Below are 134,231 nucleotides of genomic sequence, written 5' to 3' on the forward strand. Positions count from 1 at the left end.
ATCCAGAATAGGCAGATCACAACAAGGATCGATGCAATGACACCTCCAACTACAAAGTACAAACACAAAAACATCATTAGAAATGACGTGTGATATGTATATATACATGGCACAGGGTATAGCTGAACCATATGCAGAACATACACGCAAACTCTGAGTTTTTCATATATAAGTTAACTGTGTAAATAAACCTAGGCCCAGCGGGATGAAAATAGAAGCAACAAGTGAGTAGAGACCTGAAATATAGCTCAGACAGGTAAGGTCACGGAGCCAAGTAGTTGGCATGACAATGATGGTGGTCAAGATTGCAAAGAATACATGTGAGTTTAGTGTCAAGCTCCCAATGGTTAGGTGTACATTGGGAAATAACTTTGATAAATTGTCGCTTTCCAATATCAAGTACTCGATGCAACAGGCCTGCAACAATATACTAAGGATCAGATAATGCGTTACTCTTCTGAAAGCAGAATTATTATGTTTTGATTGCAACCCTTCGTACTCTGGACTGAGCAAGTGGAACTGCTAACGTGTTCCAAAGTGCATAGTTAAGCAAGCTTAATGGTTCTCATTTAAAAAAATATAATCCATCTTGCTAACAAATATTATCTACTCTACCTCAGAAAACATATATTATCAAAGCATATATTTTTCAAAATTATTATCGGAGTATATGAAGTAGCATTTTGGATGTTGAGTTAGTGTTTAGTGGCCTTGTACATATCAGAGCATGTGTGTGCCTATGTATATTGTCCAGGATACCCAAGAGGTTCATGTGAATTACTTCAGTACAACCCCTTGGTCTAGCAAGTGTCAATTTGGTAATGAGTACTTACATAGAGTTCGATGTACAGGATTACCTGCAGATAGTAAAACCATACACAAGGGAAAAACAATTTAGCAAACAACATTCCTTGATTTAATGTGCCTAAACTGATACAGAGATTAATATGTAAACATTATCTGGAGGAGATTTTACCGAGATCGCTATACGACCAGTGGTGCCAAAGGCAGCATGACCAATGTCCGGGTATGTCTGAAGGCCCTCCTTGCTGTCTAGGCAACGGCGTAGTAGTACACCAGTGTACCATGCGAGCAAAGCAAATAAAACAAGTATAACCAGTCCGAGCCAGCCCCCTTGCTTAATGGCATAAGGTGTTGATAGGATTCCAACACCACATAGAACATTTATTCCTGCATTTTAAGAACAAATGGGAGCACTGAACTAAGTAACAAGAGCATTTTATCATCAAGAGTTTTAACGCTTATCCATGTAAAAAAAAAGAATCATTCAGGACAAATAAACACTACTACAGGAATTTAAAAATAGAACTTCTATTGGTATTTGCTTGTTTTTGCATTGAGAGGTCCTGTTATTTGCTTGTGACATATTATAGATCCAACTGAAATAGATAACATGTACTCCCTCCGTCCCAAAATAATGACGTGGAATTGTATAGAGTCTTATACAAATCCACCTCACTTATTTTGAGACGGAGGGAGTAATAAAGATATAGTGCTAAAACCTTAAGTAAAGAAAATGATAAACACTATGGTGACAGATTTGCATTTCACTACTTCCACATTTTTTTTGGAAGGAAGTATTTTTGCATAATTGATAAACAATTGGTTTGTCTTCAAGCAAAAGCACAGCCTGCAGATCTATTTTGGATGTGACAACTGTCACATGGACATGGTTGGGCTGACTCATCAACCATGTGATGTCCCTATTAATTCGGAGAACAAGAAGAAAAGTTGATATTGTGGACCTGTGATGCGGCGCATCAACAAAGAAAACAGACCACACTCAAGAATACATAATTGACCATTTGGTGTACTTGATGCTTGCTCAAACCGCCAACAGTTGGCTAGTAGATCTGATCCAACCATTTGCTGAACTAATTAATGGTTTGAATCAAACTATAAAAGGACACAACATGAAGAGCACCTACAAGTCTACAACTACTTTAAAAAATGGGCAAAGTAACAGTGTGGTACAGATCCTTCAAAAATTATGGTCTAATTATTTGGAGTTTTTTTACTAGTGTAAACTACGTGTTGGTAGCTGTCAGCATAATACTACAGCGCGTAAAAATGTCTAATTGGAGTGTCAGTACAATGAACTTGGACACTGGTGTGTTGGGAACGTGTCTAAGTTCATAAGCTGATATTCAGCAATGGTACATCGCAAGAATATTCTGGAATGCCAATAATTGAGGACCCCAATTTCTCATGCTGCAATGGCTCCAGGACAGGCCCGCACACATGTAATTGTAGTTGGATTTATTCAATGACTTGCTAGTATCAATAATTGACATGTACATAGCATCTCAGTAGTAAAAAAGAAAATCACCTTCAGAATAAGAAAAAAAAATCCTTGGAATCCATAGATCTGTTCTAGGTGCTTACCATTCATCGCTCCCTGGGTGTAAGAGCATTGTTGATAGGGAGAAACCTCATGACCAACCACGAGTGGCTTTTGATCCTCAGGGATCTGTTGCAGGGATGGTTTTCTTGATGGCAGAAGGTACTGAGAACTCTTACGGATATCTTCATGCTGCTGCTGTTGTTGTTGTGGTTGCTGTTGCTCATCACTTGTAGTTGGGCGCAGAAGTGGCTTGACAAGATTAGAGATGATTTCAGGGGTTTTGCCTCGAAAAGAGTTTGTGAGGAAAGAGTTGGACAGTCTGCTTAGAGTTGGGGTCCCCAAAAAACTCAGATTGGGCGACTGCACGCTACTATAAATGTCAATTGATTGCCTGTTAAAATACAAGAGAAAACAACAATAATGCTTGTTATTAAGATGAGATAAGAAGTTCAGACAAACTATTTGCTACATCATCCTACATAATCTTTCAGGAGGACCCTGCACGAAAACATGTAGAATTATAAAACATGAAACATAACAAAAGAGTTAAATAGACCATTTTCTGCAGATTAATACAGTGCATGAAACGAGTAATTAAGTTGCCTAAATTGATTTCAATGATCCCCTACTTTTCCTGGAGTCTGGATGAATTATGGCTGACTGAAAATTGCCTAAATTGTTTGGGAACAAGTATGCGCATTTAGAATGATTATTAAGGATAGATGGCCAAACACGAGTCCCACCTCGAGGATTCATTACCACATCAAGACAGATCTACTACTCACAGATGCGTGGCTGTTTGACCTTAATTTCTTGGCATCGGGACTGGCAACAGGCTGTTCATACATAGCAAATTTGCTTGATAGGTGGCACATTACCCGAAAAAAGGAAGCCAATTCACCCTTGCCTTATAATATGGAATTTTACCTGGTCAATGCAGACCATGTTTGTTTGAAAAAAAAGAAGACATGTGCACATAGACAATTCGAGAGGAACACTATGAATGAAACATTATGTTATCCAGAAGCAGCAGCATGATCGAACCCAAGATTGAAACTTGGGCATGAGAGAATTTTGAAAAGAGGGACTTGCTGCTACCAACTGGGGTTTGGGGGAAGATGGCAGCGATCTAGAGTAGATCGGAGTAGCCAAGCTTGCAATCTGATGAAGTAAGAACGCACAATTCTACCAATCCGATGGATCCACTAGTCGCCAACTCGCCACTAGTTTGAAAGTTGAAAACCGGCCAGAGGAGAAACGAGAAGGAAGGGGAATAACGAATACCTGTAGCTCTGCGGCCATTGCTGGGTGTAGGAGCCCGGGCGGCTGTCGCAGCGAGGGGTGGCGCAGGACGAGGAGTCGGAGGAGGAGCCGTCGCCGTCGCCGTTGCCGTCTTCGTTGAGGCCGGCGTCCTGGAGGCCGGCGGGATCCTCCTCGTCGTCGTCGCTCTCGATGATGAAGGTGCTTTCCTCCGACAGCAAGCTCTTCATCTTCCTTCCGTCCGTCTCCTCGCAGGCGCCGGCAACAGAAGAGAAGACAGAAACAACTCAACTGAAAGCAGTGAGATGGGTTAGACTGCTTTGGTCCGGTTTATATACTTGTACTGCGTCTCTTTTCTTGGCATTCTTTTTGTTTCTCCTTTTTCACTTGACTGCTATTAATCCCAACTATTTCTGTAATTCGGTGTAGTAATTATTTTTAGGCTATAAGAAATTAGGGTATTCTTTGACATCGGGCGGTTGTATTTGATCATGCACCATTTACTAGTATACTGTTACGTCTTCCCGTCAAGTTGTCTTCTATCCCAATAGGCAACTGTCATCTCATTTGACCTCCCGCCCTCCAATACATGCATATTCAACGTTTCTCTTCTTGAGCACCCCTATATATAGTTGTCAAGACCCAACCCGACTAACCTCCAGACTTGCCCGTCGCTTTTATCCCCCACTTAAAATTTGTCATTTAATTTATGGTCAAAATGCCACAAGCCCTCCCTACCCGACCCAACCAATCCACATAGCCGCCTGACCCCCCCACCCCATCGCTCCTCCCCCTCCCTTTCTCTCTGTTAGCTAGGATTTGACCGCCTTCGCCGCCCTCCTAGCCCTCATGTGAGCTCTGCAAAACCTCTCCCTTGTTCAGCCATCCGCGACCGTTACCATGGCACACGACTTCACTCCCCTCGTCGACACCATAGCTAGCTACTAGGCAGTTTGTCACTTTTCCCTTGTATCGCCCCTCGTTCTCGTGTGTCGGGTTGAATGCCAACATCACACTAGTCATTGTAAAAAAATATCCTCTGGGAACAAAACATCGTTTTCATCTGGCCAATTCGTATCATGCTTATTGAAGGGGGGAAAATGATAATGTTTTAAAAAACCCTTTGATGGCTACAGATGTTGAGTTGGGGGTTAAGTAAGTGTCACTAGACTCTTATTGAGAGCACGAGAGTCATGTTTGGTTGGATATAAGTATGATATGAATTGGCCAAAGAAATTTTCCACTTGGGATACATACAAAGAGTGTACTAGCTTGCAAGTAGTGAGCTGTGGAGCAATGTTTCTGAGCAAAAATCCAAGGAACATTATGATTAGTATTGCCCCACTAGCTTGCTGCTGTAATAAGGGTTGTCGTTGTTATATATAATATTTTATACTCTACTAGCTGAGCAGTAATAACACACACACACACACACATCTGCAGATAGCTGCGTTGCCATCCATGTCGTCATGGCTGCCAACAGAGTTTAATTTGGACGCATATGTATGTATGAGCCGATAGGAACAGGAACAGCAACAGCAACAGCAACAGCTAGGTACTACTCCATAGCGTTTAGAGAGAAAGAGAAAGAGGATCGAGCCCGGCAGGATGGGATCTTGCGTTTACATGGTTGATTGGCACTCCATCCGTGGAGCTGAATTTCTTGGATCAATTCCTTGTCAGCGGACCATGTATGGATCGATCGGATCCCAGGCAGGAATTTGTTTATTCTCAGATGAATTAATAAAGTAAACTAAACTCCAAATTGACGGTTCAGCATCATGCCAGCGTTGCTGCTCTAGTAGCTGCCAACCTCGCTCCTTCTCTCTTCTTCGGCAGTGTTTGTTTGGACTTTTGCTTCAGATTTTGGTGTTTTTAGGTTGTGTTTATTTGGGCTGCAGATTCTACGGATGTAGCTCTCAGAATCAGCTGTGGCTGCCAGCTACGGCTAGAAGGTTGGAACTGCCTGATGTCTGTTTGTTTCTGCGGCTGCAGTGGCAGCTGTAATGTTCTGAAATGACGTGAATGACCTTGTAATTATTTATATTGGGTATAATGCTGACGGTATCGTTTTAAATGTAAATTCGTCGTTTAAGAGTTTCGAATCACATATAAAGTACTCCCTCCGTCTCATATTAAGTGACTCAAATTTGTCTAAATATGAACGTATCTATGTCTAAAAATGTCTAGATACATGTAATAGAAAGTCACTTATCGTGGGACGGAGGAAGTACTAATTAATAGAGTATGTTAAAAAATACATATTCTATCTTAACAAATCATTAGTCTCCCTCTAAAAATAGATCGGTAATAGTCGTACTAGCAAATCACCGGTCCACCTCTAAAAAAAATCCCTCAAAAAGAAAAACAAATCATTTGTCCATGGTCGATTCGTCTCCATTCAAACAAAGTAGCTGCTGGTGCATTCTAACTTGCTCATGTCGGATAGTACTATTGATCCCAAAATCAAAAGCAGCAGTCAAGTAACAACAAGATTAGCTTTGGGGACTCGTCACGTTCTCCACCGCCAGCTCCTTCCATGGCCCGAAGATCCAGCTTTACGGAGGCATATGCGCTGTGGAACTGCCCTCCTGGCCCGCCTCCGACAACCAGCGTAGGCTCTCGCTGGAGGGGGGCGGTTCAACACCGGGATTAGAAGCAGAGGGCCGGCGAGGAGGTTGGCGCAGGGCAAATGGGAGATAGCAGCTGCGCGGTGGGAGAGGAAGCTGCCGCCGGTGGCCGGAACGGCCCGACGAAACCCTAGAGGTTGTTCTTCGTGATCTCATGGATGAATGGGGAATGGGGGTGCGTGTTCAGAATAGACGAATCCAATTTGGACGTGGTATGGAGCTTGGTGGGAGGGTAATTCAGTAAAAAGGGCATTTGTGTGCGGCTCGAAGAAGTTGGCCTAAATGGAGGCCTTATTCGAGAAAAACAGTAATGGGCTTGGGCCGGGCTATTGAGGCCTCAGGAGTAAGTAAATGGTCTTTCTTCTTCTTCTTCTTCTCGCTAGGTCCGGTCCAATAACAGATACAGGCTACTCGTCTCGTCGTCGCCCCCTTTGCTCCGCCGCCGCCGCCGAGCGGAGGCCGTCCCATCGGATCCCATCATGGCGCTCCGCCGCGCCATCGGGTCCCTCGCCGTTCGCTCCCAAGCCTACTACCCGCTCCTCTGCCGTACCGCCCCGTCGCCTCCTACCCCCTCCGCGCCCCCGCCGTCCTTCCGCCGCCCGCTCGCCGCCCTCTCCCCCTGCCGACCCTTCGCCGCTCCGCCTCAACATGTCAAGAAAAACACCAAGGACGAAGACGACGATGCCGCCGGTCCCAGGATCAACAACGACATCACCGCCCCCTTCCTCAGGCTCGTCACCGACCAAGGTACTCTCTTCTACATCACCCTTCCTTCTCCATTCACAGCATCTCCAACGCTCATGCTTTATTTCTTATTTGCAGGCCATGATGTTGTCCCCAGGCATGAAGCTCTTCAGCTAGCCGCCAGGATGGGCATGGACTTGGTTGAGGTACACCACATTTTCCTCTCCACTTAACCAAGTGAAGCGTGTCCAAGGAAGGATGGGTGCACCATCTATTTTATTTTCCACGCTTATATCTTTTCCTGCAGGTCCATAGGAAATCAGACCCTCCTGTCTGCAAAATCATGGACTTCCACAAAGAGAGGTATAACAAAGATGTCAAAGAGAAAGAACGCTTGAAAACTAAGGTGTGTATACTACTTGCTCAGTTAATTTGCTGCCCCATCACCGCTGGAGTTGAGTCGAAATGTTTACAGAAAGCCATGTTTCCGTAACAATGATAATATCTTTTACAAGACACAGATGAACTCTAGGCTTAACATGAAAACAACATCTAGTCAGGTGGAGAGCTATAGCCATATTATGTCCAGCTCAGTAAAATATACACTAGATGTACTTTCTAGGGACATTTGTTCCTCAAGGGTCTTTTGTTCACTGCGTCAAAGTAGCCGGAACCAATTTTCTGCCATATCTAGGCACACTGGGTTGCGTGATAAAAATTATGCTTTCAACTGACTGTTATGCCCCAAAACAGAAATATCTAGGTGCTTTTAAAAAAGTAACGGCTATGATAATTGATAAATGTACTCTTGAACACTAAGAAAGGGAAAAGAGTGCTAACCGGAATATTAATATCTCCTTCCATGCTTGTAGTACTTTTCCGTACGTCATAGCAATGTGCACCTCTAATGGGCTCTGACTTCACATCTCAATGACAATATCATATCATATCTCTCAACTTGTGTTCTATCTGATTTTCTACAGTCTGCTATTGTCTTGCGTGGTGGAGAGAATAAAGAAGTGCGATTTAAGGGCAAAACAGTAAGTTTTCTTTATTGTCATTCTTTGTTCATTGCAGCCTATCATCTTGGCACTAATGTGAAGTGTTCTATCATATATTGTTTGTTCTGTTTCTCAAAATGAAGAGAACGTTCTGATATACTAGAATGCGTGTTTGATTACTATGTGAAGGGAAAACTGTAGAATTTGCTTGTAGCTGCAACCTGGTAGGAATAATTGATGTTTCATCAATCATCATAACATTTTTGTTCAGATTAGAATTTCCAGGTGAATATGTACTAGAATTTCTTATTGTTAATCAGCTTTCACATTATCTTGACCTGTCCTGAAGAGCCCCGATCATGATATCTTAACGGAACCTTGCAGCTTTCACATTATCTTGACCTGTCCTGACAAGAGTGCTTGATTCGTTTCATTTGTTTATGAATATAATTGTATTTTTTTTCATAATTCTACGCAAAAAGGCCTCCATTCAGTTAATTGAACTGAAGGGCCAGCCTCTGATGAAATCATTGTTATTGTCAGAAATGTGTTGAAATCATTGTTAATTGAAGTTCAGGCTCAGGGTGGATGAGTTCACATGAGACATACATGATAGGTTTGAAGAGGCTTGAATTGCAGGTTGTTCTATTTGTGTTCATATGTATGGTATATTCAGAGGCTTATAATCGCAGGTTGCATTACAGAACAGAAAAATCAGAGGCTTGCCCTTCAGTTCAATTAACTGAATGGAGGCCCTTTTGCGCAGAATTATGAAAAAAAATTACAAATTATATTCATAAACAAATAAAACGAATCAAGCGCTTTTGTCAGGACAGGTCAAGATAATGTGAAAGTTGCGAGGTTCTGTTAAGGATATCATGATCGGGGCTCTTCAGGACAGGTCCAGATAATGTGAAAGCTGACTAACAATAAGAAATTCTAGTACATATTCACAGGTCAAGATAACATTTTTGTTCAGATGTAGAATGCATGCTTGATTGCTTCTGTGTAGCTGGAATATGAGCTTTGCTTAGACCTCCCATGCTTGTTTCCAGCTGTTGAGATTATCCATTTTCTAAAAGATCTGGTGGCACTGGCACGTATAGTTGTTGAAGAACATACATTATTGCTTGCAGGAAATAAAAGACTTGAAGGTGAAAGCAGATGCAATTACCAGACTAATGGAGCGTGGTTACAGGGTGAAGGTAAGCCTGGGCTTGCATTCCCTTTCAGCTTTTTTCTCTATGGATGACACCTCTAGGAACTGGAACACGTGGAATTGCCGATTCTTTCTCTTTCCTACTTTATTTGCATTATGAGCTGCTAATAGAGCAGTAGCCTTATATGCGTGTTTTGGTGTTTACTGGGCAATCCCCAAGGAAACCCTACATCTGGGGAAAAGGGAATCCAAATAGTATGAAATAGTTTAGGGGAGCTTTTGTGGATCTTGAAGACTTGAACCAATGATTATGAGAGCTGTTTTGACTTACAGCGGCCCGACATAGGCTCTTAAGTACATTGTTCCTCACGTTTCGACGTTTGCACCAAGCAATATGATCCGTAGGCCATGCATACTCCGATATTCCCGACAGGAATGTTGTTGGAGCCCTGAAAGCGTCCATGGTTGAGGGGAAGGTGCCATCTGAAATTTGGGTTGTGTACGGAGTCTTACATCCTATGTTGAGTCTAGGTTGATTCCTAACTGGAGTGGAGTTGTGGTCATTTTATTCTACCCGGATGATATGGCTTGTATGTGATTGTAGTATGTGGGCAGTTTCTTTTTGTACCTATAAAATGGTACTAGGCATGACGTTGTTTATTATTCAGGAGGAACTTTCTGTCTTGCCGTTGCCTTAGGAGAACCCCAGTTGTCTCACATCCAGTTTGAGCAATAATTATTTGTGTTGGATCTAATTGTGCATGGAGAATAATATGTTCTCCCTTTTTGTCCACTTGAAGCAACAATACGTAACCTGAAGTATTTTCTTTTCGTTTTCTTTTCTTTGAAAGCTAAAGTATTTTGTTTTCGAACCTATTAAAACTTCATAGCTTTTTTTAAATATATATAGATAGATATATGTTGATGTTCATACGCTTGTCTTAAATTCTCAAACAAAACTGTGAAAAAACTAAACGATGTTTCTATTTGACAGTGCATGGCGATGCCCGCAGGTAACGAAGAAGAAGATTTAGGCGGACCTCTATCTCGGTTATTAGGACTTGTAAGCACTTTATGCCTTGCTGTTTCCTGTTTTTCATTTACTGAATATCACTAAATTAAATTGAAGACTTGCTGAGGTCCTGGTAACATATTCAAAATATATTGTTCACAAAAGTTCAGCTCTTTCTACAATTTTACCAATTCAACAGATACAAGATGTCTGCATTGTGGAAAGTGGGCCACATTTGGACTCCAAGCATGCATATGTTATTGTCAGGCATGTGAAGTTTGCAACAAAGAAAGGTGGAAAGAAAGCTAGCAAGGCCATGGAAGATGCAGGCAAAGGCACCCCCCGCAACACTGCCACTGAATCAGCAGCAGCTGCTACTGATAGTGGGGACGAGACAAGTGAACATGGTTTGGAAATTGATGGTGTGAACAGCACAGCCGCCTATCTCTCCCGTGACTCTTCCACACAAAAAGAAGGGCGGGATAGAGGCTTAAGAAGGGAGTTGAAATCAAACCCAGGCAACAACCGTGAGAATGCACAGAACATGATGAATACTGTAGGAAGCAGAATTAACCCTGGTCAGGGGGGACCACACTCACCTGAACGTGGACTTGGTTCCAGGAGTGGAAATCCTCACACGGAAAAGCAAGACAAGACTACTCAAGATATGGCACCTGGGGAAACCAACAGGTATGCCAGTCGAAGACAGCAGATTGGAGGAGACAACCAAGGTAGATCCCCACAAGACCCGAGAAGAGACGGAAATGAAGACCGCTATCGGTTTAATGACAACCAAAGGCCTTTGGAACAGCCTAACCGGCCATTGCCAAGGTTCAGCCAAGGTAGATTACCACAAGAACCAAGAAGAAATGAAACAGGAAGTCATATTCCGTTGAATAACAATCAACGGCAATTCCAACAATCGAACCCGACTACTGAATCCGTAGGCAGTGATGTACGGAATCCTACTTCAACAGCCAGGAGTTTGGGTGTCTTCAGTAGTCGAAAACCTGCCACGTCTGAGTTGAAGAAGACAGATAGTGTATCTGATAGTAAGCATGCTAATACCGGTTCGACTAAAAGCTTTGGGATTTTTAGTTCTCCTAGAAGGGAATCTGGTGATAAAAGGTCATGAAAGGAGACTGGAGAAACGAACCTAGAAACAGAAAGTTTTTTATATGGCAAAGTTTGCAAGGTATTTGGGATTCTACTTGTGAGGCTATCTGAAAGTTTGGTGGCATCTATTGAGAATGTTTCTGATGTTCCATCTGGTGGTGTATTACTTGTTGGGAACTCTTGTTCACCAGTTGTATTGTTAGTATCTGTTTATTTGGGAGAATAAGAGCGCCTGTTTAGACAAGAGCCATTTTTTGCCTGTTAGTTGAAATACCTGTCCTTGTATAAGCGGGACTAGCTCTCGGACCAATCAAGGATATTAATCGAGTCTGACTGGCATTAGACTGTTTAACTGTTAATGTCTGAAATGATGAGATGTCTGTTTTGCATATATGCATTCGATCATGCATGCTGTGTTCTTCCTAGTTTGCTGTATACTGTGTATTACTAGTATTATTATGAAGAGTAGTAGTCTGTGATGAGCAGTTTTGGAATTGATTTATGTTTGACCAAAGTTAGTGAATAAAAGTGGAATCGGGAAATATATATATAGATGGGAGGAATCTGAAAAGGAGAAGATATTCTGCACGCACAACCAGAAAAAGAAAAGAGGAAGAAAAAAAAGATGTGTCTGTACTAGCTAGATAGGTCGATAGATTGATGATGTGAAGGGGAACAAGGAAAGGTGGCATTGCGTGTCGATCAACCGTGCAACAGCACTAATTACAGCAAAGAAAAAGAAGCCGGTTTATACTCCATTTGGAGCTTCCACTTCCTGTCAAACAAAGCAAAAACAGTTAAGTATATAGTAGTTTGTATGTTCATAAATATCATAGATGCAAAAGCCTCCAGGTCGTTTTAATATCTAGTTAACCACGTCATTATCTATAGGGTTGTCATTTGCATGCTGGAAGCTAGCTAGACCTCTAATCAGTTCTAGTACACTATATATAGTTTAGGCTTTCTTAACCAAAGCATTGATCTACAACCAGATTAAAAGTCCACCTGTTGTCACGCCCTTGATAGGTCAAAACTACATGGCCCAATCGATCTGGTCATTGATCTTGATCCCCTACGTACTCTATATACCTCCACTAACAAATTCTTCAACATCCAATCAGTCACAAAAACCCTTTTGGATCATGACCTGAGTGCGCAAAATTAAATGCCAATCTAATTATCATCGTCGTAAGCTTCTTCAAATAAATTCCCTTTGAAGTGATACCTTCTTATCATGCAATTTATATATTCAGAATTATTGATTATAGAAACGCACGTCTCATCACACAATATTGTCGACGATACTTACAAACTAATTTCTCTAGAGTTTGTGATAAAACTCTGGCCATGGAGAGAAGTCACGCATGCACTAGTTAGAGAAGCATGGGTGGATGGATGTGCATAGTCGTTGCAAAGGCCAGCTATCTGATCTAGGGTACATAGACTGAAAATCGGTCATCATCATGTACGTCTTGTGCATTTATTTAGCTAAAAGAAGCTACAGACAAATGTCGCCGGCCCCTAAATAAATACTAGGTGAAGTATAATAGTCGATCCATGTCCGTCTATAAATGTATGCCTATATAGGGTAGCACAAACATGGTGCATGCAAGTGAAAGAAAGAAGAATAAATAGCAGTAGCAGCTGATATTATTGCATCTGGCCAGAAGAGGAGCAACATGCTTGCATATGCTCGGTTGCATTATTGTGAAAAGCTAGCAAACGTACAGAGAAACAGTTGAGGAAATTAACGGGAAAAGGTGCTTTTGCATATATCATATGGGAAAGGACATGTATACATAGGATTCCGGCCACATGCATCTTTCCATAGCTAGCTTAACTACAAGGACAAGCTGCACTACTGCAGCCTGCAGGATAGCCACCACCACAGAAAGAAAAGCCAGCCTGCTGCTACTCGCAAAAAAAGAAAAGAAAGAATCAACCAGGATGCGTGATATATCTTCGATTCTTGGCAATTAAAGGAGATTACATATGGTTGGTCGCGTCGATCGATGTGGCTAGCTACACATGCTACAGACTGGAGTCTCGCGCTGTTCCGAGAAAATTAAGGCCGCGGGCGCAGCGCAGGACCCTGGAGATTACATACATTGCACACATTACATGCATGTGGTTAATCAGCTAGCCACTCAGAACGTACGTACTGCTAATTAGCTCCTAGCTAGGTAGCTATAATACATATGATTAGTGCTACTAATTATATGGTGGAAGCTACAGCTAGCTAGCTGCAATTAACATTGTGTTGATGGCCGGCCGGGGCAGGGACTCTGTGGAGTGAGTCATGGTGCAGGGGCGGAGCGGCACCTCTGGAGTGTGGACCTGTCGGGGACTTGCGCCTCCATGGCCAATCGAGCCTGCAGCAAATCAAAGAATGAATGAATTAATTAGCATTCTCTTCTGGTCTTGAGTATAAAAATGAATAATGATGAAATGCAAATGATTAGCAGAGATCGATTGCAGCTAACGTTGAGGTCTTGGTGGCGCTTGAGGAGCATCTGGTTGTCGCGGCGGAGCTGGGCCAGCTCCAGCTCCAGCTCGTTGGTGTAGGCCTGCTTCCGGGCCCGAGACCGCGCCGCCGACTCCCGGTTCTTGATCATCCGCCGCTGACGCCGCTCGCACCCGCCGCCTGCAGTGATAGCACTAGTACTCCTCTTGTTGTTATTAGCACTTCCAGCTCCGGTGTGATTATTGGAGGCGGCGGCGAAGGAGATGAGGATGTCGTCCAAGTCGGCGGCGGGCGGCATGAGCTGGGCGTCGTCTCCGGAGCTGGAGTTGGAAGCAGTAGCAGCAGCGCAGCCGAGGTAGGTGAACTCCAGCGTGGAGCTGAGGGCGAGCGCCGTGGGAGGCGGCGGCCGGTGGAAGCAGCTGCGAGCCGGGGAGCTGAGGTAGTAGTGCTGCTGCAGGCCGGCGACCGGGGTGGAGGACAGGGACGACATGTCCTTCCAGATCACCTCCTCCTCCATCCCTGCCCTGCCCGGCCTGATCGATCTCCTCTTGTCTTCTCTGGATCAAACTAACACTCGATAGATCCTAGTAGTATTAAGCTATATGTATATGGCACATTAAGACAGTCCACGCGTAAGCAGCATACAGAGCTCCGGCGCCCTGTCTCTTTATAGACCGTGTGTCCACCCATCCATCCACTGTGGATGCAACTGTAAGAATAAAAATTATTCTGCTACTCCAAAAGCAAAGATTTTGGACGGGGCCCACAGCCACCAAAAGCATTAAGCATGCACACTGTCTAGCTTGCTTGGCTACTACTGTTGCCCAACAGCAGCGCCACAGCCCGCAGGTCCTTCTGCTCAATCCCAGTGTCTCAACGGCTTATTCGGTTTACTGAATTTTAACAGAATAAGAAAAATAGACAATTGGGATGACGTGCACACTTTAATTAATTAAGTTTTTTTCATGGGATCTCACATGATGCTAAGCATCGTTAGGAATTCGTTCAGCTTGGTATCATCGTAGGAATCTAGCATCTATATTCTTCCTGTGGAACGAGCGCTACACAAAGGAACAAAATCCTAACGTTTCAAACCATGCAAAAATCCTGCTAAATAACCGATTGAGCCCGAAATATGCATGGCCGACTCCTTGGTGGACTATCATTTAGGGCCCGTTTGACGAAAAACATAGGAATATAAGTGTTTTTTTTCTTCGGTAATCACGAGGGAGGCTCCACCACCTGAATATATTATCCAAAAAAAACGAGAGTTTACAAGATTGATGAGAGATAGTCACGCCACATGACAATGTGTGCATGAATTGATCCGATCTCAAAAACTGGGTTAGCCAAATGAATAGGGAAGAGAAAACACTTGTCGGGCATACAAGATTAGAGGACCAACACCATGAAAACAATCTCCAGCAGTGTCTCCTACGCCGCCAAAAGACATCTAGTCATTGATTCAACACCAGTTGCACAAATTCCACTCGCTTGGTCGGCGTGGAGCAAGGAGGCATTGCCGCCATGGTTAGTATTATGTGTTTATTTGTGTATTTTGCATGCATCTATATCCAACTATACACGTATAGCAAGAGAAAATGTTGAATTTAGTAATTTGGAATGCAATTAATACTGATCAATTTAGTAATTTTTGAGGTAGGTAGGGCGCACGCATGCATTAATCTGGAGGGTGGTCCGATGGTGGTGGGGCGCAATATGAATGCATGTATATATAGAAATTGATGAATGGATGGATATGCACGTACGTACTGCATTGCACCTTTTGGGTATGGTATGGACCATATATGGAGTAGCAGCTAGCATATTTTGCTTGGCAGTGCGCGTTCTACATATATAGCTGGAGGAGAATGTATGTGTATGGCAAGCTCCATATTGCCATTTGCATGCATCTGGATATATCTATCTATCTGTCTAGCTGGTATCTCTATATAGAGATGAAATACATTTCTGGTCGTGCACGCACACAAACAGTAGATCATACACACGCATGCTATGCTATTGCTAGGCTGTACTATATATGCCCATTGGGTATTTTCCTTGCTCTGCTGCTTCAAGGCGTGCAGGTCTGCAGGAGTATAGCTAGGTCCATAGGAGTAGTCTAGAAACTATATATCTATGCATGATGGTGACGGTATATGAAAGAGGCCGATCGAGGGAGAGGAGAAATTAATTAAAGCAGGTGCATATATACGTACATGGCAGCTAGCTTGGCTACAGTGGAGTACGTACAATTAATAAGCTGTGCTGTGCTGCAGAGAGAAGCATGGCATGGCAATGCAAGAGAATCCATTCGATCAGGCACAGTACAGTTGTTGGACGAGTCAATATATGGCTGCCCATACGTGTTTGTCTTTGCGTCAGCATACGTACGTACGCAGGCCACTCTGCTAGCGCTGCTTCAAGATCCGTACTATACGTACGTGGAGCTACCATTGCATTTGCATGGACGAGCTAGTGGAGTAGCTATATATAGTAACAGTGGATGCTAGTACACCTACACTGGGCATTGGCATCGAATATCGATCTTTGCTTGCGCACACGTTCGTACTGGCAGGTTATACATGTTATGTTGCGTCCATCGATACCTTTAAGTACGTACGGTGCATGCATGTGTACCCTCTCCCCTCGATCTTAATTACTCTTTTCATAATTCTTATCGAAATATTACATGTATTTAGACATTTAAAAAAAATATATATAACTAATTTTAGACAAATTTTGGACAATAATTATGAAAAGAATGAAGTACCTGGTAGCAGCAGCTTAAGTACGTATTCTTTCTCTCAAGCAACAACATGTATATCACGGACGAGGTTAACAAAGTTGCAACATATATGATGACTCTCTCTCTCTAAAGTCCTATTTGGGTTGTAGTACTAGAAAAAAGACCTTTTAACAGTCTTTGTTTACAACTATTTGCAAAGTGTATTAATTAGGAAAACATGAAACGTGCAGAAAAGAAAAATATAAAGTTTTTTGGGCGGCCGCGATGCATGCAGCACAACACAGCACAAGGTCAGGTCTCAGCAGCGTGGCAGAGTAGTGATGTTGACCGGGCAGGGGACTTTGTTTCTTTTCTGCATGAATCCTGGGCTGATGACGTGCCCCTGCCACCGGAGCAGGGACGCCCACGTGTCGACCTTCCATTGCATCGCATGCATATGTATACATTTGGCGCAGGCAGAGGACGGCAGCTGTCATGTCTGCCTGTCCATTCCGCATTGGCTCCATTTAATCACACATATGTTGTTGTACATGTTTGCTGCACTCTGGCTGAGTGACCTGGCTAGTGGCTGCCTACGGTGAACAGTCTCTTGCTCCCACAGCTGCTAGCCACCTTTCTTTCTTTTCCTTCTTTCCCCTCCTTTTAGGTACTCTAGCGTATATCTAGCCAGTACCAATTTTCTAATCTAGCATAGGAACCGGCCGATGGTAGCAAACATGTCTCGTTTACAGACGACCTGGCACTTTCTCCCTTTAGTTTCTAAACATATTTTAATATTTCTTCGTCCTAAACAAAAGATGTCTCCATTTTGATTAAATTTAAATGCATCTATACACTAAGTCATATCTAAATAAAAAAATTTGTGTGTATCTTCTTTTCAATCTTCACTCGGGCCAAAGACTAACTACTAGCTGCGGTTCCTCAAAAAGAAAAAGAAAACCCTACTAGCTGCGGTTTGAAGATCCACGTTACTTCATGCTTCTGGTGAATAATCTACTGTATTAGAAAAGGCAAGTAACAAACCTCGAAAGATTTTTGAAGATCCACGTGAGCTAACCCTTTTTTTGAGAGAGAGAATCCACGTGAGCTATCTGTGTGACGGCCTCGAATATAGACTTGGGCCTCCTTTTTAGGCCTGCTTGTTCACACGCTCAGGAACTAGACTTGGGCCTCCTTTTTAGGCCTTGGAATGGTGCGGGTGGGAAAGAAAAACGAGTTTGCGTCCTGGAGGCCCAGCAAAGTTTCTCATCGTTATGATATTTTTTAGATTCCAGCGGCCAAGCACAAAGATCTCTCGATGAGTACCATCAAAGATTATATAGACAGATGAGATATATGCATCAAAGATTAATCTTCCGTTCCATATATCCCCGCCCATTATTCAGTAGTCGATCGGCGTGCGTCACATACACATTTGGCAATTAAAGAAGCATTGCACTCAGTCTTTATTTTCGTTTTCCACGGCATGTGTTGGGACCTGACATACGTAACGTACGTGCATATTATTTTATTAGTTTTTGGCAAGCAGGAGGAGCTAGTTTTTTACTACGAGTGGAGTAAAATTTAGTTGGGAATATAGCATATACATACATATGTCTTGCATGCATATATGCAGCTAGCTGGATCTGAATCTGGATCTATATAGCTAGATAGATAGATATCGTGGTGTCAGCAGCTAATATATGGTGGCCGGCACCGGACTTTATGTGGACCGGCCGCGCACGTACGGTAGCTATATAGCTTAATTACATGCTCCCTAGGAATATAAAGGCCAATTAGTTTTAATTGGTTGGCATCCCATCCACCATAAATATATTACCCAATCGTCCAACGCAAACGATCGATATATGGATCCAATGCACTCATATATATTTGCCTCAGCTCGCTTGCGCTAGCTGGTCCAGCTTGCTTTCGTAGTACTAGTGGCATCACGCACACAGTATTCCGCCAATCCTAGCTAGTCGTACTACTGTAGAGGTAGCGATCAAGATCGATAGACGGTGCAAAATGCCTATATTGCTACTGTATAGTAGTACTGGATCGATCGAGCTACAACTTCGCTCTCTCCGTCCATCATGCATATATCTCTCTTGAGTTATTTAATGCTCTTGCATGTGTTATATATTATCGATAGACAGTAGTACTGCATGCAGGATTTAATTACTTGGACCTAGCTCTAGCTTAATTAGCTTGTCCTTCCACTGGCACTGGCATATGCACATGCGGTGCATTTCTTATGCAGTAAACAAGCCCTGCTGGCCTTGCCGGCCTAGACTGTAGTACTAATTAACCGGGAGAGACTCGCCACTGAATTACCAGCTAGCGTTCCGCCGGCTGATCTATTCCGCAGACCAGCAGTCCGATCTATGATGTCTCGAATTAACTGACACGTTTTTTTATAAAAAAACGGAAGGAGTACTAGTTTCTACTGTCACGTGTACGTACTAATAATATTAAGGTTTATAAAAAGGAATCTGCTCTGTGTCGGAACATTTGTTTCTTGGTCTTAGGGAGCGGACAGTCAGGCACGGCCGCGGTTAAAGGGGGAATTGATATTGAGCAAGAAATTGCAACATGCATGCCACCCTGGGGCCGGCCTCAATATTGACATTGACAAAACGCATGCATGCACCTGATCTAGCTGCATTTGCAAGCATATAGGGAGCGGCACATAAATACTACTCTACACTCGATCCAGCTAAAATGCATGCATACATTCATTCTTTCACACAGGTAACGGGATAGCCAGATCGAGAAGGCACGGACCGATTCATATTACAAGCTGGACCGCCCCATTTACCAGAGACAGAGAGTAAAGTGTGGAGTATATATATATTTTCGTTTTCTCACCTAGCTAGATCCACAGATTTGTCTTTTCTTGTCATGTTTTCATCTACTTCCTTCGTCCAACAAAAGATGCCTCAAGTTTGTCAAAATTTGAATGTATCTAGACATGACTTCGTGTATAGATGCATTCAAATTTGGTCAAAGTTGAAACATCTTTGTTGAACGGAGGAGATACATGCATTTTGCAATTTCTGACTGAAATTACGTCTTCAGTTAAGTTAGAGTAGTCTGTTTATTACATGCAGTAGCATGTACTAGTGCGTTTCATTGGATTGGGCATGCAGATCCAGGCATGGCATGGCAGACAATGGATCGGCAGGTCATATTTACGGTAGCTAGTGCAATGAATGGATTCAAGGCAGGCACGCACGCGTACTAGTCTTGCTAGCATTAACTCGCCCCATGTGACCCATCTTCTTTCTTGCCGGCCGGTGACCGTCATATCTGCACCGAAAGCCATGCATAAATATATCCCCCAGCATAACGGACACCGCCACAACACTAGCTCTCTCCACTGCACACGCAGCTCGGTCAGGATTGATCATTCTAGCCAGTCAGATCGATCGATGGGCGTCACAAGATGTTTGCAGCGTAGCAGCAGAAGCTTGTTCTTGTTGATGCTGCTGGTGGCAGCGGCGATCAGTTCAGTTTCTAGCCGAGATGCTGCCATAGCTGCTAGTTCTAGTAGTGCGAGCCCGAAGAAGAAGAAGCCAAAGGTGCCGGCGCTGGTGGTGTTCGGCGACTCCATCGTGGACCCTGGCAACAACAACGACATCAACACCATCGTCAAGGCCAACTTCCGCCCCTACGGCAAAGACTTCGGCAGAGACCATCGCCCCACTGGCCGTTTCTGCAACGGCAGGATCCCAACCGACTTCATTGGTACTATACGTACTAGCAATATGCATATATCCTTGTTAATTCCATGCATATTCCTTCATTTTAGCTGGAGACTCTCTCTGACAACAACATATATATGCTTCCTACTTTTGGATGTTTGCCTTTGTCAGCTTCGAGGCTGGGCCTCAAGGAGCTGCTGCCGGCGTACCTGACACCCAACCTGACAAACCAAGACATCCTGACGGGGGTCAGCTTCGCCTCAGGAGGCACGGGCTACGACCCGCTCACCGCGCAGCTCGCCACCGTCATCTCCATGACGGACCAGCTCCGGATGTTCGAGGACTACAAGCAGAAAGTCCGCGCCGCCGGCGGGGACGCGGCCCTGGCCACCATGCTGTCCGACGGCGTGTTCGCGGTGTGCGCCGGCAGCGACGACGTGGCCAACACCTACTTCACCATGCGCGCCCGGAGCGACTACGACCACGCCTCCTACGCTGCCCTCATGGTCGACCACGCCACATCCTTCCTCGACGGTCTCCTCGCCGCCGGCGCCCGCCGCGTCGCAGTCATCAGTGTGCCGCCCATCGGTTGCGTGCCCTCGCAGCGCACGCTCTCCGGCGGCATGGCCAGAGACTGCTCGCAGGGACACAACGAGGTGGCCACCATGGTCAATGCTGGGATGACCAAGAGCATGGACACCCTGAAAGCCAAGCACCCCGGGGCTAAGCTCGTGCTCATGGACATCTATGGCTTCTTGCTCGACATGATGATGAGGCCCCAGAGCTATGGCTTCAAGGAGTCCACGCTGGGTTGCTGCGGGACGGGGATGATGGAGGTCTCCGTGCTCTGCAATGGAGTCACCTCCGCTGTCTGTGGGGAGGTCAAGGATTATCTCTTCTGGGATAGCTATCACCCCACGGAGAAGGCCTACAAGATCCTCGTCGACTTCGTCTACGACAACTATCTCAACCAGATCATCAACTAGAGATAGCTTCGTTTTAGCTACGTATGCATATGCATCCCATCGGTCCATCCATATATCTAGTTTTTTCTCTCGTTCCTTTGTTTATTTTGTCACAATAATTAAGTACTTATTATATTAAGCTAGATTGGTTTGCCATACGAATGCATGCTATCGGTATCAATTATAGTCCACGTTTTTTTGGTTTTCGGCCGATATTTTCAATGGCCAGTTTCGGGCCGGTGCAGAAAATTCACAGTTTTGGCTGTTTTCTTGAGCCATAACCCACATTATTGGCTTTTCGGTTGATTTTCCTTTTCGTGAACACCCCCCCCCCCATCCATGGTTTCGTGCATTTACCGGTCAGTGCAGAAAAATCACCGTTTTGGCCGTTTTTGTGTGCCATAGCCTATGTTTTTGGATCCCGAGTCGATTTTCCACTCTCGTGACTCCCGGTACACGGTTTCGTGCAGTTTTTGGCCGGTGCAGAAAAATCACCGTTTTGGCGCTTTCGTGGGCTACATTTTTTGGGGTTTTCGACAAATTTTAAGGTGCACGAAGTCGCAAGTACACAATTATGGGTTGTTTCCGACCCATTTTCATGGGTCCATGAGTTGGCTCCTTCGTTGATTTTACGATACTATGATCCCCAATATACGTTTTCGAGCCGGTGCAGAAAATTCAAGTTTTTGACACTTGTCGTGGAGTACAGCCTGCGTAACAAATTTTTAAGTATAGTGACCCCTGGTACAGGGTTTCGGGCGGTTTCGAGCGATGAACAAATTCACCGTTTTCGCCATTTTTGTGGTCTATAGCGTATGTTGTTTGGGTTTTCGGTCACTTCTTAGGTAGGGTGACCCCGAGACATGGTTTTGGACCGGTGCAAAAAAATTATAGTTTCGGCCGTTTTCGTGGGGTACGGTGAACTTCGAGACACAAGTTCTAGCGGTTTTGGGCCGATGGAGAAAATTCACCATTTTGGCCGGTTTTGTGGGCTGGTAATTGGTAAACCGAATGTAACTGGTATTTTTGGCGATGTAACTAGTAAACCGATGTCATGCTATGGAACATCTTGGTATAGAATGAAACAAATTGTAATTAGAACAAAGATGGAAATAAGTATAAGGTTAAGGGAAACAAATAGAACGGTCATTGAACCTTCAAAGTTTATTTATGATGTCACCGTTTTCCAGAACTACTAGATCCAAAATGGTTGTCCGTGACCTCATGAAAACTCCCTAAAAAAATAATATACCATGCAAAAAAATTAGTACCCATTGTTTTGTTGTTTGCCGTCAGTCGTTTACATCCTTTGCATACACTTTTTGCCTATCAATAATAAAAACAACTACCACACAACTTGCATGCTAACGGAGAACATATAAAAATGGGATAAGTAAAAGTGAACAAACCTGCAGCAGCACCCCATATGATTGAGGTTTTGTCAGGAACTTAGGATAGCACACTTAGGATATTTCCATATCTGCCATGAAAAAATAACATTTGAAGTTTTAGATAAATGAAAAGGGGCACTGTAGCGATTCTAGTTATTTAATAAAAAGTGAGAACCTGCTTGCTAACAATGTGTGACATGATCTCCATCCCAAAGTCCACCTGAAAGGAAGTCTCGCTATCAGATCATACCACCTGATATGAGATGATTTAAAATTACTTAAGTTCCACCAGACCGATTCAACATAGTAATTAACATGGTTATAACATCAACAATCAATTCTAGCTTTTGCAAATGTCTAACTCCTATTGATGTGTGTTTTGTAATACAATCAGGTACCTAGAGAGAAATCATGGACGTATGCTGGAATCAGGTACATGCAGCAAAACTGTGAGGAACATGTTCCGGTATAATCAGCTGCGTGGGCAAAACAAGGGAACATGCCCTACTCAACATGAACTGGGTAGATCCTATTACAGTATTAACCATGCCATTTCAATTTAATCAAGATCCTAGACATATCAGCAAATGTCTCAACAAGATTGCCACACCAAGATCATATATATCATGTCAGCAAGCCTCTCACAAACTAGATTACAGCATGAGGTATAAGAGTCATAGCCCATGTGATAGGGTTACACAATTAACTCACCAATGCAGGAAAGGCACCTATTGCTTGCATAACAGTTCGCATGAACAGCACAGGAACAGGAATCTGTTCACAAGGCAAATACAACAGAAAACATGATAATATCCAGGAACGGTTACCAATTGATTTAGAGCTTTTGCCAAAACTTGCTGAGTGAATATTGTCCTTTGCTCGAAGCAAGCAGCACATGCATCCATAACCTACAGTAAGTTAATATAAATTTTCACTTATTAGTGTACTGAGAACTAAGTCGCCAAGTGTTGTGCAGCATACAAAATTGAAAACTAACAGACCTTTTTCAGTGGTATGCCATCCTTTTCAGGATCTATTACATGGATGGCAATCAAAATTTATGATGGGTCAATAGAAGGACCATGATGTGGTGATCCCTGCAATAGGTAGCAAGTTATCTGCATGAATAGCATGCACAAGCTAGAAAACACGTATAATTAACATGAAAACTGAAAAATAACTAAGTTAGAATTAGAAGTTCAAGAGTGAGGCAAAAACGAGCCTTTACTAAGAAAGCTTTGAAGGTGTGAAGTTTTACACAAAGTGTGCAACAAACACCTCAGCCCAGATATGAACTGACACTGTACTTTATTTCCAAATCCCAATTTATGAACCAATAAATGTTTCAAATCTTAGCTAAGGAACAAAAAGAATGTTAACTCAACCTGCACATAGTAGAGAAAAGTAACCTGCAGGATTCGAGAAAGGGCAACTTGAAACTTATCCATAGGAAGATTAACAATATTGGAAAACACAGACATGACCTAGAAAAAAAAGCACAACGAATAACAAACATGAAACGAAATATGAAATATGAGCGATACCACGGCAGCGATGCCTACATAATATATGTGATATCTCGAAAACAATGCTTAGAGTTCAAATTGCTGGATTAATGCACCATGTCAGTTACTGTCAACTGTCATGTTTCATAACCACTGGTTCTGAGAAAACTCCAATACCTAGGCTGTCCCCCTTCTCCCCAAAGGCTGCAGCATGACCTTTCTTTGCAAATATTAACCACTGCCCACGGGGTGCTGCCAACTTAATTTGAATTGAATACAGTTTGAGCAGTTCAGCTACCATGTGCTGGCTCATTAATGCAAATGATTAGCGCTTAGCCACTAGTACGTGCTCATTAGGAGTAGGGATGCAGGTGGGATCCCACTTAAATGACTTGCTAATTCAAAAAAAATGCTTAAAATTGACTTGAGGATTTGGAGATTTACTTACAAGTGAGATCCCACTTGCACCCCTAATTAGGAGACTGCAAAAGATGTACACATTAAGTCTAACCACCATATATATTCTAGAGTACGATAAAGCTAGCTATACAGTAATATATTATGCATTGTGCCAGTTATTTATCCTAAACATTCTAAGAGTGGAGGAAACAAAAAGCTCGTCTTTTGTCAGATGCGCCATGTCTGAAAAAAGGAAGTCGACGTCCTGCAAAATGAAGTCGACACTTTATAAATTAGAATAATCCAGGCAGGATAAAATCCATCTTGTACATGTCAGCAAGAACTTGAAGTTTAACTCGGGTACAGAGAAAGAGACAACCTTTGTTTATGAATATAAGTTCTTTATGGAGGAAATCAGATCTTGAGATGGCACTGCTCCATCAGAGAGAGTTTGTAAAACCGGCATGGCAATGCAATATATGCAAATGATTCAAATGAAAGAAATTCACTGATCAAGACATATTTTCCTGAACCCTCTTTCCCATACATGTGAAAGTAGAACTTTCATCAATAGAGAACAACATGTATTAAAGCGGCAAAAAAAAGTACAACTCACACCTGCAAGAGGAGGTCCTGACTGTCAGCTGGTGAATCTGAGATGATCCCAAGAAGATCAGGAGAGGAACTTATCGTGCGAATCAGAATATGTACTTGTCTGTGAACTGCCTGGAAAACATACATTTATAGTGCAATCACAGACTGAAACTATTGTCTGGTCTATTGGCAAGTCATAAAGTGTAGGATGCAAGACCTGTGTGGTAAACTACCATATATTGCAGATACACGCCGGAGAAGGGAATGCTTCTGGCAGTAAGATACAATGCACCTTCTGTTAATAGAATTCACATAATCAGATAAAGGGTTGTAGAGCAGTAGTCAATAACCTTGGTTCACGAAGCAAAATAGAGTGACATCGAGCTTCTGCTACTGAAGATGAATTTTCTAAACCACCATTCTTCAGAAAACATAAAGTCAAGCAAGTCAGAAAAGAAAGGTTATACTGCTTGGAGAGGAAGAAAAAAAAAATAATAACTAGCAAAAAGCCCGTGTGTTGCTACGGAAGAACAAAAGAAATTGAAAAACATGCTAGCTTAATTTTCCAAAAGTGGTGTCTTTTACATGGCTGCTCCATTCCATCGAGAAGGCAAGGCAGTGAGGCACCCTCCTCTCTGTCTTCTCTTTCTCCCATACCTCTCAATTCGACCTCTGGCTCCATCAACTGACCATTTGGCCCACTCTACTTTGTGTTGATTCTGGATTCCATCACCTCTTATAGCACATTAATTGCCTAGCATGATATGAATAGCAATGGGCTCAATCGTCAGTTATTTTCTACAAGAATTAACACATCGGGAACAAAGAGACCCTAAGAAAATAACCAGATTTCCAACACCATCTCCCTGTTACCCCACTTTCAGCCCGCCCCTTCTTTTCTGGAGCAGACACCTGCAGCGCTATCCTTCAACAGAAGAACCACCCATGACAGTGAGAAAGAAAAACCAATAACTATGGTAAGCATAAGAAAAGGGCAAGCATGAAGCACATACGTCTAGGAGAGCATGTGGACAGTCCTCGCTCTAGCTTCACACATGGACACTCTTCGCTGTAGCTTCCATCCGACGAGACTACCAACTGTGTCAGTGCCAAGAGGATAACCTCAAGTTGCCTCACTGCTGGAGAAATCTGCTAGGTGACTGTTTCAAGAGGATATACAAATGCTAATCAATAAAAACACTACACCAAATCATTTTTAGACATGTGGACGGAATATGCATCCTCTAAATCATCCTTTTACAATGCAAACATAATACACCAAATACCCGTGCATTGGTACAAAACAATGGTCTGAAACTGCATCCTCTAAATCATCATTTTGCATTTGAAATGAAGCTAAAATTAACAAACACATACAGAAAAGATAGACCAATATAAAGATTAGGACAACCTGAAGTATACAGAAAAGCTAGAAAGCCTTAAATACTCACTCAAATACTTTTATGCTCTCTAAAGCAGATTTAGAGGGAGACCAGTCGGTTCCTAAATCAAATCCACAAGCAAGTAAAGCTAAAACCAACGTCAAGCAGACCCATGACGTTGCGAAATAAACGTTGGACAAACAGGGCTTGAAGCCTCGACAAATTTAGCAGCAGACTCGAGCTAAGCAAGCTGAATCATAATATTTTGTATAAACCAGTATTCTGAGAACCAAGATGATAGCGAAGATTTCGTTGATATCTTGAACATTATGATTTCTAGTGCAACAATTTTTCAGTTGGTAAATCCCCCCAGCCCTAGCTAAAATATTTCAAAAGAACCTAATGGCGCCCGTTACAGCTTGAAAAAGCAACAATTTAAAGCATATACCAGAATTATAACAAACACCAGTAAGTAGCTAAACAAAACCTTACCCTTCCTAACAATAGCAGATTTAGAGAATACCTAATCCTGCTGCAACACTAAATATGACGTAACAGATCCTGTGATGTGCGCAATTAAAACCCAAGCATCAGCTTACCTCCATAAACCGGTTGAGGAGGCCTTCGCTATGGCCGTGGAGAGCAGAATCAATATGAAAGTCCATGCTGCTAAGAGCATGTTCCAAGCCAATATACATCAGTGCATGTATTATCTTTATTTTCTGTTTCCAACGGTTCTTTCGAGATTAGTTATTGACTTGATGATGAAATTCAAGGCAGATAGGGCTCTGTTAGCAGATAGGGATCGGGGAGAGCAAGAATTTCGCCGAGAATGGGAATTCGGGCTGGTTGGTGGCTTTCTGGGAGCAGAAACGAGGCTCTTGGATTGGTGGCACGGGCGGAGGGCCCAGTAGGGCGTCAGTTACAAATTGGGGAAGATTAAGGAGATGAAACGGGGAGATAAAAGGCAGAATCCGTTGGTGGGGCGATGGGAGGAGAAACGGTCGGGAGCGAGAGAATCGAAGGGGAGACCAACCTGCGGTGGAGGCGCTCGAGCGAGGAGGAAGACAGGCTAGGGGGGCTGGGCGCTAGGCAGCGCGGGGTGGGGAGGGAGTGATGGCGGCGCTCGCGCGAGGAGGAAGACGAGCTACGGAGCGACTAGGGTTGGGGCGCTCGGCAGCGGGATGGGGAGAGCGAGATGGGGAGGGAGGGGTGGCGGCGCTCGCTCGAGGAGGAAGACGAGCGAGTAGCGACGGGGTTGGGGCGGCTGGCTAGGTTTTTTTTCTTTTCTTTTTGAGAATCTGGGCGGCTGGCTAGATTTGACTGTGGAGGCGGTATAGGCCCGTGGGGGTAAGAAATGGGCCTCACAGAGCTCGGCTGCTAAACGCGCCGTGCCGGCCCACTAAGGCTCAGTCCAGCCGGGTTCGGGCAGGTCCGATTAGCCTGGCGGGTCCAATACAAAATACAAAGGAAATGGTAAAAGAAAAATTTAAGCGAGAGGGGCCCAAGCCGGGTCCCTGGCCAGCGAGGCCCAGCCATGTTTAGCTGCGTGCCGGGCCGGGCCGTACTGCTGGCAGGTTTGGCCTCTTTTGTCTCGTATAAGCACCAAATTTGGTCGAAAATTCACCATTTTTACCGTTTTAGTGGGTTGTGTTGTAGTAAAAAAAAACCTTATATGTGCCGGGCCGTAAATTCTACGTGGCGGCGATTTAGTCAACATTTCTCAAAATTGGTCAAGATGCCAACATGGCACAGTCAAGCCAACTAGGCGCGATCAAAGAAAGTCAACAAGTCAAGTCTCTCATGCCATGGTCAAAAGTGTGGAAAGAGGTGGAGTAAGAGCCAAGAAAAAAGTTGGGATGAGGCTTTTGGTCCATGGTGGACAATGGACCAACCCTCACTTTCTCCCACGTGGTGCACACAAAAGTTATGGACTAAGGAGCTACTTTTACCATTTTGCCCTCACTTTTCTCTCTCCCTCAAGGGTAGCTATGGTCTTTTGTCATGGACCCCTAAGCTATAAATACCCCCATGGGGGCATGTATCATTCACTCTCAACTTGAATAAACTCAAGCGAAGAAAACTAGAGTGCTCCCTCTAAGGTTCGCTCTCGCACGCCACTCTCGACGGAAAGTCGACCGACCTCGAGGAAGCCTTCTAGGCGACTCTAGTTTCGAGGCTCCGAGCTAACCTTGGTTGGCACGGGCTCGAAGGAGAAGGGGTTGGGGTTAGAGTTCTGAGGATATCCTAACCTCGATACTTGGAAAGACGCGTTCGGTCCAAGTACGAGGCGGCCCCGACGAATCTCTCGCTAAAGGTGTCTTAGGAAGATCCACTCGGCCCAAGCACTTGGCTAACAACCCCCTCGAAGCTTTTCCTAACATAGGGTTAAGTCGCACATGCAGGGGCGACCAAACCTATTCAAAAAATATCGACGTGTCAACTTGTCCAAGTGTGCAGCGACCTTCGCTATAAGACCGGCGTACACGGCCTACTTTCGTACTCGCACTTGTGCCATCGAGCATTGGCACCCCTTACTCTAATTGTTGTCGAGAACAACAACAGGTTGCACCACGTCTTTTGGGTTTTTGACCGATTTTTCAATACGCTACACGGTTTCAGGCAGTTTAGGTGGGTGCCGTTTTTCGTCGGCTAGCCATGTTTTGGGGGTCTCCGGCCGATTTTTCGATACGATGACCCTAGTTACATGGTTTCATGCAATTTCGTGCCGATGCAGAAAGTTCACCATTTTTGCCTTTTTATTGGGTTATAGCCCACGTTTTTTAGATTGTCAGCCGATTTTCATATACAGTGACCCCCGGTACTCGGTTTCGAACAGTTTTCGGGCCGGTTCAGAAAATTCACCACTTTGGCCATTTTGTGGGTTATAGCCCACGTTTTTGGATTTTCAGATGATTTTCTAATACGCGACCCCCGGTACACGGTTTCGGGTAGTTTTGTGGCAGTTCAGAAAATTCAACTTTTAGCTGTTTTCGTGGACTACACCACACTAAGTACAGTGTAAGAATATGTGGGTATACGGGGCTTCGATGGGCTTAGCGTAATTAATCCGTGGGACCGGCCTATTATACGTCGTCGTACCAATTTTACCCCAGTTCGGGAGGGGGGTGTGAGATGACGGCAAATCAATAGAAGATCCGTTTTTGAAAGAAAATGGAAAAAAATCATGGTATTGCTGCATCAGGAAGCGTGATAAGAAAATGAATTTGGCAGCTAGAAACTCTGATCACTGATCTATCATCAATTTCTTTGTGCCGTTGTTCCTGCAGATTTCACACATGTATATGATTCTCCCTCGGATCTAATCCCGAGACATCGGATGGAGTATTATTTAACGGAATCATCAAAAGCTCGAAAGGAAATCAAACTGTAATCGATGACTGACAAGGTTGGCATCACACGATTAGCTTGTAAACTGATAAAACTTGCTCCATGTCCAAATTCGATCTTGTTGTCTCATTAATTATATATTACTTATAATAACCTATAACTATAGCTATGGCAAGCAGTGGTGATCCAGGATATATGTGTATGTATCTGAAGCAGCCATTAGCGTCTTTCCTCTCCCTAAAGCTTGGATGATGGCAGGCCTGCAATACATAATACACTAGAATCCATCAGAAAAAAAGATTAAATAGATATAGGATGGCCACAGAGATACATAGATTGACATATTTACGTACCGAGTTGCTTTGCATTGACGATGCTTGGGCAAGCAGGCGGCGGCGTAGCATTCTCGTCCAGGAAAGGTTCCACGGCGTTGGGGTTTCCCCACACTGGATACCCCTTGATTTTACCCTGCACACGGACTCCTTATTCATCACTTTGTTCATTCATCCACCACTTCGATATGACATAGACTACTTGACTTCTTCTAATTATAACCGACTAATTCAACATAACAACAAAATAACTTAAGCAGCAGTAATACTCACAAGGACGTTTAGAGCAGCAAGTGTTGCCATTCCTTCACGAGTCCACTGAACAAATTAACAACAATGCAATTAGTCAGTATTGTCATTGAGCTAACTAGCTATAGCTAGGCCACTGATAGATACATATATACCTTGGATGCCGATGCAATGTGGGGCACAACAACCGCGTTCTTCATCTCCGCGAGCCCCGGTTTCATGTAAGGCTCATCCTCAAACACGTCGAGCCCAACGCGGAACATGGGGTTGGCTTTGAGGTGCTCCACCAGTGCCGCCTCGTCGATCACCGGGCCTCGGCTCGCATTCACCAGCACCGCCTCCTTCTTCATCATGGCCAGCCTCTCGGGGTTTATCAGATGGTACGTCGTCTTGTCCAGCACCGGGTGCAGGCTTATCACATCGGCCTCCCTCAGCACTTCCTCCATGCTGCCAGCCCTCTTCCATGTCACTCCCTGCTCGCCGTTCGCCTTCAGGAACTGCCCATACGCTGCATATGTATGCACACATTGTGTTTTAGATCCACAAAATTAGCAGGACATATATGGGCAATTAGTATTACAGATAATGTGACTAGGTAGAGCTAGATAATTAGCTTGCCTGTCACGAATTTCTCGAGCCGCGTCGACTGATACAGGTCGTAGTAGATTAGATTCATCTTGAAGCCCTCAATCTAGCAAACACAAAAGTAAGAGTCGATTTTATCTTCGCCCAATTCCAACAACCAGCCATATCCCTTTTCAAATCTGAAACCCTCAACAGTACAGTACCTAGCGATCATACTGCTACTACAAATCCAAATTACATTAAAGGCATTTCTATGCATGCGAAACACTTTTCCTTAATGGGTTTAGGTTGAGATTTGATAGATGAATGGAGGATGTAAAATATATACCATCATCCTGGCATACGCCGAGCCAATGCGACCAGCACCGATCACCCCGACAGTCTGCCCCTTGAGCAAATTCCCCACAAACCTGTTTATTACATTATCAGATCAGATGTATTTTTTTTTATGCAAAAGACAAGAAAAGGGGACATTTTCGGAGGCAGTAGCTAGCACTGACAGGTGAGGGAGCCATCCATCATAGAGGCCAGCCCTCATGAACTGGTCAGCTTCAACAATCCTCCGGGCTGCCGCCACCGACAGCGATGCTGCCAGCTCTGCCGTCGTCTCCGTCAGAACCCCCTGTTTGTGCATCCATCCATGGATGCCAATGGTAAGAGAGTCAGTTCAGACCACCACCATATCATGCCATGATAAGAGATCAATTTAATCAGACTGAATATATTACAGGTGTGTTGCCGATGGCGATGCCGTTCCTGTTGGCAGCATCAACGTCGACGTTGTTGTACCCAACCGCCATGTTGCTAAAGGCTGTCCCTCCAGCGCGCTTGAGCGCCGAGAAGAGCACTTCCCCCCAGTCCTCTGTCAGCTGCAATAATACATGCCACGACAATCATGTTCATGGTTTTTCTTGCGACAGTATAGCAGCCTCACAACAAGAGAAGAGAACACTTCTGTTATTACTCAGGGAAGATCACTGGTAACTTGCCTGTCCGATGACACCGTGGCAATGATCGCCGATGAGCGCTAGGATGTCATCAACAGAGAGTATGGTCTTCTTCTCTGTGCATATCTGCGCACCCAGCAAGTAAATAAATCCATCATCTCTTATCTTTGATCAAAGCCAGCAGCTAAGAAAAGGAAAAAAGAATGACAATCAGAACCTCAAGGCGGCAGTCGTTATCGGTGAGGAGGCGGATCCACCGGGTGCCGGGCATGGACTTGGTGCTCACGACGCGGTACTTGCCGCTGGGATTCCACACCTCGATCGATATCGGCTTCGCCATTGGTAGTGGCAAAGTTGAGCAGGCAGCAGCAACAAGCAGGAACAAAGGTGCAAGTGGTGATGAAAGCGCTACTTGTAGGGTCTCTTCTTTCTCTTATCAGGTTGAGAAGAAACCTGAGGCGCCAAAAAATTTGTTATTTGGAAGGTGAGGCCACTTGGTGGATAAGAGGGCTCTCTATATGAGTGGCTCCAGGCCTCTTAGGCTCTGAACAGAGACACTTCCTTATCAACAACAGGTTCAGAAATTAGAGGTGCACAGAAATTAGAGGATGTCTTCTTCATTTTATTCATTCATCTCGCTCAGGGAAAACTGACAGAAAAGCCATGAGAAACTGCAAATAGTATGCTCATTAACAATAACTGTTCATGTGTTTAACTCAACAAAGGAAGCAACAGAGAACCCAAATCCAAAGGCAGCATCTTATTATCTTGTTAAAGCATAACACAGGTTAAAATAACACATATCAAGATTCAATGCGAAACCTCAGTCACATGATGCATCACAAGGAAGATGTTAACAAGCAAAGCGCATCACAAGGACTATGTCAACTGCAGATATAATATTAGATAGGCATCCATTCAGTTCAGAAACAGTGACCAATGACCACACATAAGTTTACCCTTGAAACATAACCACCTAGTAGTAATAATGTTCAGACCCCGACCGTAACTCCAAATAATTACAACCATAACGACATAAAAAGTAGCGCTGCAAGGTAGATAAGACGAACTCTAAGCATCAAGATATAAAGGCTTTGATGCCTGTCTACTCAAAAGCCCACTGGTTCTCCCTGCGGATCTCCTCTTCCTCCTCAGGGGTGAAGTCATTCTTGATGTTGAAGGTCTTGCGGATCTCCTCAGGAGTCTTGCCCTTGATCATGTCAGCAACAGTCTGGCAAGTGAGGTCCAGCAATCCCTTGATGTTGAGATAGTTTGCAGCCTGAGAATGTGCAGAAGAATAAAAGGTGGGTGTCAGAAAAAGAAAAGCACTTAGAATGGTTAAAGCACAAAGATAGACTACTTATAAGCAGATAAGTTTGTGACAAAATACAAACGAAATCGTGGATCGATTGGTATATGGAATTGAGGAATGCAAGTGAAGATGCTTTACATGAGGTACCACAGCTCACCGATAGAAACATGACTATAACAGAACATTACATATATTGAATAGACAGATAAATCTATCCTAACAGACACCAGATGTTATCACAAGCTATGGAAATTCATCTAGGAATTAAAATGACGAGCACCACTTCCTGCATGGTTCATGCATAATAACTGTAACAGGATGGCAAAAGTAACATATATGCATAAAGTATCATGTTGTCATTTAGCTACCACTATTTAATGTTGCTAGCTAACATATGCACATGACAATTCATGCTGGATCAAAGAAAGTAAATATTAGTCAATTGGATCATTTAGCTAACAAATGCACAGGCAATGCTACCATTGAAATTCAACATCTCAGGTAAAATTTACTTGCCATTAATTAGATGGCAAAAGCAATGAATATGGCAAGGGAGATATTTTTATACTGCTAAAATATACACATAAACGTGATAAGTAAGACGGAGTAATAAATAAATTGAAACAGACAGGAATACAGTATATAATCCTCTGATTTAGCTAAACTGCACAATGTTGGGTTGCTAGCCAATATGCAGAACACAATGAAGAAACAACACATGCTGGATCAACAAAAGTAATCATTGTCAGCATGGATCAATTAGCGGCATCACAGTGAAACTTTGGTACCCAACGCCACAACTCAAATTCAACCTCAAAAAGATAAGACTTGCGTGTCAGAAAAATAGAAGCCATACGAGGTTAGCCGTAACAATGATTAATTCAGGGTGAAGCAAAGCCGCAATGCTAGATGGAGTAGGACAATATGAGGCAACGAGGTTATCGAATCGCAAAGCACCACACAGGTCATGGCTACCCCTAACCCTAGCTTATCGGCGATGGTAGGGGATCGAATCGATCTAGATTAGTGAAGCAGGGACAAGGGATTAATCAAGATTGGAGGGGGGGAAAGAGGGGATCTACCAGGATGAGGTCGAAGAGGGTGGCCTGGTCGACTTTGACGAAGTCCGCGTCCCAGTTCTTGAGGTCGTCGGTGGGGGCGGCGGGGGCGGCGGAGGTGTTGGCTGCGGCGGCGTCGGTGGCGTCGGCGGCGTGGACGTGCTTGTTGCAGTACTCGATGACCTTGGAGAGGATCTTGGAGTTGACGTTGGGGAGCGGGATGCCGTTGTCGGCGCAGTCGTCCTCGATCATGTGGCGGATGGTCTGCGACTCCATGGCGACCGTCTCCTCGACCTCGAACTCCTCGCCGTCGGAGCTCTTGAGGGTGATCATCTTCTTCTCGCCGTCGGAAGCCATGGGATTGGGATTGGGATGGGAACCCTAGCGAACGGAGGCGGCGGAAACAAAAGGGCTGCGGACTTGGGGTTGGTTGTTGGGCTTGGCCGAGTCGCAGCCTCGCAGGGTTGGGAATTTATGGGAGTTTTTCTTAAAAAAAAAAGGGAATTTATGGGAGCGGCTGGGATGCCCAAATCCCTGAACTTTCGGACAAGGCTTCGAATTTGTGAAAACAACTCGTTTTTCCTTATTAAATCAGGCTCGGTTTATCAAGGACAAGAATTATACTCCTACAACTTATTTGTTGATTTTCACGGTCACCGTTTCGGTGGTTTTTATGAACTAGGCATTCAGACGAATCGCGACATTCGGTGCATAACTAGCCATTTCCCACAAACATTTATGGTACCAAGTGCAATTTTCACGTTTCGGGACACCTATTGTATGTTCAATCCGAAAGCATTAGAAATGTATGCCCACGTAATCAATTTAACGGTAGAAAATAATGTCCGACTGAACATATGTGGAGTTTACATTCACAAACCAGGCAAAAGATTCCCGAAGTACACTAGAGCGCATTTATTGAATTACACATGTACAAGATTTGCTAACAATAAGACAACGTCCTCAATCGATCCATGTATAGGGTAACACCAACGAACACAAACGTATATAGCTATTGCTCCTTTTTTTTTATTTACACGTACTTGAAAGGTGCTCCTCCTCATGATACTCTCGTCGGTGCTCGCTACTTCAGCAAATTCAACTGAAAACCAAAATCATAAATAATAATGTTTGAAAAAGAGACCAAAAACACGCCGAACTGAAAAATATATAACAAATAGAACATTACGTATTAGCACCCTCACCTTCAAGATTTCTGCAGAGCGGCTGGTAACCTCAATCTATGTTATTACATATGCAACGAAGAAACTAATTTTGGATAAAATTGGTGGGCACCCGATGCTGAGCCCTGTATGTTAGTTATCAGCTTATGAAAGATCAAATGATCCACGGCCTTCTAGGATGGCGTAAAGCAGCTTCTTGCGCATAATTTCCTGCAGCAAGTAATATGCCCAACAAATTAACGGAATACAGAAGCGCATTTTAAACCTGCTTTGTACCAAAGAATGGAACCCTACCTTTGTGGAATACGGGGGCAATTTAAGATAGTTAGCACACGTCATGACACTAGGCAAATCATCATCTGCAGCTTCTGTTGCGCCAGTTGCATTTGATGTATTCACTCCGCTCGAAGGGTGCTGAATCAAACGCAACACCAAGTTAAGAAACAAAAAGAAAAGGTCACGATACATAAATACGAATAAGTTACAACAGAATATGTCAACATAAACAAACAAAAGCACCTTCCGAACAATAGTAAGCTTGGGACTAAGGGCAGCTAGACCACCAGGTGGAAGCCGAGAAGCGCCAGTTACAAACTGGCAGAATGCATGCTGCTGATCCGGGGTAAATTCAACCATGATCTCAAGTAGCTACAAACAAGAAGAGGAAGACGATCAACGAATGGATTAAACTTATTTGAAGGCCATATTCAGATTAAAGGTCACATTCAAATAAACGGAGGTAGGGATGCGCTTACATTTATAATTGCAGGACTTTTAGCAGTATACCCGTGATCAAATTTTATGTTATCCACCAGGGATTCCGGCTGCAGCAATGCAGCCTAGTTCAGTTAAAATGTAACCAAATACAACTGAAATCAAGAGGGAGAGACCAAGCATTACCTCCCAAATTTCTTGACGACCACATAGAAGATAGTCAAGCTCTTGAGGTGAAAATATTTGGAGGGATGAGATATCAAAGACCTAAAATAGACAAGTATACAAGAAGAATTGGTGCAAAATGATCGAGTCTCTGAACATCTACAAAATGGTTAAAAAGGAATCGAGAAGCAAAGAAAATAGGGTCATACCTGGCTGAAACCTGATCTAAATGCTTCAACCTGCTTCATTATCCCTGACTTGATTGTCGCATCCACTACCAAAGTAACATACTCCTCCAGGTTGTGGATATTAACCTACAGGAAAGTAGCACTCTTCATTAGCCCCCACAAAAAAGAGTGCAAATGCAAACACAAAATCACTGAGATAAACACATCACTTACAATTGTGTTTTGCTTGCCTTCTTTAAGAACATAATTAGGAAAACCCGGAAGAGTAAAATCTAAACACAAGTCTTCGACAGGAGTTCCACGGAAACACAAGTCCGTAACTTGCAGCTGATTTCTGCCAGAAGTGGATTCAAGGAACCTCTTGCGTTCAATAAGAACTTGCATTTCTTGCAGTGTCTTTCCAAGCTCAGCATCAAACGAGATAATGTCAAACAAATCAAGCTCCTGATGAATAGAAATCATTCGTGCATTAGACGCTGAAAATGGAAGAAAATACAGAATAACAAACTCAAGTAGAACAACTGTTGGGTTGGGCTTGTGTGAGTGTGTATTCTGTGGCCTACTTGCCCATACTACTATATATGTAAAGTACCAGAGTGCTCATGCGAGGGGCCGCTGTCCATGGAGCAGTGCTTCAGTGGTGACCTGAGCAATAGACCGAGTTTGTGCAACAGGCAAAGTAAGCCTGCACGGTTCCAAGAACCACAGGTGCCGAGGTGGCGTCTGGTCGTGCGCATGAGTCCAACAAGTTGCCGGTCTGCTGCATTGGGATTGCTGGTGCCCAGCTGCATGTGGTGGTGAAGGGAGAGAGCTAAGTGAGCTCACGCGTACGGGAAAATGCTGCCCATGGCTTGCAGCTGGAAGAAAAGGAGCTGCAGCTGCAGACTTGCTATCCATTAATCTCTGCGAGAAGTGCAGACAAACAGAGATGGTGCTGTGTTCTTAGGTCAGGGCTGATTGCGGATGATTGGAAGGGAAGGAAGAGAGGTGCTTGCGGTGTGCAAAGTTACATTTTGAAGGCGGTGCCAATGTCCAAATCGTCATGTTTTTGAACTAGAGGGAGTAATAAGACAGCTCTCAGCATACCCAACCCAGTCCAACATGTAAACAGAGCATGCAGAGATCGAACGTCTCTTTATTAAGGAGAAGCTAGATGAGAGTGTTATACATTTAAACCATGTAAACTCAACTGTTGTAACAGATGGCCTAACCAACAGTGTGGGACTCAAGAAATGTATTTTAGCTTGTAAAAAGATGGGAATGATAGATAGATATCATCCATCTTGAGGAGTGTTGGGCTGAGCTTGTCTGTGGCCGATGCTAGTGTTATCATGTAGTGGTATGCATAGCAAGGAGGGATCAGGGGAATAATGAATCCAGAAATTTCCGCTAAAATTGACAAAAACCATAAGAAAATGAAAAGAAACTGCTTTCAGGAATAAAAGGATCTGTACTCACTTGTCCAAGTATGAGCTTATAAAACGCAGTAGATAAAGGCAAATCTAAAAGCCTTCCATCTTGCAAAACTTTTGCCATAACCCGACCGATTAAGCGGAAATATTCGATGACTTTGAAGAATCTGCTACCCTCCGAGGCATCAACATCAGATGGCCAAGGGCGAGGAAATAATCCAAGAGGAGCTTGTATAAGATGCCTGCGGTCATCAGGAAAATCTGAGTCAAGCTCCTTTCCTGGCAACTCTTCTTCAGAATTCACATGGACCATACCGCTCCAATCAATTTCCATTTCTGAACCATATGGTGAACTAGATCTCCATAATCCCAGGCGAGCACTTTGTAGTTCATGACCCAAAAGAGTATAAAACTCCAAAGTAGGACCCAGCCCCGTCCCAACCTCGCCAAAGTATTCCACCTCAAGAACAGCTCTCTGACTAGAGAACATCTCCATAACTTTTGTAGCAGAATCCAGAATACGGTTACGGGAAACACGAACTTTCTGGCGCTGTAACCTGCCAAACCGGACCTCTCTTTCACTACCAGAGTTGTGATTATCACCCTGGTGTTGCTGAAGGCGATTCAATGCACGGGACAACCCAAAAGCTGTGGAATAGAAGTACTGCCTCCTTGTTTCAAAGGGAAAGAGGAACGGACATGCTTTGGTCATCTGATAACACCAAGAAGGTAAACTTCCACTACAGAGTGCCAGAACATCCTGCATTTGCCGAGCAAGCTTCGGTGTCAACTTACTATTGACAAATTCTTCTGAAGGCACCTTGGTTTCAGTTTCATATAGCTCATCCAGGGTAGCGATTTTTCCCTCAGCAAAATCATCAGCTGCTGCCTGTGCTCTTAAACGTGGGGACAACTGGTTCAGCCCCTCTAATACACGTAACAGCGCCAAAATGCTGTAAGTTGAATTTGTTCTCTCAAGATCACATGGAAGTTCTCCTTGTAAGATGCTATCAAGAAGAGAAACCCTACGTGTTTCAGAAATAGATCTGCAAGAATCTGATTTTGGGTGCAATGAGGTGGAACCACCTTGGGATCCCTTCTCAACCTGGCTATCAGCCTTCTGGTAAGTTATTGTGAACACATCACCCCAGAAGCGGTTTCCATCATTTGGCAAGTCAGATCCATTGAACCTTTCTTCATCATCCTCATCAAGCATCAGCTGACGTTGGATAGCTTGATATACGGTCAAATTTTTGCTAAGCTGCTTCCCACCAGCCATAAATATAAGTTTGTTCTGTTGATTCATGCTACCTCCAAGTGACAGGCCACGGCGATCCCGACTGCCTCTAACACCACGGCTGCCACCAGAAGTCAGCCCAGCCATTGTCGCAGCAACAAATGACATTGCACCTTGTGACCCGAAGGTACTTGCACTTCGAAATTCAGCAGCATTTGCTCCCCTGCTCATTATGTTTCGAGCACTGGAACCAGATGATGGATGTGCCTGGTTATCACTTGCTGAACCAACATTAGAATCATCAGTGTCACCCAATTTCACATCATGCACCCCATCTTGAACACAAATAGGAAGAGACCCCTCTTGGAGAACCTGAGAATCTCAACAAGTTTATTTATTTAGAGGCTGAAAGAAGTAAACAATCTTCAGGATAGTCCAACTAAGAACTTTATATGCCTAGAATAGGATCTTAAAGCAGGCCGAACGATTTTAGCATCTTGCAGCATATAATCTCCATAAACTAGTTTACATTTTAAGTGACCCCCACTGCCTTTGTTTTCTCTGTGGATGACTCATATCTAAGTAACTCATCCACAGAGAAAACAAATGCAGTGGTTGTAACAAAGGCGGGGGATTTGATCATTTCCCCCACTTTACTTGGACTTTGATCATTTGCCCTGTCCCTGTCTCACTTACAGGTGGCCCCATACCCCACATGTAAGTGACACAGGGCGGGGCAAATCATCAAAGTGCAAAGTGAAGTGGGGCAAACGATCAAATTTGCAGGAAAGATGCAGATAGCTGTCTAGCCCAGACTTACACTTGGTGTAATCCCTAGCTTAAAATAGGCCAGATTGGCTCTAAATTGTATCATGGCCACATGAAAGGAAATGGAAAGGAATAAAACTTTGAAAAAATCACCTCATGATCATCATCTTCATCTTCTGAAATGTCATCATCATCAATCATTAAAGCATCATCAATCTCAATATGAGATGTGTCAAGATCCTCATCCTGCACATAACAGAATAGAAAAGTATTACTTAGCTAGGTCCCAGTGCAGCTAAACATCCATCGCAATACATAATGATATAATCACACTCGTATATCATGACAAATTTAAACAAAAGATGGTCCCAGTGCATGGCACATTGCTCGCAGATTACTTAAATGTTTGTGCCAATGGACAACCCTGAGTCAGATATGAAAGGTTGAAAGGTACTGGGGTGTATCTCTTTTTTGGGCAGTAAGTTCCCCTTGGTGCCTTCAGTAGGAGATCTTGCCGATGTCCAACAGGATGTACTCCCTCCGACCCATATTGTCTCAAATTTGCCCAAATATGGATGTATCTATGTTTAAAAAGCGTCTAGATACATGTAATGTTTCGACAAGTAATTCCGACTGGAGGGAGTATATAAGTTCTTCTTACATTCGCAGACAACTTTCGTTTGCTACCAAATCAAGATGAAAGAAATAATTTAAAGATCTAGTTCAATGTCTGATCTAGCACCTCCAAAAGCTTCCGGTTCAAACACAACTACATGAGAACGAAGGGATATTATCCTTTTCTTTATAAATCCTTCTGAACTCATCCTTTATAACTTATTATTATTATTCACCCAATCTTCCTCATTTTCGAATATCCTAACTTAGACGGAATGTGCACTTGAATATTATGCAGAGCTTCACTAAAAAGACAACTGTACCCTTTTTGGGGAGTTATAACGTTCAAGTGGAGTGCAAAAAAAATCATACCTCAGAAGTACTGTCACCATGTGTTTGCTTCATTTCCAAATCTTTCTCTAAAGCAGCTTTTCTGCGAGTAGAATTCCTTGTATTGGGCCCCTTTGGTTCAGCCGAGCTCGAGCTTGGTTTTAGAACAGCTTTGCCTTTTCCCTTGGCAGTACTACTGCTTTCCTCCAGGGACTCCTTATTAGATGTGCCACTACTTGCAGCAGACGACTTTGATCTTGTCGTCGGACAACGGGCAGATTGAGCTGATGCAGGTGTTGATAACGCACCAGCGGTAGTTCCAGGTACAGCAGATTCAGAACAATTTGCAGATGGGACTATAGGTTTGGAAGCAGCCTCACTGCGCTGAACTCTGGGCCAAAGAAATTCTTCAACAGCTGCTAGACTTGCAAAGGGATCAATAAGTACAATATTTGATGAATAATCCCGAAGTGATTTTTCGCCTTGAGCACGACACAGACGCAACTTGAAGGGTTGAGACAGAGCACCAAGACCTGAGGTCAGACGGGAGCCTCCAGTACCAATTCTGCTAGACTGGCTGAGCACAACAGGGAAACGTTCCAATGAACAGAAAGCACTTTGCAGTTTTTGGACCAAAAGTGTCATTGGAGTTTCGTTCCTTCCGTGATCAACAGAAAGGGCAACAGATATGAAGAATTTGTATCGCCTGAGCACCTGCTGGCGAAGCTTTGGAAGGTTTGCTTCAGATACCCTTTCCTTTCCAAATGTCCCACACGACAAATAGTCAAGAAATGCTGCAACTGCTCCACTTCTAATGAACTCGAATGTGGAAACACCATCAACTTTGCTTAGCTCAGCAAGTATTTCGGTTACTATCAGGTCTAACTGTTCCTCCACATCATTCGAGAAGTCATAATGATTAGCACTCAAGGCTTTTGATTTCCCTTTGGCTTTTGTTACTACACTGTCGGTTGCAGTATTCAACTTTGCACACAGAGTTCTCAGTTTAAGAAGGTCATCAGTGACTCCAATATCACTCGAACCATGGTCAGAAGGGAAGTATTTATCTTTAAATGACTTTGCGCGACCACTAACTTCAAAACGGAGACTGGTGACTGGAACTTCTGTGGAGGTTGGTGATGAGCTGGAAATCCCAGAATTGGAAACATTTGATACATCTAACGAATTGTTATCTGTAGGTGCAGCACCTCCGCGCCGGCGTTGTCGTCTGGGGCGTGCGGACATAACAGGATCGCAATCCTTGTCCTGTTGTGATACCGGAGGAACTGTATTTGAGGATTCCGAACATATAAGTGCCTCCACAGCATGAACAACACCTTCCCTCACAAACAACTTCGAAAACGTCTCTGGAAGTTTCTCCATCATAATTTCTGCTATCTGAAGAGCAGGAATCAGCACTTGTGGATCTTTCCAAGCAAGAATGCCTGCTAGGAAGCTGAAAGGAAAATTTTGTATAACTCGGTAAGGAATAGAAAAACAAATTATCTATTGAGGCGGCATGACAAATGGTAGCTCCCAAATGTCTGAAACCATTATCTAGAAGAAACGAATAATAATCCAATATAGAAACTTGTATCAGCACCTGGATATGTTTGTTGTGCCAAGGAGTGTCTGGATCATTTCAGCAGAGCTATAGCACATTAATTTACCAATAATAGATAAGCACTTATGACGTATTGGTGCATTTACGCTTGAACCATACACCTGTCCAATACCAGAAGTTGTCAAGTATGAGAACCAAAAGTATGTCTAAAGAAATATAGTTACAACTCATCAACAAGAGAAGAAAATGGGCACACACCTGTGTCATTACGGGTAATAAGTCCATACCAAACTGTTGTAGAAGTTCAGGGTGCTCACGTAATAGACTCTCATGGCCTGACCTTTCATTTTCTGTTGAACCAGCCCCATCTTGTTTGGCGGAAGCAGATTTCTTTGCAGAAGAGCCTTTAACGAATACACGACAGTGTGTTGGTAGAGAAATTATCCCCACAGGTAAATGTGGAAGCAGATCATCAGCAAGGCTCACAATCTCGAACATCTGCAGGGTTAAAGGAAAATTTATGAACACCATCAGCACAAGAAAGCGTGCACATATATAGAGCAATTAAGTGAGAGAAGTAGTAGCTGCAGACAACATTATACATTTATACCCAAAAAAATATAAAATTCTTTTAAATCACTACTACACATGATCACATAGGATAGACAATTTACTATCTTACTTGCAGATTCATATCCCCTCCAGAGCATCCTTAAAACATCTCAAAGGACTTGATGCAGGATGACTCAAACAGGGATGGTAGCTATATGCGTGGGCCATTAATGTTCTTAGAACATGTCCTTGTTGCTTGACTGATTTATTTAGGATGATAAACTGCACGTTAATTATCACGACAACTGTGGACCAGTTTACTACACAAGGACCTGCCTTTAGTCCTCAAGAAAAATACACATGTGGGATGTGGCTGCTTGATGGCATGTATAATTACACAAGCCCTTTTCAATTTTGTGAAAATTGTGTAATTTATGGAGCATTGCTGAACATGATTTGCTCCAGTCAAGTTACAATAATACATATGAACTGGATCTTACTAAAGATGGTAAAAACTAGTCATAAATCTAGCACCACAGAATAGTAAAACCAGTGATAGATGCAATCACCTGATCAGCAGGCCTTGACATAGCTGGGGCCACTGATGTTCCAGCAACCAAACCAGACCCTGAAAGAATGTCTTTAATAGTGCCACTAATGCCAAGAAGAAGAAGTGTTTTGGCTGCCAACAGAGATCCACTTGCACATGTTGAGAGAAGACGGATTAAACCCTGAAAGGATGGCCAATCCAAACTTAACAAGATTACAAAAAGGACCCAAGTAAACAACAGGGAAGAATAACAAAACATATTCATGTATACCGTATACGTCGATGTACTCAGCGATGTCTGGCCAGCTGAGTTGCTGATGGATACCAAGCTAGCGGCTTGTGCAACCAACCCATGATTGCACAACTCATCCAACTTTTCTGGATAGTGAGCAAAAGCCTCTGCAATGCGTGTTAAACAAACAGAAGCATGCTCTAGTACCTGGAATGTGCATAAACAAAAGTTGAAACAAATGTATACCCTGGTAGGATTGGTATTGTTTCACAATAAAAAGTACATAGGTCGGAGGCTTGGACTTCAAAGGCACCTTAGAGTCATGGTGGTGTAGGAGATTAGTGAGCAACGGTACAGCTTCCATGACAAACTCAGATGCATCAGATGGCAGTTTCCTGCAAATATTAGCAGCAGTAGACAATGCTACTCTCTAGAAGCATGTCCGCCAAGGAGACAAAGGTAGTAAGTAGAAGCAGATAGCGCGCGCACAGAATACAGAGGAACAGAACTGAAGTAAAATGGAGAAGAGGTGTATGTTGTATGAATCTAAGAAAAATGATGTGATAACTTGAAAAAAAATTAGAGTTGAATTCAAAGAAATACCTGAACACCAGTGGAGAAGAAGTCGAGATATGATAGGACAGCCATTAGTGCACCAGCTCTCAAGCATGCAGTGGGATGCTCCAGAGAAATCTTCCTAAGAGCTTGCAGAGACTAAGAGCATGACAAAGAAAACAGATAAGAGTAGTTGTTAGTATCTTATCAAGGGCATGCATGAGGGGGGCAAATGAGATATGTTAGTTTGTCAAACAAATCTACCAAGATTACAACTCGAGTTGGAACATCCATGATCCACGACAACAAAATGCTTAGCTACGCACTCTAACCATCTTGCTGGGTGCTAAATTATATGCAACATTTTACAAAATTAGCACTCAGCGGATGGCGTGCAACAGCAGAATCAACTGGAGGCTTTAAGATGATGGGCTAGGATAAAAATTGGAGAGGAAGATATTAGCATGTACCTGCTCAGCGAGGTCCATATACTCGATTGTGAGAAGCCGGGCACAGAAACATGGAATAGCCCCATAGTGCACTACAGACGAGCAGGCCGACGGGAGGACGTCGACGAGGTTGGCGAGGGCGCGGGCAGCAAGCAGCATGACATCGGGGCTGGCGCCGCCAGCGGCCTCCTCACGGCCAAGCAGTCCAACAAGGAGGGGCACAAAGGCGTCGACCGGGAAGGCGGCGAGCGAGTCCTCGGTGCCGATGGAGAGCATCTCGCAGAGCTGCATGAGGGAGCTGAGCTGGCGCGACTCGTCGCCCTCGGCCTGCAGGCCGGCGAGGATCCTCTTGAGCTGGGCGGAGGTGGTGGAAGAGGACGCTGCAGCTGCAGCGGCGGAGCCCGGGAGGAGGTCGTCCAGGCCGGCGCCGAGCCTGCGGAGGAGTCCCTGGAGCGCGGTGCTGGCGGAAGTGAAGGAGGGCGGGAAGGGGGCGGCGGAGTCGTCGTCTTCGTCATCGTTGGGGAGGGGCGCCGGGGGCGAGGGGTTGGAGGTGGAGGAAGGGTCCGGGTCCTTGCCCTTGTCAGCGGCTTGGGCGGCGGCGGCGGCGGCGCGGGCCCGGCGGCGGGAGGACGGGGAGGGGTCCATGGGCAGCGCTTGCGCAGCGGCGGCGGCGGAGGAGGAGCGGCGGGCGGCGCGGGGAGCGAGGGTGGGGCGAGCGCGCTTGGAGGAGGAGCTGGAGGCCGAGGAGGAGGAGGCGGCGGCGCGCTTGCGGCTGCGTGTTTCCATACAAGCGGCGGGCGCGCTGGGGCAGGGGGGTGCCTAGACGGCGAGCGGACACATCGATGCCCGTACGGCTGGATCTGCGGCGAGGTGGGGATGGCTGATGGATCGCCGGATCCTCGCCGGGAGGATTGGATCGATTGAGCAGTCTCAAGAAGAAGAAGCAGAGTCCAGAGGCTGGGGGATGAATGAATTTGGGGAATTTTGGCCGAGGGATCCCTAATGGCGAGGGATTTGGGGATTTTGGGGGGGGTTAACCCGATGAAGCAAAGGGGATGATGACGTCCCGACCGGCATTCCGGGATCCCTAATGGCGAGGGATTTGGGGATTTTGGGGGGGTTAACCCGATGAAGCAAAGGGGATGATGACGTCCCGACCGGCATTCCTTTCCCGTTCTTCTTTTTCGGTTCCATGGTAATAATGATCTACGCAATAACAAGGCCAAGGTGTCAATGGCATGTACCATGGTTGATAAGATTGCTTTATCTTAGGCATTCACGTCAATTAAAAAAGACAACAAAACATGTTGTACAATGGGTTATCTCTTGGTGTTCTATCTTAGAATTTATGTTTACATGAATAAAATTAACTAAATAAATGCTAAGAAAATGTGAAATCTAGTACAATGGTAAAATTGCCTTGTCTTTGCCTTATCATTCTTGTGAAGAGATCATCTCTTAATTAAGAGAAGGCGTGTGTCTTTTCTTCGTTTCTCTCTCTTTCACATCAGATTTTATCCTATGTGGCATCGCTAAGAGAAGACTGACGTCACCCCAATGTACATGCCCTAACGAACCTCTCGCTGCATTCTCATTCCTCAAAAAAAAAGACGGGAAGCATGTAACTTGAAAAAAATTGTTTTGTTCTAGGACACTAAAAATGTATTGGCTTATTGCGAAGGCGGCACGATTCGGCCAAGGGTTTACACACACAAAACATGGACAAGCAAAAAAGGAGAAGGAAAGACCGATAAGAAAAATGTTTGTGTATTCTTTATCGATAAGAGTAATACATGAATAAATAAATAAATGAATTAGGGGATAAATAAATTAATGACGTCTTATATAATAGGTTATCTCCTGTTGTGATATCTTCCAATTAATACCTGAATAAAAAATTAATTACACAAATGCAAATAATAGATTTAGTACTGTCTTATTTTTTTTATAAAAAAAGAGGTTATCTCTTAGTAAAAGGAGGCTCATTTTTATGCTCTGTCTTTCATGTCAGCAATATATGTCGTTGCTAAGATAAGTCTAACGTCACCATATTATTCCTGGCGAACACATTTGAAGTTCGTGTTCTCTACTATATATTGGCACTTCCACATGACTAAGGAGGTAAGTTGGATTTCTTTCGTGATACAAAACCAGCGGTGGGACAAGCAGAAACACCAAAAGACAAAATCACTGTCGTGGCATCCTCTAACCAAAAGGAAAAGAAACTGGAGAGAGGCCAACTATATCTACCAATACTCTATTCATCAGCTACGGCGATTCATTATGCTTTCTGGACGGGATTTCAGTAGCCGAATAAGCTTGTCCGATCTCCCAGCACCTGCCTCCCCTCCTCCTCCTTGCTGCATTATTATCATTAACATTAACAAACAACAATAAGAAGAATATTATTAGTTACTCCCACCGATCCATAATAAGTGTCAAAATTGTACTAAATCCGAATCCGAGACACTTATTATGGATCGGAGAAAACATTACCCAGGAATTAGGAAAGAATCAGACACATGCTCAAAAGTCAAAACCATACTACTATATACTCTTGAGAGAGACTATCAGCACCTTCTTGGTATCCGCAGCAGCATCCAATTCAGTGCCACTGAATTCTTTCAGCATCATACCTGCTACTGGCCGCAATCTCCTGCTTCACCAAATCACACTCACAGGTCAATTTTCTTTTATTTTATCATCCCTTCTGGGTTTGGAAAAAGAATCACCTTGTAGTTTTCTTTGTCTTGCATGGCCTAGAAGCACAAAGGTCCTCCTTTTTATCTCTAACCCCCTCAGCCTCACGGTCATCCTTACTTAGAACCTTGACCATAAGCAAACACAGCTCAATCAGCAGAACCAAACAAAAAGATAGAGGCCGGGGGAAATTTCCCTCCATTTCAGAAAAACAAAACAAAAGGATAGAGCGCCTGTTTCTGTTGGTTTCCTAGCATTTTAAATCCCAGCCGAATGTAATCAGCGGCGTCTAGGTTTTCGCCCCATATTTGGTAATGGTGATTAAAGAACTTACTATTGATTGAGCTGTCAGACTAGACGCCAAGTGATTAAAGAACTTACTATCGAAACCTGAGACTAGACACCAAGTGATTAAAGAACTTACTACTGAAGCCTCCATCTGGGATTCCCTTTCATTCAGCACATGTGGAAGCATGTCTCCTGAGTCTCCATGATCATTCAAGTCGGACTCGCACACCGGTTCTTCAGGATTCTGCTGAACAGCACCCTGAACAAGAGGGAAAAAAAGAATAAGCGATATGTCATATTCCCTATCAACTGTTCTTAGTCCTAGCAGAAACAGATACGAAGAATTTTACGACAGCATGACTCGAGTTACATGCAAGGATGAATCGTCCTGAGATACATGAATAAACTAATGATGTGGTAACTATCTTGCTTCCCTACAGTTTTAAAGGGATTGATATGTTAAAGTTTTGGTGGAGCACACTACCAAAGAGAGAATACAATATGCATCGCCGTGCCATCATGACCAACCCCTGCTGTCAACCCCAAACGAGAAAGAAAACTCCAAAGCATAAATGGAGAATCAATAGATGCGACCGTAGAATACTATGAACAATCCAAAAAACATATAGTGAACTATTTTTTCTTTTGAGTCACATAGGTAGACAAAAATGAAAGTATTAGATGATTACGTACCATCCCTTGCAACTCTAAGAAAGGCTGATTGGAGCTAACGTCAACCACCGCAGAGATCGCTTGCTGAGAGAAACTTGGACAATCATGATGCTTCATTGCTGTACAAAGATCGAGTAAAATTTTAAGAAAAATGCATCAGTGCCAACAGAATAACACGCATAATAAATAAGTTTGAACCTTCTATATCAGCATTGTGTTGAATATCCTCCACTTTTATATTGTTGCTTAACGCTTCTTCACTTTGTTCCACAGGAGCTTTCTTGCCACAAACAGAAAACTGGGACAGGCTGGCCTGTTCACTCTTCATACATGGAAGAATATGAAGTTCTACAGAAATTATACTTGTATTTCAGTTGTTGTCTGCCAGTTTAAGAGCAGTCACACCACAAAGTGGACATCCAATTTGCACGCCATTATAAGTATGATACATAATTCCTGTGGACGTTACCAGGTTATTACCCAGCAAGAAGAAACAGAGAAATATAATCAACCTGCAAAGCTTCGATCAGATGGGTGGTCCAAGTGACTGGTTGCATGTGCTACACCAGCGTCATGTGCAGGTATTTGCTCAGAGCAACTCCCAGAACTGCCCGGTTCCTTGTCAACCACTTGTGCAACTATCTGAATAAGAGAAAAATAAAGTAAAAAAAGATGCCAATATAGTATGTAGTACTTTTGAGTTTTGATTATGGTCTAGAGAACACCCTTAAATTTGTTGGCACAAGAGCCACGTTTAAATGCAACATGAAACAACTCTACATACACTGCTGATTCGGTGCTCAACTGTAGAACAAACAAAAGTATATTAGGAAGAAAGTTCCGACCGCATCTGTATCAGCTTTTGCCAATGATATGGCTTTTTCAGAAAACGTGAAAACAAGTGTTTGCGCATCATTTCATTAAAGCCATACAACATAGAGCATACACCCTACATGAGCAACAGGAACACACTATGCTACTCACGGCAGTTTGTGCGACAGGTAGTTGTAAGCTATGACTTAAAAATTTACTAATTGCATTATATGGCATACAATATTGAAATATAGTCTTAACAGGGAGGTAGATGCTCGCTATTGAGGCAGAAGTACTGTATAAAGCAGAGCAGAAGATTCTATGAGAAGAGACAGGAAAAAATACACATGAGCAAGGAGATATGATGATTTGCCTATAGAGTTCTAATTCTAAAACATGTTTATTTGACTATTGCATGACATAGCAGAAAAACACCCCCAGTTTCCAAGCCATTCATCATGCAGATATAAAACAGTATAACATAGAACAGCAAAAGTCAAGCATTATAACTTGAAGTTTTCTCAACTTACATGGACAGCATCTAATGCAGCGTCACTAGATCCCCGCTCAGTTTGATCAGATTGAGAAACCGAGCTTAGAGCAGCTTGACTAACGGTTACAGCATCACTTCGCTCAACAGGGGTATCTGCAGCAATTGGAAACTTCTCGTGTGAACGAGACTTGAGGTCGTTTAACTCCTTTTTCAGCTCTATAATTTGGATGTCCTTATCTATGAGCAATTCTCTCGTCCTTTTAGCAGCGCTCTCAGATTCCTACAGCCAAATACATGGGTTAAGGTGATACGAAAAGAAATTTTGTACGAACTAGTTATCGATTTAGTTGACAACTGTAAACACACAAAAAGCAATCAAATATACTATATTCACAATAATGAATTGTAAGAGAAGTACATTACAGCAGTATGTGACTATATTAACCATCCAGAGAGCTTATCATAATGAAGAGATGAACATTCAGCCAATTAAACATACATAAGAAGATAAAATGCTGCAAATTACCAAAAGCTTTTGCTTTGAAACAGCCCATAAAGTCCTGAAAAGGTTCTTCATTATTTGCTCACTTCTGGACACTCTTTGCAACTCTAAATTGAGAAACGCATCTGTACGCATGTATGAAAAAAGTCTTCGATAAGTGTTGCAATATGAGGCACTTCAACATGCTGAAGATATGTTCAGTTATATTATAAAGAAGTACGATTGAGGAACAGGACCAGAACTAAAACTCTAGACAAGTAAAAGCCCCCAAATATGTCCATACAAAAACCATGAGATATTTAGACAAATCAAATGTCGGTGCAGGTAAAAAGAACCTCTTTCAGAAACTTCAATATCATCAGGCTTATCAATAGTGTCCTTTCCTTTGGCCTGCAGAACATGACACAGATGATAGTTCACTTAAAATTTCCAACTAAGATACCAAATGTCTATACTACAAATCATGTTTGTTGGGTTAAATTAAAACATGATCGAGAATGTGATATTACAGCATTCAATAAAATCTATGGTCAATTTTCGTGCTTCTTTGGTTTAGGTTTCAGAAGTAAAGAATAAAAATTGGCACATTGGTCATTCAAGATATATAACAATCCGTGCTCTCAAAACAAGAGCAGTTCTTTTGAATCATATCATAGAATCATATGGGGAAAATTATTAATCAAACCAATAATATGATCAAAATGGTAAGATTTAACCATTTAGTTCATAAGGGGGCAGGCCAAGGTATGTAAAGATTATTCCAAAACGGAACTGTGAATCAACATGCACCACGACCGAACATCTCAACATCGCACTAATTTTTGTAGGCTCTGCATAGTACATAAGTTACATGGGCTAAACTCATTGGGAGACCAGACAGCAGTTTGTACCGTAAGGACTTCAGGCTTATGAACCTTCCTCTTTTTCCTATTCTCTTGGCAAATCAGGGAAGCATTACTTCTTTTTTGGGTAACCAAATCAGAAGAATCATCAAGGCTGGTGTACCTGAAAAGATAACAGGACATAAAATGAACAATGAGTGGTACAAATATGCGTGTGCGTATCAACATTTTCTTGCCAATGCGACAGAATGACATTATAAAACAAGCCAACGTGAAGTAATTTGAGTTTTGTCTTAGGGGCAAACACATTCTTGAAAAGCCTCAGGATTGGACTAAGTATTACTACTATCACCTTCATCGCATTCCCCATCTCTATGAAAAATTGTAAGGGAGGACCGGAGAGTATAATTCGAGCCCATGAGGACTTGAACACAGGTGGTGGGATTGTATATCCACTCCCCTACTCAAGTGAGCTAGGCGTTCCTTCGTCACATTTCCTTTGATTTGGGGCAACTTCAAAAGATCCTATCAAATCAGCAGCTCTCTTGTATAACATAATATTGATGCCATCAAGTATCGCACTTCCCCTCCTTTTCCAAAAAAATAATATTGCACTTCCAAATAGCAAGGCCAGCCCTGGCGTAGGAGGAAAACGATATAGGAAATGAAAAAAGAAGCTTATGTATAGCTAAAGCAATAGCAAGAGGCCAGTCTTACATTTACCATGCAGCCTCACTTATATTCCCTCTTACATATGACAAATTACATGCACCCGTGCTATACGGTGATTCATTGAACAAAATACTATGGTTCGGTCTTTTTCCATACCTTTTCTCTGATTCCCTGACATAACAATTATGTTTGCTATAACCAACATACTAACAGACACATATATGTTATTGCAAAGATTTCAATAGAGGACTCCTTTACAGCACGTTTGGCACGCATCATTTGGACATAGAATTGTAAAATTCATTTTGAATTCCACAAAACAACTTGTTTGGTTGCCACGGAATTGGCCACGGGAATTCAATCTCAAGTTCCATGTAATCACACCATAACTAGCCTCAATTCTTTTCTAAAAGTCATCATTTCTCTAGAATTGTCTCTCACTCTTCAATTCCATGTGGTAGACAAACATGATTTTTTAACCCGGAATTCAAATTCAACCAAATGAAATCCTATCAAAAATTGGATTTCATTTCCTTTTCATCAAATGAAATGAATTCTTGGTTGCCAAACGAGCTGTTAGATCTTTTACTTGATCCTAATAGAAAATATCATAAATGTTAAGATGGGATTGAAGTGCGCAAATTAGACTAGGCTAAAGTCTAGTTGGTGAGATGAGATGCAATCTAACATATCTACGCCCGTTGTGAGCTTCCCTTTCTTCTCAAGCACAACAAAAGGCAGGGAGAAGAAAAAAAGAAGGAAAGTGTGTCAGTCAAGCAGTAAAGGAAGTACCTTATTTTCATGTAAGGAGATGCCTGTCTGAGTAAAAATGATGTATCCGAATAATCACCATCTCCCGGTTTCACATTCAAAATCTGAAACAGTAGAAACAATAATTAAAATACAGTACACTCCTAAATAATCAGTATGCAATATGTACAGTACACCTCAGAGTAGTAGTGTCAGTGGCTGCACTCAGATTGCAAATGACTTGCGAAATGTGCCTTTGGCAGAAATTTTTAACATATTGATACATCATTCACAATAGCCAGTAGGAATAAAAATACAATGTCAGGATCCAACAATATGTCTATCCCAGAATCCAAGGATAAAGCATGTTCAACAAAATATTTTAACTAGTAAGGCACGTTATCTCGGAAGCTGTTGACAAGGTAAACAGATCATTTAAGCTCAGAAGGGCGTACCAGAGTCATTCTTTTCCTTCCTTCCAGGTAGTCTCTCAAGTACCTTGTCAACTTTGAAATACAAAATATTTAGGATGAATAAAAACGAAATTTCAAATCCAATGTAATACTATGTTTATTACCATTGATGAATTAGATGATATTCAGGTTAAAAAGGTGATACTATTTATACTTGAAAACCAATTGCATAAATAGGTTTGAAGAGTATAAAAATGAGTGAGCACAAATAGAGTAATGTTTATTAGCAAGCTAGTAGATACATGGAATCCAAGTTGCACAAGATATAATTCAAATATGCGAAGTCAGTAGCTTAGTTGGGAACAGAGATATGACTCATGAGCACATACAAAATAGGCTGCTAAGCCCATTACTTATTAGATCAACACTTGTAGACTGTTGGATCCCTAAGCAGAAGGAAACATCTTCGTCAAACATGCATTAGGACCTTGATTAAGAACACAAAAGTGATGGGGATTGTTCGCAGTATCCCAGCAAAAGGAACAAAAAAAGAAGATTCGATCTGCATACTTTGCTTATTTCAAAAGAGAATAGTGTCGGCAGATATACCAATGAGTTCTTGAAATGTTTTTCCAAGGTTTTCTTCTGTTTTTTCTGATGATCTAACAAAGCCTGCAGTTACCGAAGTTGAAAAGAAAGCCATGATTAGCTAGGAGGCATAACTAACTGATAGGTAAATGCAAAAAAAATCAAAGGTATTTTGCAAGCATCATGTGCTGTGAAAAAAGAGCTACAGAAGAAAAGCCATTTGGAAGTACCCTCAAACAGAGACCGAAAACCATGGATGTGTTGTTGATGAAGTTACTCTCTAACAGCCTTGAACCCTGCAAGTGAAAGATTAGAAGCAATGTACACAAAAGATAATATCCAGTACAAGAAAAGGTGTTACGGCATGGTTTCATTCATGATCACTGCTATGCAACACAAGTAATAGTGGTCGATAAACAGACCTTATTTCCAGTACATTTTTTTCGCTCCGCGCCGGCAAGGTCTGCTATGGTCAGTACAGATCCACTGATCTGGTGCTCACTCTGTAGGTCATTGTTTTTAGGAATGGCACGTATAGTGATAATGCACTGTGATCGGCTGCAAAACAATATTAAATTAATCTTAAAATGGTCATATAGAATTGTGACTGAAAACTAAGAAGATAAAAAACTAAAATCAAGAAGCATTGAGACTTAGGAAGGAAAGATAATGGAAAAACAATGCCCAGTATTCAGGATAAAGTGTGCTTTATTATTATTAAAGATCACATTAAAAAAATTGTACAGGAAACTAAAATCAAGAGGCGTTGAGACTTAGGAAGGAAAGATAATGGAAAAACAATGCCCAGTATTCAGGATAAAGTGTTCTTTATTATTATTAAAGATTACGTTAAAAGATTTGTACATGAAACATGCCTTGACTCGCTGTTAGCATTTGTTGCAGCTGTGCTACGCTTAAGCATACCATGTGAAACCAAGCTCTCGGCATCCATTGAATTTGAAATGGCAACCTGCAAAACAAATAATAGCAAACAACTTATTGCATGCTACTAAGACTATTTAGTATAGATACACAATGCAAGTCAAATGGCAGGTGCCATTCCAAAATCCCATCTATCAGGTTAGAAATATAGGTTAGTTTCGGCAAGGAAGTCATGGCCATGCCGTTGGAATTGACATCAGAGTAATACTATATACCTCTTTAAGCCCTTTAATTGTTGTTGATGTTGACTGCTGGAGGACAAGATCTGCTGCATCAGACAGTAGGTCGAGAATCCGTTCTCCTTTGCCTTCACAAAGTATCTCAAACATTGACAAGGAAAAAAATCTGCCAGTGTGAAAGGGAACTCATTACGGGGTAATAGTTGTTATTTAAAAGCTTCCACCACAGGTAGGAAACCTACCGTGGGACTTGTTTTTGCAGATCATGTTAGATATTTGAGAAAAGGTGAACAAAGGTCCCACGTTATTATATGGAAACCAAGGGATGGTTTACATGCATGAATTAAAAAGGCGAAGTTCATGCTAGAAATCCAGAACTATCGACCGTTTTCTAATTTCAGAACTTATAGACTTGCATTGCATCTTTAATTACTTTCTGAAGTATTTTTTGCATTTGTATTCAAGATACAGCATTTGGCCTCTGTCCTAGCACATGACAGTTATATTATATGAAGCCTATACATGAGTAGAGTGTACCATTGGGGCAGTAAAAAGGCCAAAAGATACATACCTTGTTGGTTGATTGCCACCGTCGCTTTCATCTGTTATGTTGAAGATTTTCTGTAGCGTGAGTGGTACTATACCAGGATTTCTTGGAGTTCCAAAGACGGTATGCGTTTTTCCAGACCCTGTCGGACCCATTGCAACAAGAAGGCCACTCTTTCCTCCCAAGAACTCATCCACAAGCGGATTCATCACTTCAGTGAAGATATCATGCTGTGCGGAAGGATATAAATAGCATGTCAGCAAATGCATAGGGCCATAGGCAGAGAGTGAGTAAAGATTAGCTAAATGACGGGCAGATAAACAAAGACGTCTGCTCTAAAATCGACAGCAACAAAGACAATGCTGCGGTGAATTATGTTAACTCCATGTCGTAGGCAAGCCGAACACCAAGAAGTAATAGATGCAAATCGTAAGGGTTTGGCTTGTTGTAAAAGTGGGGGATTCCGAGCCGGTTAATTTTACCTGCGAGGATTCGGGTGGTAAGACGGCGGAGAAGCCGTCGAAGACCTCGGTGCGGCCGCGCTTGAGGTCGACGAGCTTGGACTGCGGGACGGTGAGCGCGACGGAGTTGGCGCCGGTGGCGACGAGGCAGACCCCGGCGCCGGCGCCGGCTCCGTCCTGCTGCTTGCTGGGCTTCCTGGCCTGTTCCTTGGCCTTGGGGTTGGGGTTGGGGAGGCGGCTGCTAGGCTTGCAGCGCTGTCGCTCGGGGCCTGGAAGCGGGCGGATGCGGAGGTACACCTTGAGCCGCTCGTCCTGCGACGAGGACGAGGAGGATAACGCGGCGGCGCTGGCGGGAGTTGGAGTGGGGGGAGGAGGGGAAATGCTGGGAGCGTCGGCGGCAGCGGGTGCTGCTGCGGCTTCGTCGAGCAGGGTGGAGACGGTGGGTTTAGGTTTGGCGGAGCGGAGAGGGGTGGGGGGCGGCCTGGCGCGGCGGGGAGGGTTGCGGCGGACGGTGGTCGGAGGAGCCGGAGAGGCCGCCATGATCGCTTCTCGTTTGGAATCGGCGATTTGCCCTCCGCCGCTCTACGAAAATTGAAAAATGCCTTGGCAACGACGGAGAGGCATTCAATTTCAAATGGCGTCTGCTCCAAACATCCACCGTCCATACATATGGTTACCAGATGCACTCACTCGTATTCGTATATCCATTGTGTGTTTTTTAAAAAAAAAATATCAAACCTGTTTTTTTTTAGAAAACACGGCACTGACCGACGACAGAGCGAACACATCTTAAATTGACGGAGGCACACCACAAACGCGCATCCTAGCCCACGTCACTTTCACAAGAAAAAACATCGTCAGGATAAAAATGTTCTCCACCACCATTGTAACCATTTCTTGGTTGTGACAGTATTTATTATTTCAGTTTAGCTATTGAGAAATTGTCTTTTCTTTGAAAAAAGAAGTTGTATAGTATGTTTTTTTTAAAAGAAAATTGTCTGTTTTTGAGTGCTCAACCATTCGGATCAACAGCAGCACGTTATAGAAAGGAGAATGGGGATGGCTAATTATGATGATTTAAAGTAGTTTAGAAATCTGTTTGCAGAACTGGGTGGTTAAAAATCGTGTTGGCCATCTAGCGAATCATCATCGTCCTCCTGGCAGCACGCCGCAACGATCCTCTTGGAAGCACGGCGCCGGCCGCCGGCGCGATCGGTGGAGCGGCGTCTCTTGTTGTTGTTATTGTTGTTGGCCGGTGATGATGGTTTCCGGGATCGCATGGCATGCAGCAAATCGTGCTGGAACTGCTGTTGCTGCCGCCGCTCGTCACGAAGCACACAAAGAAATGAATCGTCCTGGAAGGCGAGGCGAGGCGAGAGCAGGCTGGGGCGGTAGCCGCCGTAGACGTTCCCGCGCTGGTCCTCGGTCCATGGCGTCTCCGGCAGCCGGATCCGCTCGTCCCACGCCGACACCAAGACCTTGCTGCCGTCGTCCATCACCATCCATTGCTTCTTCTTGCTGCTATCAATGTCGTACTTGTAGAGACGGTCGTTGATCCTGTAGCAGAGCATCCCGTCGAACCAGGCGCCCGTCAGCTGCTCGTCGTAATGCTCCTCTCCCTCGTCGGTGCCGATGTAGAAGGTGTGGAGCAGTTCCCAGGTGGCGCCGTCGTCGGCGTCGAGCCAGAAGCTGAGCAGGCGGCGGTCGAAGGCGTGCGCGGCGACGCAGAGGCGGCCGCGGAGGTCCAAGGCGTGCACCGCCGCGAACTCCGCCTCGTACTCCGGGAGGCGGCGCGTGCGGTGCTCCTCGGTGGCCACGTCGATGGCCAGCAGCCTGTCGGGCGCGTGGCGGCCGCGCGCCTCGTACTCGGGCCGCGTCAGCACCACGTACAGCTCGCCGCCCACCAGCGCCGGCGGCGGCGGCGTGCGCGGGCCGAACCCCGCGTGGTACGGGAACTTGCGCGGGTGCCGCCGCCACCCGCCGGAGCCGCCGGGGCCGAGCGTGTAGACGTCGAGGTAGTTGAGGTCGGGGCTTTCGTAGTCGTCGGGGAAGAAGGGGAAGGAGAGGTGGAAGAGCTTGTACTGGCCGGTCCGCGGGGCGTGCCCCATGGCGAAGACGCGGCGGCTGATCTTGGAGGCGGACTTGATCTTGGGCGGCGGAGGGACCCGAATCCTGTCGCCGGGGATGGCCGGGTTGCAGATGAAGACGGGCCAGTTCTTGACGCCGGACGCCAGGCAGAGGAAGCCGTTGCAGGCGTTGGTCGGGCTGTATGCGGCGGCGAGGTCGGTGATTCGGGGCATGGGCATGGCCTTTGACGACGACGACGGTTGAGGACGATCGCCTCAAGGCTCTGCCCCGGCGCGCGGATCTCCGTCACCAGCAAGGTCTCGCATCCGCCGGAGACGACGTGGGTGGCCTTGCCGTGGAGCGTGCGGAAGGAGGGGTCCGCGACGACGGCGCGCCATGGCTTGCAGACGCAGCAGCAGCTGGCCACGTCCCTCGTCGGCAGCCGGAGCAGGATGTCACGCAAGATAGCCTCGGGCACAAATTCCATTGTACCGTTTCGTGTTATCGATTGATGGCTCTGATCACATATGTATATATGTATAGCCTTGGATGGAATCCATTTCCGAGTCGAACAAGGAAGGAACATTTGAATACTCTGCTCTGTTGGATGCAATGCAATTCAATCACGAATTAATATAGCTACTAAGCCCGATGGACGTACATTTGAATAGACTGATGAATGGATAATGCAGGGCTAATTTGATCGATCCTAGCTAGTTAATTAATTAGTGTAGTTCTCAGTTGCTAATGATGATGGGTCTCATCTAAGAACCGGGCTGGCAGCTAGCTCGTGGTGGTGGTATTGCAGGGCGTCAAGTCGCAGGGCAGCTTGGTCCGCCCGGCCGGCCCGCCACCACCGGCATTGGCGCGGCGGAAGCGCGCGCCCTCGATGAGCACCCGCTGCGTGGAGGCGCTGAGGAGTGCGCCGTTGAGGTGGTCGATGACGCTGGCCGTGGTCGGGTACAGGAACGACGACGACGACGACGAGGAAACGGGCGGGTTGTAGTACGCGTTGAGCAGCGCCGCCGTGGCCTCCCGGAGCAGGGTGCGGTACATGTCGCCGCGGCCGTCGAGCGCGTCCCGCAGCGTGAGGTCGGCGCCGTACCTCTGCGCGGCGAGGGGCCCGAACGCCATGGCCACCGTCGTGTTGGGCGTCACCACCTTCCAGTGGCACCGCTGCTCCGCCTCGGCCCACTTGCTGCTCGCAAATTCCATCGTCGTCCATGGAAACAATGATGTTAGCTATGTTGATTCCTCTGCAGAAGAAGAATGAGGTAAGAAAGAGGTACTCGTAGGTGCAGGCGGAGCCGACGGGGGTCGTTGGCGGCGGAGTGGGGATCTGCGCGTCCGCCGGCTTGGGCTTCGTCTCCGGCTCCGGCAGGCCAGGCCGGTCCTGCGGGATCGTGGGAGGCCGGCGCCAGATGGGGGGAAGGCGACGAGGACGAGGACGGCGCCAGAAGGGAAGCGGCGGCGACGACACTGGAGCAACCGGGGCATACGAGGACGGTGCGGCAGCGGCGGCGGTGGGATCGGGAACAGGAGGAGCGGCGGCGGGGCAGAAGTCCATGGGGTGGTCGGGGTGGGAGAGCAGCGGCTGGACGGTGTAGAGGGCGAGGCCCAGCATGCGGAAGGCGAGCGTGAGGTCCCGCTGCTGGGGCGCCGCTGTCGAGCCGCCGCCGGGGCAGTGGGGCGTGCCCTGGATGAGGCGCGCCGTGCAGCGGTTCATGTCCGGCGAACCTTCCATGCGCACGGAGAAGCCGCCGAACCAGTTGGTGTTGCACTCCCGCACCGTCAGCGGGGTCTCGCCGCCGCCGCACTGGATCGCCACCCGGGCGCCTGCACGCGCATTGCGTTGGATTAATTCGGGTTAGGTGGGCAGCCATGGATGCGTGCGTGCTCAGAGTTTCCAAGGTAGAAGAGAGGTAGGAGGAGGAGTCGAGATAGTACCGTAGAGCGGGTAGTCGAAGAGGCCGCGGGCGCCGTCCTTGCACTGGTCGCAGAACACCATGCCGGCAACCACCGTGCTGCCAGCCGCCGCCTCCGCCGCTGACGCAGCCACCACCAGCAGCAGAAGCAGCAGCGCGGCCATGGAGCTCGGAGAAGCCATGGCAGGCCTCGATCTCTGCTTACCGGCCGGACCCCGGTCGATGGATCGATGCGCTGCGCTGCCGGCGATGGGGTTTATATGGGTGCAGCAGCTCCGGCCGGTCCGGCGCCTGCTCCTCTGCTCCCCGTCGGCATGCAGTGCAGCTTTGTGTGAGGAGGATGCAGATTGGACTTGTAAAATATGGCCAAATGGGCTTTGCGTGCTCGCTAACAAACAACCTTATTGCCTAGCTACTTAAACTTTGTTTGGTCAACTACATAATTGACCTCTCCATCAACACTTGGCCCCGGTGCACTATACGTACGTACTCTTCGCATACATCACAGCCAAAGCTCGTGATACCGCAGCAATCTCTTCGCTATTAGTACCGCTAATTCGTAGCAATTGTTTGGCCTTGTTATGCACACTACTTGCATAGACAGATAAAGAAAAGCTCTACTCAAATGTGTTACAGACTTATGTACATATGCTAAAAGAATACATCCGGGCTCTCTCGTTTCTACATTGCTACTGATTTTAACCTGTCCAAAAGCATGAAAACTCAAATGTAATAGGAAATTGCATTGCCAATGATCGATAAATTGGACAGCTGGCAACGCCTTAGTCGTCCAACTCCAAATCATTACTTGGCAAGCGTTTTCACCTTTTCAATTCAAATCACGGGTTAGGCCGATAAACGGCCACACGGCGTCTCATTTGCCAACTAGGATACTTCAAAGAGGAGTTTCTAGAGTTAGGTGTTCTGTAATTTTGCAGAAAAGTTCATATCGTCTCAGGAGTCGCATGTGGTCATGGGGCAAGGGGACCGACAAACCTAGGGAAAAACATAGGGCAGAGCAGATCCATATGACGGTCTGTGCCGCACAGATCTCCACACTCGCCCGGGAGCTTGGCCACGGCGAGGCTGTTTATTGGTTGTACGTAGTAGTAGTAGGCAGAGGCGGCCAGACCCACCGTTCAAAACACCATATATATGGGCATCCGCTCTCACTCCCTTTGCCCGTCTCCATCCTCACCAGACCGCACCACCACATCATGTGTGGGGGTGTCAGAGTGAGATGTTTTCTCTAGCCGAGTCCATGAGACTTGACCACCGGATCCTACATTGGAGGCATTGAATTTAGGACATGTGCATATGGATAGGGGCTTCCTTTTGGGATTGAGCTCTCCTAGGCGGCACGCAGCTGGGTAAAGGGAGGGAGAGCATGCATGGGCGAAAAAGGCTGGTTCGGCCTCTTTCTCGAGCCAGGCGACGACATCTATGGCGTCGGGCTATTACTCTTGGAGTCAAAGCAGTACCAGGCTCCTAAAACAAATGGAGTTTCTGAGTACTCCATCCGATACATAACAAGTGTCGCTGATTTGGTACAATTCATAATAGGTGTCTACAACTTTCTGAAGTGAATTGACAAAACGTACCCCCTCCGATCCATAATAAGTGTCGCTAATTTAGTACAATCCATAATAATAATAAGTGTCGTACAACTTTCGAAAGTGAACCGACAAAAACGGCCATGCCACTGATCATCAGGGTATATATTGGTGTGGTGGCAAATTACTGATCATGAGGCTTAGACGGCGGTCCATGACGTCGGGGGAGGAGAGCGTGGCGGCCCAGAAGCGGGAGAGGCAGCGGCAGCGGTAGAAGTCCTCGGGCGGCAGCCGCACAAAGATCTCCTCCAAGAGATGCTCCGGGAGATAAATAACCTGTTGTACAACCTCCTCTGCCGCCATGATTCTTCGATTTGATCAACAAGTAAAGAAGTAGCTAGCTAGTTTCGATCTCTCGATCGTATATACGTGCAGATGATCGAGATCGATCCTAGCGACTATCTGTTCGAGTATTTATATCGGTAACAACAAGGTCAACGTACTTGATACGGAACCGAGACCTAGCTAGTACTATTTGCCTAACACAAACTCTTGTTCCGGTGCACGTACGACTCAAGAAAAACGATTAGGCAAGAATCCATGCATGCTAGTAGTCCGGCCCGGAAGTTTTCTTGCTTCGTCGATCTATCTAGCGCGTTAGCTTAATTGTTGACCGGTCGACCATGGCGGCAGCAGGAGCTCCCGGACCTCATGCTGAAGGAGGTGTTGGTCCAGCTGCCGCCCGAGGACTTCCACCGTTGCCGCTGCCTCTCACGCTTCTGGGCCGCCACGCTCTCCTCCTCCGACGCCATCGACCACCACCTCCGCCTCCGCCGCAAGATCCGGCTCCACTACGACGACATCATGACCAGCCTCGTCTTGGACTGCTGCGACTGCGATGATGTCGACGACGACCAAGACGAAGACGGCTATACCATCCATGCCGCCGGCGCCGAGGAAGAAGAAGAAGAACCAGAAGAAGAAGAAGAAGAAGAAGAAGAAGAAGAAGAAGAAGAAGAAGAAGAAGAAGAAGATTGGAGGGTGGAGTACCGGAGGAAGGGGTACGTGGAGGTGGAGGACTACTACGAAGGGAGGGGGGAGATGAGTGAAGAGATGGCAAAGCTGGGGTGGAGCGAGATCACCCCTGCTGCTGACTCTGGCATCTACACCGTCCAATACGGCGCTCTCCACCCACGCATCCGGGAACCCTTCCTCAGGCTCAGGCAGCAACAACACCATGATGATTCCACAAGTGACGTCGTAAAGTTGGTCCAGAAGACGGAGGAGGAGGTTGACCGGGAGATCGTCGCTTTCCTCAGGAGGTGCAGCCGCATGGACCCGCCGGCGCTGGTATATAAGCTTTCCCTCTATACCTACTAGCTATAGCGCTAATGAACTCACACTGATTCATTAATTGATCCATCGAGAGGCCCAATTTCTAGCTTGTGTCTCTTGATCCATCGATGATTAATTGTTTCTTGACATATATGCATATGCACGTGTGTTTGGATGCAGTTGTTGCAGCAGCTTCATACCTTTGAGTACTGCCCACCGCCTCATAATCAGCGACAGCAACAAGTCGGTTTCGAGGACGAGGACGACGACCATCAAGATGACTCTAGCTCCTCTGGCGATGACGATGAGGAGGACGCCGATGGCCGGGCTCTTGAAATCCAACCATGCATGCACATCTCTAGCTAGCTAGCTGCTATAGTACGCCGTGCATATATAGGAGGATGTCATCCATTTATTTCTACTTATGCTAGCGATCGATACTGTAAGATGTGCACAGTTTGCAACTTACTAGATTTTACGTGGGTGTTAATCTGCCGTTACGTACATTAATTCTACTTAATTTGCCCCCGGCCTCTGCACGCTACTTTAATATTACGACTTTGTTATCATGCAATCACTCGTTTATCGATTCCCGCAGTACTTACAACATCTTTTTTTCCGAAAGAGCCGCAGCGAGCTATTTATTGCCAATAGAAGGGTTGAGAGAATCAAACCGCGGAGATAAATACACAGTTAAATACAGAAAAGAGGAACTAGAAGGAGGGAGGTACAAGGTAAACGAGAAACAACAAGAGCTCAAGGAACATCATTAGGTCCAGAGATCAACTCTTCCATACCGGCACCCGCCTTGATCCAAAGAGCCCCTTCCTCCTTGATGAGGACAAAAACCGCGGACGGCCGAAGATGCTTGTGTTGAAAGAGGCGCCGGTTTCGCTCCTTCCATGTCTCCCAGAAGGTGAGAATGATGATAGAAGCCATGGCCTTAGCCCGAATCTTTCCCAGCGCCTGAGAAGCGTCGGAGCGATCAGTCCACCATGATCTGACCGAGGAGGTGTCTACCCAACTAAGGGGGCTGAGCAAGGGACAGTCGTAACGAGAGGCAATCAATGTCCATATGTCCCTAACAAAAGAGCAATCAAGGAGGATGTGTGCAGCTGATTCATCATTCAGGATACCATTTATCATTCAGGATACCATTCATCATTCTTCAACAATGTGATAGAAGGGACACCATTTATCATTCAGGATACCACGACGCTCCAAAAAATCAGCATTGGGCACTCTTTGAAGAGCCAGCAGCCATGCAAAGAAGCGGCATTTCTCAGATGCCCAAACGCGTCAGAAAAATCGATCAAAGGGGACACGAGTCAGGCCATGGAATTGGACAAGGTAGGCGCTCTCCGCTGAATAGATGCCATTGGAAGTGAGGTTCCAGCGTATGCTATTAGTGCCAGACGTCACCACCAACTAAGAAATTATGAAGTGTGCCTATGTATAGTAGGGATCTACGTACTTTTTTTTAACGGACGTGTTAATTATTGCCAAAGAGAGTCAGAACGGGTTCAATCCGGAAGAGTTACAAGGTAACTAGAAATAGGAGGGGGAAAAGGAAAGATATGAAAGGTGTTAAAAACACACAAATTAAGGTACAATCATCCGAACCTGACACTAAGCCTTTCTCCAAACAGTTGCTTCATAATTTACAAACGTCGAAGGGAAGGAGATACAGCAAGCAGGTAAAGGCCTGAGAAGAAACAGAGGAAAATACCTGAAGATCATCAGGCTACCAACTAACCAAACTCCCAACGACGGCAAAACAGTGCCGTGCAGCGCTTCAGAATTTATAACGCCACGCCCCGAACTGCTTTGGAAGATGCTGTGATTTCTCTCTTTGAGGAGGAACAGAGTCACGGTTCCCTTTGAGATTTTCTTGCCATGACTTGACAGACCGCCACGTGCAGGCGACCATTCTGACGGTCTCAATTGAAGCCGCATGCAACATCAATCCAATCTGCCACTTGAGCACACCACTTGTCATTAATTGTCGATCCCTTCCTTGTCCAGCACATAAGCCGTTGGGACGCGTTCTTGAACCTGAAGCCAACCAACATTTCCAGGATAGATTGTGGTTGGTATCCGGGGCCATGCCATGTACTTTATATGGATATCGATGAATTATATATGCGAGCACTGGGGCAGGATGATGCAATGGATCGATGATATCAGCTAGCAGCACGTAGCAGTGATCTGATATTTGATTCTTGTATGTCCAGGTGCGATGCATAGACGATTAGTGGAAATCCACTGATGCTCGGTTTAGCGGTACTACTTCCTCCTGTTTAAAAAACTAGTTAAGTGCGGTGTGCGTAGCTACGGCCTCTTAAACATTTGCACGTAAAAATTCATGTTTATATAAAACATAACAATATAATTGGACATTCAATCAAAATGATCTCAGGATGAATGCTAGCAGCCGCGGCCACAGACATGGCACCTAGTCCACGCCGCGTCAGAAGAAGGTCACGGAGCACGCGGTGGCGCGGTGCACGAGGAACTGCACGGCGGTGGATAGTGCTGGTCAGTCCTGGATCTCTTTGCTCGTCTCTTCCACGGTAATCTAATCCGGCGTCGACGCGTATCACCGCAGGGAGGTGCTGTACGAGCAGGGGAGGCGGCGGTGGCGGCCCGAGAAGGCGGCGCTGTAGGAATAGGAAAAGAAAAATTCGATGGAGTGTAAGGAGACACAGAAAATCAGGACAAACACGAAAATTGATGCACGGCGGACGACGAAGGAATCTAGATACAATTGTCTAGACAAAATGTATCTAAACGCGTCTATATACATGCTTATCTATACACAGCTGCGATAATTAATTTGATATACTAATACTTAAATAAACAAGAAAAGGATTAAAGGCCGCTATTACATGCCGTTTTGGTGCTGTCAGGTCACAACTCACAATCAAGTGGAGTAGTACGTGGAGATAGCATACAAAAGGTGGCCAGAAGCAGATAAAAGCAGGCGCTCCTCCCAACACCTGACCTGAGGGCAGCAGATTGATTGACAGACACGTACCGATCGAATCATCCAGCACTTGCAGCTCCAGCTTAATAATCAGCTGCTGCTAGTTCAGTGCACTATCCTAATTTCCTAGTCTCCTACCAGAGTCATGGCGCCTCCTTCCCATGAGAACAGCAGGTCCGACCTTCTTCAGATCATCCATCCATCCGTTGATGGTAAACTTCATTAACATGAGTTTCTCTACATGATTTCCTTTCCTTTGGGGTCGATTGATTTGCAGGTCATCGGAGTCGGCGTTGGCGGCGCCGGTCGTGGTGACGACGGTGGACGTGGTGACGGCGGCGAGCGAGCTGCAGCAGGAGAAGCAGGTCAAGTACCTGGACGTGAGGACGGAGGAGGAGATGTCCAAGGGGCATCTGCACGGCTCGCTCAATGTCCCCTACATGTTCCTCACACCACAAGGCAAGGCATCCAATCAATTAACAGCACAAGCTGACATCTCCATGGATCTGTCTGTATGCGTTCATGTACCTGGACGCGGAGCCATCCATGTGCACTTAGCTAACACATACGAGTACTCCTACTTGGGTGAAATGAAATGAATTTGTGGGCATGCAGGGAGCCGGGAGAAGAATCCTGAGTTCGTGGAGCAGGTCGCCTCGCTCTTCACCAAAGACCAGCACATACTTGTCGTAAGTTTATACACTCTACTACTGAATTTGCATTCTTTGGCTCCTCGGGTTAGTTAGCCAGGCCAGCAGCAGTTAATTACTCCTCTGAATTTGCATGCATTTCCCATCATATGTATGCAGGGTTGTCAGAGCGGCAAGAGGTCCGAGCTAGCATGCATCGACCTACTAGCAGCGGTACGCAACTCACTCATCTCTAGCTACAAATCCATCCATGGATCTCAAATTCATTCAATCAGAGTACTAGAGCTGTTCATCTGTACGTATAGTTCATAACTTCTGATATCAATCGAGGAATTATAACTTACCAATTGGATGAAATGGACAGGGGTTCAGGAATGTCAAGAACGTGGGAGGAGGCTACCTTGCTTGGGTGGACAACGGATTCCCAGTGCACACACCAATTACACCACCACCAAATTAATCAGGCTGGCTCCTCTGCAGCTGGTATATAACAACCAGTGCTCAACATACTGAGCAAAGCTAGCCAGATGATTGAGAACTTGCATAACTCTGGCCCTGATCAGCTAAATAAAATGGGGGGAATTACAATGTCTGCCCACCTTACTACTGCTTTGGAACCCAATTAAGTGCATGTTGTATCTGTGGTGCTAATGAATCCATATACATATTGTGGTGCTACTGAATCCATATACATATGCATATTGTGGTGCTCATGGATCCTTTTTACTATGCAAATTCAATTGAATGAGTGGATAATTTAAGACCGGCAGCGATGCTTACACGAAGCATCTTCACGCCTCCAATGCCAATCGTATTTTCTTTTACCTTACGATCAGGACAAGTGTTATACATCGTCAATTCCAGCAGATTACTTCTATCCATATATATAGAACTACTTATAGTGCAAGCAGGAACAATCTGCTGTTTACTGCTACTTCCTGCTTGGTTTTGGAATAATCAAAACAGCATAAAAGATCAGTTTTTATTCTCTCTACCAAGTTTTGGAATAATTTAATCTTTTAACAAGTAATCTGTCACTCGCCACGACAGCATTTGCATAAAGGAGAATCTCTGCTAGTAGAACCCAAAAAACAGTCGCCAGCCAAACGTGCCCTCAATTCTGTCGCCAAACAGACAGGTTACGAGATTACAGTACCTGATCACAAGGGACCGGTCACAGGGCAAATCGCTGGAGTCAGCAATACAAACAGAGCTCAAATGGTTACTTTCTACCTTTCGGTCTTCCCTCGCCACAGCAAGCAGAGCCGACCTCATCTCATCAAACAGACAGACTACAATAAATACGACTCGACAACAGTTCGTCCAAACTTCTGCTCAACGTCCTTTGGCGTTTCAATCTGCAAAATAATAAACATAAGGTTACGACTTTGCAAATGGGAGAAGAAACGTTGCCGAAGCATCCTAAACATTTCAAATAATAGGCACGCACCGCGTTTAATGCTATGAAGAGAGCTTTGATGACATTAAGTGGGCTCCTTGATCCAATAATCTGCAAGGTAAGAACATAATGTTACCACTTTGCAAATGCAAATGGAGTGATAAGTGGTAGCGTCTACTACAGCAGAAGCACACCTTTGACTTGACATTGCTAAAACCAGCTAAATACATCACAGTTTCGACAGTTCTGCCGGCGGCACACATTCCGCTTCTCATTGGTCCAGGCCAGAGGTAAATCTTAAGATGCACACAGGAAGATATCATGTCCACAAAAAGTTATCAGAAAAGAGCTGATAAATAAGAAGATGATAGCCAGATTTGCATACCTTTGTTTTCTCATATTTGGCCTGAATCGCGTGAGCAATTGTGTGTTCTTCATAACGCTCCATATAGTGTAGGTTCTGGAAGCATTTCTCATAAGCCTGATTAGAAAATAACACATTTCATGTCAGAGACTCAGAGCTAAAAAATTCAGTTGAGGTGTTGAATTCTAGATGAAGCATAAAAGTAGCAGACCACTATTTTAAAATATCTGCACACAAGAGAAATCACCAAGATTAGTCAGATGGACAGACCCGAAATTGAGGATCCTGTATGACTGTATTTTGGAGAAATTTTCACTAAAATTGCTAACCTATAGGCCATAGTGGGCCATGTAAATTTGTTTCAAGAGGAACTAAATGTCATACAATCATATCACCAGATTTAACACATCATTATGCAACAACAGTAATATAAAGATGGAAATATTCAGAAATTTGAGTTCACAGGGAGCATGACAAGTTCTGAAACGAAGAAGGTACACACAAATGCTTGACCATCAATATCACCAATTTGTGTGCTACCCCTCAATACGCACACGTTCACATGCTCACACAGCCTACAGACACTGGCATCATGATGCCAACATGGGCATGCAGAAAAAAGTAAAAAAAAAACCTCAAAAGGAAAACACACACAAGCAAACAGTCAAATGGATTCTGCATCAGAGATTACTTGTGCTAATCAAGGACAAGCAACCATTGAAGGAGATGGAGTTAATGTTGAAATCGCTGAAACATAACTACATAAGTTCACTATTGTTCAGAATGGGGAAGATCCATACCCGCTGTATTGCAATCTTGGCTGTTGGACCTTTAGCTTTTGCAAACCCCACAACACCGTGGTAGTTTCCAGTTGCCAGCAATGCCGTGTATTTTGCGATTTGGCCTCCCTGCAAAGAGAAAAGCAGAGTTAAATCTCAGGGAGTGTCTATAACTAGTAACTACGAACATTCAAATGAAGAGTATTCACCTTTGTAACTTTACATGTCCGATTAACGTCAATGACCTTGACATCAAAACCCTGTGAAGTTTATACCGGTCAAATGTATTAGTATACACAATACGATAAAAAGGGAGAGCAATGTTGCAGGCAGAACAGAGTTACAGATGTGAAGTTATGAACATTGATATAGGTCATGCCGGTCATAAGATGGCTGCAATGGCAATTTCAGTAAACTCAGTGATAACATGACTTACTTTTCTGTACATAGGTCTCCTCTTTTTGTCCGTGAGGGAGTTCCTCTCCTCCACCAAATCCTTTATTTCCTCTTCTAAAACTCTGCCCTTTTTACCAAACGTATGGTCCAGGTCTGCCAACTTCCCCTCAATCGTCTTTTCAATAGAATTCAACTTCTCGATGAGGAGGTCATCCTTCTCCTTAACTTCATTAAATTCCTCGTTATCTTCCTCCTCGTTTGCTCCTTGGATCATTTGCTTCTCCTTGTCAAATCCAGCATTGTCAATTACATCATCTGGAGAACCAACCTGCTGGTGCTGAATAACCCCGAAATTGGCAGGGTTACTGGGGTCGTATGCCTCCTTGCACTCCATCAGCCTAACAGCACGGTTCAGCTTCTGGAGGAGAATGAAGCGCTCCTTCCCCGTGGCATCCTTAAGGCGATTCATCATGTCCCCGATAACTCTGTACTCCAACGGCAATTTCAAATGGCGCTGCTCGAATTTGTCGATTTTGATCATCAGCTTATGAGCATCATCAAGGGTTTCTGTTCGGCAAAATTAAAACAAAATGAGTCTTAGGAGCTTGGCAGGACCCCATAAATGACAATACAGTAGAACTAGTATCTGTGATGGCTATCATCGTAAAAATGTAACCTTGCACTGGCCGTTAGCTAGGCTGAGCAGAACAGTTGCAGATACACATGAGAGCATAATGTGGGTCGAAATGGAGAGAAGATGGAGTGGAGTCTTTACCTGCCTGGGCGAAGGAGCGCAGGAGTTCCGAGTGGCGCTTGCACTTGCGGTCGAACTCGTCGACGCGGCGCTTGATGGAGTCCGGGGAGAAGCGCTCGTCGTCCTCGTCGCTGTCGGAGTCGGTGGGCTCCCAGAAGGTGTCGTCGGGCAGGCTGTCCTCCTTGGCTTTCCGGCGCTCCAGCTTCTCGATCAGCGGCTTCACGCCCAAGTAGTCCTCCTCGGCCTCCTCGTCCTCCTCGCCCACTTCCTCCCCTTCCTTGCGCCGCTCCTCGCGCTCCCTCTGGCGCTCGCGCTCCACCTCCAGCAGAAGATCGTGGACCACCCGCTCGTTCTGGATCGGAATCTTCTGGGACCTAGCCCCGCCGCCGCCGCCGCCGGGAGTCCCGGCAGAGGAGAAGGCCAGGTGGCGGCGCTGGGGAGCGATCCGCGTGCCTAGGTGGCTGTGTACCAGCGAGCTGGATGCGGCGACGTGGTGCGACAGCAGTCGTGCCCACGAGGCGGCGGCGGCCCGTGACCGTGCGGCGGCGGCGGCGGCGGCCATGGGTGCTCTGGCGATGGTTGTTCCCTTGTGCTGCGGGGGACAAGAACGAAGAAGAAAGGGTTTTGCAAATAGAGGTACTGGGCCGGAGCTACTGGGCGTTCAATGGACCTCATTTGTTGGGCCTTTAACAGGCCGGAGATATTCCGTTTTAATTTTTTAATCATTTTGCGGCATATAAAACAGAAGAGGTTTGCGGACAACAGAGAGAGAGAGAGAGAAAGAGATTGGATTCGATTTGGAACCGGATTTCTAGGGTTTGCTTGCTCCTCTCGTCTCCTTCCCCAAATCGTGCTGCTAGATTGTTGGATTCCGATTTGGATATGATCCCCAACTCCTTCACCTTCCTTTAATTTGAGCTCGGTTTCGCCGGATCCAGCCCCCGAAAACACCATCTCCAGATTCGCCATACTATGGTGCGCCGCCCCTCGCCGTCGTCGTCGTCTAGCTCGCCGATGCTCCACAAGAACCTCCGCGCGCTCGGCCCAGGCTTGAATCCGTTTGCCCCCGCCGGCATGGGCAACTACTCCCGCTAATCCCCCTCCCCCCTTCTCCCGATCCCCTCTCGTCGGGTTCTGATTAGCTTCTGCCCCCAATCCGATTTCATCTCCCTTTGCCCCTCCTTGTTTTGATCGGACTCGGATCGATTGCCTGCTCTCGTCTCTCCGACTACGCGTGCTGCCTTATAGGTTCGTTGGTTGCTTGGTTTGCTTGCTCTGGATCTGAAGACCATGGTGCAGTTTCGCAGCTCGCTCAGCATGACCCGTGTGCGGACCCACGCCGACGCCGACGACCGCGGCTGGAACCAGCTCCACGTCGCCTCCCGCAAGGGAGACCTCAAGGAGGTACGCATCTCTCTCCTTTTCCTTTTTTGTCGCACAATTTAATTTCTGTCTACAAAACTTGTATACCCAATAGCACGGTTGAGATGAACCTTGTATGTTTCCAAATGGATGTGAGTTACCGGTTTGATAGAAGAGGATTGCAGCCTTTGAAAAATACTCCCTCCATTTCACAAAGAATGGCACGCACGCACTTCAAGATTTTACTTTGACCAACAATTAGACTAATGATTTGAGATTTATGTGTTACAAAAATTATATCATTGGATTCGTATTTCAAAAACGTTTCCAATGATATTAAATTTGTAACATATAATCTACATATATTGGTCTAATCGTTGGTCAAAGTTCGACCTTGAAAAGCGTGGGCACCATTCTTTGTGAAAAGGAGGGAGTATCTCACTTAAAAGAGAACACATTTGGACAAATTAAGGCCAAATTATGTGATTGTTAGACCTTGTGGATCACCTATTTTAGTTCATTAATCCAAAAAAACAAGAACCTTTGGATGTCCTTTAGGGCTTGTCTATGTTGAAATTTTCCATCCAGCTCTGCCACAATATCCAAAATGGAGTTTGAAACACCCGAGACTATTTAGTTGTTCTCATTCCTAGGTCTTCCCAGCTCTTGTCTATTCATTTGTAGTATCATGTACCCATCATTCTTGTCAATTCTTGGGGCCACCATAAACTAAATCTGTATGAGTGAATAGTTAAGCCAGTTATAAAGCAAACATATAGTTTTTTATTAGTCTTAACCCATTGGCATGCTGACTGATCAAGCCCACATCAATTCTTAGGTGAGACGTCTCCTGACTGAAGGTATGGATGTCAACGCACCTGCATGGGGACCAAAGTCACCTGGTGCTACTCCACTGCATCTGGCAGCTCAGGGTGGACACGTGAAAGTCATGGATGAACTACTGGAGCGTGGTGCAAATATTGATGCTCGAACCAAAGGAGCTTGCGGCTGTAAGTTCACTTGTTTTATGAAGTCAATGCATGTATCGTCACTATTGTATACTTTGTTTCATTTTATTGCTTGTTTATTCTTCCATCAGTTTCTACCTTGCTAAAGGAGCTTGTACTGCATATTTCAGTTTCTGTGTTGTTTTGGGTTACCACTGTTACTAGCAATGCATCTGCTTATTTTCATGTACATCCATCATATTTTTTTCCTTTCTACCAGAGTTGCATGTTGGATATACTAGGTATGTAGGTGAGGCCTTACTCGTAGCAGACAAGAGTGTAATGTTGCTCTGTATTAAAATGTGTTGTTCAGCTTCTCTAGGTTACTTAAACATGTTTACTATTGTGTGCTCAACAGAACCTGCTTGACCCTGCCAGTCTTAAAATATCTTTTTTGCTTGAATTCAGGGACGCCTCTCCATATTGCTGCCAAGGAAAGAAACAAGAGGGTGGTCAGGTTTCTGATTGAGAACGGTGCATTCTTGCCCCCTGACCTGAATGACCACAGGTTCAACCCTCCCCTCCATTACTGCTCTGGACTAGAATGGGCGTACGAGATGAAGCGCATGCAAGATGAAAGCGACTCAAGTGGCGAAGCATCCTGCAGCTCGGAGAATTAAGAGGGATCACCCTGATAGTCTGTAATAATAATCTCTGGCTTAAGAGAGTTCTTAATCCTGGAAATGCGGTTCCATTCAATCCTTAAGCATGGAACCTGAAAGTATCTACAACTAGCTAGTAGTTCCATGGTACTGCTGGGTATTGTATGTACAAGTATCACAAGCTAATGTTATTTTGCTTTGGAGTCGTGAGGTCCTGGAGTCATGCTCTGTAGTTTGCTTGGTACATTGATACCATGCTTAAGGGCACATTTAAGAATATATGTTTGATCATACTTGAAAAGATTGTACTAATAAATCAGAAGGTGCTGAACCTTCTTTTGTGATGGACAAGTATTGTTGTATGCTTTCTTTGAAAGCCATTTTGTTTTTTGTTCTGAAGTGGTTTGTATGTTGGAAGCGTCTGGGAAATTTTAAGTGAAAGCTATCACTGAGAAGTATGCTCTTCCTTGAGGCATCTATTCTTTGCTCATCCAATAATTTTAAGAATGTCCAAAGGCTTCGGCACAACTGCTGTAGAAAGCAGAGAATCGTGCCGGGCAGCCGAATTCAATGTTCCTGAAACTTGGGATAAAGACAGCCAGCAGTAGAATACAATGGGATTACCAGAGTACTCCCTCCGTTCCATAAAGATTGTCACGAATTTGAATTAGCTCTAGTTCAAATTCGTGTCAATTTTTATGGGACGGAGGGAGTATGTCGGAAGGGCCTTGAACAAACACATTACTGAGCAGTATGCCCTTCTTATGAAAGAATGTAAAGTTGTCTCCGGAGAGACAGCAGTATGCGCTTCTTTGTTTCAGAACGAAAAACCAAGGCATATATTCTTTGCTCACCAAATGACTTTGAGAATACTTAAAGACTTGGGCACAGCTGCTGTAGAAAGCAGAGAGCTTCATATTCGTGCCCCAGACGCACAAGAGCATCGATCCGTGGCGTGCCAGCTTCATTACTGCGAGGACGGAGACAGCAGAACTTTATGTCACCCAAAAACTACTATAAATATACAGCAAGTACTACGATACAATGGAAGCACCATTGTTAATTTGTCATCATCATGAAGGGCATATTGCTGCTGTGGTTGGTGGCGAGCCGGGCAGCGGTGGCTGCGGCCATGTACAACTCCAGCGCCGCCGCCACTGCCGCCACCGTTGGCGCCTCAACGCAGCGTGACATCATCATCGACAACCGCACGGTGTGCACCACCCCGACCGCCACGCTGGTGGCCAGCTTCACGGTGTCGGCCGACATGCGCACCACCGAGCGCCTCATGGTCACCACCACCATCCTCATGACCTTTCTCGGCACCGCCCTCTTCGTCGTTGGCGTCTTGGGACGCTTCTCCGGTCGCCACCGTGGCCACTCCACCGCCACCTGCATCTTCTTCCGGGCCACCTTCGCGCTCTTCCTCCCCTTCATGTCCTACATGTTCTCCAAGGCCAAGAGCGAGTCCAACCAGCCCCGCGCGCAGCTCATCCTCCTCTGGATGCTCCTCGTCGAGCTACTCCGCAAGAAGGTCTACGCCATGGTCGCCCCCGCCGGCGACGCCTTCGCGCGTGGCGTCGGGCGCTACAGCTTCTTCGACGCCGTCGAGGAGGCCGCACGCATGGTGTGGATCGGCTACCTCGTCTACTCCTATGTCCACGTGCACACCGTCAAGTCCTTCTTCATCATCCTCTGGATCTTCAGCGTTGCCAAGATGTGCAAGCGTGCCATCTGCATCTACCTTGCCAAGGGCTCCTTCGACCTCGCCAAGAATGCTGCCCTCGTCTCCGGCTACATGGTGCAGCTCGTCGACGCCGGGCGGCAGGTGCTCCACGAAGATGACCACGCACTCGGCTCAAATGTCATGAAGGATTGCAACTACGTGGTCATGGGAGAAAGCCGGCTCAAGAGGGAGGTGAAGCCCCATGGGTTCGAGATACACGATAATGAAGTGAAGGACATTCTCGACGTTGCACCTCATCCTCGTGTCGAGGGTGAGGCCAAGAAGTCGGAGCAACTGGTCCGGGTGTGCAACATCTGGGATCTCGCTGAGAACGACGTCATCTTCCGGTACAATGACAACAGGAAGCGCAAGCTGGAGAACATCTGCCTCGCCCTTGCCCTCTTCAAGCTTCTCCGACGGAAGATAGAGCACTTCCACATGGCGGAGGCCAGAACCCCGCAGGCACGCAACTTTGTGTTTCTGGGCCTCCTCGCCCTCGAGGGTGGCGAGGAGGACGAGGCCGCCAACGCCGAGCGAGCGTTCGAGGTGGTGGAGCTGGAGCTGAGGTTCCTGGACGAGTATTACCAAGCCGTGATCCCGCTGGCACTGCCCAAGCCGAAGCTCTTCGTGGCCAACTTCGCCTTCTCCATTGCCTTCATCCTGCTCTACTGCATCACCGTGCTCCTCGTCACCGGCAACGGCGACATCTTCAGCGTGCTTGGCTCCCTCTTCCGGGGGCTCATCGGCTTGTCCATCGACATGGTTGTGCAATACCAGTGCTTCGTCCACCAGGTGGACTTCCTCGTCGGCATGGTTTGCTCATCCTCAGACCTCATCGTCACTTTCCTCCTCACGCTGACCCTCCTCGCCGTCGAGACGTACGAGTTCATGCAGTACCTCCTCTCCGACTGGTTTGTCGCCTCTGTGCTCTGCAACTACGCTCGGAAGCCGACGCTCCGCCAACAGCGGCACATCCGGCAGGTCGTCAAGGGCACCCTGTGGGTTAAGCACCGCTCCCGCCCAGTCATCAAGGTCCACCAGGTCACCATGCTCAAGCTCCACCAACTCCATCCGCGTCGGGTGTGGATGCTCGTGTCCCGCCTCCTCAAGAGGCGTCTCGTCGGGCTCCCCGATGCCGTTGTCACCTCTGATGCCAAGGTGGCCATCATCAAGGCCTTAAAGGACGTCCTCGCCGCCGGTTGCAGCCCAAATTGCTACGGCCACTTCAGCAATGGCAAAGCTTCATTGGCCAGGCATGGCTTCGCTCAGCTCGAGTGGGCCTGCAACGAAAAGATGGGTGCCGCCACGGTGATCATCGTGTGGCACATTGCAACGGCGCTGTTTGAGACAAGGGACCGGCAAAAGCACCCGCTACCTCCCAACGGCCAGGCTGCCTTGACGTTGTCGAGGTACTGCGCCTACCTGGTGGCCTACGAGCCAGGGCTCCTGCCAGACGACGAGGCGTGCACAGAGGAGGCGTACAAGAAGATCAAGGCAGAGCTCAACAGCTTCTTCCAGAGCTGCTGCACCACAGTGCACCGCCGTGAGCGGCTGATGAAGTTTTGTCCGGCCAGGGAGGAGGTGGCGGCGGAGAAGTCAGACATGGCCAAGGGCGTCCATCTGGGGAAGAAACTGGAGGAAAAAGGCGGCAGAATCCACGAGGACGAGAAGGTGTGGGAGATGCTGTTGGATTTCTGGGCAGAGCTGCTCGTGTTCATCGCACGAAGGCCGTCTGCGGGGCCAGAGGCGCACGCGCTGGCGCTCAGCAATGGCGGTGAGTTCATCACCCACATCTGGGCCATGCTCACCCACGCCGGCGTCCGTGCTCCCAAGCGCCACAACAAGGACCAGGTTCCACCGTGCCATCCAGTTTGATCAGGCCTTCAATGTCCAACGCCATTCAGCACAGTTTCTACCGTGATTCCTTGCTTTGATTGCTTTGTCAACGTAAATAAATCTTGCTTTGATGCTTTCTGTTACTCTTTTGATGTTCCTTGGGAGAAATTACTTTTGAGTTCAGGGATAAGATGGAATTCTGATATCATAGCTACACCCATGTCAGCAGTTGTGCGTGGCTGCAGATGATTATCTTTATTAGAAATATCATTTGCTATTTGGTGCAGGCCTAGTGGAACAACGCAGGTATACTCAAAGATGATGATGATGTGCAACGAAAAATGCATCTTTGCATATCCTAAACTTGAGATTTAGGCGAAGTATCAACCGTACAACAGCTGAATAGGCAACTGTCTACTGATTCGCAATCAAAGATATTCCATTACACCTAACATGGAGCTAAAAGATACCAGGCAATTTTTGATTTGTTTCTTTTTTGCATGAATGACTACCATTCGGTACATATCGATAATCTCTCTAAGTTCAGCAGCAACCGATTCAAGTTAACTCACAGTAAGCTCCAGGATACACATGAGATAATTCATTCCAATGACAGCCTCGAGCTATCGAGTATTCAAGTCGCATGCTTATAGCTAACAGCAATACATCTGTTAAAGACACCAGGAGTGAAATCGAATCTGCAACAGACAAACTAAACTGGAGGTACAGAAGCTCACGAGCATGGCTGCTGCCAGCTATTTTTTGGTAGCGAAGACTGCGAGTTCCTCAAACAGGTAGCAGCTCAGCTCAAACAGTGCTGTGGATAAATCTACCGCCTCACAGGAGGCGCACCACCTCGTCCTCCAACAGGAGGACCACCGCTACGGCCACCAGCAGACTGCATCAGTAGGTAAAAGAATTAGGAACATCAATCAATCTATGCAAAATAAATAATACATCATTTTTACAGAAAAAAAAAGCCAAGGATGAACAAGCTAAAATATGCTCAGTTTATTTTCATTTTTTTGTGCATAAATAGGTGCTAGTTAGATGATGGTTATAATTTTAGAATCAGTGTTGATAGCACACAGCAGTAATCTGAATGTATTAACTAGCAAAGTTCTAGTGATCAAATTTTGATAGTACATTGTTATAGGCATCCCACGATATGTTTTCCAGAGAGAAGATTTCAAGTTCCCGGTTCCAACCTTGGATAAAATGTTAACATCACAAAGTATTTTCCAGACAGAAGATTCGAGATCCCTAGTTTCAACAGTGGATAAAATGTAATACTCCGTAGTAGGAAATAATGAAATAATTATGGTAAATTTTAACATAGGTGTTGGTTTTGGCTTGCATACTACTTCCTCCGATCCATAATAAGTGTCTTGAATTTAGTACAAAATTAGTGCAACTTTGTACTAAATCCAAGACAATTATCATGGATTGGAGGGAGCATAAATACTAATCCACAGCTAAAGAAAAACAAAGATACATGGTATTGCAATCCACCTATACAGCAAGTAATGCGTCTATCCAAGGGAAGATTTGACATTAATTGGGACATGAAAAATATAACCTTGTCAGCTTTAAAATAACATAGACTGCAAATGTCCAGAGCAGGAATGTATTCTTCTCATCTTAATTTAAAAGGCTTAACCAACTACAAATTTTCCTAATGCAACAGTTTAGATTACGCAGTAGTCAGATACTGATTTCATTAAATATCCGTCAGCCTACATAACTCAAAATCATAGCATTACTGAATGCTGCCGTGAACAGAGTTAACGTTAATGCATGAAACTAATGGATCGTCAAGTCAGCAATTAGAACAAGGACGACAACATGGTTGTAAGCACCTCCACTAACTAGAGATATTCTCTATATGCAACACAGCAATTCTGAATACAGGCATGGTGATTGCTAAGGCTGTTTGATCCAGACATCAACATTTGTTATATTCCAGCAGTACTCAACCCACTGAATCAGAGTGCTATCGGGTTGGGTTAACCACAAAGTAAAATACAGACAAAGCAAAGCAGTGCTTACCCGAGCACGCATTGCAACGGCACGGCCACGACCGACGCCAATAGCTGACCCTTTGCCCTGCACGAGTGGGAGAAAGAGGAATCAGCAACCAAAACATGTATGATGTACTATCTGCAGCAGAACGAAATACAAGTAAACAGTAAAAAAGAGCAGAAGGTGGAGGAGTCTGCTGACCCTTATCCTAGCCTCGAGGCGCTTGAACATGGGGGCGTTCTTGAGCATGTCGGGTATGATCATGAACCTGACCCTGCTCCCTCTGATGAAGACGTGCTCCAGCTGCGAAACCTTGCCGTCCTGGTACGGGGCAATCACATCGCGTCAAACGAGGAAGGGGAAACGGCGGCGGCACCGATCTGAAGGGCGAGCAAGGGAGCGGGGTTCTATCCAGGGGAGAAGGAAGCAAATGAACATATAAGGTACCTTGGCGGTGAAGGTGATGTTCTCGATCTGGCAGTTCCAGTTGTCCTCGCACTCGATCATGGAGCCCCTGTAGACCTCGCCGGTCTTGAGCTCCACCGTGACGACGTGCCCCGCCGCCTCGTGCAGCAGCTTCACCGGGATCCCCAGGCTACGGCTCATCTTCCCTCTCTCTTCTCTCCGCTTGCTTACTCTGCGCTGACCGGCTGGGGAGAGGGGATAAGGCGAAACCCTAGCTCAAGCTTTCCAGTTTGAAGCCGCCGCCAACAAGACACGAAGAGGAAGAGGAAGAAGAGCGGAGGCGGCGGCGATTCGGAACAGAGCTGCCACTAAGAGAAGCCCAGCCCAGCCCAGCCAAGGCCGGCCCAAGAGTATTATAACAATCAGGCCCAAACGCACATTTCTCGAAAAGCACCCTGGAAAGAACAGATAATCACCTTTTCACCCCATGTCTTCCACATGTCGCCCCTGTCCTGGCTTCTTGTCGAGTTCCCCGGCATGGCCGCGAAACACGAAACAAAAGCACCCGCGCGCGGCTCTCTCGCCCAGCCATTGAATTTCATCCATCTTCCTTCTCCTTCCTCTCTCGCCCCGCTGCACTCGCATTCCTCCCCCTATCTCGTGAGCGCGATCGATCCATGGGTTCCAGATGAGCGGAGAGGCGCCGCCGCCGCCGCCGCCGCTCGACCACGCCGCCGCGGCCGTCGTCGTCGAGGACGCCACCACCCACCACACGCCCACCCCGACCACCGCCACCGCCACCTCCTCCGCCTTCGATCCGCCCTGGAGCCGCGCGGCCCGCTCCGTCCGGACCTACGCCCGCCGCTCCACCACCATGCTCAGCTCCTCCGCGTCCAGGCGGGACGCCTCCTCCTCCGCCGCCGCCTCGTATTCTTCCTCTTCCGCGACGGCCAAGAGCGCCGAGATGGCCAAGGCGGCAACCTTCGCGATGCGGGACCCCGCCGCGACGGCGGCCGCCGGCGTCGCCACGGGGAACAAGAGCGGGGAGCTAGTCGTCCCCGGCAAGACGCCCGCCACCGCCGCAAACACCACCCTGGCGGCGTCCGTGATGAGGGAGGCGGCGGCCAACGCCGTGCAGCACGAAGGGTGGATGGTGCGCTACGGCCGGAGGAAGATCGGGAGGTCATTCTTCCATACCCGATACTTCGTGCTCGAGACCAAGCTGCTCGCCTACTACAAGAAGAAGCCCAAGGACAACATGGTAATGTACATGGATCATGCAAATCATTAAGCAGGAATTCAAATTAAATTGGCAAATTATGCATTGATGGCTTGATGCCAACAAAAGTGTTTTTTTTATCATGCTTTTTTGTTTGTTTCTTTCAGTCTAACTGAATTGGAGTATAATGCAGTGGCATACAATGTTGATAAGGAAAATGTGTGCAAAATGAATTGCAGGTGCCGCTGAAGTCGCTGCTAATTGACGGGAATTGCAGGGTTGAAGATAGAGGACTTAAAACACACCATGGCCAAGTGAGTCTTTAGTTTGCTAGCCGTTTCTCCCTGGGTGTTGAATGATCTCGCTGTAGATGTTCTACTCAAGGATTCTAAGAAAACGAAGACTAATGACCAATCGAACGGTAACCAATAATCCATTCTTAACTCAAGCATTTCGCACATCGTAGAGAAATATTTTTACATGTCCTATCACACATTTGGAAATTCAACGAAATTTCCAGAATACTTTTCAAAGCTTCGAAGTTTCAAACTCAAACGAGTGGGTACACCAAACAGCCCTGTAACAAGAGCGCGAGGCATTAACCATCTACCTGCCTGCTTAGCTTAATTAACCCCAAGTACATTCCACATCGACAAGAGCAAATGCAGATCACTAAATAAGATAAGCACATGGAAATTCAATACCCAAAGGCTACGGCATTACAACATAAGCCTACAGAACATTTTATCTCTCTCAAACAAAAAAAAAGAGAAAGCCTAAGGAACATTAGCTAGTTCAAAGCAAGTCCCAATTGCTTGGGGAGGTCGGTGAATAACAGAATCACAATGTAGTCAACTCAAAACACCTCGTGGACCGCAACACCCCAAAGCAAAACATGGCAACATACATAGTTCTGCATCTGAACACACGGCTCGCGAGATCATCACATTCTGTCCTCTCTCCTGCGCGGCGCACAAGTTATGATCTCATCGACCCTGAGAATCATCTCTGCAGCCTCGGTTGCCGACAGGATAATGGCTTGCTTCACCTTGAACGCTTCGCATATCCCCTGCTTTTGCATGTCTCCGACCTGCAGAACAACAAAACCATAGTGCTTAGTTTCAAACCATAGTGCCCAATAGGTCCTTTCTTTGGGCTCTGCGGCCCACCCCAAAAGATGTATTTACATTTTTCTTCATCTATTCTCATTTTCTCATCCCCTTTGGATTATTTTCTTCTCTCTCAGATGATCTATGTCCTATGCGTCTATAACAAGAAGGAGAAGGAGCACCAAATCACGGTTTGTTTCTAGTAAAACCTGAGAGCCCTCTTTTGCATCTCTATTTTCTTTGCATAATTCAGGTTTGTTCATATATAGCTGAATTTGATTCCCAGATGGGTGCCTATGATATCGAAGATGCGCTGGCCTGGAAAAATAAGATCGAGCTCATCATTGATCAGGTGCAGTGATTCTTCCCCTCCTTTTTTCTCATATTCCTGGAAAAAATGCAATTGATTCGTCCTTTTTTTAACTACACGATTTCGTTTAACATGGCTGAAAAAAATGCTTGAATTCCAAGAGAATTTTCTTTTCGTTTAGTTTCATGTTTTATCGCGAATTTAAGGTAATGGGTGGCACTCTAGCTGAGATCATTTTGATTGTAGTAAAAAAAAATACTAAATGGCAACGAATGCTCCCGGTTGCTTGTTTTTATCAAATATATATATCACACAGTGCAGCGTTTTAGAGCCCGAAATTTTAAAATAAATATTTAAAAGTTCTCACAAATTCTGAAAAACATTAGAAATGTACACTTAGATGTTTTGTACGTATCTGTGAAATTTCATGGAAGAAAATCTTTAACATGTGATCAACACAAAAAAAGTCAAATTTGTGGTTTTATAATAGCAAATACTAGCACGCTTCATTCAGATGCACTTTTTTTTTTCCAATTAGCCCACAAATGAAACCTTTTCTCAATAAAGTTTACAGATTTTTTTGGAACTTAGAAATACGGTTTTCAAAAAATTTAGAACTTATTTTCGGTATGTCACATCTCTACATTGTTGCAGCAGCAGGACTCCATGACAGCTAAAGACCGCAAGGCCTTTGCTTCAATGGACTTCGACATGGATCTTGGAGGACAGTTCTCATTTTCAGACCATGACAGCGCGTATGTGCAGACATTCCATCGATCTCTTATATTATCTCGTACTACCATACCTTAATTTCTCTCTGATTTGACTATAAATTGCGTACATATATTTAGAGCTGAAGATGAAGAAGAACGACCGATTTTGACTCGTAGGACAACTATAGGGAATGGTAAGAAGTCGATCTACACTAATCTGGTGTAGCTAGGAGAGTTTTGATTTTTCATGTTCTTTGAATGCTATGAAAACGGCTTTTTTGGTGCTAGGTCCCCCTGAATCAATTCATGACTGGACCAAGGAGCCTGATATTGGTGGTGCGTCCAATCAGAATGAACCAATCCAATTTTCCTCCAAGAAGAATTGGCGACTACTTAGATGCCACAATGGCAAGTTTCCATAATCATGTCATAAATTAACCCTTGCTTGGGGAGGAGGACTAATTGGGTTGCTTAATTTGTCACTGGCTGGCAGGACTTCGGATCTTCGAAGAACTTTTGGAAGTTGATTACCTTGTATGTAGTCCCTGTGCAGCAATCTTCTTAACTGCTAGCTGGAGAGTTAGTGCCTGAGATTAATTCTGCATCTGTAGGCAAGAAGCTGTAGCCGAGCTATGAGGGCTGTGGGTGTAGTGGAAGCCACATGCGAAGCCATTTTTGGGCTGGTGATGAGCATGGACGTAACAAGATATGAGTATGTGCAATTGCATTATTGACCTTTCTGCTTAGTTTTCCATTCTACCTACTGATGCTGATTTCGAATTTAATTTAGGTGGGACTGTAGCTTTCGCTATGGCAGCCTAGTTGAAGAGGTTGATGGTCACACTGCAATACTCTATCATAGGTTGCAGCTGCACTGGTGCCCAATGTAACCTCACATATCAACATGTTTTCATCTGTCTTCTATGTAATCCCATATATTTTCACCATGCCGCTCGCTCGACTTGAATTTCGGTTCCTGCTTCTTCGGCCTGTCAATTAAAAGTTGTCTAGCTAGCTCCTCCTACACAATCTATTTTATTTATTTATTTTGAGCATGTCGCAAACATCCTACTCCCTCCGTCCAACAAAGGATGTCTCAACTTTGACTTGACCAAATTTGAATGCATCTATACAATAAGTCATGTCTAGATACATCCAAAATTTGACAAACTTGAGGCATCTTTTGTTGGACGGAGGAATACTCAATTTTGCTTCATGCTGATAGCACTTTGGATCATCTAACTTACATTCTCTTCCATCCTACATTGGAACATGCAGGTTAGTCTGGCCTCGGGATCTTTGTTACGTTCGCTACTGGCGGCGCAATGATGATGGAAGCTATGGTGAACTTTTCATGTTCCTGCTTGTCTCCTCATCTTGTTTTCTGTAGTTCCTTCTGGCTGACACTGTATGTTTATTACACACGCATACAGTTGTGCTGTTTCGATCTATAGAGCATCCAAACTGTGGCCGCCAACGAGGATATGTAAGGGCTTTTATTGAAAGTAAGTTTTCCTTCTGGCCATCTGAAAATCCTTTAATTGAACCTGACAGGATTCTTCAAGTAATACTCCTTTTCTTCTTTTTCTGAAATTCCTACTAGTTCAGGTGGGGGATTCAAGATTTCTCCTCTCAAGTGTCGCAACGGAAGACCCCGTACTCAGGTTCAACACCTTATGCAAATTGATCTGAGAGGATGGTTACTCAACTACTCCCCCTCCTTTCAGTATCATTCTTTGCTGCAGATACAGAACTGTGTTGCTGGTACTGGCAATGGTTTCCCCCTTACTATTAATTAGCAAACATGAGCATCTACTAGATTCATCTATAGTTTATTTGTTATAATGAATGTATTGGCCAATTCATTCTGGCACTTATGGCTTTAATTGACGATTGTTGCCAGGGCTACGTGAATACTTTTCACAAACAGATGAACTCCATATAACTCCAAGAATTCCTGTGATGGAAAACATGTTTGATCCATCTACGGTGCAGAAAAACCAGAAGAACCCAGAAATGGAATCCAAGACTAAACCAGCAGATAGAGGACAGTCAGATAGTAAAACCATGGGGATAATTGATGAAGAATCTGATGAGGATGAGGACTACCAAGTTCCTGAAGCTAATATAGAGGTTACATATCCTATACTCCACCTGCCAGTGACAAATTAAGCAGTCTACCTCATGCAAGCTTTTTAAGTGTTTCCTCACTTGGTAATAAACATTTATCAAAATAATTTACAGGAAGACACCAACAAATCTGACAGTGATGCTAAGCGAACAGGTGTGATTCCTTGTTTAATCTATGTTAAGTTCTTGCATTTTCATATGTGCTGTCAAGTTCCCAGGGCAGGTGTTATTTCATTTTTTTTTCTAACGGTAATAGCTTGACATCATGGCAGACGAGCCTCCCGAAAAAATCGACTTATCTTGCTTTTCGGGCATCCTTCGTCGTGACCCGGAGGAGAAAAGCCGCAACTGTTGGACAGTACCTGATAGCACACTCTTTAAAGTTCGTAGCAAGAACTTTCCTACTGACAAATCAAAGGTCCAAATCTTCCATTTTAGTACTATGAATCATATATATTACTCCCTCCGTTCCATAATTCTTGTCTCAAATTTGCCCAAAAATGGATGTATCTATTCATAAAAATCGTTTAGATACATGTAATATTTCGACAAGAATTATGGAACGGAGGGGGTACTAGATAAAAAGAACATTCACATTAGAGTTATTTCAGATACCTGCACCAAATTATCTGATGGAGCTTGCGGCCATTGACTGGTTTAAGGACACCAAGCGTATGGATAATGTTGGTAGGCAGAAAGGCTGTGTTGCTCAGGTAAACAGAACCACTGAGGAATTCATGCTTGCTTCTATCATATCTCAAGTAGTACCAAAGAGTGAAGTAATGCTTACCGAAAAAAAAAAGAGTGAAGTAATGCGGTCCTGTTTCATCATTCTCATTACTGGTTTTTGTAGGTTGCTGCTGAGAAAGGGATGTATACATTTGTTGCCAACATACAGGTGAGTTGAAAGATGGCCTGGTTATCTTGGGGTGTTTTTCATCTGACTGGAGACTTATGTCGAAAACTTCATTACAAAAGGGAATACATATTTTTTGGTGAAAGCTAATAGTTTCACCGTTGCAGATTCCTGGATCAACTCATTACAGCTTAGTGATGTATTTCGTCACAAGCTCCTTGAAAAAAGGATCGTTGCTACAACGCTTCTTTGATGGAGATGATGAATTCCGTAATAGCAGACTGAAGCTCATACCCGCCGTTCCGAAGGTCTGTTTTTTTGCAGAAATTAGTCATGTGACTATATATTGTGTTGTCCTATTCATCTTCACTTTGACTTTGTTGGCAACACAAAAAAAAAACAATCTTCAGGGCTCTTGGATAGTTCGACAGAGTGTTGGAAGCACCCCTTGTTTGCTGGGAAAGGCCGTCGATTGCAGCTATGTTCGTGCTCCGGGATACTTGGAAGTAAGTCATGAATTTAAATTTATACTTCAAATGAATTCAAGTAGTTCAGAACATTTAATAACTACCTATGAAAGTTGATTGCTACAATTTTCCATTTTAACAAGGCCACAAATGTTGATTGTTTGTGCAGGTGGATGTTGATATTGGTTCATCTGCGGTGGCCAACGGGGTTTTGGGCCTGGTTTTTGGTGTTGTCACAACACTAGTAGTTGACATGGCCTTCCTAATACAGGTAACCATGAAGGGATCCCACAATGCTAATGTTGAACTTGAAGCATGAGTAGATGGATCATGGAAGAAAAGAAAAGTCTTGTCCTATCTTATCAATACAATAACTTTGTTTCGTGTAGGCGAACACATATGACGAGCTACCGGAGCAGGTCATTGGCGCGGCTCGGCTGGCGCATGTCGAACCGGCGGCGGCAATAGTTCCTGACCTTGACAATACCAGTGACAGCAACTGTAAAGATAGCAACAACGACGACAACAACAATAACAACAACAACACATCCTCGGAGGACGACTCGTCCAACAAGAAAACCAACTGATTTTAATCTCATTTCATTGGCCAGCAGATTATTAATTTGATTCTTTTTCCTTATCCTCTTCCCCATTAGTTTCTTTGGAGGAATTCCCCTTCCATTAATTTAGTCACTGAAGCATTGCATCAACTTGCACTCACAAGGAGTTGAGACAGTGTTCTTTTTTTCTTCTTCCTTGTTTCATTTACAGTTCACTAATTCTTTTGACACCATCATTAATTTTTGTTGATATGTACTATAATCAAGAGTTGGTGTTTTAACTGTTAACTGTTTAATCCTGTCTTCTTCTTCTTTCCCACCCCTGAAACTCTCTCTTTCTCTTTTTTTGAGAGGGAAGCTCTCTCTTTCTCAAGTCATAACTTTTTTTGAGAGGATTCTCAAGTCATAACTCAAATGGGCTTCAGTTGGCTGAAAAACGAGGCCCATCTAAGCTTAGCAGAAAAGAAAAGCCCATTTAAGCTTCTTTGCTTAAACCCAGTCTCTATAAACCCCCCGCGACGACTGCGTCTTCTTCTCTACTCGATCCCCATTCCTCTCTACATAGGGTTTCCTCCAATGGCCGCCGCCGCCATGGCTCGCAAGCTGCTCTCCTCCCCGTCCCGCAGCCTCCTGCTGTGCCGCCACATCTCCTCCTCCTCCTCCTCCTCCTCCTTCATGCGTGGCGGCGGCCGCTCCTCGCCGTTGCCGCTGATGGACCTGCTGCGTCCGGCGGCCTCCTCCTCTTTCTTCCTCCACCGCCTCGGCGGCGCGACGCGCGGCATGGCGCGGCGGCCCGGAGGCGACGGGTACTCTCCCGCCCGTTCCGGGGGCGGCGGCGGGGACCGGGCGCCCTCGGAGATGGCGCCGCTGTTCCCCGGCTGCGACTACGAGCACTGGCTCATCGTCATGGACAAGCCCGGCGGGGAGGGCGCCACCAAGCAGCAGATGATCGATTGCTACATCCAGACTCTCGCCAAGATTCTCGGAAGGTAGCGCACACGCCTCACTTCGCTTCTCGTTGCTTCCAGTCATGATCCTGTCGTAAGAGCGGCTCGGTCTCACTTCTCTCAAAGGATTGAGATGCATCTCTGCACTTGCTTGTGTTCGCTTAGCGGCGTATCCATTTTAGAGCTATTCCAGTTATCTGTACACAATCGGAGCATCGAATAGTGTTTAGTCATGTGCAACTTGTGGCCATGTCTGCCTGGTGCACAAACTCTGTCTTCTCTGAGCTAGAAAACTACTTTACTAGGAGTTTCTGTCAAGTAATGGTCCATTTAAGCCTTATGACTTAGCATCGTTTCTATCTTTGGATGTTCGCAGCGAGGAAGAAGCCAAGAAGAAGATTTACAACGTCTCGTGTGAGCGGTACTTTGGGTTCGGGTGTGAGATTGACGAAGAGACATCCAACAAGCTCGAAGGTGCCCATGTTGTCTACATCTAAAATTAGAGCTAACCTGTTTCTCCCTCTGGTAGTGGGGAGTGTTGTCTAAATGCGTTTGTTAGATTCTGTTGTACTGCAGGGATTCCTGGTGTTCTATTTGTGCTCCCTGATTCCTATGTCGACCCTGAGAACAAGGACTATGGAGGTAATTCTAGCCATATCATATGAAACCGGCAACCATCTTCTGGTGCCTTTTTGCTTATTGTTTCAACATGCAATTTTAAGTGAAAATAATTCCTGTTGATTTGATACCCCATCTATGGAAGGGATTTATGTAATGGGTTCTCTGTGAAATTATGAGTGCCTTAAATCATAATCCATTTTAGATTTGTAAAGGTTGCAGACTTGCAATATATTACTCCCTCCAACAATTTGGTACAAAGTTGTACTAAATTCAAGACACTTATTATGGATCGGCGGGAGTAAAATTTAAATTATTCCATCTTGGTTGGTCTATGCAGCCTTATGGACAGTATCTTTGATTTGATTGCTAATGAACTTGTAGATGGTAAGGCTCGTGGTTTTCCTGCTCTGTCTTGGTATGCATGATGTTAATTTGTGCCATTTTACCAGTCCGTTGTCCTAGAGACGCACATTAACTAGTGTAAGTTACTGTTTACGAAACACCACCACATTTTTTTCAAGAAGAATGTTGCATTCATCTATGCCTTGTGTTACATCATTACATGCCCATCGATGTTTGTAATACTTGTATGGCTGTAGTGATGAAAGCCTTTGGAGACAGTGTTTGAGGAAGGGATAGATTGTGATTTAATTAATTTTGGTGTATGTTTGGTTGGGGGTGATTTGCAGCGGAGCTGTTCGTGAACGGGGAGATTGTGCAGAGATCTCCAGAAAGGCAGAGGAGGGTGGAGCCTGTGCCGCAGAGAGCCTCGGACCGGCCCAGGTACAACGACAGGACTCGCTACGCCCGCCGGAGGGAGAACCAGCGATGATTCATATCGACACTGAGCTACAAGCAACCTTGCTGTTTTCATCTACCCAAATATAGCGAGTAGTTGTGTTTGGTTTGCTGTGGTACTGCCTTACAATTAAATCCGTTTAATTCTGCTACTCTGTATGTACTTTGTACTCTCTCTGTCTCATATTAAGTGACTTTCTATTACATGTATCTATACGTATTTTAGCTATAGATACATTCATGTTTGGTCAAATTTGAATCACTTAATATGAAACGGAGTGAGTATTTGACTATTTGAAAGTTGAGATTAAGAATAGTTTTTTAGCATAACATGCTTTTAGAGCTGTGACACGACGGTGAGTCATGTGCTCCTACTCTGTCACTGCATGCACTCCGCACGACACGAGAACTCGTGTGGATTGTACGCACACGGTACATCCAGTATTCCCAAATCTAACTGTATTCGCAAGAATTGACCTAGTCACTGCATGCACTCCGCACGACACGAGAACTCATGTTAAGTTACTTGCATGCGTTAATTGTATGCAGAAAGAGGAAGGTTGTTGATGATGGGCCTCCACCTCCCCTGGTGCTTGATCCCTCTTGGCCGGCCAGAAGGATGAGGAACCACAGGGGAATTCCGAATCCTACACATCAACATCGAGCAGGGCAAGATGAAGCATGGCCGCAAGATTTTGTGGACCAGTATGTTGAAGTTGATGATTTTCACCAAAATCATCATGAAGGAACAAGTGTTGTTTGGCAGCAAGATGAGGTCATGGCATCCCAGATGGAACTAGTGCAAGTAGAGTTAGAGCAGGTAGAAGAAACCCTTGATCATCCCGGTGTGTCGGAGCAAGCAGAAGAGCCCATCCGAAATGACGTGGTGAGGAATGAACTTCCAAGTGTTGAGAATCCGGCAATTTAGGCAGTAGTTGGGGCTGCAGAACAGATGAAGCCTTCTCTGAGGAAAAAGGTGGCTTCGAAGCCAAAAAGGAAGGCATCGCCTGCTGCGAGGGAGCACGTAGAAGCGCCCATCCAAAATGAACTTGCAGGTGATGTGAATCCTGCGACCGAGTCACATGTGGAGTCACATGCCGAGTCATATGGAGTTGTGGGGCGGCCCAGTGCAAACTAAAATCACATGCCGAACCAGGTGAGGCTCGGTGGGCTCGGTTAGCGGCTCAGGTGCGGCTCCGTAGTCGGTCAGGATTCTGGATCCAAAAACACCGAAAAACTTGTACACTTGAGCTCCAAAAAGGGGTTATTTTTGCCAAGTTTTTCCAAATGGGTCAAAACTTTTTAATCGAAAACTAGGTTGAAAATAAGTGCACCACGCGGAGTTCCACGAATTTTTGATCCGTTCTGCCTATTATTAGACTTAATTTCCAAAAACTGCCTATATATTCATTTAATTGCTAGTATATACTATAACACTTCAAAAAATGTTAGTCTCTTGACACAAAAACTTTTAAATGAGGTGAACCATCGGTGAAAAATAGTTTTGAAGCGTTAAGATAAAATGCCTTCTCTGTTACTCAAATAATGCATTAAGCTAATTTCGATGCTAAAATGTGTTTTTAACCCGTTTTACAAGCCCAAATAATTTATTTTTTTGCATATTTTCAATGCTTACACTTAAAGGAAACTTTATAGAAAGTTTTAAATTTTTTAAAAATTCAAAAGTTGTAAGACCCTTGTTTGGCCTTACACCCTTGTGAGATACACGAGCTCATGTCAAGCCCTTGTTGGGGAATCATAAACTAATGACCAATCCGACCACCTAAATTATTCAAAATGTTCCAAATTTTTTTCCATAACATCGTAACGTCGTATAGAAACGACATGCCAAGTTTGAGATTTTTCCGAAAAGTTTTTTTGTATTATTACATTTAATTCAAATTGGACTTCAAACCGGCGACTTGTTTAAATGCCCCCATGTGCACCAATTTGCGCCGTTGATGTTCACATGATGCATTCATGTGATAAGGATTCCAAAACTATTTCCCCCTGAAAAACCGAGCCTTGTTTCAAATACTTGTAGTTCAAATCCACCATTTTCCCAAAAAGTCTGAAGATATTCATTTAAATGATAGTATATATAAAGACACTTCCAAAAAATCACGGAACGGGCACACAACCATTTACATGTACTATGCTGTCCATGAAAAATATGCCGGGACCATTACGACCACCTTTCTTGCAGAATTGAGCAAGATATTGCTATATTTTCAGCTTTAAAATAGAAAAAACCTCAATATCTCTAATGGCAGTTCCTTTTTTCCTTTCAAACTGTTGTTTGATGACCCACCAAGTAGCCACCGACGGCTGCTCAAGCGAAATCGCGGCAGGATCGCACTGATTAAGCTGTAAAAAATGACTTGTACTTGTAAATTCGAAATGAACCCTTCACAACTTCATGTCTAGTCTGGTTCGGGTGGTGAGGTGGCCGGCTTGGTCGGGGTCAGTTTTCCAAGCAAACGATGCTCCATGGGGGTGGGGGGGTGGGGTAAACACCAATGTTTTTGAATTTCAAGCGACGTTTCCCCACTTTTCAAGTGAAGTGTTTAGACTTTTTGAATTCCCCGCAGAGTTTTTACACTATTTGAATTCCAAGCATAGATTTAGCACTTTTCAAGCGAAGTTTTTACGCTTTTTGAAATCCAAGCGAAGTTTTTTCACTTTTTTGAATTCGAACAGAAGTTTCATTACTTTAGGTCTTCCTAGCGTAGTTTTTTTAGACTTTTTTGAATCCCCAATGAAGTGTTTACACTTTTTGAATTCGAACACCTTTTGAATTCCAAGCGATGTTTTCACTCTTTTCAATTGAAGTTTTTAGACTTTTTGAATTCCCAGCGAAGTTTTTACACCTTTTGAATTCCAAGCGGAGTTTTAGCATTTTTCAATTGAAGTTTTTACACTTTTTGAATTTCAAGCAAGGTTTTTACACTTTTTGAATTCCAATCGAAGTTTTTAGACTAGAATCGCATCAAGTCAAAAACATTGTCCTAATGAAAGCTAATATTTTGAAGGGTTCGCTTCCAATACATAAAGAATCCCTGATACCGAATTCCTTCCCGGACCGGTCAACTTTGTTTTATCCATTTTCTTTGTTTTCTAGCTTCGTACGCATCATCACGTGACATAGCTGTCCGTTGTTCTTGGCGCGTAGTGGGCACGTGTCTGCTCTAGGTTGGACACGAGTGCTTCCGGGCGATCCTTTTTGACCGGACCAGGCCGCCTGTGCATGCGCCTCCGGTGCCTATCCTACCCCTCCTACCTCTGTCAGGCCGCTCCCCTACCTCATCTTCGTTCCGTCCATTCAAATGGCGCTGGGGCACCATCAAAGCATTTTCAACTAAGAAATATACGTGACAACCGTAGCCGAGTAAGAGCTACCAACCGGTTAATGGCGCCTTTACGACACCCATCTTCCTCATGTCAGCTATGTCCATTCAAATAGCGCTGGTACACAATCTTCACTTTTTTCAACTCAGAAGGACGTGTTAACCAGTGCCGAGTAATGGCACTGCTGCACCGAGAAACAAGCCAAGGCTGGCGGGCATGCGTGCCGGTTCCCCATGCACCCTGCACTGCAACACGCCGCCGTGCACGCAGCGGCAAGGGATTCAATCCGCGTCCAATTGCCCACCCATGCATGCAAACCGATCCCTAGTTCTTCCCCTGCGTTATTTAAACCGATTATGGCCAGTTAACTTTGCCGCACCACTCTTACTACATCTACTTCATCTTACACGGCCACAACAAGCGATGCCACCATTGCAATGGCGTACAACGGCACGACGTGGATACCGCCGCACACCACTCCGAAGCCCCTCTACCCCGCCGGCGTCCAGGTGCAGAGGACGCTGCGCGTGTGGACGATCTCACGCTGGAGAAACCCGTTCGAGTTTGCCAGGTTGTTCCTCCTGGCCGGCTTCAGGCACTTGGGCGCGGATGCCGCCCCCAACATGTTCCAACTGCAGCAGCTTCAGAACGCCGCCGGCATTAACACCGCTGTCATCGTCACCTTCGAGAACCCCTACGACGCGGCGTTCCTGCTTGGCCGTGTCTACTGGTGTGGGTGCAGAGTTCATCGCATTCACCCTCTACAACGTCTACACCGACAACGAGTTACACCGTGGCTGGCCAGATCCGGGCCACCAGCGCACTCTGGCTTACGCCGAGCCCCCGGCGGCGGCGCCCCAGCAGCCGGAGGAGCGGGAGCAGGATGCCCCGGTGGTGATCGAGTTCGATGGCGACGACTGATCGGCTACGTCATCTTGCATGCACTTCATGGCGTCCTACAAGGATGCATCTGTGTGTCCAAATGTGGCCCTATCATGGCATATCTACGAGTGCTAGAACTGTTCTGTTTCTGAATGCTTGCGATGCTTCTATACTTCTGTCTCGGCCCAGTTTGAGTGTTTCTTTTGTCTTCTTCATTTCATCTTAAATGAACAGGGCCCACTCTCTTTTCCGTTGCTTCCTCTCATGGCTATAAGCACATCATCTGCCTCAATCTATGCGGCAGCCCAAAACCTAGCCGTTCTTCTCCCCCTTCCCCAAACAAAAATGTGAAAGTACTTCCATTGCTCCAAAGGCAGTTCTTCCCCGGGCGGATCACCCGTCCGCCGTTCAGGGCGCCGTTCCCCTCTCTGCGGCGGGCGAGGCGGGAGTGGCGGTCACCGGGGACGTGGCAGCGCGTCCCCCGCCGGAGCCGGCGTAGGGAAAGGCACGGCCGGCGACAGCGGCCAAGGCATGAGCGGTGCCTCGGCAGACGATGACGCAGCCCGCCGACTTGCCCTCTCGGAGAGGGGGCGGAAGCGCGGGCTCCGCCGCCTTACGAACTGCAGGGGCCTCATCGGCCACAACGACGACTACATTGCCATCGACTCGGATCTGGACCAGATCGTCGAGGCGTCGAAGCTCACCGAGGTGGACGACGACATACGTCGTTACCGCAAAGATGACGTCAACCTCGACAACGCCACCAGTCGCTCAATCTCCGGCATCGATGACGTTGCCAAGGGCATCATCAACATCTCCAGTGACGATGAGTAGGAGTTCTGCGAAGGCCTCATTATTAGTATTAGTTTCTAGTCGCGCTAGATCCGAGTCCCGTATGAACTAGCTCTTTACGAACATGCTCTTCTACTATTCTTAGATCCTGTGTGTTAATGGAAGATGGGTTTTCTACTAATGAACTGTGGTATTTTAACACCTGTTAGTGAACGGGAGGATTGCGCGTCATCATATTACGTGTTCTGTGTAAAAACACGTTTTCTGAAATATACGCTTTAACTTGACCTGTTCTCCAGCTTCGAAGGCCGGATTTTCTCATATACGCTTCATATGAATACGCCTTCATTGTCCTACGGTACATTGTTGTCCTACGGAAGGCGGTTTTTCAGAACTCGCTTCTTAGGAATACGCCTTCGGTTTGTGTGTCCTACGGTACATTGTTGGTGGCTTTCCTGAAAACTGCTTCTTAGGATTACGCCTTCGGTGGCGTGTCCTACTATACAGTTCAATACAACTTTCATTAGAACAAATCATAATCATTGCCCCGCATCAATTGCAAATCCATCCTCTGCTCAGCCCCCTAAATTAAGTGAACTGCTGAGCCCCCTAAATTAAGTGAACCCTCATCAATTCAGTACAAATTGATAGATTTATGATCGAACTGAAGAATCACATCCCCTTAAGGACAAAGAAAATCAACATCACTACAACGACACACACATAGAAGGCATCACGCATCATCATTTCCTGCTGCTTAAGCTTCACCAAGTTGCGCAGATTTGAATTAAGCATCTTCAGCTCCGCAGCAACTCCACTGGCGGTGGCATTTGCGACACCTTGCTGTTCTGCCCCAAACAACGAAGGGGAATCAACTTTCGGCAATGCCCAGCTGCTCAAATCCACCCCTTCGAACTGTAGCTTCTCGACGTACGCATCCAACCAAGAGAAGTAGCTGCATTTCTTCTAGATCTGGAGGGGGAAGGGGGCGAACCCTAATCGTGAACGGAACGGAAATGCCAAATTCGAGCCAAAAAAGCATGTTAGATGCAAAATCTAACCTTTCCTGGCTTCGGCCGGCTCTCGCACTTCACAAATTCGCGCCCATAGTTCCCGGTGTCCACCTTCTTGCATGTCAGCCGCACGAGCTGCTCCTCCCGCGGGCATTCGGTACAGCGGGTAAGGGGAACTGGACCGTATTGAGGCCAGGCGTGGGATGGAGAAGACGAGCTACCACGTGACATGGTTCTGGTCAACAAACGGCGCAGCCGCCGTGCAAGTCGTCCTCGTCGTCGCCGGAGAAGAGGGGGACGGAAAATAACGGGAAAAGAACAGGGGAAACAGTCACGCGAGTACGGTGTTGTTCCGGTCACGCTCATTCTTATGGGGCCAAGCGCCACGTGGAAATTATTTGGGGTCCTACCTGTAAGGGTTATTTCGTGCTCATCGTGCTGACCTGGATAAGTTGTCAGGCCCACCTGTCAGGTATCTGTTCTTTTCCTAAGCGGGGAGCTGTTGGACCCACCTGTCAGGTATCTGTTTTTTTCATAGCTGTCGTGGATAAGTTGTGAGCCCCACCCACATAATCAAACTCATACTCAATGAGCACAGGTAACGGCCCACCATCAATTTGCCCTTCCGCATCAAGGTCCAAAAGTGCTTCTCAGATATTTTCTCGCGCACGTTGTAGGCAGGATCCATTCACAGCGAAAGGAGCCTCGCGGGAGCGAATTCGCCTTTAAGGGATGGCCGAGGAGCTATTTTGCCGAGTGGATTTGCTCCATGTGCCCACAATTCCCCGACTGCCGTGCCGCCGCACAAGAGAAGTGCCTCCGCCGCCAACACGATACGCCTCCGCTGATACACGAATCGAGCCGCCAAGCTGGGATTTCACAAATCACGAAGAGCCCGTGACCCGCTCGCTGGCTGCCCAATTTGTATCCGAACAAATCGTGTCGCCTGCGCCGCCAAGCTCACCACAGATGCAGGTGACACTCTTCGCCGCCGCCAGTGGAACACGCTGATGGAATTTTATGAGTGAGCCCAACCACCAACGCCTCAACACCCGGAATCGCCGCCAGCAACCGTCAGACAACAGCCGTCGTCTGCCAAACTCGGGAGAGAGAGAGATCGGCAGATTTTTTTCTCGAGATGAGAAATCAACCTGGCTCTGATACCATGTGACACTCGATCCTCCACTACTCGATTGATATGTTACGGATCTGATACAGAGGGAGAATGTTCTTTGGGACCATGGTCCTGGTGCACCAGGGGCTCGATGACTGACATGTGGCACATGTGGATGCGTGCTAAAACCAGCCCGGCGCTAATCATCCAGCATTAGGGTTAACCATGGTACAAGATGCGGCTTGTACCATTATTCTCCGGGCAGCATGGAATCTGCTTTTGCTAGGGGGAATAGAATAATAGACCGCGCGGCCAGCGAGGCTGACTCATTTTTGACGCTGTAATTTTGTTAGACCGACATCGATGGTATTTTTTACTTCCACGGTCCGGAAATAACTGACATAACATTGCACGTGTCTAGACATATTTTAGTACTCCTTCCGTCCAATATTACTTGTCTCAAATTTGCCTAAATATGGATGTATTTATGTTTAAAAAGCGTCTAGATACATGTAATATTTCGAGAAGTAATTCTGAAAGGAGGAAGTATATAAATACATCCATATTTAGACAAAGTTGACTCACTTAATATGGGACGGAGAGAGTACAATTTCTTGCAAAATAGGTTGAGTTTTTACTGATAGTATATAGATAGTAGATACGTCCATATTTAAACAAAGTTGAAAGTTGAGTCACTTAATATGTGACGTGACGGAGGGAGTACAGTTTCTTGCAAAATAGGTTGAGTTTTTACCGATCATAATAGCCATACTGTTTTCGTCAATAAAAGATAATAGCCATACGCAAGGGGGGATAAAAGGTGATAAAAGAACAAGTGGGCTAGCAGCGTGTGTCAGCAGTGAGAGGCCAGGAATTCAAAAATTATTCTGTACCCGCCCATCGCGGTTTGCTAAACAGAGCGCTAAGCACCAGTGCTAATTGATGCAGCACATATCGCAAGGTGTCAGAGGTTTGTCCGGGATTCAAAAGGAACGGCGGATGGGGGGTGGTGCAGCGGAACCATGGTCCCAAAAGAAGGCTCTCGATACAGAGTCCTCAGCGTCACGCCGAGATGCAAGAATCCTTGGATCTAAAGTCCTTGGAGGAGAAAGGGAAAGGTATTCAGCTAAGCTGTTACAAATTAGGCTGAATCTTCTCTTTGGCGGCCCACTGAGCTCGCGCCAGCCTTCTAGCTTTCTTCTTCTCCAATCTTGCAACACCCTGCGTCCTTCTCCTCTGCTCAGCGTCCATGAATATCGTGACAAGGGTCGTTCAGGCGGACGCGAAGCCCGAAGATTCCTTCGCCGCATGGGTATGGCCTCCTTCTGCCTCATCCACTCCCGTGGCCAGCGCGCGGCGGCGGAGGAAAGGCCGGGACCTCCGTCCGGCGAGCTCCGTGGCGGCGAGCGCGATAAGGCCGGTGTTGTTTCGTAGTAGTGAGGCAGGCGAGGACATCCTGCAGCTTGTCCGGGGCGAGCCACTGTCGCGCCGCTCCATCCGGGTCCTGCCGGCGAGACACTACGCGAGCGCGAGCGGAGGCAGGCGAGGACCTACTCGACGGAGCGGCACTACACGCAAGACATCTAGGTTGCCGGCTGATTACTACCAGCGACCTATATCAGCACGGACACTGCGCAGTTCCGCCGCATGGTGCACGGGCCGACGACCTCGACCCCCTCTTCCTATTCCCCTTTTTTGCTTTTTTTTCTTATATCTTTTCAAATTTATCTCCAGGAGATGTGGAATGGATCTGTAGCGATGCAGGCTCTTGATTGGGATGTGTCTGCAAACATTTCGTGCTTGCAGTGCGGTTCCTCTACAAAGACTGGGATTCTGGTTTTTTTTTTTCTATCTGGTAAGTTTTTCTTGGATGAATCCTTCAATGATTTACTTCTTTCTCCTAGATTTGATCTCTGTCATCGGAGCAGAACAATGGAGTCTGAATCTTTATTTCGTTAATTAACTTTTGATGCCTCAGATGACAGTTACTGGAGTTTGTGCATCCATCGTTGTTCATCTTTGATAGAAGCTATAATTATCTGTACCATGTCTTATTTGGGTATTTTCATTTGTATATTAACACCTAACCTGGCATTGTAGTACTATTTGGTTGCTAGGTAATTTGTAATTGCTTGATTCAGCATCTAGAAACTGCAATGTATTATGCTTGGCATTTGAGGTTATTTTATTTATAGTATAATAAGAACAGAAGTAAAATTTTGCTAGTTTACCTCTACATGCAACCATGTGTTTGGATTTTGGATATGGCTATGTTACAGCTTAGTTTTCTGAACTTGAGATGGAGACAATGGGCTTACTCTGATATAAATTCACAAAGAAGCAAGATGGGAAGTAAAAATGGGCTTAGTTTACAGCTTAGTTACCTTGAATGTTGGTTCAGCTTCCTTTTGTCTTCTAACTTAAACTTAAGGCACCATTTAACATAAGGGAAAAATACAGCATTTCAAATATTCAACCCTATTATTCTTAAACTAATGCCCCTGCTGCTAATTCTTTGAAAACAATGAACATTGCCATACTAAATTTTACTTTTCACCTGATCACCTCAGAATTATTTTCTACAGAGAATTGGTGGAACTCACTCAAGGAAGGCCCCAAACTGTCTTTACTTGTTACTGAAATGTATAAATACAATAATTTGATTTGTTAAATATACGACAGTATCACATGTTTCTTATGTGCCTCAGATTGTGCATTGTACTGAGATCGCATCTCCTTTTTCAGCCAAGGTGCTCCAAGAAAGAGATATTCTTCCTTGCCAAGGAGCAAGTACAGAGCACGTTCAAGGACAGAGGAACCCTTTTATGAGAACCCATTTCCTGACTGCATTTGCTTGTCTGGGAAACATTTATGCGTTGCTGTATAGGTATGCACTGGCCTCTTGTGCTATGATACTAGACTAATTTGTTTGGAGTTACAATGCAGTGAATATTGTTTGAGTCCTGTAAATCTGTCATTTTGTGGATCACTTTTCTTCAATCATTGCTCTGGTGAACTACAGCAAAAGTAGGTGATGCATGTACATCTTATAGCTGAATAGTGTACAGTGTTATTATTTAGATCAGATTTAAACTAAATACTGAAGCTCCTAAAGAGTTACTCGTCCAAACGTGCCTTGAGATCAAAATTTTAAGATATTGGGAAGGGAAACTCCTACTTATCATAGAGTAAACTTATTTGGCCCAGCTTGCCTGTGAATATTGATTTAACCCCACTGCTTTCAGCAACTGTAGCATAGTGCATGTATATTGAGAATCATCTTGATGCCTTAACATGTGTCCTTTTTAGTTGTACTGTATGGACAATTGATCTTCGGCTACCACCGATAGACTGAACTTATTTTGTCCAGCTTGCCTATGAATATTGATCTAACCCTATTGCTTTCAGCAACTGTAGCATAGTGCATGAATATTGAGAACATCTTCATGCCTTACATGTCTCCTTTTAATTTTACTGTATGGAGAATTGATATTTGGCTGCTGCAGTATCTAATTGTCAGTTTGAATTATCAATTTGTTCTGTTAATTGAAAACTATTTTGCAGACTCTTTGTAATCTGATCTCGCAGTGTTTGTTATCTGCACAGGCCGAGGAAATGCTCATTGACTATCGAGATAGAGATGGAAGAGGAAGACCCATGAAGCCTTTGCTTTTATTTATGATTAACTAGTTTTTCTGTATTTTTTTTGCTGTATATATGATTTGACACCTTGGTGTCCCCTTTTCGGTATAATTGGGAGATTCTAGTATATCATGTTTCGTTATGGCTGTGATCCCTATTTGGATGGGATTGTAAGAGTGAATGGCGGATTGTTAATAATATATGTGTTGCATCAATTTTTGTTGTTCTAAAATTCTGTTGCATTATACCAATTTAATAACCATAGAAAATATTATTGCAATAACCACAAAACAACGTTTCTAATTCGGTGTGATGTTACTGCCACGGTTGCAATAACCAGAAAAGCAACGTTTCTAATTCGGTGTGATGTAACTATTGCCACGATCATTAGCTGATGCTGCATGTGATTGTGACAACGTTATATATTCCGTTGTGATAACCTTGAGCCAATAGCAACGTCATATATTTCATTGCGATATCCTTGAGCCTACAGCGATGTCACATCTTTTGTTGGGATATCCCATGACCCTATAGCGACTTGACGTCTTTGGTTGCCCTATGCTATCGCAAAGAAATATATATTTCCTTGCAAGATCCTCCTCGCCTATAGCTAGGTCTCACCGTTTTGGTTGCCCTATCCTATCGCGATGAAATATATTTTCTTGCCAATAACCATGTTTGCAACCAGCATACGTTGTTGCAGTTGCCGTTATAGCAACGGCACAAAACCCTTATGCAAGGCCAATGATGGTTGCTTCTACACACTATTTCAACGCCACCTTGGTTGCGAAAGGGCGTACGTTCTTGCATCGCCCGACAAAAAAGAGTTGAGATAACCTATCTCCTCGCAACCTTTACCTACGCCTCCCAACACTCGCGTTTTGTTGCGAGTGCTGACTATCACAACAAAAATGGGCTTATAGCAACGATTTTTCCCCGTGGCCCTAGGCGGAAAAATTAGTAGTGTAATCATGAGTATCTTCCAATACAAAAACAGTAGTACCAGTTTTATTTGCACATGAATTATATATCAATGGACTAATCGTTGGCAATGGCTTCGGCCGCTTTGCCAAAGGAAACAAATATAAACCATGCTATTTTCAGTTATAATATAAATATCTATTGCTGACAGCATAAAGCATTTGATAAAGCTATTTTCAGTTATAATTTTCAAACAATTTCATTACAACACACTATAAAGCATGCCCCGTGCTAGTTATTAGCAAAAATACAAACACACTGATAAGAAATCTGCAACGTGAACCAAATCCAACTCTACCCTGAATAATTGGAGGTGCAGAATTGTCTTGCTATTCTTGTTTCTTTTTAATTTTCAGGCTTTTCTTTGGAGGTTCAGAACTGGATTGCGATGCTTGTTCCTTTTCCATTGGAGGTGCAGAATTGGCTTGCGATGCCGGTTTGTTTTTCTCCGCTTTGATTTTCATGTCTAGGAACTTCTTTAATTGGCTACTAACCATCTCGGCGTCGCATGCCCCCAATTTCTAATCACCAAAAATAGACAGTTCAAATACTAGGATTTAATTAAATTTTTTAATTAAAATAACTAAGAACTAATATTGGAGCCTTACGACGGGAAACCCCTCCTTGTTGGCCAAAGTCCATTCGGCGATTAACAACATGTTATGGCATGCATAGTAACCACATTTCACAGTGTCCGTTTCCGTTTGTTGGTCACAATCGAAGCCGAAGTGGTGGGACAATTTAGGGCCATCAGCATGATCGAGGGCCCATGCCCTATGTGATTTTTCATAGAGTTATGCGGAGTTAGAAAGATTGAAGGGAAGAATTTAGCAATCGAACAAACTTTATGAAGAATTTGAATTGTACAGAGTAACTTACTGGTCGATGAACTTCTGCATTTTCTCCCAGTTGCGTACCTTTTTCTTGGAATCAAGGTAATAAACCTCGCTCGAGGACGGAATAATCGCGATTGTGATCCAATGATAGTAGTCGTTGTGTGCAAAAATTATGAACCGTTTGTCCTGTTGAACAACCAGCGCATCGGCCAGATAACGCAAGACTCGTACTTTAGCCCGTTCAGTCTCTTCTGATTGATTTTCCTTAGAACCGCCCTCAATTGTTTGATAAGACATCACATGTGGGTCCAAGAAGCCAATTTCAATTTGTTCTTTGCGGCATTTTTCGATGAGGTGCCTGGTGAAAGGAAATAAATGTGTTAATTAGATGTTGCATTTAGCGGTAAGTAGTTGGAATCATGACAAAGGTTCTTAATACTTACACTGTCCAGCATCTCATAAGAGAGGCGTCGAGCACCTTGAGGTTGTTTAAATTACACAAGTCCGACCGAAACACCGTGATGTCAATACCTTTGTCACTATGATCGAAACCTAGGTGCTCTGTAGAGAAGGCTATATCCTCTTCTGGGATTCTGTACGAGTCATCCTCTGTTTCTTTATCCAGTGCTGGTGGTGCGTCATTCTTGTCCTCCGCGAAACTGTTCTTGAACTTAGCATAGTTGCTACTAAATTTTCCATTTCCCCTTTCCGACTTATTTGGGGAGAAGTCAGGAGTTGATCCAAAAGAACGTGGCGCATGCATGGCATCCAATTCATCCATGAAGAAGTCACACAATTGGTTTCTAATCTCCTTCATGTCACAGTTCCCCGACATCTTATCGACAAAAGTAGACACTTTAGAGACTAGGATTTTATGACAAAATGAATTAAAATAATTAAGAACTAATATTAGAGCCTCACCTGGCCAAGGTTTTTCCAAGGCAAATTACATTCGACGAATGACAACATCTTATGGCATGCATAGTAACCACATTCCACCAAGACCTGTTCTCCGGAACAGATATAATCAAAGGAGTGGGACAATTTACAGTTTTTGGATTTTAGTCCTTTCTCATCACGAGCGAGTGACCATGCCCTACATGTTTTTTCACGGGATTGACCGGAGTTAGAAAGTGTGAACGGAATTTAGCAATAATCGAACAAACTTCAGAACAAATTGAATTGTGTGGAGTAACTTACTCATCAATGAACTCGGTGAGTTTCTTCCAATCTTGACCCTTTATGCAATCAAAGTAAGTAACTCTGCTACGAAACGGAGAAAGGGCGATTGTGATCCAATGACTGTACTCAACACTGTAGTGTGCAACAAGTATGATATCTTTTTCCCAGTGAGCCACCAGTGCATTGACCACATAATTCTTGATCTTCTGATCAGCCTCAATTGATTGACCAGACATCAAATCTGGGTCCATGAAGCCAATTGGAATTCCTTCATCCTCGCATTTTCTGAAGAGGTGCCTAGTGAAAGGAAATGATGTGTCAATTAGATATTGCATTTAGCGGCAAGTAGTTCGAACCATCGTCACAAAGATTCTCAATACTTACAATGTCCAGCATCTCATGAGGGAGGCATTGAGCTCCTTGAAGCTGTATAAATTCCACAAGTCCGACCAAGGCACCATGATCTGAAGATCACCATCACTAAGATTGAAATGGTGGTGCTTGATGGACAAGTTTATACCTGGCTGACTCCGGAACACTCGCAGACAGTAAGAATGTAGTTTCTGGCAAGGCCAACTTATATTCTTGATCTCATCTTCTGTTAGGAACGGCTCTACAGGGTTGTATTTCCGTTTTGGTGCCCAACTCTTGTCCTTGGCTGGCAGTTTTCTTGAATGTAGTTTTGGCTTCACTGGTTTCCTTTTGGCCTTCCATCTGCCCTTTTCCGATGACTTCTTTGGGGAGGAGAACAGAGTTGATGCAGGAGAATGCAGCGCAGCCATGTCAGCCAATTCTTTCACGAGGGACGCGAGAGTACAACCTTCAAGCTTCGATGTGAATTCAGAGTTGCTGGTGGCGCAGCGGAAAACCATGGAGTAGTCAAGATCCCTCATCTTGGTGGAAGCAGCGGAGAGTTCCACTATGAAGCTGTTAATGCCCTCTTTTTGGACAAACCTGAAGGTGCCGCTGTGCCTCATCAATGATATGAGCAGCTTACTGATAACCTTGAAGAGTACCAGGTTTTGGACCGTGGGGTGGTTATGGCTTAGTGTTGTTTTTACTACCATCTCCTTGAGCTTGTTTTGGTGGGCAACCTCGAGCCAATGAAGACCCAAGTCGGTGACGAACGTGTCATAGATTGTGCCATAAAGGGAAAACAAGGATGATAGCAAGGTCGTTGCTGGTCTAACTGGTTGCAGCAGGACGGCTCTGGGTACGTTTTGCTCGTGGTTGTTTGGTGGATGAGATGTGGGTAAACAAGAATTTATTTGTTCAGTCACCTGCAATGAATTTAGCAAATTAATATTAATTGGTACAGTCTGGAAGAGGTTATAGTTTAAGTACAAAGAATAAAACAAATGCGAAGGTTCATTAGTAGTAATACGTAGCTATACTAAGTATATCGATCTGACAAGGATTAATTACCATGGGCATGGCATCGGTCATTGTTTTCTTTAGCTTTGCATGGTATCGGCCATCATCCTTGGTGCAATGAGTACATAGATGCTCGAGGATTTCAGCCGCGTGTTGTCTGCATGTCTTGTTTTCGTCAGGTCGGACAAGTACTTGAACGAGACCACGAACCTCCTGAATATGAACAACTTCACCACGGGAAGAGAGCAGAGACAGTCCTTCTCCTGCATATGCTCTCATGGAGCTGCTATACTTGCCAGCGTGAGTGAAGATACTCACCAGCATTCTCACAAAACCATATCTGCTGCTGTTGCTGCTTTGTTTTTGGGTTACATCATCTCTTCTGCTGCTTTGTTTTTTGGTATCCATGCACAGTCGTGTGAGAATGTGAATGGCGCGTCCCTTGAGCTCTTCTTTGCATGCATTACAGTTGAGGATCATCCAGAGAGTGCTGATTGCTTGTTTGCAGCTGGAGATTTCATCCCGTAGCTTGATACTGATTTCTCCCAGATCATCGGCCGTGAATAACAACTGGGCCATCACTTGCATTGATCCATCTACTATGTCGGACCATACTACACCATGCCGAAGGGTGGTGTTGTGGAGGAGGTCTGAGGCAACAGGCGCCATGATCTTGGTGAGAAGACCTGGGGTGTCGCTCATAACTCTACAGTTGTTCCCGTCAGCTGCAAGCCTCCGGAGGATACGCAGGCCACACAGCAAGAGCTCCTTGTAGTCCTTCTTCACAGGTTTGCTGGCTGCTGAAGGACCAAGCTCTAGTATCCAGTGTTTCTCAAATTCATCGTATAGACAGTCTCGGACGTATGGCTCGGCTATACTGTATTCTTCTAGCGTCCCGATGAGGGAAGATATGTGTTGGATCCCCATGGGGAACTGCTCCAAACTGATGCTGCATGCAAGGCGCTCCACGATCTTGGCTGCCTGGTTCCTCGTCTCACGGTCATGTGCACCTCTTGGATTCAGAGTCTCCAGCAGTTTCTGGAGTACTTGTTCGGAGGAGGATGCAGACACAACCAGATGTTTCAGCAGCATATGTTGCCCTCTGGCAATGTCCCGTTGCTCGCGGTAGTCCTCACTCTCCTTGCCACCATCTTCTTCCTCCGCCTTGTGGTTCTTCTCTGCGATGCATATGGCCGTGTACAAGGTCTGCACCCCCTGAATGCAGTCAGCAGGTGAGTCGGAACCGATCATGTCCACTGCATGTGTGATGAGGTTCCTTCCTTGCACAAATGTTGGGTCCTTCTCGCACCCCCTCTTTGTTTCACTCATGTACTTGTAAACTAGTTGGATTTCCGAGTCGTCACGATCATCAGTGGCGACTCGCTTAGCCAATGTCTTCCTGGAGCAACGCAGTATCCACCTAAAGCAGAAGATGAAACATTGTACCAGGGCAATGCAGTACAAGGTATTCAGCGACGGCACCAGGTTTGCTTCTCTATCGTTACTGGACATGTCCTGGAAATCCTGCTGTATCAGACGCCACAGTGAAAGCAGTCCGGATATGAGTATCCCAGCCAAGTAGACAAGCGCCAGAGGGAGCAACATTACGCCAAACAACACCCCTTGAACTGCCACCAGAACAGCTGCCAACCAAAAGCGTGGCATTGAATTCCGAGCACGTCCGCCAACCACGCACGAACAAACGCCCATAACCAAGCCAGTGCCTGCTTTCTTCATATATCTTAGTTTTTCATTCGTACTAACATCGAAGATCCTGTTGGACATTTCATTAATTTCCAGTTAGATTGATTAACGGAAATATATGCACGCGCGTCACAATTGAATTGCATTCGTAAGAAGTTTCAAGCTAGCTAAGCCATCACTTCTTCCATGCACCCTATACCTATCTGTCCATCTATGTGACGACGAACCGAAAGGGAGGGAGGAACAGCTGGTAGTACACTCTCTCATCACCTGCTGTACATTCTCTTGGGTTGCGTAAGTATGGGAGCAATTATAACGACAGAACGCTTGCACGTGCATGTTTGAATTAATTAATAGATCGGCCAGTGCGGCAAGAGGTTTGGCCCCGCACGCGACTGAGGGTATCTCGTCGTCTGAGATCTCAGGCACAAAGGCGTTCCTAATGGTATTTAGTTTTTTCCGATAATAAATACCAAAAAACTCTTCCACGCTCGTCCGCGCGGTGCGGACAATTTCCGACCGCGCATGCAGTTTCGCTCGCTTTCTCAGGGCAACTCCAGCGGGGAGATCCATTTTGTATCCGTTTGGCCAAACGGATTCCCCAATCCACTTTTGGGTCTGCCACTGCCCCAGCAAGGCCACTTATTTGGTTTGCTTTATTACTCATGGACATGCGGGCCAGTGGAGGAAAAAGGTGGCAGGCGCGGACAAACTCACTGCAAAAACGACCGTTCGCCACGATCCAAGCAAAAAATGGGTCGCCCCGCTAGAGATGGCCTCACAAGGACGGAGACGGGGGGAGGGGGGGAGGCGATGCTTTACTTAATAGATCACTTAAAGATAGGTGAAGTCTTTAATTTCGAAACCCCCCCTCACCCCCACACCAATTTCAACTCGCCTCCCAATTTCAATTCGCCTTCCTCGTGTCGAATTACTTGCTCCGTACCTGTGGCCTCAATTCCTTGCTTTTCAAACCCGCACATGGGTGGACCACAGCGCGCCGGACGTTGGGAGCGACAGCTGCTCCACGGATTGAAAAAAGAAGCAATGGCATGCACATTGAAAGCGACAGCCCTGCTGCATGTCTATTTTTCTTTTGCTGAGACGCCCTGCTGCATGTTGAAAGTGACATTTGTCCTACCATAAGCCATACCTGTTGCTAAATTAATTGGCCGGTCGATCACGGCTTCATCTTTTGCGCAAAAATAAATGCTCATCCAAATTTTTGTCCGGAATTTTGCACTGGAGTTTTGAACTCTTTGTCGAAAGTTTTAGAAGTTCTTTTAGAGAATTTTGAAGGTTCATCTAGAAAAACAAAGTCCGTTCCAAAATGTTAAAAGGTTCGTCTATAAAATTTAAAAGTTTCTCTAGAGATTTTGAAAGTTTGTCTATTTTCTAAAAGTTCTTTGGGAAAATTTGAAATGATTCTCTCATAAAGTTTTGAAAGTTAGTTTAGAAGTTTTTGAAAGTTCACCTAGAAAAACTTAAAAGTCCGTTCGAAAATGTTAAAAGATCTGTATAGAAAATTTAAAAGTTTGTCTAGAAATTTTTAAAGTTCATCTATTTATTTAATAGTTCTCTGGGCTCACGAGCTTCTCATAGAACTAAAAATTGAAATTTCTATGTCTAGATTTTAAAAGTTTGTAAAAAACTTTAGCCTTTAAAATTTTAATATCTGTCATGAAGGACATAAAAAGTTTGTTATAGGACTTTGAAAACCTCACCGATATGATTTGAAAGCGTGTAGCATTTTCGATTGAAAGTGGTGCCACCCGTGTAATCCTTGAAAACCAGTCTCCCAAAAAGGGAAAAAAAAACTAAATCCCAACAGCAGAACATTTCTGTAGTACAAAAGAAAGAAAAAAAGGAAAAAGAGAGGAAAGGCCCGACTAGGCCTGTTAGTCATTGGGCTGCCAGTCTGGTACGAGGCTGAGCGCGGTAGAGGCCGGGCGTCGGACGAGAGAGAGCGCGGGACAAGAAAGACAGACAAAAAGGGGAAATAGGAATGAAACGGAGCGTCACGCGGCAGATTTGCCAGTTCGGACAGCTCCTGGTCGGAATCGACCGCCCAAACGCGCGTGGGCGGTCGTCCGCCGACTAGCTCCTTAATAGTTCCTCTATTCCATAAAGATTACCGTGGTTTTGAACTAGTTTTAGTTCAAAGACGCATCAATTTTTATGGAACGGGGAGTAGATAGGTATTCCTATATATAAATAAATGATATTTCCTACGTTCCATAATAGGAGTACAAGGATTTATAAACCTTTGTTAAAAAAGCTAGGTTTTGACCAAAAATACTCTATTAATTCATACTACATGACTTACAAGATATGAAATCACTGTTATATGTAAGTCTGAAAATGAATCCGGTAATACAAACATCATGACATATAAACAACATATTATTAAAGTGAAGGTTCAAGATTTTGATGATTTTTTTCGGTGAAATAGTTCAGTTTGACTGCTATCTGAGGCCAACACAAAAATAGCTCATGTAAACTTGCTTTATCCTAAAATCCAATATAAATATAGATGTCATTTTCCTTTTTATTTTGAGAACTGAGTAATTAAGTTGTGTAACTTGTGCTAGAGAAATTTATGTTCGGATACAATTTTTATTAAAGTTCTAAAACGGTGGGTATCGAAGTTTCATAAAATACTAGAATATTTTTTTTAGTAAAGTATTTCTTGGTCAAATTTTGTTTTACCGAAACCTTATACTATAGCTAACATAATCAATTGACCACCATTTTACTTGCTAGGAAGCTATGCACATGATAAACCTCCGATAAAACATAGACCCAGCTAGCTAATCAAAATAATAATTAAGGAACATACGTATACGGAGTTGATAAAATAATTCTTGGTTAAAGTCTTATTTAACAAAACCCTATATATCTAACCTGGGATATGTAAACAACATCGTTTTGTCATGGGTCATGTGCTTACATTCCAACATGCTCTCTCCTCTGGGAGTAGATGAGGCCCTTTTACTCTACTTTTCCGCTGCAGCTTCATGATACATTGTTGTCATGGTTTTGAACATTATTTGTTTATGCTGGCCCAAGAGGTCATGCAAGTTTGTAAGTACAATTTAAGTTCTGGATGATACGATGTAATAAAGTACTTTTGACCTTTGTATCTTGGTATTACATCTTGAACTGTGTGTGCTAGTGAGTCGATCCAGGGACTAGCACAAGTAAGCACAGACATCGAACCCTTGTGAAGGGGGATCGCTTCAATATACGGAGCAGTATAAGATCTAGACAGTACTATATATAAAGATATGAATTCAATGTTGGAAATATACAATACTAACCCCGCTGTCTGGGAAAGGGTGATGAATGTCAAAGACCAAAAGTCCTTCTTGCTCAGTTTAGAGACGAAGCCACCCAGAAGTACGACGGTAGTCCAAGTAAGCACCAGGAAACCTGAGCCCTTGATGGCCATGGATAGGTAGCCCATAAACACACCATAGGTGTTGATATAATCAACCTCCTTCCATTCGCCGTCGGCAAGTAGTTTCTTGCGATCCGCCATTAATTTCCCGCCCCCCTGAAGATTGAGTCAAGCTTGAGTCAATTAGGGTCAACCTCCAATGTGACTATTAATTAACCACCATCTTACAAACCGAAGAGTAGTCTAGTATGTATATGGATACACACGTACTCTCCGTTCCATATACAGGAGGCTAGTTTAGTTTTGTCGTAAGTCAAATCTAAAGAAAGGATTGAAGTTTCGAATTTTGACATACATACCTTCTTACTTCCGGGTTAATTTTGACTTAGAATAAAACTAAAAAGCCCTTCTTCATGGAAAGGCTTATAGATGTTTATATACATTAATTACCTTCTCCAAATCGTGCCCATGAAGTGGTTTCTGGGCCTTCCAGTGATCCGTCATTAATTCCCCGGGTCCCTTTAGAGTCAATCATATCCGACCGGTCAATTTTCAATGCGAATATATAAGTAATATAAGCATTTTACAAAATGAAAAGAAATGCGTACGCATATTTAGTATATGCATGGATAGTTAGGGCATGTACAATGGGCTGACGTCGACCTTTTCTTAACAATGCCACGTAGGATAATTGCTGACATGGAAGAGAGAGGAACGAAGAAAGAGATGGACATTCTCTTAATTAAGAGATGATCTCTTCACAATAATGATAAGGCAATTTTCTCATTGTAGTAGATTTCACCTTTTCTTAACATTTATTTCATTAATTTTATTCATCCAAACATTAATTGTAATATATGTCACTAAGAGATGACTTATTGTATAACATGTTGCGTTGTCTTGTCTAAATGACATGTAACACATAAAAAAAAATAGGCTTATCAACCATTGTACATAAGAAAAGGCATCAGCAATAGTGGAGTTTAGGATCGACGAGAAAATAATACATACAATAGGATGTGTGCTATAAATGACATGTTAGCATTAAATGCGGTGATGTACAATGGTGACTAGGTAGACTCTTAGCTGACTACACTTAGTCGATTCTTGCCTTAAGAGTCTGGCTTTTTACAAAAAGTCAGTTCTATTCTCTCTCATATTTCTCTTTTCCTCCGCATCTGCAAATAGGAGTCGACGTCTAAGAGCCTTTGCGGATACCTTTGTACTACTCCAAACTACTTCTAGCTAGACCATGCATTAATATATAGAGTCCGCGCTGGTATCGTGTGCAAGAAAAATTAAAGAAGAAGCTATAGTAGAGAAAAATGCATATGGATTAACTGATCTCACCTGGCCAGAAGACGTGTGCTGTTTGCTCAAACTGTTGCCAAAGAGGAGCTAGCTCGAGTGATTTTTTGGACGGAACGAGAGAGGCAGGGCAGGAATCTAGGCTAGCTAGCTAGCTCTATAAGTAGTATCAGACGACCTAGATCTCGTCGGGCGCGGAAGAAATTAACTAAGGGACATGGGAATGTCGTCGGACATTTAATTCGTGGAAAAAGGAAGTGTGCTACGTACGTGTAGCGCGTGCCCAGCCCATACTTATATGCGTATGCTTATTTTATGTGTAGACTGTAGGGCGTCAGAAAATACTTGAGCATATGTCGCCAGCCTTTTCAGCTCAGCACGGAGAATCATACATAAAATAACACGCCATCTAGGGCTCGCCGGACGCTTTACAGTCAGCTAGCTAGCTGGTAGCGAGCATAGGGACGCTTTACAGAAAATACTTTCTGACTGATGCACGCGTCCATGCATTGCTGAGCGTGCAATTAACATTCCACTATGAGCAATGCGTGGAAGCTGCCGGACGGATGGACCATGCATGCTTATCACTGTGGTACGTATTTGAGCCGTTTCTGCCCAAGTTGAGGGAGAGAGATTTCTGGCTAATATAAAACACATTTTAACATAGTAATTTGTGATCGAAGCTTTGTCTTAATGAAAACTAATATGCCTTCTTTCAAGGAACGGAGGAAGTATAGGCTAGCTGCGTGTTGGTTCAGAAATCAAGGTCACTTTCACCTCTGTGTCCAGCAGCGGAGCCAACCAATTTGTGAAGCCTGGCCAAAGTCTAAACGCTCCTTTCTAAGTTAACATGTGCCAATAAATTTGTACTAATTTAAGCATCACATCTACTTTAGTCTACATTGTCTTAAGAAGGAATTCAACTGGGAGCCTGGGCAACGCTGCCTGGGGTGGCCGGGCAGTGGCTCCGCTCATGTCTGTGTCCAAACGGGAAAGTCTAGGGCTTTCCCCCTGCATAGAACCCAAATGATGGAGCAGGAGAAGCTAGTACATGAGCCGACGAACGAATCTATGAGCGTTTACCAGCAGCGGCGGAATCAGCAAGCGGAGAAGGGGAGAGGGACCTTAAATCCTTAAGGCCTCATTGGGTTGTGGCATTAACTGCAGGGATTGAGAGGGATCGGAGGGAATTTGACCTAAAATCTCATCAATCCCTCTCAATCCCCACCGGGAAGGGAGTAACCGAACTGGGCCTAACGTGTTTACTGAGGTTTAGGGAAGGGGGATGAGAGTTTAATCCCAATTCTCTTTCCCTCTCCCGCAATTATTAGGTTCCACCCACGGAATAGAAATTGGGAAGTCTCACAACCTAATTTCCTTTTGCCCTTCCCCTCTAAACTCCCAATATGCCAACCAAACAATAGATTAAATTTTTTATCTCCTTTAATTCTCATTCCCTGTCTTTAATTACTCACAAAACGAGCTGTATAGTCAACTTAATCCCCCTAATAACGAATCAATCCAGTTTCTGACAAATCCCGATCTGCAGCATGACTTGTCGTTATCTTGCCAATCGAGAGAAAAAGAGGAGGCCATGAGAGTGAGGGAACGGGTGGGATCAATCGATGGAGGGCCAGGAAAGTGAGGAAGACGATGACGCAACCTGGATGATCTCACCTCGCAGCTTGGCGTAGGATTTAGCGATGGTTTCTCCGATTCAGTTGGGTTAATTCCTCACGTATATATCTTATAAAAATACGGTGTGTGTGTGACTATATCTTGGTCGCCTGATTTTTAAGCAAAAGACTTAAGTCTAAGTTGACAAATCAGAGATTAAGTTAGCTTAAGTCACCTTTCTTAGGTCCTCAGTGTACAATTTTTTTTTTATCTAATCGAATGACGGCAATCGACTGTCGTGGCCCTAAAAAAAATCCATCCACGAAAGAATCTATGGGGCCGAAAAATATCTATATCCACCGGGTATCTATGGAGATCCATGGATACCCAATTACACATTTTGATAACCTAAAGTAAGAGGGTTCGAGAGATGCAGATCGGGGGTGAATCAGAGGAGGGGTGGCTTCTCGTGATGAATGGGACAGAGGAACAGAGGGAGAGAGTTAGGGTTAGGGTTGCGGAGTAACTATTTATATGATTCATATGGTTAAATAATGGACCCACATATCAATAATTTATTTATTTAAATACTGGGTATCCATGAATATTCATGGATCAATGGGTGCTATCCACACCTGCTCCGCGAGCTGGCGGATATCCACATGTGGATATCCATGTAATAAGATCGCACTCCATACCGCGATCCATGCATGAGCTGGATATCCATGAATATCTGTTTCCGAGTATCCATTGTGATCACCTTGAATGGCAACTTTGGGAGACCCCAACTGCATGCCAACTCTGGGAGGTTTTTCCGCTCGATCGTGTGCCTACGCGCAAGAAAAATGAAGGAAGAAGCTAGAGAAAAATGGATAACTAGATATATCATGGGGAAATAAGAGGGAAAGAGGCGGGCCGGCCAGCGAGCAAGCGGAGAGCAACTCCCACGAGGTTTCGCATCCTTATGGTCAATGGCGGCCGGCGAAGTGAGCCAGCTAGCAAGTGCAGGGCAACTCCCACGAGGCTTCCCTGTAGCTACACATGACTGGAAGCGCGTCTGGCGAGCTTTTTTTAGCTGAAAAGGCTAGCGACATAATAAACGTTTGATGTTTTCTAAGGAAATTAATGATTTTGCAGAAAAGCCCCTCCATTCCTCCATCCTTCTCCATGTAATATATGCATGTTTCTTCTCTTTTCAATAAAGTTGGTCAAATCTAAAAAAAACCGACTGTTAATGGGTATTCATATGGGTATACCGTTAGAGCTGATTTTTTTTGGCAAAATAACCATATTAATGGTTTTTGGTATCTATTCGAAATATAAGTATGCCATGCATTGAAGACTTTCTCATTTTTTTATTTTTTTTAAGACCGCGGAATTGATGGTCTATACGTACGTTGTATTTGCATATCATATTTGTTTGGTATTTGACGGTAGTCTTAGCTAGCTAGAGTAGTATTTCTTCATTTTTATAAGATTATTAATTATTCATACAGAACGACTGACCCCTGATTGACTCGTCAGGGGAGGGGCGGCTGGCCGGGGAATCAACGGTGAGTCGCCGGAAACTAGTACTTCGTAACGGCGATTTGGAGGAGGTGCGTAGATTATATCAAAACACATACGCATTACCATCTACAAGTTCATTAGCAATCAAATCAAAGATACTGTCCATATATAAGGCTGCATAGACCAACCAAGATGGAATAATTTAAACGTTAATATACTGTTGCAACCTTTAAAAATCTAAATGGTTGTTGATTTAAGCACTCGTAATCCCACAGAGAACCCATCAAACAACTCCCTTCTGTAGATGGGGTATCAAACCAACAGAAATTCTTTTTACTAAACATGGCATGTTGAAACAGTAAGCAAAAAGACACCAGCAGATGGTTGCAGGTTTCATATGATATGGCTAGAATTATGCCAAACTTTGACCAAAAATTTCATTGGTAATATGAGATTATTGCGGCACAAAAGATATATTGTTGGATTCGTATTGAATTATTCTTTTTCTAATGATATAATTTTTATATACATATACTAAATGTAATTTGAATAATTGTTGGTTAAAACGTGGCACTAACTTCAATCAATATAGCAGCCTTATAAATCTAAACGGAGCGAGTAAGAGACTTGCATCGAGAGAAACCCAGAACAACTATTTTTATTAATTGAAAAAATTTATGCCACTCCCAAAGTGCGAAATCACATGATCTACGTACAACACTCGTACGCATCCTGCAAACGCGTCGGCAGCGCATCGACACCCCTTTTTTTTCTTCCAGCCGGACTATTCCGCCCCTTTCCGTCCACTCAAACGGAAATAGCCAGTTCTTACAAGAACAGCAGGAGAGAGGGGAAAGCGGGTTGACTGATTGGGAACCACAGTAGCTACAGTGGGAAACCGATCGAGACCAGATAGCCAGAAAGCACGCGGCGAGCAGGCCAATTAAGTGAACGAGCAGCTAAAGGAGGAGAGCTGCTAGCTTTCCTACGGGGAGCAGCTAAAGGAGGAGAGCAACTCCCACGAGACTTCCCTGTGCTCGCTACCTATCAGGTTTTTATTTATTTATTTATTTGCGAGAACTCGTTACCTACCTAACGCCGACGGATCCATGTCGCCGGCAGAAAGCTAAGGTTTCGTGGGGTGTGTGGTATAGTAGGGTGGGGAAACGGGGTCGATTCGGTCCCATTAAAAAGGACCGGAGGTGGTTTGTTGGATCGCTGCCGGATGGCTTCGGGAATAAGAAAAGGGTTGATGCGTTCTACCCTGAGCGGACGAGCGGACCGCGCGGCGCTCCGTTTTTCTGTCCGTGGGATGAAGTCTGACGCAGAATGCGTCTTCACGGACCAAAAAACGGACGTGGAAACAAATACGTCATCCTGCTGGACCGTGTTTTTGTCCGTTTAGACCTGAACGAACTACGCCGGTCCAGATGGATCGCCCCGCCAGAGTTGGCCTAACAACCGGCCGGCTCCATCGATGGAGAGCAACTCCCACGAGGCTTCCACCAAGCTGCTGTAGCTACCTGACTGGAAAGCGCGCGTCTCCACATGCTTTAAGTATTTTCTGACGCTCTGTCTATCTACATATAATAAGCGTACGCATAGTATATGGGCACGCGCTATACATGCACACTATAGCTAGCTAGCCTGACGAGATCTAGGCCGTCTGATAGTATATAAGCGTACGCATATATAGTATGGCCTCTCCTCGTTAGATCACTCTAGCTCCTCCTTGGCAACACTTTGAGCAAGAGCACACTTCTTCTGGCCAGGTGAGAGATCAGTTAATTAATTAATCCATATGCAATTTTCTCTAAGTACTGTCGATTAATGCATGGTCTAGCTAGTATTAGTTTGGAGTAGCACTAAGTATCCATGCATATAACTACTTAAGTATTTCCTTTCATTTTGTAAGCTGCTTATTTACTTATTCGCATTGATACTAAATTGACTGGTTCAGATCGAGTGACTCTTCAGGGGCCCGGGGAATTAATGGCGCCCTGGTGGACGAATCTCAAGAAACTGTTTCGTGAGCACGACTTAGAGAAGGTAATGTATATCGACATCTTATGGAGTGTACAGTAGTACTCGCTCGATCCTTTCCCTAAAGAAGGGCATTTTAGTTTTATTCTAAAAACTAAACAAGCCTCGTGTGTATAGAATGGAGAGTACGTCCCTGGAGAGCCGTTCCTAACAGAATATGAGCTCAAGAATGTAAGTCCACGTTGCCGGGATCTACATTCTTACTATCTGCAAGTGTTCCAACGTCAACAGGGTATAAATCTGTCCATCGAGCACCACCACTTCCATCATAGTGATGGTGCTCTTAGCATCACGGTGCCTTGGTCGGATTTGTGGAATTTATACAACCTCAAGGAGCTCAACGCCTCGCTTATGAGATGCTGGACATTGTAAGTATTGAGAATATTTGTCATTAGTTCAAACTACTTGCCGCTAAATAAAGCATCAAATTAACACATTTGTTTTCTTTCACTAGGCACCTCATCAAAATTTTCGAGGAAGAAGAATTTCCAATTGGGTTCATGGACCCACATTGGATGTCTGGTCAATCAATTGAGGCCGATCGGAATAAGAGCAGGAATTATGTGGCCGATGCACTGGCGGCACATACTCAACGGGGGAAAGAGATGATAATTGTTGCATACTACAGTGTTGAGTACGATCATTGTATCATGATCGCTATTTTTCCGTCCGAGAACAGTGTTAGTTACCTTGATTCCACGCAGGGTAACAACTGGAGCAATGTGGCGGAGTTCATAGATGAGTAAGTTACTCCGTACAATTCAACTTCTCTTCTTAAGTTTGTTCGCTTGCTAAACCCCTTCAAACATTCCAACTCCTGGCAATTAATTCTGTCAAAAATAACGTAGGGCATGGTCTCTCGCTCGTGATAAGAAAGGATTGGAATCCGGAAACCCCAAACTGTCCCACGACTTCGAGGGCATGTGTCTCCGAAAACAGGTATTGGTGGAATGTGGTTTCTCTGTATGCCATAAGATGTTGTCATTTGTCGAAAATATATTCGCTGAAGAAAAGATCACCAAGGTAAAGCTCTAATATTAGTTCTTAATTATTTTAGTTCATTTTCGCATAAAATCCTAGTCTCTCTGATTGTCTGATTAATTTTGACGACAAGACGATGTTGGTGGAGTGCGACATGAAGAAGATTAGGAACCAATTATGTGACTTCCTCATGGAAGAATTGGATGCCAGCAGTTCAGAACTCGTCACATCGAAGCTTGAAGAGTGTAGTCTCGCGTCCTCAATGAGCGAATAGGATGGCGCACCAACAGCCTGGCACGAGGCTCCGCGGAAGCGTTCTTTCCTATAAGGGGATCTCTATGTGGTGCCTTCTGTTGCAAATAAAATTGTACGTCGCGGCCCAGCTGGTGTGATGCTGCCGCGGCAGCATGCATTTCGTTGTTTTTTGTTTCCTGCATTTCAATTTCTGCCATGGTTGTTATGCGGCGGATCTTTTACTTTCACGAGAGCACGAATGTTGTGTGTGCCGTGCATGTAGAACTCGATTGCTCGCACGATTCGCCGTGGGATGGCACGGCCAGTCCGGATCGTGAGACGGGTTCTCTTGCTTATGAATAAATGAGAAACAACCCTCAAATGCAGCTAACAGTTCGCTGCGCCAAAACTCTCTTGTGTCCACTGTGAATCGCGCTGAGTTTTCTGTGTGAGTTCGCGAATTGGAGCTAACGAGTGTTATCAGAGCCACGGTTTTCTGATGACAGTGCCTGCACGAAGAATGACCTTTGTAAGCTAGTGAACAAAATTACAATGGGACACATCATGTCACATCAACGATTCAATTCACCTCCTGTGGGATTAGCAATATATATCATCCAGGTATTGACTCTTTCGACTCTCCAAAACAAGGGTTACGCCCAAACAACCTGGCGCATTTCCAAGCCGAACCCTCTTGGCTAATCTTGCGCAGGATGGCCAAGGCATCCGGAGATGCCCGGCCCATCAAACACGATGGCGTTCTTGTGTTTCCGGATACACTAGCCGGATGTGTACGTGTGTGACTTGTACAAGACTAGATAAACTCAGCTGAAGCGTGTGCATTGTGAATGCCGTGTGAGACGGATGTCACCGTGTGAGATGGTGCTGCACGCGAGCTGAAGAGAAGCCAAAACTGTCTGCACATCCAAGTCACCAAGTCCTTGATTCAGTTATACCTTGCCGATTGATTTGGTCAGGTTTGCTTATTAGTGGCTGCATGCATTAGAGTTAGTGGTGTGTGTGGCATAAGCTAGTCGACCCGGGCAGTTTGTTGCTCCGCGTCTAGGTGCGTAATAGCTATTCCCCGATACAAATTAATTGTCGCAGCTTTGTCTAAATACGATGTTTGACACGAAAAAATATAAAACATATATTTCTTTGTCGCACCGAGGAAATAGAATAATTGCGGGCGTGGCAGTATACATTCGTATACAAATAAATAAATGAGACAGTAAAACATAGGGAAAATATTTATTAATTCTCTTTTGAATTAAAAAAGTAAAATTGCCCACATGATTACAAATCTTATGCCATTGAGAATCATCTGACTTGAATCGGCGATTGCAGAGTTGCAATTTCCCGGGGACTCGCAAGTACAACCCGGTTAATTACATCTGCAGGATCAAGTCTGCAGAACACCTCCGATTAAGCTGCGATGATGGTCATCATGTGAAGTCAAGATGTTCTCCAGACATGTATGGGCGGCAAGAGTAGTCATGTAATGTGCCAAAGCCTTGACGGTCTTTTAGTGTGGAATATCCGGCTTGATAGCGGCGGAATTCATACAAGTCTCAAAGTGGTGATGAGGAGGGAGTAGTCCCCTCTGGACCTTGGGTCCATGGAAGTATCTTGATCTCTCTCTCTCTCTCATGACCCTAAACCATAAAATCACATGAGTTGCCGAACATGGTTATGATCACAGTTGTTATTTGTATTGGTGTAATCTTTGTCATGGTTTGATGTTATGAATTGCTTATTCTCATATTTGTCTCTTGATATTATTAATAGATACACATGTTTACCTTTCCTTGTTCCCTATGTTGCTTGGATATTAATATGGTGATGTGTGTATTAGGGAATCCGGCGGACGATTAGGTGGAAGTCTTGTACTTTGAATATCCTCTGTCTTTATAATGCTTGTATTTATTGCTTATGCCACTAGGGGTAAAAAGAATTGAAACTCCTCCCTTACCAAGTGACTAGATGGTACCCTTTGTGTGAGGTTGTGAATTTTAAACATCATGTTTCTTAAGTGCGTAATGTTGTGAATTTTACCAAGTTCGATCTCTTATCATGGAATATTGGTAGAATTTTAAACTAGGCGGACGGTTAGGTGGAAGTCCGTTGCCAAGTGCTTATGCCACTAGGGGTAAAAAGCTTGTCTAATACTCATACGCCTTGAATATTAGAGAGTAGTGTAAAAGCACTCTACCTACGAAACATGATGCCCATGTTAGTTTTATTCATAGTTAAAATCATTTCTAAGAAGTGCTAAGTATAACTGTCTTCTATGCTATTTTAGTGCCACCAAAATTATTAGAGAGTAGACAAGTGAACCCATGAACCCCGGGACCTCTTTAATCATTGTTATCAATCACTTTTATATTTATTTAGTATTTATTACCTTGCTGTCCGGATTTTACAATTATCCAAAGACCCAAATTAAAAATCCTTTCTAATTTATTACTTGCTTATTAGCTTCCCTATTACTTTAGTTATTGAGTGTATACTTTACTTTAATTTCAGTTTTTAGTTTATTTTTATTATTTATTTTGTGTCATATCATTGTGACCGACAACCACTTTGATATCTTGCTGGGGACACGAGATAGTTCCGTGACTGGACCTAGGAGGGCGAAGTTTGATTTCTTCACAAATCTTCCCAAGAATTCGATAATAAACCCCGAGTCACCTTTGTGGGAAAATACTGCTACTAGCTGCACACTCTGCGCTTGGAGTCGCAGCTATCAACGGCCCGCTCGGCAGCCCCAACAGATCTTGCCGTCTACATCCGGAAGGCGCTACCGGGTGCCGCGGTCGATCGAGGTCATACATTAACCAAGCGACAGATCGTGAGAAAATGACTAATTTACCCCTCCAAAGTGGGGGCCAGTATTCCCATGGATCTCTTATCATGGAATATTGGTAGAATTTGTCTTCTATTAAAGATACTCTCAAAAGCACAGATCATCCTCTTCTCGGTGCATTGATCGGATTAAAATAACTCCCGCGAAACAAACAAAAAAGTATGTGCTGCATCAATTAGCACGGGTGCTTAGCGCTCTGTTTAGCAAACCGCGATGGGCGGGTACAGAATAATTTTTGAATTCCTGGCCTCTCACTGCTGACACACGCTGCTAGCCCACTTGTTCTTTATCACCTTTTATCCCCCCTTGCGTATGGCTATTATCTTTTATTGACGAAAACAGTATGGCTATTATGACCGGTAAAAACTCAACCTATTTTGCAAGAAACTGTACTCCCTCCGTCACGTCACATATTAACTGACTCAACTTTCAACTTTGTCTAAATATGGACGTATCTACTATCTATATACTATCGGTAAAAACTCAACCTATTTTGTAAGAAATTGTACTCTCTCCGTCCCATATGAAGTGAGTCAATTTTGTCTAAATATGGATGTATTTATATACTTCCTCCTTTCGGAATTACTTCTCGAAATATTACATATATCTAGACGCTTTTTAAACATAAATACATCCATATTTAGGCAAATTTGAGACAAGTAATATTGGACGGAGAGAGTACTAAAATATGTCTAGACACATGTAATGTTATTTCACTTATTTCCGGACCGTGGAAGTAAAAAATACCATCTAACAAAATTACAGCGTCAAAAATGAGTCAGCCTCGCTGGCCGCGCCGTCTATTATTCTATTCCGCCTAGCAAAAGCAGATTCCATGCTGCCCGGAGAATAATGGTACAAGCCGCGGTCGATCGAGGTCATACATTAACCAAGCAACAGATCATGAGAAAATGACTAATTTACCCCTCCAAAGTGGGGGCCAGTATTCCCATGGATCTCTTATCATGGAATATTGGTAGAATTTGTCTTCTATTAAAGATACTCTCAAAAGCACAGATCATCCTCTTCTCGGTGCATTGATCGGATTAAAATAACTCCCGCGAAACAAACAGTCGTTCGTCGTCCTTGGGTATTTGCCGCTACCGATTTCATGTAATCTGAAATATATCTGAATTATATATATATATATAGAAGAGATAGATGGAAAGATACTTGCATGTCCAAGACATTGGAGAACAGTTTCTCACTCGATAATACAAATACACTGATCACCAAATTTGCAACGTCCTGGTTACACGGACATGATCGAACCAAATCCAACTTGACGTTGTATAATTAGCAGCTTGGAGGTGCAGAGTCGGCTTGCCAAGCTTGTTCCTTTTCCATTTCCGGGTTTTCCTTTGGAGGTGTGGAATCGGATTGCGATCCATGCTTGGTCCTTTTCCGTTTCCAGGCTTTCCTTTGGAGGTGCGGAATCGGGTTGCGACCAGGAAGTCGATTAATTGTCTTCTAAGAACATTTTCAGCAAGACCCCTAAACAAGATCCCTATCCCGTTTTAGGGCCGGAAGCAAAAAAACTTCTTCAACAGGACCTCTATTTGATCCCCTAAAATAGGGAGGCCCCTAGAATCCACTCTCAAGCCCCCGTTCCCAGGGGCTCTCCAAGGAAGCCCCTATTTTTGCCACGTCAGCCCAGCTCCTCCTCTTCTCTCCTCCTCACTCCTGTCTCTGTCCCTGCGCCACGACTGCCGCCGGCTACCTCCCAGGCCGTCACCGCCCGTCCCCCGCGCCCCCCGCCTTGCCTCCCCTGCGCTCGGCGGCGCTGGTGGCCGGCTCCTCCACTGCCTCCACCTCCCTCGACGCCGCCGGTCCACTCCCATGCCTCCACCCCACTGTCGTCGCGCCCTTCCCTGCCTCCACCCACTGTCGCTGCCTCCCTCGGCGCCGTGACGCCCCTCCCTGCCTTCACCCCCGTCGCCGCGCCCGTCCCCTGCCTCTGTTTGCGCCGCCGCCCTCAACGTTGCCACGCCCCTCTCCCTCCTCCGCCCCGACCATCCCCCGGCGGCATCGCAACCACAACCGCCTCGCTGCGCGTGGCAGAGCGTGCCTGCGCCTTGGCCGCCGCCGGACCGCCTGCCCGCCGTGCAGCTGGTCGGTCGTCGCCCGACCGCCGCGTCCTACTACCTCGGCCGACTACTACCTCAGGAAGAAGAAGATGAGAGGAGAAAATGACCCACTGACACACGGGTCCCACTAATCAGTGTAATACTAAGAATAAATAGGGGCAGATATTTAGGAGCTACTGCTGAAGATTGACCTGAAATAAGGGCTCAAAAATTTAGAGAAAAATCCCTAAACAAAATTTAGGGGTCTTGATTTAAGTGCTACTGCCGAAGATGCTCTAACCGTCTCGACGTGGCACACTCGCACTTATCCAACAATGCCTTATTGTAAGAAAAAAGAAGACTGTTCAAAGGCTAGGAGTGTGCCGTTTGTGGGCTGTACCATGTTGGGCTGCGGGAGTGGAGGTGCTATTCTGGGCCTGGATGGATGGGCTAGGCCGTTAGTAAACAATTACGTGGTCTGAATGAGTAATATACTCTGTATTATTTAGATGGGCCGGACCCGTGCTACAGCCCGGGCGCCCTTGCGCGTGCGAGCGTTGTTTTAAAGAAAAAATTGTTGGAAGATGATACTACGACTACTCGTATAATCTTCCAGGAGAACCAGGGACTTTGCTCGTCTAGCAAGCAAAGGAGGACGTCCCAAAGAAAAGAAAAGAAAAGCAACCAAAATGCGTGACAAAGAGAAAACATAAAGAAGGTTCTAGATGCTTCCCGGTCCAACGTGATGGAACACCGTTGACTGACAGTGACAGCAGCTAGGCTGATCCCACCTGTCAGCCACCAACAACTACCTGCCCCGTCCGTCCCCTTTGTCTCCTTCACTCATTCGTTGCTGGGTCCCTTTTTTGATTATTTATATTTATATAAGAGAAGAACTAACCCAAACCGAATCCGGTGCCTATCCTACCCCTCCTACCTCTGTCAGGCCGCTCCCCTACCTCATCTTCGTTCCGTCCATTCAAATGGCGCTGGGGCACCATCAAAGCATTTTCAACTAAGAAATATACGTGACAACCGTAGCCGAGTAAGAGCTACCAACCGGTTAATGGCGCCTTTACGACACCCGTCTTCCTCATGTCAGCTATGTCCATTCAAATAGCGCTGGTACACCATCTTCACTTTTTTCAACTCAGAAGGACGTGTTAACCAGTGCCGAGTAATGGCACTGCTGCACCGAGAAACAAGCCAAGGCTGGCGGGCATGCGTGCCGGTTCCCCATGCACCCTGCACTGCAACACGCCGCCGTGCACGCAGCGGCAAGGGATTCAATCCGCGTCCAATTGCCCACCCATGCATGCAAACCGATCCCTAGTTCTTCCCCTGCGTTATTTAAACCGATTATGGCCAGTTAACTTTGCCGCACCACTCTTACTACATCTACTTCATCTTACACGGCCACAACAAGCGATGCCACCATTGCAATGGCGTACAACGGCACGACGTGGATACCACCGCACACCACTCTGAAGCCCCTCTACCCCGCCGGCGTCCAGGTGCAGAGGACGCTGCGCGTGTGGACGATCTCACGCTGGAGAAACCCGTTCGAGTTTGCCAGGTTGTTCCTCCTGGCCGGCTTCAGGCACTTGGGCGCGGATGCCGCCCCCAACATGTTCCAACTGCAGCAGCTTCAGAACGCCGCCGGCATTAACACCGCTGTCATCGTCACCTTCGAGAACCCCTACGACGCGGCGTTCCTGCTTGGCCGTGTCTACTGGTGTGGGTGCAGAGTTCATCGCATTCACCCTCTACAACGTCTACACCGACAACGAGTTACACCGTGGCTGGCCAGATCCGGGCCACCAGCGCACTCTGGCTTACGCCGAGCCCCCGGCGGCGGCGCCCCAGCAGCCGGAGGAGCGGGAGCAGGATGCCCCGGTGGTGATCGAGTTCGATGGCGACGACTGATCGGCTACGTCATCTTGCATGCACTTCATGGCGTCCTACAAGGATGCATCTGTGTGTCCAAATGTGGCCCTATCATGGCATATCTACGAGTGCTAGAACTGTTCTGTTTCTGAATGCTTGCGATGCTTCTATACTTCTGTCTCGGCCCAGTTTGAGTGTTTCTTTTGTCTTCTTCATTTCATCTTAAATGAACAGGGCCCACTCTCTTTTCCGTTGCTTCCTCTCATGGCTATAAGCACATCATCTGCCTCAATCTACGCGGCAGCCCAAAACCTAGCCGTTCTTCTCCCCCTTCCCCAAACAAAAATGTGAAAGTACTTCCATTGCTCCGAAGGCAGTTCTTCCCCGGGCGGATCACCCGTCCGCCGTTCAGGGCGCCGTTCCCCTCTCTGCGGCGGGCGAGGCGGGAGTGGCGGTCACGGGGGACGTGGCAGCGCGTCCCCCGCCGGAGCCGGCGTAGGGAAAGGCACGGCCGGCGACAGCGGCCAAGGCATGAGCGGTGCCTCGGCAGACGATGACGCAGCCCGCCGACTTGCCCTCTCGGAGAGGGGGCGGAAGCGCGGGCTCCGCCGCCTTACGAACTGCAGGGGCCTCATCGGCCACAACGACGACTACATTGCCATCGACTCGGATCTGGACCAGATCGTCGAGGCGTCGAAGCTCACCGAGGTGGACGACGACATACGTCGTTACCGCAAAGATGACGTCAACCTCGACAACGCCACCAGTCGCTCAATCTCCGGCATCGATGACGTTGCCAAGGGCATCATCAACATCTCCAGTGACGATGAGTAGGAGTTCTGCGAAGGCCTCATTATTAGTATTAGTTTCTAGTCGCGCTAGATCCGAGTCCCGTATGAACTAGCTCTTTACGAACATGCTCTTCTACTATTCTTAGATCCTGTGTGTTAATGGAAGATGGGTTTTCTACTAATGAACTGTGGTATTTTAACACCTGTTAGTGAACGGGAGGATTGCGCGTCATCATATTACGTGTTCTGTGTAAAAACACGTTTTCTGAAATATACGCTTTAACTTGACCTGTTCTCCAGCTTCGAAGGCCGGATTTTCTCATATACGCTTCATATGAATACGCCTTCATTGTCCTACGGTACATTGTTGTCCTACGGAAGGCGGTTTTTCAGAACTCGCTTCTTAGGAATACGCCTTCGGTTTGTGTGTCCTACGGTACATTGTTGGTGGCTTTCCTGAAAACTGCTTCTTAGGATTACGCCTTCGGTGGCATGTCCTACTATACAGTTCAATACAACTTTCATTAGAACAAATCATAATCATTGCCCCGCATCAATTGCAAATCCATCCTCTGCTCAGCCCCCTAAATTAAGTGAACTGCTGAGCCCCCTAAATTAAGTGAACCCTCATCAATTCAGTACAAATTGATAGATTTATGATCGAACTGAAGAATCACATCCCCTTAAGGACAAAGAAAATCAACATCACTACAACGACACACACATAGAAGGCATCACGCATCATCATTTCCTGCTGCTTAAGCTTCACCAAGTTGCGCAGATTTGAATTAAGCATCTTCAGCTCCGCAGCAACTCCACTGGCGGTGGCATTTGCGACACCTTGCTGTTCTGCCCCAAACAACGAAGGGGAATCAACTTTCGGCAATGCCCAGCTGCTCAAATCCACCCCTTCGAACTGTAGCTTCTCGACGTACGCATCCAACCAAGAGAAGTAGCTGCATTTCTTCTAGATCTGGAGGGGGAAGGGGGCGAACCCTAATCGTGAACGGAACGGAAATGCCAAATTCGAGCCAAAAAAGCATGTTAGATGCAAAATCTAACCTTTCCTGGCTTCGGCCGGCTCTCGCACTTCACAAATTCGCGCCCATAGTTCCCGGTGTCCACCTTCTTGCATGTCAGCCGCACGAGCTGCTCCTCCCGCGGGCATTCGGTACAGCGGGTAAGGGGAACTGGACCGTATTGAGGCCAGGCGTGGGATGGAGAAGACGAGCTACCACGTGACATGGTTCTGGTCAACAAACGGCGCAGCCGCCGTGCAAGTCGTCCTCGTCGTCGCCGGAGAAGAGGGGGACGGAAAATAACGGGAAAAGAACAGGGGAAACAGTCACGCGAGTACGGTGTTGTTCCGGTCACGCTCATTCTTATGGGGCCAAGCGCCACGTGGAAATTATTTGGGGTCCTACCTGTAAGGGTTATTTCGTGCTCATCGTGCTGACCTGGATAAGTTGTCAGGCCCACCTGTCAGGTATCTGTTCTTTTCCTAAGCGGGGAGCTGTTGGACCCACCTGTCAGGTATCTGTTTTTTTCATAGCTGTCGTGGATAAGTTGTGAGCCCCACCCACATAATCAAACTCATACTCAATGAGCACAGGTAACGGCCCACCATCAATTTGCCCTTCCGCATCAAGGTCCAAAAGTGCTTCTCAGATATTTTCTCGCGCACGTTGTAGGCAGGATCCATTCACAGCGAAAGGAGCCTCGCGGGAGCGAATTCGCCTTTAAGGGATGGCCGAGGAGCTATTTTGCCGAGTGGATTTGCTCCATGTGCCCACAATTCCCCGACTGCCGTGCCGCCGCACAAGAGAAGTGCCTCCGCCGCCAACACGATACGCCTCCGCTGATACACGAATCGAGCCGCCAAGCTGGGATTTCACAAATCACGAAGAGCCCGTGACCCGCTCGCTGGCTGCCCAATTTGTATCCGAACAAATCGTGTCGCCTGCGCCGCCAAGCTCACCACAGATGCAGGTGACACTCTTCGCCGCCGCCAGTGGAACACGCTGATGGAATTTTATGAGTGAGCCCAACCACCAACGCCTCAACACCCGGAATCGCCGCCAGCAACCGTCAGACAACAGCCGTCGTCTGCCAAACTCGGGAGAGAGAGAGATCGGCAGATTTTTTTCTCGAGATGAGAAATCAACCTGGCTCTGATACCATGTGACACTCGATCCTCCACTACTCGATTGATATGTTACGGATCTGATACAGAGGGAGAATGTTCTTTGGGACCATGGTCCTGGTGCACCAGGGGCTCGATGACTGACATGTGGCACATGTGGATGCGTGCTAAAACCAGCCCGGCGCTAATCATCCAGCATTAGGGTTAACCATGGTACAAGATGCGGCTTGTACCATTATTCTCCGGGCAGCATGGAATCTGCTTTTGCTAGGGGGAATAGAATAATAGACCGCGCGGCCAGCGAGGCTGACTCATTTTTGACGCTGTAATTTTGTTAGACCGACATCGATGGTATTTTTTACTTCCACGGTCCGGAAATAACTGACATAACATTGCACGTGTCTAGACATATTTTAGTACTCCTTCCGTCCAATATTACTTGTCTCAAATTTGCCTAAATATGGATGTATTTATGTTTAAAAAGCGTCTAGATACATGTAATATTTCGAGAAGTAATTCTGAAAGGAGGAAGTATATAAATACATCCATATTTAGACAAAGTTGACTCACTTAATATGGGACGGAGAGAGTACAATTTCTTGCAAAATAGGTTGAGTTTTTACTGATAGTATATAGATAGTAGATACGTCCATATTTAAACAAAGTTGAAAGTTGAGTCACTTAATATGTGACGTGACGGAGGGAGTACAGTTTCTTGCAAAATAGGTTGAGTTTTTACCGATCATAATAGCCATACTGTTTTCGTCAATAAAAGATAATAGCCATACGCAAGGGGGGATAAAAGGTGATAAAAGAACAAGTGGGCTAGCAGCGTGTGTCAGCAGTGAGAGGCCAGGAATTCAAAAATTATTCTGTACCCGCCCATCGCGGTTTGCTAAACAGAGCGCTAAGCACCAGTGCTAATTGATGCAGCACATATCGCAAGGTGTCAGAGGTTTGTCCGGGATTCAAAAGGAACGGCGGATGGGGGGTGGTGCAGCGGAACCATGGTCCCAAAAGAAGGCTCTCGATACAGAGTCCTCAGCGTCACGCCGAGATGCAAGAATCCTTGGATCTAAAGTCCTTGGAGGAGAAAGGGAAAGGTATTCAGCTAAGCTGTTACAAATTAGGCTGAATCTTCTCTTTGGCGGCCCACTGAGCTCGCGCCAGCCTTCTAGCTTTCTTCTTCTCCAATCTTGCAACACCCTGCGTCCTTCTCCTCTGCTCAGCGTCCATGAATATCGTGACAAGGGTCGTTCAGGCGGACGCGAAGCCCGAAGATTCCTTCGCCGCATGGGTATGGCCTCCTTCTGCCTCATCCACTCCCGTGGCCAGCGCGCGGCGGCGGAGGAAAGGCCGGGACCTCCGTCCGGCGAGCTCCGTGGCGGCGAGCGCGATAAGGCCGGTGTTGTTTCGTAGTAGTGAGGCAGGCGAGGACATCCTGCAGCTTGTCCGGGGCGAGCCACTGTCGCGCCGCTCCATCCGGGTCCTGCCGGCGAGACACTACGCGAGCGCGAGCGGAGGCAGGCGAGGACCTACTCGACGGAGCGGCACTACACGCAAGACATCTAGGTTGCCGGCTGATTACTACCAGCGACCTATATCAGCACGGACACTGCGCAGTTCCGCCGCATGGTGCACGGGCCGACGACCTCGACCCCCTCTTCCTATTCCCCTTTTTTGCTTTTTTTTCTTATATCTTTTCAAATTTATCTCCAGGAGATGTGGAATGGATCTGTAGCGATGCAGGCTCTTGATTGGGATGTGTCTGCAAACATTTCGTGCTTGCAGTGCGGTTCCTCTACAAAGACTGGGATTCTGGTTTTTTTTTTTCTATCTGGTAAGTTTTTCTTGGATGAATCCTTCAATGATTTACTTCTTTCTCCTAGATTTGATCTCTGTCATCGGAGCAGAACAATGGAGTCTGAATCTTTATTTCGTTAATTAACTTTTGATGCCTCAGATGACAGTTACTGGAGTTTGTGCATCCATCGTTGTTCATCTTTGATAGAAGCTATAATTATCTGTACCATGTCTTATTTGGGTATTTTCATTTGTATATTAACACCTAACCTGGCATTGTAGTACTATTTGGTTGCTAGGTAATTTGTAATTGCTTGATTCAGCATCTAGAAACTGCAATGTATTATGCTTGGCATTTGAGGTTATTTTATTTATAGTATAATAAGAACAGAAGTAAAATTTTGCTAGTTTACCTCTACATGCAACCATGTGTTTGGATTTTGGATATGGCTATGTTACAGCTTAGTTTTCTGAACTTGAGATGGAGACAATGGGCTTACTCTGATATAAATTCACAAAGAAGCAAGATGGGAAGTAAAAATGGGCTTAGTTTACAGCTTAGTTACCTTGAATGTTGGTTCAGCTTCCTTTTGTCTTCTAACTTAAACTTAAGGCACCATTTAACATAAGGGAAAAATACAGCATTTCAAATATTCAACCCTATTATTCTTAAACTAATGCCCCTGCTGCTAATTCTTTGAAAACAATGAACATTGCCATACTAAATTTTACTTTTCACCTGATCACCTCAGAATTATTTTCTACAGAGAATTGGTGGAACTCACTCAAGGAAGGCCCCAAACTGTCTTTACTTGTTACTGAAATGTATAAATACAATAATTTGATTTGTTAAATATACGACAGTATCACATGTTTCTTATGTGCCTCAGATTGTGCATTGTACTGAGATCGCATCTCCTTTTTCAGCCAAGGTGCTCCAAGAAAGAGATATTCTTCCTTGCCAAGGAGCAAGTACAGAGCACGTTCAAGGACAGAGGAACCCTTTTATGAGAACCCATTTCCTGACTGCATTTGCTTGTCTGGGAAACATTTATGCGTTGCTGTATAGGTATGCACTGGCCTCTTGTGCTATGATACTAGACTAATTTGTTTGGAGTTACAATGCAGTGAATATTGTTTGAGTCCTGTAAATCTGTCATTTTGTGGATCACTTTTCTTCAATCATTGCTCTGGTGAACTACAGCAAAAGTAGGTGATGCATGTACATCTTATAGCTGAATAGTGTACAGTGTTATTATTTAGATCAGATTTAAACTAAATACTGAAGCTCCTAAAGAGTTACTCGTCCAAACGTGCCTTGAGATCAAAATTTTAAGATATTGGGAAGGGAAACTCCTACTTATCATAGAGTAAACTTATTTGGCCCAGCTTGCCTGTGAATATTGATTTAACCCCACTGCTTTCAGCAACTGTAGCATAGTGCATGTATATTGAGAATCATCTTGATGCCTTAACATGTGTCCTTTTTAGTTGTACTGTATGGACAATTGATCTTCGGCTACCACCGATAGACTGAACTTATTTTGTCCAGCTTGCCTATGAATATTGATCTAACCCTATTGCTTTCAGCAACTGTAGCATAGTGCATGAATATTGAGAACATCTTCATGCCTTACATGTCTCCTTTTAATTTTACTGTATGGAGAATTGATATTTGGCTGCTGCAGTATCTAATTGTCAGTTTGAATTATCAATTTGTTCTGTTAATTGAAAACTATTTTGCAGACTCTTTGTAATCTGATCTCGCAGTGTTTGTTATCTGCACAGGCCGAGGAAATGCTCATTGACTATCGAGATAGAGATGGAAGAGGAAGACCCATGAAGCCTTTGCTTTTATTTATGATTAACTAGTTTTTCTGTATTTTTTTTGCTGTATATATGATTTGACACCTTGGTGTCCCCTTTTCGGTATAATTGGGAGATTCTAGTATATCATGTTTCGTTATGGCTGTGATCCCTATTTGGATGGGATTGTAAGAGTGAATGGCGGATTGTTAATAATATATGTGTTGCATCAATTTTTGTTGTTCTAAAATTCTGTTGCATTATACCAATTTAATAACCATAGAAAATATTATTGCAATAACCACAAAACAACGTTTCTAATTCGGTGTGATGTTACTGCCACGGTTGCAATAACCAGAAAAGCAACGTTTCTAATTCGGTGTGATGTAACTATTGCCACGATCATTAGCTGATGCTGCATGTGATTGTGACAACGTTATATATTCCGTTGTGATAACCTTGAGCCAATAGCAACGTCATATATTTCATTGCGATATCCTTGAGCCTACAGCGATGTCACATCTTTTGTTGGGATATCCCATGACCCTATAGCGACTTGACGTCTTTGGTTGCCCTATGCTATCGCAAAGAAATATATATTTCCTTGCAAGATCCTCCTCGCCTATAGCTAGGTCTCACCGTTTTGGTTGCCCTATCCTATCGCGATGAAATATATTTTCTTGCCAATAACCATGTTTGCAACCAGCATACGTTGTTGCAGTTGCCGTTATAGCAACGGCACAAAACCCTTATGCAAGGCCAATGATGGTTGCTTCTACACACTATTTCAACGCCACCTTGGTTGCGAAAGGGCGTACGTTCTTGCATCGCCCGACAAAAAAGAGTTGAGATAACCTATCTCCTCGCAACCTTTACCTACGCCTCCCAACACTCGCGTTTTGTTGCGAGTGCTGACTATCACAACAAAAATGGGCTTATAGCAACGATTTTTCCCCGTGGCCCTAGGCGGAAAAATTAGTAGTGTAATCATGAGTATCTTCCAATACAAAAACAGTAGTACCAGTTTTATTTGCACATGAATTATATATCAATGGACTAATCGTTGGCAATGGCTTCGGCCGCTTTGCCAAAGGAAACAAATATAAACCATGCTATTTTCAGTTATAATATAAATATCTATTGCTGACAGCATAAAGCATTTGATAAAGCTATTTTCAGTTATAATTTTCAAACAATTTCATTACAACACACTATAAAGCATGCCCCGTGCTAGTTATTAGCAAAAATACAAACACACTGATAAGAAATCTGCAACGTGAACCAAATCCAACTCTACCCTGAATAATTGGAGGTGCAGAATTGTCTTGCTATTCTTGTTTCTTTTTAATTTTCAGGCTTTTCTTTGGAGGTTCAGAACTGGATTGCGATGCTTGTTCCTTTTCCATTGGAGGTGCAGAATTGGCTTGCGATGCCGGTTTGTTTTTCTCCGCTTTGATTTTCATGTCTAGGAACTTCTTTAATTGGCTACTAACCATCTCGGCGTCGCATGCCCCCAATTTCTAATCACCAAAAATAGACAGTTCAAATACTAGGATTTAATTAAATTTTTTAATTAAAATAACTAAGAACTAATATTGGAGCCTTACGACGGGAAACCCCTCCTTGTTGGCCAAAGTCCATTCGGCGATTAACAACATGTTATGGCATGCATAGTAACCACATTTCACAGTGTCCGTTTCCGTTTGTTGGTCACAATCGAAGCCGAAGTGGTGGGACAATTTAGGGCCATCAGCATGATCGAGGGCCCATGCCCTATGTGATTTTTCATAGAGTTATGCGGAGTTAGAAAGATTGAAGGGAAGAATTTAGCAATCGAACAAACTTTATGAAGAATTTGAATTGTACAGAGTAACTTACTGGTCGATGAACTTCTGCATTTTCTCCCAGTTGCGTACCTTTTTCTTGGAATCAAGGTAATAAACCTCGCTCGAGGACGGAATAATCGCGATTGTGATCCAATGATAGTAGTCGTTGTGTGCAAAAATTATGAACCGTTTGTCCTGTTGAACAACCAGCGCATCGGCCAGATAACGCAAGACTCGTACTTTAGCCCGTTCAGTCTCTTCTGATTGATTTTCCTTAGAACCGCCCTCAATTGTTTGATAAGACATCACATGTGGGTCCAAGAAGCCAATTTCAATTTGTTCTTTGCGGCATTTTTCGATGAGGTGCCTGGTGAAAGGAAATAAATGTGTTAATTAGATGTTGCATTTAGCGGTAAGTAGTTGGAATCATGACAAAGGTTCTTAATACTTACACTGTCCAGCATCTCATAAGAGAGGCGTCGAGCACCTTGAGGTTGTTTAAATTACACAAGTCCGACCGAAACACCGTGATGTCAATACCTTTGTCACTATGATCGAAACCTAGGTGCTCTGTAGAGAAGGCTATATCCTCTTCTGGGATTCTGTACGAGTCATCCTCTGTTTCTTTATCCAGTGCTGGTGGTGCGTCATTCTTGTCCTCCGCGAAACTGTTCTTGAACTTAGCATAGTTGCTACTAAATTTTCCATTTCCCCTTTCCGACTTATTTGGGGAGAAGTCAGGAGTTGATCCAAAAGAACGTGGCGCATGCATGGCATCCAATTCATCCATGAAGAAGTCACACAATTGGTTTCTAATCTCCTTCATGTCACAGTTCCCCGACATCTTATCGACAAAAGTAGACACTTTAGAGACTAGGATTTTATGACAAAATGAATTAAAATAATTAAGAACTAATATTAGAGCCTCACCTGGCCAAGGTTTTTCCAAGGCAAATTACATTCGACGAATGACAACATCTTATGGCATGCATAGTAACCACATTCCACCAAGACCTGTTCTCCGGAACAGATATAATCAAAGGAGTGGGACAATTTACAGTTTTTGGATTTTAGTCCTTTCTCATCACGAGCGAGTGACCATGCCCTACATGTTTTTTCACGGGATTGACCGGAGTTAGAAAGTGTGAACGGAATTTAGCAATAATCGAACAAACTTCAGAACAAATTGAATTGTGTGGAGTAACTTACTCATCAATGAACTCGGTGAGTTTCTTCCAATCTTGACCCTTTATGCAATCAAAGTAAGTAACTCTGCTACGAAACGGAGAAAGGGCGATTGTGATCCAATGACTGTACTCAACACTGTAGTGTGCAACAAGTATGATATCTTTTTCCCAGTGAGCCACCAGTGCATTGACCACATAATTCTTGATCTTCTGATCAGCCTCAATTGATTGACCAGACATCAAATCTGGGTCCATGAAGCCAATTGGAATTCCTTCATCCTCGCATTTTCTGAAGAGGTGCCTAGTGAAAGGAAATGATGTGTCAATTAGATATTGCATTTAGCGGCAAGTAGTTCGAACCATCGTCACAAAGATTCTCAATACTTACAATGTCCAGCATCTCATGAGGGAGGCATTGAGCTCCTTGAAGCTGTATAAATTCCACAAGTCCGACCAAGGCACCATGATCTGAAGATCACCATCACTAAGATTGAAATGGTGGTGCTTGATGGACAAGTTTATACCTGGCTGACTCCGGAACACTCGCAGACAGTAAGAATGTAGTTTCTGGCAAGGCCAACTTATATTCTTGATCTCATCTTCTGTTAGGAACGGCTCTACAGGGTTGTATTTCCGTTTTGGTGCCCAACTCTTGTCCTTGGCTGGCAGTTTTCTTGAATGTAGTTTTGGCTTCACTGGTTTCCTTTTGGCCTTCCATCTGCCCTTTTCCGATGACTTCTTTGGGGAGGAGAACAGAGTTGATGCAGGAGAATGCAGCGCAGCCATGTCAGCCAATTCTTTCACGAGGGACGCGAGAGTACAACCTTCAAGCTTCGATGTGAATTCAGAGTTGCTGGTGGCGCAGCGGAAAACCATGGAGTAGTCAAGATCCCTCATCTTGGTGGAAGCAGCGGAGAGTTCCACTATGAAGCTGTTAATGCCCTCTTTTTGGACAAACCTGAAGGTGCCGCTGTGCCTCATCAATGATATGAGCAGCTTACTGATAACCTTGAAGAGTACCAGGTTTTGGACCGTGGGGTGGTTATGGCTTAGTGTTGTTTTTACTACCATCTCCTTGAGCTTGTTTTGGTGGGCAACCTCGAGCCAATGAAGACCCAAGTCGGTGACGAACGTGTCATAGATTGTGCCATAAAGGGAAAACAAGGATGATAGCAAGGTCGTTGCTGGTCTAACTGGTTGCAGCAGGACGGCTCTGGGTACGTTTTGCTCGTGGTTGTTTGGTGGATGAGATGTGGGTAAACAAGAATTTATTTGTTCAGTCACCTGCAATGAATTTAGCAAATTAATATTAATTGGTACAGTCTGGAAGAGGTTATAGTTTAAGTACAAAGAATAAAACAAATGCGAAGGTTCATTAGTAGTAATACGTAGCTATACTAAGTATATCGATCTGACAAGGATTAA

At 44.9% G+C, this 134,231-nt stretch overlaps 21 protein-coding genes and 1 long non-coding RNA gene across 50 annotated transcripts in view; 10 read left to right on the plus strand and 12 right to left on the minus strand.

Moving 5' to 3' along the window:
• Positions 1-3,946, minus strand: part of LOC100845305 (amino acid transporter AVT1C) — a 5,638-nt gene extending 1,692 nt beyond the window's left edge. Inside the window, exons 1-6 of the mRNA XM_003572201.4 lie at positions 3,650-3,946; positions 2,407-2,756; positions 977-1,191; positions 834-857; positions 237-417; positions 1-49 (exon numbers count right to left, since the gene is read on the minus strand). The exon at positions 1-49 is cut by the window's left edge and continues 171 nt beyond it. Of these exons, the coding sequence (XP_003572249.1) occupies positions 1-49; positions 237-417; positions 834-857; positions 977-1,191; positions 2,407-2,756; positions 3,650-3,855 (1,025 nt within the window). The 5' untranslated portion in view covers positions 3,856-3,946. The remainder of the gene's footprint in view (positions 50-236; positions 418-833; positions 858-976; positions 1,192-2,406; positions 2,757-3,649) is intronic.
• Positions 3,947-6,636: 2,690 nt separating this feature from the next.
• On the plus strand, positions 6,637-11,620 carry LOC100844078 (translation initiation factor IF3-1, mitochondrial). The gene is made up of 7 exons (XM_003570711.4): positions 6,637-7,002; positions 7,078-7,145; positions 7,247-7,345; positions 7,923-7,979; positions 9,077-9,145; positions 10,094-10,162; positions 10,311-11,620. Exons 1-7 carry the CDS (start codon positions 6,735-6,737, stop codon positions 11,244-11,246), a joined length of 1,566 nt encoding a protein of 521 aa, XP_003570759.1. The 5' UTR covers positions 6,637-6,734; the 3' UTR covers positions 11,247-11,620.
• A 1,354-nt stretch (positions 11,621-12,974) lies between these two features.
• LOC100834723 (protein FD) lies at positions 12,975-14,527 on the minus strand. Its single transcript, XM_003573157.3, has 2 exons — positions 13,711-14,527; positions 12,975-13,599 (listed from the first exon to the last, which is right to left on the minus strand). Exons 1-2 carry the CDS (start codon positions 14,206-14,208, stop codon positions 13,525-13,527), a joined length of 573 nt encoding a protein of 190 aa, XP_003573205.1. The 5' UTR covers positions 14,209-14,527; the 3' UTR covers positions 12,975-13,524.
• A 4,956-nt stretch (positions 14,528-19,483) lies between these two features.
• LOC100844681 lies at positions 19,484-27,649 on the minus strand. 16 transcript variants are annotated; one of them, XR_002964732.1, is made up of 14 exons: positions 26,962-27,648; positions 25,994-26,140; positions 25,826-25,900; positions 25,638-25,734; positions 25,331-25,401; positions 25,198-25,250; positions 25,005-25,112; positions 24,766-24,818; positions 23,484-24,651; positions 23,194-23,390; positions 22,658-22,702; positions 22,501-22,571; positions 22,247-22,326; positions 19,484-20,043 (listed from the first exon to the last, which is right to left on the minus strand). It is a non-coding gene; the product is annotated as an uncharacterized LOC100844681 (long non-coding RNA). The 16 variants fall into 16 exon arrangements; XR_002964733.1 differs by having other exon boundaries at positions 23,484-23,579; positions 23,892-24,651; positions 25,331-25,905; positions 26,962-27,649; XR_002964731.1 differs by having other exon boundaries at positions 23,484-23,579; positions 23,868-24,651; positions 25,331-25,905; positions 26,962-27,649.
• Positions 19,626-21,277, plus strand: LOC100844377 (GDSL esterase/lipase EXL3). The gene is made up of 2 exons (XM_003570712.4): positions 19,626-20,169; positions 20,298-21,277. Exons 1-2 carry the CDS (start codon positions 19,635-19,637, stop codon positions 21,110-21,112), a joined length of 1,350 nt encoding a protein of 449 aa, XP_003570760.4. The 5' UTR covers positions 19,626-19,634; the 3' UTR covers positions 21,113-21,277.
• A 1,969-nt stretch (positions 27,650-29,618) lies between the features above and the next one.
• Positions 29,619-32,279, minus strand: LOC100838606 (glycerate dehydrogenase). Its single transcript, XM_003573338.4, has 10 exons — positions 32,044-32,279; positions 31,869-31,952; positions 31,608-31,748; positions 31,380-31,501; positions 31,208-31,289; positions 30,913-30,985; positions 30,450-30,802; positions 30,319-30,363; positions 30,067-30,181; positions 29,619-29,973 (listed from the first exon to the last, which is right to left on the minus strand). The coding sequence occupies exons 1-10, from the start codon at positions 32,164-32,166 to the stop codon at positions 29,951-29,953; spliced, it is 1,161 nt and encodes a 386-aa protein (XP_003573386.1). The 5' UTR covers positions 32,167-32,279; the 3' UTR covers positions 29,619-29,950.
• Positions 32,280-32,703: 424 nt separating this feature from the next.
• LOC100843377 (SKP1-like protein 1) lies at positions 32,704-34,658 on the minus strand. Its single transcript, XM_003573438.4, has 2 exons — positions 34,221-34,658; positions 32,704-33,105 (listed from the first exon to the last, which is right to left on the minus strand). Exons 1-2 carry the CDS (start codon positions 34,551-34,553, stop codon positions 32,932-32,934), a joined length of 507 nt encoding a protein of 168 aa, XP_003573486.1. The 5' UTR covers positions 34,554-34,658; the 3' UTR covers positions 32,704-32,931.
• A 336-nt stretch (positions 34,659-34,994) lies between these two features.
• Positions 34,995-45,802, minus strand: LOC100826048 (E3 ubiquitin-protein ligase UPL3). The gene is made up of 18 exons (XM_003573382.4): positions 44,733-45,802; positions 44,311-44,421; positions 44,021-44,137; positions 43,747-43,914; positions 43,495-43,656; positions 42,632-42,871; positions 42,413-42,534; positions 40,852-42,265; positions 40,018-40,110; positions 37,906-39,468; positions 36,661-36,891; positions 36,469-36,573; positions 36,281-36,361; positions 36,136-36,204; positions 35,900-36,028; positions 35,675-35,794; positions 35,402-35,590; positions 34,995-35,298 (listed from the first exon to the last, which is right to left on the minus strand). Exons 1-17 carry the CDS (start codon positions 45,495-45,497, stop codon positions 35,525-35,527), a joined length of 5,556 nt encoding a protein of 1,851 aa, XP_003573430.2. The 5' UTR covers positions 45,498-45,802; the 3' UTR covers positions 34,995-35,298; positions 35,402-35,524.
• An 876-nt stretch (positions 45,803-46,678) lies between these two features.
• LOC100833292 (kinesin-like protein KIN-6) lies at positions 46,679-56,216 on the minus strand. Of its 2 annotated transcripts, none has more exons than XM_014900130.2 (20): positions 55,595-56,216; positions 55,137-55,342; positions 54,602-54,731; positions 54,320-54,414; positions 53,867-54,002; positions 53,675-53,740; positions 53,466-53,528; positions 52,899-52,949; positions 52,486-52,568; positions 51,070-51,184; positions 50,515-50,569; positions 50,204-50,304; positions 49,715-49,957; positions 48,884-49,013; positions 48,570-48,719; positions 48,393-48,490; positions 47,836-47,958; positions 47,444-47,538; positions 47,289-47,370; positions 46,679-47,071 (listed from the first exon to the last, which is right to left on the minus strand). In XM_014900130.2, the coding sequence occupies exons 1-20, from the start codon at positions 56,111-56,113 to the stop codon at positions 46,976-46,978; spliced, it is 2,637 nt and encodes an 878-aa protein (XP_014755616.1). In that variant the 5' UTR covers positions 56,114-56,216; the 3' UTR covers positions 46,679-46,975. The 2 variants fall into 2 exon arrangements, with proteins under 2 accessions (XP_014755616.1, XP_010233646.1); XM_010235344.3 differs by having other exon boundaries at positions 47,289-47,367; positions 55,595-56,215.
• Positions 56,217-58,152: 1,936 nt separating this feature from the next.
• On the minus strand, positions 58,153-59,941 carry LOC100844990. 2 transcript variants are annotated; one of them, XM_003570713.4, is made up of 3 exons: positions 59,588-59,941; positions 58,930-59,476; positions 58,153-58,838 (listed from the first exon to the last, which is right to left on the minus strand). In XM_003570713.4, exons 1-3 carry the CDS (start codon positions 59,745-59,747, stop codon positions 58,424-58,426), a joined length of 1,122 nt encoding a protein of 373 aa, XP_003570761.1. In that variant the 5' UTR covers positions 59,748-59,941; the 3' UTR covers positions 58,153-58,423. The 2 variants fall into 2 exon arrangements, with proteins under 2 accessions (XP_003570761.1, XP_014756149.1); XM_014900663.2 differs by having other exon boundaries at positions 58,153-59,476.
• Positions 59,942-65,444: 5,503 nt separating this feature from the next.
• LOC100838498 (thiosulfate sulfurtransferase 18) lies at positions 65,445-66,824 on the plus strand. Its single transcript, XM_003573593.4, has 5 exons — positions 65,445-65,613; positions 65,717-65,898; positions 66,055-66,128; positions 66,249-66,302; positions 66,454-66,824. Exons 1-5 carry the CDS (start codon positions 65,585-65,587, stop codon positions 66,547-66,549), a joined length of 435 nt encoding a protein of 144 aa, XP_003573641.1. The 5' UTR covers positions 65,445-65,584; the 3' UTR covers positions 66,550-66,824.
• Positions 66,825-67,043: 219 nt separating this feature from the next.
• LOC100830533 (zinc finger CCCH domain-containing protein 13) lies at positions 67,044-70,388 on the minus strand. Of its 2 annotated transcripts, XR_731110.3 has the most exons (9): positions 69,803-70,388; positions 69,068-69,594; positions 68,841-68,891; positions 68,653-68,760; positions 67,874-67,969; positions 67,683-67,784; positions 67,540-67,599; positions 67,323-67,447; positions 67,044-67,245 (listed from the first exon to the last, which is right to left on the minus strand). XR_731110.3 is itself a non-coding variant. In XM_003573649.4 (8 exons), exons 1-8 carry the CDS (start codon positions 70,341-70,343, stop codon positions 67,382-67,384), a joined length of 1,551 nt encoding a protein of 516 aa, XP_003573697.1. In that variant the 5' UTR covers positions 70,344-70,387; the 3' UTR covers positions 67,050-67,381. The 2 variants fall into 2 exon arrangements, 1 of the variants encoding a protein (XP_003573697.1); XM_003573649.4 differs by having other exon boundaries at positions 67,050-67,447; positions 69,803-70,387.
• Positions 70,389-70,539: 151 nt separating this feature from the next.
• Positions 70,540-73,142, plus strand: LOC100840336 (phytochrome-interacting ankyrin-repeat protein 2). Its single transcript, XM_003573766.4, has 3 exons — positions 70,540-71,185; positions 71,982-72,153; positions 72,559-73,142. The coding sequence occupies exons 1-3, from the start codon at positions 71,072-71,074 to the stop codon at positions 72,768-72,770; spliced, it is 498 nt and encodes a 165-aa protein (XP_003573814.1). The 5' UTR covers positions 70,540-71,071; the 3' UTR covers positions 72,771-73,142.
• Positions 73,143-73,797: 655 nt separating this feature from the next.
• On the plus strand, positions 73,798-76,539 carry LOC104583897. The gene has a single exon (XM_010237906.3). The coding sequence runs from the start codon at positions 73,828-73,830 to the stop codon at positions 76,351-76,353; it is 2,526 nt and encodes an 841-aa protein (XP_010236208.2). The 5' UTR covers positions 73,798-73,827; the 3' UTR covers positions 76,354-76,539.
• A 304-nt stretch (positions 76,540-76,843) lies between these two features.
• On the minus strand, positions 76,844-79,127 carry LOC100821324 (small nuclear ribonucleoprotein SmD3b). The gene is made up of 4 exons (XM_003573703.3): positions 78,784-79,127; positions 78,538-78,657; positions 78,364-78,420; positions 76,844-77,212 (listed from the first exon to the last, which is right to left on the minus strand). Exons 1-4 carry the CDS (start codon positions 78,940-78,942, stop codon positions 77,144-77,146), a joined length of 405 nt encoding a protein of 134 aa, XP_003573751.1. The 5' UTR covers positions 78,943-79,127; the 3' UTR covers positions 76,844-77,143.
• Positions 79,128-79,794: 667 nt separating this feature from the next.
• Positions 79,795-86,388, plus strand: LOC100845599 (protein ENHANCED DISEASE RESISTANCE 2). Of its 2 annotated transcripts, none has more exons than XM_024462007.1 (22): positions 79,795-80,002; positions 80,200-80,274; positions 81,207-81,260; positions 81,356-81,421; positions 82,034-82,134; positions 82,231-82,286; positions 82,381-82,500; positions 82,586-82,626; positions 82,704-82,804; positions 82,883-82,978; positions 83,371-83,435; positions 83,526-83,597; positions 83,701-83,856; positions 83,996-84,225; positions 84,337-84,376; positions 84,495-84,640; positions 84,834-84,935; positions 85,076-85,120; positions 85,246-85,386; positions 85,489-85,584; positions 85,715-85,816; positions 85,935-86,388. In XM_024462007.1, the coding sequence occupies exons 1-22, from the start codon at positions 79,850-79,852 to the stop codon at positions 86,130-86,132; spliced, it is 2,256 nt and encodes a 751-aa protein (XP_024317775.1). In that variant the 5' UTR covers positions 79,795-79,849; the 3' UTR covers positions 86,133-86,388. The 2 variants fall into 2 exon arrangements, with proteins under 2 accessions (XP_024317775.1, XP_003570763.2); XM_003570715.3 differs by having other exon boundaries at positions 82,037-82,134.
• Positions 86,389-86,630: 242 nt separating this feature from the next.
• On the plus strand, positions 86,631-88,764 carry LOC100845907 (multiple organellar RNA editing factor 2, chloroplastic). Its single transcript, XM_003570716.4, has 4 exons — positions 86,631-87,094; positions 87,429-87,526; positions 87,629-87,694; positions 88,363-88,764. Exons 1-4 carry the CDS (start codon positions 86,682-86,684, stop codon positions 88,503-88,505), a joined length of 720 nt encoding a protein of 239 aa, XP_003570764.1. The 5' UTR covers positions 86,631-86,681; the 3' UTR covers positions 88,506-88,764.
• A 7,760-nt stretch (positions 88,765-96,524) lies between these two features.
• LOC106866444 lies at positions 96,525-99,494 on the plus strand. Of its 5 annotated transcripts, XR_002964442.1 has the most exons (5): positions 96,571-97,270; positions 97,355-97,475; positions 98,206-98,263; positions 98,366-98,507; positions 99,227-99,494. XR_002964442.1 is itself a non-coding variant. In XM_024460568.1 (4 exons), exons 1-4 carry the CDS (start codon positions 96,870-96,872, stop codon positions 99,279-99,281), a joined length of 399 nt encoding a protein of 132 aa, XP_024316336.1. In that variant the 5' UTR covers positions 96,525-96,869; the 3' UTR covers positions 99,282-99,494. The 5 variants fall into 5 exon arrangements, 1 of the variants encoding a protein (XP_024316336.1); XM_024460568.1 differs by lacking the exon at positions 98,206-98,263 and having other exon boundaries at positions 96,525-96,932; positions 99,209-99,494; XR_002964443.1 differs by lacking the exon at positions 98,206-98,263 and having other exon boundaries at positions 96,591-96,738.
• Positions 99,495-100,403: 909 nt separating this feature from the next.
• On the minus strand, positions 100,404-110,299 carry LOC104583898. Of its 3 annotated transcripts, XM_024460493.1 has the most exons (11): positions 110,090-110,299; positions 109,190-109,258; positions 108,660-108,895; positions 103,687-105,409; positions 102,646-103,541; positions 102,280-102,558; positions 102,001-102,175; positions 101,523-101,914; positions 101,123-101,437; positions 100,852-101,017; positions 100,404-100,764 (listed from the first exon to the last, which is right to left on the minus strand). In XM_024460493.1, exons 2-11 carry the CDS (start codon positions 109,241-109,243, stop codon positions 100,573-100,575), a joined length of 4,428 nt encoding a protein of 1,475 aa, XP_024316261.1. In that variant the 5' UTR covers positions 109,244-109,258; positions 110,090-110,299; the 3' UTR covers positions 100,404-100,572. The 3 variants fall into 3 exon arrangements, with proteins under 3 accessions (XP_024316261.1, XP_010236209.2, XP_024316262.1); XM_010237907.2 differs by lacking the exon at positions 109,190-109,258; XM_024460494.1 differs by lacking the exon at positions 100,404-100,764 and having other exon boundaries at positions 100,858-101,017; positions 101,161-101,437.
• Positions 110,300-114,784: 4,485 nt separating this feature from the next.
• LOC100833909 lies at positions 114,785-116,822 on the plus strand. Of its 2 annotated transcripts, none has more exons than XM_003573905.3 (6): positions 114,785-114,945; positions 115,134-115,222; positions 115,334-115,584; positions 115,671-115,958; positions 116,065-116,239; positions 116,331-116,822. In XM_003573905.3, the coding sequence occupies exons 2-6, from the start codon at positions 115,166-115,168 to the stop codon at positions 116,469-116,471; spliced, it is 912 nt and encodes a 303-aa protein (XP_003573953.1). In that variant the 5' UTR covers positions 114,785-114,945; positions 115,134-115,165; the 3' UTR covers positions 116,472-116,822. The 2 variants fall into 2 exon arrangements, with proteins under 2 accessions (XP_003573953.1, XP_010233647.1); XM_010235345.2 differs by having other exon boundaries at positions 114,786-114,945; positions 115,151-115,222.
• A 10,325-nt stretch (positions 116,823-127,147) lies between these two features.
• LOC106866445 lies at positions 127,148-130,043 on the plus strand. Of its 2 annotated transcripts, XR_002964439.1 has the most exons (5): positions 127,148-127,819; positions 127,904-128,024; positions 128,755-128,812; positions 128,915-129,056; positions 129,776-130,043. XR_002964439.1 is itself a non-coding variant. In XM_014900672.2 (4 exons), exons 1-4 carry the CDS (start codon positions 127,817-127,819, stop codon positions 129,828-129,830), a joined length of 321 nt encoding a protein of 106 aa, XP_014756158.1. In that variant the 5' UTR covers positions 127,168-127,816; the 3' UTR covers positions 129,831-130,043. The 2 variants fall into 2 exon arrangements, 1 of the variants encoding a protein (XP_014756158.1); XM_014900672.2 differs by lacking the exon at positions 128,755-128,812 and having other exon boundaries at positions 127,168-127,819.
• Positions 130,044-130,952: 909 nt separating this feature from the next.
• Positions 130,953-134,231, minus strand: part of LOC106866345 — a 5,006-nt gene continuing 1,727 nt past the window's right edge. Inside the window, exons 2-8 of one of the 2 annotated variants that reach the window (XM_014900401.2) lie at positions 133,195-134,090; positions 132,829-133,107; positions 132,550-132,724; positions 132,072-132,463; positions 131,672-131,986; positions 131,401-131,566; positions 130,953-131,313 (exon numbers count right to left, since the gene is read on the minus strand). In XM_014900401.2, the coding sequence (XP_014755887.2) occupies positions 131,122-131,313; positions 131,401-131,566; positions 131,672-131,986; positions 132,072-132,463; positions 132,550-132,724; positions 132,829-133,107; positions 133,195-134,090 (2,415 nt within the window). In that variant the 3' untranslated portion in view covers positions 130,953-131,121. Of the gene's footprint in view, positions 131,314-131,400; positions 131,567-131,671; positions 131,987-132,071; positions 132,464-132,549; positions 132,725-132,828; positions 133,108-133,194; positions 134,091-134,231 lie in introns of those variants that run through there. The other variant, XM_024460516.1, reaches the window with a different exon arrangement.

This window comes from Brachypodium distachyon, chromosome 3, assembly GCF_000005505.3.
Source record: "Brachypodium distachyon strain Bd21 chromosome 3, Brachypodium_distachyon_v3.0, whole genome shotgun sequence".
Taxonomy (NCBI): domain Eukaryota; kingdom Viridiplantae; phylum Streptophyta; class Magnoliopsida; order Poales; family Poaceae; genus Brachypodium; species Brachypodium distachyon.

Excerpts from the sequence above, each read along its gene's own strand:
- LOC100844078 (XM_003570711.4), top strand. The coding sequence starts at position 6,735 with ATGGCGCTCCGCCGCGCCATCGGGTCCCTCGCCGTTCGCTCCCAAGCC. Across the intron at positions 7,003-7,077 it reads CAGGCTCGTCACCGACCAAG|GCCATGATGTTGTCCCCAGG; the intron begins GTACTCTCTTCT and ends TCTTATTTGCAG. Across the intron at positions 9,146-10,093 it reads AGCGTGGTTACAGGGTGAAG|TGCATGGCGATGCCCGCAGG; the intron begins GTAAGCCTGGGC and ends TCTATTTGACAG.
- LOC100834723 (XM_003573157.3), bottom strand. The coding sequence starts at position 14,208 with ATGGAGGAGGAGGTGATCTGGAAGGACATGTCGTCCCTGTCCTCCACC. Across the intron at positions 13,600-13,710 it reads AGCGCCACCAAGACCTCAAC|GCTCGATTGGCCATGGAGGC; the intron begins GTTAGCTGCAAT and ends GATTTGCTGCAG.
- LOC100844377 (XM_003570712.4), top strand. The coding sequence starts at position 19,635 with ATGGATTCAAGGCAGGCACGCACGCGTACTAGTCTTGCTAGCATTAAC. Across the intron at positions 20,170-20,297 it reads GATCCCAACCGACTTCATTG|CTTCGAGGCTGGGCCTCAAG; the intron begins GTACTATACGTA and ends TGCCTTTGTCAG.
- LOC100838606 (XM_003573338.4), bottom strand. The coding sequence starts at position 32,166 with ATGGCGAAGCCGATATCGATCGAGGTGTGGAATCCCAGCGGCAAGTAC. Across the intron at positions 31,749-31,868 it reads GCCACGGTGTCATCGGACAG|CTGACAGAGGACTGGGGGGA; the intron begins GCAAGTTACCAG and ends GTATTATTGCAG. Across the intron at positions 31,502-31,607 it reads TCGCCATCGGCAACACACCT|GGGGTTCTGACGGAGACGAC; the intron begins GTAATATATTCA and ends ATGCACAAACAG.
- LOC100843377 (XM_003573438.4), bottom strand. The coding sequence starts at position 34,553 with ATGGCTTCCGACGGCGAGAAGAAGATGATCACCCTCAAGAGCTCCGAC. Across the intron at positions 33,106-34,220 it reads CCCTCTTCGACCTCATCCTG|GCTGCAAACTATCTCAACAT; the intron begins GTAGATCCCCTC and ends GCACATTCTCAG.
- LOC100826048 (XM_003573382.4), bottom strand. The coding sequence starts at position 45,497 with ATGGAAACACGCAGCCGCAAGCGCGCCGCCGCCTCCTCCTCCTCGGCC. Across the intron at positions 43,915-44,020 it reads TACACCACCATGACTCTAAG|GTACTAGAGCATGCTTCTGT; the intron begins GTGCCTTTGAAG and ends TGCACATTCCAG. Across the intron at positions 36,892-37,905 it reads ATAAGCTCATACTTGGACAA|GAGCTTGATTTGTTTGACAT; the intron begins GTGAGTACAGAT and ends TCTATTCATCAG.
- LOC100833292 (XM_014900130.2), bottom strand. The coding sequence starts at position 56,113 with ATGGCGGCCTCTCCGGCTCCTCCGACCACCGTCCGCCGCAACCCTCCC. Across the intron at positions 54,732-55,136 it reads GGTGGCAATCAACCAACAAG|ATTTTTTTCCTTGTCAATGT; the intron begins GTATGTATCTTT and ends TCACACTGGCAG. Across the intron at positions 52,950-53,465 it reads AACATTTCAAGAACTCATTG|TTGACAAGGTACTTGAGAGA; the intron begins GTATATCTGCCG and ends TGTATTTCAAAG.
- LOC100844990 (XM_014900663.2), bottom strand. The coding sequence starts at position 59,747 with ATGGCTTCTCCGAGCTCCATGGCCGCGCTGCTGCTTCTGCTGCTGGTG. Across the intron at positions 59,477-59,587 it reads CTTCGACTACCCGCTCTACG|GCGCCCGGGTGGCGATCCAG; the intron begins GTACTATCTCGA and ends ATGCGCGTGCAG.
- LOC100838498 (XM_003573593.4), top strand. The coding sequence starts at position 65,585 with ATGGCGCCTCCTTCCCATGAGAACAGCAG. Across the intron at positions 65,899-66,054 it reads CATGTTCCTCACACCACAAG|GGAGCCGGGAGAAGAATCCT; the intron begins GCAAGGCATCCA and ends GTGGGCATGCAG. Across the intron at positions 66,303-66,453 it reads GCATCGACCTACTAGCAGCG|GGGTTCAGGAATGTCAAGAA; the intron begins GTACGCAACTCA and ends TGAAATGGACAG.
- LOC100830533 (XM_003573649.4), bottom strand. The coding sequence starts at position 70,343 with ATGGCCGCCGCCGCCGCCGCCGCACGGTCACGGGCCGCCGCCGCCTCG. Across the intron at positions 68,761-68,840 it reads GGACATGTAAAGTTACAAAG|GGAGGCCAAATCGCAAAATA; the intron begins GTGAATACTCTT and ends TTCTCTTTGCAG. Across the intron at positions 67,448-67,539 it reads TCTTCATAGCATTAAACGCG|ATTGAAACGCCAAAGGACGT; the intron begins GTGCGTGCCTAT and ends ATTATTTTGCAG.
- LOC100840336 (XM_003573766.4), top strand. The coding sequence starts at position 71,072 with ATGGTGCAGTTTCGCAGCTCGCTCAGCATGACCCGTGTGCGGACCCAC. Across the intron at positions 71,186-71,981 it reads GCAAGGGAGACCTCAAGGAG|GTGAGACGTCTCCTGACTGA; the intron begins GTACGCATCTCT and ends ATCAATTCTTAG. Across the intron at positions 72,154-72,558 it reads AACCAAAGGAGCTTGCGGCT|GGACGCCTCTCCATATTGCT; the intron begins GTAAGTTCACTT and ends GCTTGAATTCAG.
- LOC104583897 (XM_010237906.3), top strand. The coding sequence starts at position 73,828 with ATGAAGGGCATATTGCTGCTGTGGTTGGTGGCGAGCCGGGCAGCGGTG.
- LOC100821324 (XM_003573703.3), bottom strand. The coding sequence starts at position 78,942 with ATGAGCCGTAGCCTGGGGATCCCGGTGAAGCTGCTGCACGAGGCGGCG. Across the intron at positions 78,421-78,537 it reads GCCTCGAGGCTAGGATAAGG|GGCAAAGGGTCAGCTATTGG; the intron begins GTCAGCAGACTC and ends CCACTCGTGCAG. Across the intron at positions 77,213-78,363 it reads CCGTTGCAATGCGTGCTCGG|TCTGCTGGTGGCCGTAGCGG; the intron begins GTAAGCACTGCT and ends CTACTGATGCAG.
- LOC100845599 (XM_024462007.1), top strand. The coding sequence starts at position 79,850 with ATGAGGGAGGCGGCGGCCAACGCCGTGCAGCACGAAGGGTGGATGGTG. Across the intron at positions 80,275-81,206 it reads TTAAAACACACCATGGCCAA|ATGATCTATGTCCTATGCGT; the intron begins GTGAGTCTTTAG and ends CTTCTCTCTCAG. Across the intron at positions 82,287-82,380 it reads TAGGACAACTATAGGGAATG|GTCCCCCTGAATCAATTCAT; the intron begins GTAAGAAGTCGA and ends TTTTGGTGCTAG.
- LOC100845907 (XM_003570716.4), top strand. The coding sequence starts at position 86,682 with ATGGCCGCCGCCGCCATGGCTCGCAAGCTGCTCTCCTCCCCGTCCCGC. Across the intron at positions 87,527-87,628 it reads GACATCCAACAAGCTCGAAG|GGATTCCTGGTGTTCTATTT; the intron begins GTGCCCATGTTG and ends GTTGTACTGCAG. Across the intron at positions 87,695-88,362 it reads TGAGAACAAGGACTATGGAG|CGGAGCTGTTCGTGAACGGG; the intron begins GTAATTCTAGCC and ends GGTGATTTGCAG.
- LOC106866444 (XM_024460568.1), top strand. The coding sequence starts at position 96,870 with ATGAATATCGTGACAAGGGTCGTTCAGGCGGACGCGAAGCCCGAAGAT. Across the intron at positions 97,476-98,365 it reads GGTTTTTTTTTTTCTATCTG|CCAAGGTGCTCCAAGAAAGA; the intron begins GTAAGTTTTTCT and ends CTCCTTTTTCAG. Across the intron at positions 98,508-99,208 it reads ATTTATGCGTTGCTGTATAG|TGTTTGTTATCTGCACAGGC; the intron begins GTATGCACTGGC and ends CTGATCTCGCAG.
- LOC104583898 (XM_024460493.1), bottom strand. The coding sequence starts at position 109,243 with ATGACGGATCACTGGAAGGCCCAGAAACCACTTCATGGGCACGATTTG. Across the intron at positions 103,542-103,686 it reads TGACCGATGCCATGCCCATG|GTGACTGAACAAATAAATTC; the intron begins GTAATTAATCCT and ends AATTCATTGCAG. Across the intron at positions 100,765-100,851 it reads ACAAGGAGGGGTTTCCCGTC|AAATTGGGGGCATGCGACGC; the intron begins GTAAGGCTCCAA and ends TTTGGTGATTAG.
- LOC100833909 (XM_003573905.3), top strand. The coding sequence starts at position 115,166 with ATGGCGCCCTGGTGGACGAATCTCAAGAAACTGTTTCGTGAGCACGAC. Across the intron at positions 115,223-115,333 it reads GTGAGCACGACTTAGAGAAG|AATGGAGAGTACGTCCCTGG; the intron begins GTAATGTATATC and ends TCGTGTGTATAG. Across the intron at positions 115,585-115,670 it reads CTTATGAGATGCTGGACATT|GCACCTCATCAAAATTTTCG; the intron begins GTAAGTATTGAG and ends TTCTTTCACTAG.
- LOC106866445 (XM_014900672.2), top strand. Across the intron at positions 128,025-128,914 it reads GGTTTTTTTTTTTCTATCTG|CCAAGGTGCTCCAAGAAAGA; the intron begins GTAAGTTTTTCT and ends CTCCTTTTTCAG. Across the intron at positions 129,057-129,775 it reads ATTTATGCGTTGCTGTATAG|GCCGAGGAAATGCTCATTGA; the intron begins GTATGCACTGGC and ends TTATCTGCACAG.